At 41.9% G+C, this 144,179-nt stretch overlaps 1 protein-coding gene across 4 annotated transcripts; it reads left to right on the forward strand.

Moving 5' to 3' along the window:
- The first annotated feature begins 29,876 nt into the window (after positions 1 to 29,876).
- LOC127055465 (core histone macro-H2A.1) lies at positions 29,877 to 106,244 on the forward strand. 4 transcript variants are annotated; one of them, XM_050962450.1, is made up of 9 exons: positions 29,877 to 30,019; positions 51,355 to 51,555; positions 73,424 to 73,530; positions 75,484 to 75,681; positions 78,469 to 78,579; positions 90,842 to 90,941; positions 96,377 to 96,466; positions 99,832 to 100,006; positions 105,505 to 106,244. In XM_050962450.1, exons 2-9 carry the CDS (start codon positions 51,384 to 51,386, stop codon positions 105,668 to 105,670), a joined length of 1,119 nt encoding a protein of 372 aa, XP_050818407.1. In that variant the 5' UTR covers positions 29,877 to 30,019; positions 51,355 to 51,383; the 3' UTR covers positions 105,671 to 106,244. The 4 variants fall into 4 exon arrangements, with proteins under 4 accessions (XP_050818407.1, XP_050818408.1, XP_050818409.1 ...); XM_050962451.1 differs by having other exon boundaries at positions 78,472 to 78,579; XM_050962452.1 differs by lacking the exon at positions 90,842 to 90,941 and adding an exon at positions 92,421 to 92,511 and having other exon boundaries at positions 29,880 to 30,019.
- Positions 106,245 to 144,179: the final 37,935 nt, after the last annotated feature.

Genomic DNA, 144,179 nt, shown 5'->3' on the forward strand with positions numbered 1-144,179 from the left:
TATATCTGCACCATTCCTACAAGAGGACAAGGCCCAGTACAAATCCTGAAGGAACTCAATTCACAGTTTTTATTGAACAGGGTTTATTTATGCAAAGTATCTCAGGTACTGATGTTACCAGCTAACTACACTCCCACTGGCCCCAATTTAGCTTTAAATTATTAAACAAGGTCTGGCCCAGAATTCCTAGCCCCTTTGATAGGTGAATGTAAACTACACCAGTCCAAAGCCCCTGATCCACAGCCAAAGCTAACTCATTAGTACCAAAGAAACAGCAGTTGTAACACCAGTGTTTTTCTTGAAACGCTGACTGCAGTGGGGATATTATATGAGGAATGTTTAACTAGAATATAATTTTTACTTGGTAGGTAATAAGCCTATGAGGTCTATATTTGCTTGGGTCTTACAGATGGCAAGTTATTCAAATGCACTTATTAATTTTGCATACCTACCACTGCCTGGTGTCCATGCAATTCTCAGGGAGACAAAGGGAACATTTCTGTGAGTGAGAGACAAATCAAAAGTGCAGCCTAGAGATGCAGAATGGAATGACTATGTCTGTGGTCATGTTATGGACTGAAGCGCTGATAGAACAATTCCTGCTGTGTCTCATCCTTGCTCGGCAAAGAGAAGGATACCTCCCCCCTCCCTCAGCTACCTCCATGCAGCCCTCTCATCCCCAGAACCTGCCTGGTTCACCTCAAGATAGAAGAACAATCTTTTTGTACCATTGTATGCTGCCATCTCACAAATGGGCTCTACCTTTTCTCTCCCAGTTGGAAACATGGGGGGAAGGGAAGAGTCATTTGTTGTAGATCTAAAGTTTGAAAGAATGGATTTTAGAGCAGATGAGGATCATATGCTGACAGCATCTTCCCTGTCATGATTTCAGTTACATTTAAAAAACATCTCTTTCGAGAAGAATTGGGAACGCACATCGTTAACTTGCTCCATATTATCGATACCCAGGCAAGAGACATGGAAGGCCAGGCTAGCATTTGCCCTGGGTCCTGAACACACTTTGTTCAGGAAATAGAAAGTGGCCAGCACTGTGAGTTGAAGTGGAAGAATCCACCTGATCGTAGAAGTGCTACCCTGCTTTACTTGTTGGTATGGCCTTTGGTCCAGATTGCATGCAGCCCACACAATTTCATTGGGTTGGAAGGGTGAACCAAGACACACCCCACCCTGTTCATGGCTTGCAGTTAAATGCCACAGTCTAACCCTTAATGTTACAACCCTCCACCCCCAAAGAAGGGTCCATTAATTTAGTGATCATGAAAGTGAGAAGCTAATAGCACTGGCTAGAGCTAATGCTGCACTCTGAACAGAAGGGATGGTTGGGAGGAATACACAAGTGTAGGAACATGGAGGTCATTACACCTAGCAGAAGTACAGAGCCCGCTCTGCACAAACCTTTCCTACACCAACACATTTCATTCTTGACTTGAAATGCTCACTGCTAATTCAGGTCTTGGCCTTGCCCACATAGGATGCAACATCAGTAAGTGGGAGACGGGTGGAATTAATTGTCATACCCAATGAACATAAAGGAATGAAGTTAACAATGGCACTTCAACCAGGGCAACTGGATAGGCTGATTGCCATGGTACCCAGCATTAGGGTAACCTGCGGCCACGCGCTACATGCAGCCTATCAGGGCAATCTGATTGTGGGCCACAAGACATTTTGCTGATGTTAACTGTCCACAGGCACCGCCCCCTACAGCTCTCAGTGGCCGTGGTTCTCTGTTCCCAGCCAATGGGGGCTGTGGGAAGTGGCAGCCAGCACGTCCCTGTGGCCCGCAGCTTCCCACAGCTCCCATTGGTTCGGAACAGCGAACCGCAGCCACTGAGAGCTGTAGGGGGCGGTGCCTGTGGACAATCAACATCAGCAAAATGTCTTGTGGCCCACAATCAGATTGCCCTGATGGGCCTCATGTGGCCCGCGGGCTGCAGGTTGCCCACCACTGAGCTAGAGGCTTCAGTAGAGTGGCAGGCTATGAATACTGTGTGATATGTCAGGCTTTAACAAGACGTTGTCTTGGCCTAGGGACACCTTTGTACCTCTGGACACCTCCACTAGCTTCTGAATTTACATTTCTTTTCTGACCCTGCTCTTTTTCCCTTAGGATAATCGTTAGAACTGTGAAATGCTTTCTGGAACATTAGAAACAGACCTGATTCCTGATGTGCATGTTTCTTTGAAGGAGGATATCTGGTTCCCATTTGTACCTTATGTGTGCAGGGATATGGTTAGGGATAATATGCTGTCTAGCGATTGCAGTTTGGAGTAAATAATTCTGTAATACACAGAAAATACACAGAATTCCTGCTGCATATAAGGCACGTTTCATTCCTAAAATTTAGAAATGCCCCATTATTTGCTGATTGCTCCCCTATTGGCTGTGAACACCTCTTGGCTGGATAAACAACTGGCATGTGAAAAAAGCAGATTGAAGAATGCCTCATTTGACAAAGAAATGAGACCTGCATTTTGTGCCTTTGTTACCTAATATAGATATACAACTAAACCTGGTGAAAGATTCAGGTCCAAGTTGAGATGATTACCATTTGGTTCCCTTCTTCTCACTACTATCTTAAACACACACACACACAAGTCAGCATGGCAGACATGACTACAGTTAGGGACTTATTCCCATGACTATTGCACAATGCAACCTCCCCCTGATGTATCCATGTCATATTTATTCACAAGGCTTATATTCTGCACTGCATTTTTTGGATGGCCAAGGTCCATGCTACAGATGGCCCAAAATCAGAACCTTGAATCTGAACCCCTTTGGATTTCCAGGGGATTGTATTAGAATCCTCAGATCCAAGCTCACTCCCACCTGCACTTGGCTCTGAGCTGGAGCTAAACCACAAGTGGCCTGTTGCCACTTCCCTCTTCACATGCAGCAAAAATTAGTGAGAACGGCTCAAAAGATGGTTGGTGTCATTGAACAGAACTCAATTCTCCAAAGGCTAGCCTGAACCTCATCCAGAACTGGAATCATATTCCAGTTCTTCAGCCCATGTCTAACCCAGTTCTATCACATAACTTACATAATAACAGGATCAATGCTGGGCAAGAAATATCACAGCTTTTTAATCACACAGAGGAAAAGGTGCATCTAAAAAACCCACTATCTTCTTTTACTCCTGGCCAGAGAAGAATTCTCTTCCTCTCAAGGAGTAACTGAGTTGTTTATCATAACCTGGGTGAGGGGACACTTAAGCCAAGATATTACAGCTTCTTCCAAAATTGTCATCTGCCCCCCAACAGAAATTTCATTCCCCAACAAAGTTCTATCTACGCATGTCTTTTATGAACCAGTTGGCACTGCCACTCATCCACCTCCTCTTCACAAACAGAGACTTTACTGTCCACCACAATGGAGACTAGAGCCCGTGCACAAAGCATAAGGGAATGCATCCTCACCTCTAGGGCACCTCCTCATGCCTGGATGTAGCACTGCAGGGGATTTCTTCTCTCAGACCCGGCCTCCAGTAGCCACTTTCATCATTCCAATGGCCAGGCCCAGCTGGTATCTTCTCCCAGCTCCCTCTCTGGGTTTTCTGTGGCTCAGACCTCCAGCCTTCCAGCGTACAAAAGGTCCAACTTCAAATCTAAATCAGACCCTTAAATTAATAGTCCTTCTGCTCCACTCAGGCTCCACTGAAGTCTTCTGCTTCTTAGCCCCCTGCTGAGATGCGCCTCTCTTGCTTCTTCCCCAACAGGATTCCCCTATTGCTTCCCTTCACCAGGGATCCTAGCAGTTTACCTCTGAGGATCTCACTGCTCCTTTTAGCCCCTACAACAGGTTGCTCACCCCCAGGAATCTACTGTGCTCCCTGTGGGTCTCTTTCTCCTGTTGCAGGCTCAGACTCAAGGCATGACCGTGCTGGAAACCTACCCTGTTTCTTATGGGTTCCTCACCCTGACTTACTCAGGCTCTTCTTCAAGGGGAACTTCCCTTGTTCCTCCTTCTGCTTCATTGCCAGCCCTAATTAAGTAATGCTGTCCTGTCCCTGCTTCACCACCACTGCTGGAGTCAGTCTTTCTAATTAAGTCCTGTTACAGGCAGCTGGGGTCACTAATTAGCCCTTATGTTCCCAGCTCATCAGTGAGGCTGAAAGAGCCCTGCAGATTCTTGGGCAAGGCTAAACCCAGCTTTCCACAGAGGGAAAGCCAGCCCATGACACCAAATTTATTGCAGATCATCTGATATGCCAGTCAGTCCTGCAGTTCTCATGTTATAAACAGAGCATGGTTCTGTTTAATAAAACCAACTAAATATACACACACACAGATGGAATCCGACAGGGAAAAGTGTATTTTATTATGGGGCATTCCTCAGTTTTTAGGCCTAATAATTGAGTGCTCCCAGAAAGAGCTAAAATATGTAAAATAGAATATGTTGTTTTACATTAAAACGCACAGAGATGGAATGCCCTTCCTTGCATGCTGATCCAAACTTGGTCTTCCACACCTCAGTTTTCTGGCAGGCAGAGAGTGACACCGAGCAATATGTTTCTTTCTAGCAGGTCAATAACTAACCTCAAAAAAGTCCAAGGGCAGTTTCAACCTCCACCGGCATCATATGTGTCACACACCCCTCTCCATCCTTTGTAGTTTAAAGAAATCCCATTTTATAGCTATCTGAAGTGTAATTTTGCTCATGTCCTACAATCTCGCCATTCGTTTTGAGTTAAATATCAAACAGATGTGCATCTATTTTTAAAAAATGTTTAATATTCAAGAGCCTGGTGTCATAAACCAGGAAAGCCTTCAAGAAATAGATAAAAAGGCATATTAGTACATTTTAAGGTGATTTTAACTGTACATTGTTCAACATTAAAGGAAACAGATCCAGCAAGCCCTAAAGTGACAAGTGGGGGGTTGGGGAAAGATATATGGTATTAATTTGACATGGAAATTAGACCTGGGACAAGGTGGAAAAAAATCCACCTGAAAAGTTTTTTTAAAAGCTATTCAGATTCACAGGTGCAGGGATAGATCAACTGAAGTAACTGAAGAAACAGGGAAGAATAAAAGGCACATAGGTGTGTGTGCTCTCTCTCTCTCTAAGACAAACCACTGATTACCAAATATCTTCATGGAGAGAGTGGCAGCTTTCAGGCTAGTTTTATATCCCATGACTAATGAGAAAACTGCAGAGCATTCAGGTTTTTCAAAGCCAGTTCTTGGCATTTGAATAGCTCATTGTGGCTCCAATGAAAGTATCAATCAATCCAGTAAAAACTTCACCTCAGCTCTCTTCCTGGCTCTGCATGTAAAGCTGATGGAGAAGAACTGCATTAAACATTCAAATCCCCCTAATATTTCTTGATATTGCTCATGTTTAAAGTTCAAGATTAAGTTACTTGACTCCCATAATCTATAACAGCCATCTCCTCTGTTGGTTAAGGCTGAAATTAAAGTATTTCCATGTGGCTGGTTGAATTTCTTCACATGTAGTAAAGAACATTCTTCATGGACGCATGACTTCAAATTACATTTACATTCCCAAAGGCGGTTTGCATAGCATTATTTTGAGACTGTGTCATTTGAAGTCTGTGGCACTAGGGAAGAGAGCTGACACTGTTCGGGAGTCACAGGGCCACTGGTCCTTTACAAAACTGGGATTGTCTGCTTGAGCAATCCATAGAGATGTAGCTAGCTATCACTCCATTAGACTGCAGCAGCAGCAGCAGCACCTGAAACGGGGAATCATCTGAACTCATTTTACTTCATGAGTGCTTAAAGGAAATTATCATGATCCTATCCAATTCATGTTGATAGTTTAGCCAAGCACCACAGTCTGTATGAATAAGAGATCTGAGAGGATCTTGCTGCGTAACTCTGGGAAAGCCACTTGGCCACAGTCTAGCCCTATACAAAATACAAACAAGGGTTCACTGGCACAGCAGAAGCTCAGGTCAACTTTGCCCTTCCCAGATTATGTGCTACTCCAGAGGGCACGGCATGGCCCCAGCACAAGCTACAGCAGCTGGTACCTATGGGCTATTCTGCTATGTATGCTGCCCACTACTACTGCCATCCCCAACATGCCTCTCTAACTGGAGTAGGGCACAATGTGGGGCAGGGTAGGGCTGCCTGGTTTGGCCCTGCATCACCCATGCATTGAGGGAATTCCTCTAGGAGACATTATGGAGTTCAGAGGCCGGAATCCAGCCTAAGGCCTTTATATGGCATTTGTGTGCCTTTTAGTAGTGGCCACCACAAGAGCTGGCTTCCGCTTCACTTTTGGTCAGAGCCTAGTAAATGAACTTTAATGGTGTTTCTCATTTAAACAGGAGACTCCACCACGCATTGTGAGCTTCATTTTGAGAGAGAGTCTTTGCCAACAGACCAGTGGAATCACATACATCAGCTTCAGGCATGAACACAGCTTCATTATTAGCATTAAAATATTGTCACTCATTCATTTACAATCAATACATCCCACACATCAATAAAACAGTAGAACGAACACTGAAGGCCCGATACCTTTATCCTGTCTGTGTAATAAATTATTAAGCTCTTAAGGATACTTATGTGGATACATCCACAGGACCCACAAAAATCTGGGTGCACCCATTCTATATCAGTGTGCCCCAATGGGTATCTGTCCACACAGTTGGGTGAAACATCCATGCAGTGAATAGTTAGGGATTCAGTTATCTAATTTGTATGCTTAGCTTTGGTTACAGCTTTGGTTACATGCATTTTTGTAGCTGTAACCATTGAGCATTCTTTCAAAAACAATAAAACTTTGCCGTGCGTTTAAGAGGGGTTTAATGAATTTTCAAATATAATTTGAGGGAAGTTTACCTTTGAAAAAAACTCTTCCTAAAGCAATACAGCAAAACGTGTAATGTGTGAACTACTTCAGTACAGAATCAGGTGGTTTTAATTCTTTGTGAGAGTGTTGGTAAGCTTTTGTGGGGCACAGATTATGATGGATTTTGAACTGTTCTGTAACAATTAATGAAAACTATATGTTGGCCTAGGTATTGGGATGTTTACTCTATAAATACACTGCCTACTGAGTCTGTCTGAAAAAACAGGCAGGAAGCAAAACGATGGGCCAAAGTCAGCCACCCCTCAGGAAACAGTTATGGGCAGCAGCTGCTCCAAGCACGTGCCTTGGGCAGCAAGACAGGGTAGGGGGAGTCAGGCAGCCTTCGGCAACGCGCCTGTGGGAGGTCCACCAGTCCCACGGTTTCAGAGGCAATTAGTTGGCGGGTGCCAAAGGCGCAGGACCGGCAGACCTCCCACAGGCGCACCGCCGAAGGTTGGCTGGCTGCCGTGCTTGGGGTGGCAAAAAATCTAGAGCTGCCCCTGGTTACAGGCTATTAAGGGACAAAACCAGAAGCATTGGCTCTCAGGACTATGGCTTGATCTCCTGCTAAACCTACAGAACTGGTTTGGACCTGAAGGGTCACAGCATGGGAGCAGAGAAACCAAAAGAACCATAGTGGGCTTTCAAAAGGGACCCTCTCTCAAGAGACAGATCGTAGTTGTTGAGGAAACCAGATTGAGACACAGTCACTGTCAAGGGCTTTTTGAAGAAGTTAGCCTGCCTTGGTTACCTTGGGGGTATGGTAAACCTTTAGGTATGAATGACATAAATGTGTGTAGATTGTTTGTTGTTTTGAAATCCTTTTTTCCTCTAATGTTTTGTCCTGATTACCAAGTGCACTGATCACAGATTCCAAAAGGAAAAATCACAGGTGCCCAAACATGGTCAGACTTGCAGGAGAAGAACAGTGGACACACAGGGGATGTACCTACCTCAGATCCTAGTCTAAGAGTGGGAGAAATTCCACCCCAGGACAAGGAAAGGGATGAGGCCTAACATCTGAGGAGGTGCACTCAGAAAGACCAGAGAGGGGACAGAGGGCAGCTAGCCCTATAACTGTGACAATACCTGTATTCTGTTCAGTACAGAGCTCATTATTGACACCTAGCAATAAATAATAAGAGTGCATTTATCTCTATTTCCAGCTAAAGAGTGAGAGAATAGATATATCTATATGTCTTCTGCTTTGCTTTCTCTCTGATAGATGTTGAAAGGTATTTCAGAATTATCAAGTTATGTATGTGTTAGCTAAAAGTCTAGCTAGCTAGCTATTTATACCATGCTCAACACCTTGGTTTCAGAGAATCTGCATCCACTAAGCCAAATATTGCACCAGTCTTGATCTCCACACACCACCTCTGTTGAAGTTAATATGAATTTCCAGTGCTAACCAACATGCCCCAGTGTAAAGCCAGCAGGAACCATTATGATCAAGGAGTACTTGTTTCCTTGTTGATCTGTTTTGTACCAATAAACTTATCGAAGTACTGGCAGTATCCACTCTATATTATCCAGTGTGTGATCTTCAGTCATTATATTAGTATTGTTTTTGGATATCTTTGCTTGCATAAGACCAGCTCAGCTCTTTGAAGGTCTTCTCACCTCTTTATTAGAACCCAATCCAATTCCCATTGAATAGGGTGACCAGACAGCAAGTGTGCAAAATCGAGATGGGGCAGGGGAGTAATAGGAGCCTATATAAAAAAAAGACCCAAAAATCGGGACTGTGCCTATAAAATCAGGACATCTGGTCACCCTACCAGTGAATGACCTAGAGTTAGATCGGGCCCTTGGATATTAGGCTTGGATATTAGCCAAAGTCAAGCAGGAAAACAGAAGAAGTGCAGTAGAGTATGCAGCCGAGTAGGGAAGCCAAAAATACAATCCACCAGGATCTAATGGTGGTTTCTAAATTCAGTTCATTATATCAGGAGGATCCCATAAAACTAGCTTTTCACCCTTTCCCCTAACTATTGAAATAAAACAATGAAAGTATCACTGCTCTCTGTACCTGTTACTTAGCTCAGTAGGATTTTCCCATCCTCTGCCAAGAACAAACATAACAGCTGCCAGAATGTCAATGTGTGGTACTGAGTCATGAGCAATCATTGATTCCAAACCATCTCATCATAATCCTTGCCTCCCCACTAGAGGAGTTATTCATCGGATAACCAGAAACACCTGGGTACAAGGAATTTCCTGTTGCAATTCAGCCTTAATTTCCTCAGATAGTAAAATCCTAAGGCTCGCAAAGGTGAAAGAAACCAGCAGTCAATCAAAGTAATCACACCACCATCACCACAGCAGTGACAGTACATTCTAAATTAAATTTTAATTCCCACCTGATGGTTCACTATGAGTTACTTTTATTCAAACCATTCATCTGACCCACCTCTGTATTTCAGATGATTTGTTGGGGTCCCTTTAGTTATTAACACCATTCCAAGTACCAGAACCGCCGTCTCTGTATTTGTGATCAGAATTGAAGTGGGAACCAAAGAAGAAAATTTACGTAGACATTAGCCCTGCAGCTATGATAAGACTACATTGACAATCTAACAATGTGGAGCAAGGAACAACAAACTATTCTTGGGCACTAAGTGGGCAGAAAAAACCATATCGCCAAGGTATAAAGGTCAATCCTCCATTTAAAACATGAAATACATTGAGATAAAAATGAAAACATTTGTTTAAGTCTGGAGAAATCAGCTCCAGTCCTGACTTAGATCATAAATGAAAATTAGTTTGGTCACATTATTCTTGTCGCTGGTAGGGTACACCATGAGAACAATCACCTAGTTTGGCACAATTCCACTTGACTTAGTCTCTGCTTAAATGAATATCAGCATCAGGATTGAAGTGTGTTGGCAGAGCTATCTGGAGGAACTTTGTGTAGTGCTTGTTTCACACCAGTGGGTTTTTCTTCTCATCACTTTAATAAGTAGTATAATGACTCTGACGTCTTAAAGGCCATATTGTCAGGGGGATCTCAGTGTGACTTCTTGTGCATGCTCATAATTGTATGCATAATCATTCACATGCACAGGATTAGAAGCTGTGTTTGGAAATTTTGTCCCTAAGAAAGTTGAAGAGAACAAAAGCAAATCACTTTGAATAGGTCCACAGGAATTATTGAACCAAAAATTGCTATCTCTGTTTTTTTATTTGACGAAAATGTGAATCAGTATAGTTAAGTCTATTAGAAATAGATTATTTAGCCTACAAGATGCTTGCTAGTAGACTATGCTTTCACCATGCAAAATTTTCAGTTTTGAAAATAATTCAATCTTTTTCCTTCGATATAATTATGGAAAATGGTACAGCTGCCGACAAATTATGGTATCTTCATGGAGATACAAGGCAATAACCCTGTCTAGCATATTAATAGATAGCTGCCAATTATTCATCAAGACAGTGAAATACCTACTCATTTTAAAGATATTCCTAGGTCTGATCTACATATCTGAAAGCACAAACATTTTAATAAAATATATTGCAGTACCAGCAAACCCACAGATCAATTTAATGTGGCCTTTCTGGTACAGGGGGCTTTCGTGCTTATTGGGTAGAAGGCAGGTACATAAATCTTTTAACCATATTAAAATCACATTGGACCAAAAGATGCTTGACAAGTTAGTAGCCTGCATGTGGTACTTAAAAAAAAACCTTTTAAGAGATATTACAGTGACAAGCTTTGAAGAAAAGTGTTTTAAAGGAGCCAATATATTTACATTTGAAAATCAACTGTCTGAGCAGGTGGAATAGCAATTTTCAATCACTGGTTTGATAGCTAAATTCACTTTATATCAGTTGAATGTGTCTTAGTGGTGTCATTGCAAGGCAACTGAGATAATATCCACATATCAAGACAAAGCAGTGAGAAAGGGTGCATATGGAGACAAGAAACGCAGCATCATCTGAAAATATGATGTCTATCAAAACCAATGGAGAGAATGTCTGAAATCAAGACAGAGGAATCAGCAACCTAAGGAAATAGCTTAAAATATTTTGACAACAGTAAAGTTTCAGAAATGAAATGAAATTCACAGTGGAACATGGAATCTGAAGCATATAGAGAGAAAGCGATCCAATACGTAGACACAGATCTTTTCCACTTCTGATTTCTATTGATTACTGCAAATTAAAAATATAGGAAAGCGAGATTCTCAGGACCACTGTGATATAAAATATGTATCCACAGGAAATCTACCAACCCACTATACAGGTAGGGAGGGAAAAGGGTGTCATAGGTTGTATGTCCTATGCCCATTTTTGCACTTTGAAGGCCTGTTTTTCCATGTGTGTGCACCTTGTGCAGTCATTTAAACGAACACACAGTGAGTGCTACCAAGATAGAATGGTAGCATTTCAAATCCTCTTAGCACACATCACTATTGGAACAAAACACATAGGAATGTTGGCTGGGTCAAGACCTGCAAAAAAAGATTTGCCTTGAAAACAAGTGCATTTCCCACAGGCCACACATGTGCAACCTACATGTCAGTGATAACATGCTGATTGCAGGGTATATGCTTGATGGGATGTAATACATATATACAGCCGTGCCTCTTGTGCATTTAGCTATTTTTTTCTTATTGGTGCAGTGATATACAGTATCAGTATTGCAGATTATACCAAAGTGGGAAGGATGAAACTGCTTTGGAGGACAGGGTCATAATTCAAAATGATCTGGACAAATTGGAGAAATGGTCTGAGGTAAACAGGATGAAGTTTAATAAAGACAAATACAAAGTGCTCCACTTAGGAAGGAACAATCAGTTTCACACATACAGAATGGGAAGAAACTGTCTAGGAAGGAGTATGGCAGAAAGGGATCTAGGGGTTATAGTGGCCCACAAGCTAAATATGAGTCAACAGTCTGATACTGTTGCAAAAAAAGCAAACATGATTCTGGGATGCATTAACAGGTGTGTTGTGAGCAAGACATGAGAAGTCATTCTTCCTCTCTACTCTGCACTGGCTAGGCCTCAACTAGAATATTGTGTCCAGTTCTTGGCACCACATTTCAAGAAAGATGTGGAGAAACTGGAGAAGGTGCAGAGAAGAGCAACAAGAATGGTTAAAGGTCTAGAGAACATGACCTATGAAGGAAGACTGAAAGAATTGGGTTTGTTTAGTTTGGAAAAGAGAAGACTGAGAAGGGACATGATAGTAGTTTTCAGGTATCTAAAAGGGTGTCATAAGGAGGGAGGAGAAAACTTGTTCATCTTAGCCTCTAAGGATAGAACAAGAAGCAATGGGCTTAAACTGCAGCAAGGGAGGTTTAGGTTGGACATTAGGAAAAAGTTCCTAACTGTCAGGGTGGTTAAACACTGGAATAAACTGCCTAGGGAGGTTGCAGAATCTCCATCTCTGGAGATATTTAAGAGTAGGTTAGATAAATGTCTATCAGGGATGGTCTTGACAGTATTTGGTCCTGCCATGAGGGCAGGGGACTGGACTTGATGACCGCTCGAGGTCCCTTCCAGCTCTACAATCTATGAATCTATGAATCAGTAGGCAGGGCTGGTGCAACCATTTAGGCGGACTAGGCAGTTGCCTAGGGCACTGAGATTTGGGGGCGCCAAAAAGCGCCCCCAAATTTTTTTTTAAATGGTTGAGCAGCCGCTGCTGCTGGGACAGAAAGGGAATCTGAGCTGCCGGCGGCAGCCGGCAGCCCAGGGTGTCCCCGGGTCAGGGCGCCGCCGCGGAAGCTGGCAGCCCAGGGTGTCCCCTGGGTCAGGGCGCCGCCGGAGGGGGCGGCAGGCAGCTCCCGTGGAGCTGCTGCAGTGGTGCCTGTGGAGGGTCCGTTGGTCCGTGGCTCCAGTGGAGCTGCCGCAGACATCACTGCGGAAGCTCCACCGGAGCTGCGGAGCATCGGACCCTCCGCAGGCACCACTGCGGCAGCTCCACCGGAGCCACGGGACCAGTGGGCGGGGCGGCGAAATTGCCGTCCGCCTAGGGTGCTCAAAACCCTAGCGCCGGTCCTGTCAGTAGGTGAGCATCTTCACCAAACAGAATGTAAAAGGGGAAAGCTTAACAGAGGGTACAAGTTGGCAAAGCAAGGAGCAACATGGTAGGAACGCTAAGCACAGCAGTATGGAAATAGTTAGGGGCTTTTTAAAGGTCAGGAGATCTTTCTCCCTTCCTCAAGCTTCTCCTCTACATCTGTTTACTTAATAAGGCTGGGGAGCTTTTTAAAGAAAAAATTAACAATTCTCTGGGTGGATTTTTCCAAGCTTCTGGATGTTTGCAGCTAGGGTGACCTGATGTCCCAATTTTATAGGGACAGTCACGATTTTTGGGTCTTTTTCTTACATAGGCTCCTATTACCCCCCTCCCCCATCCTGATTTTTCACATTTGCTGTCTGGTCACCCTATTTGCAGCACACTAGGTTTGCCTCAAGGATACCTTGCCTATTTGAAAAATGTTTATCACTCACTATTCTAAACAAATTTCAAAGCATGTGTGAGTTGCCAAGCAACAAAAGAAAGTTGTCTGCAGTTTCCTGAGTATGAGCACAGCAAATCGGGGTTGTGATTGCTCAGTGTCACTCTACTTACTGATAATTTGGTTAATTACCTTCAAGGAAATGTCTGACGGTAAGACCACAACAGTAACTTCTGATTCCACAATACAGCATCCAACCATGGTTCCTTCCTTTTCTTCTTTCTTCCTCTCCCTCCCTGCTACCTCCTTTGTCAACTACTGTAGACAACACCAGCCTCCTGCCTGTCACCCAGGCCTGTAACCTGGGCATCACCTTTGGATATGTCTACAATGCAATTAGACACCTACAGTGTTTAGCAGCTGTGTAGACATTCAGGTTGTAGAGTCCAGGCTCCAGCCTGAGCTCAAACGTCTATATTGGGATTAAACAGCCCCTTAGAACAAGTCCTTTGAGCCCAAGTTAGCCGGTACAGGCCAGCCATATGTTTTTAATTGGAGTGTAAACACAATTTGCTCAGACCTCTCTCTAGGTCCTCACATCCAGGTTATGTCTAAGTCTTGCTGATTTTTTCTTTATAACAACTCTAAGATCTGGCCTTTCCTATCCATCCACACAGCTAAAACTCTCATCCAGGCTCTCACCATCTCTTGTCTTGACTACTGCAACATCCTTCTCTCTGGCTTTGACAAATGCAATTTTGCCCTGCTCTATCTATCCAGAATGCTGCTGCAAAGACCATTTCCTAGCTTGTCCCTTTAACAATGCCACCTCTCTCGTTGCATCCCTTCCCACCCTCTCATCTCTCATTCGCTATTGGATTGTCGACTCCTGTCTCTGATTGGCCCATGATGCAGCCTCCATTGCCCACTTGTTACATTTTCAGTCACACACTTCCATGCCTTTTCCCATGCTGCCCCTCGTGCTCGGGAGGTACTTTCCGTAAACATCCTCAAAGCGGATTCTTCTCCTTCATATCTCTCCTTAAAACTCTCCTTCACCATGATGCCTACACAAACCTGACAAGTTAGGTTGCTGGGGTGCTGAGATCATTGCCTGCCATGCTGACCAGCAGTCTCATTGTTTTCTCATAACCCTTGCTATCTGTCTGTATCCATTTTATACTGGCTTATTCTTAGATTGTAAGCTCTTTGGGGCAGTGTCCATCTTTTTGTTGTGTGTCTGTACAGCGCCTAGCACAAAGGGGTTCTGGTCCATAAGTAGGGCTCCTAGGTGCTGTGGAAATAATAATAATAATGATAATGCATACATCTATCCAGGGGTGAAAGTAACTTAAGGGACTTACTAGTACGCAGGGCCGGTGTCCTGAGCAAGGAGGGGGGACTCTCGGGGGAAGGGCGGGGCCTTTAAATCCCTGGGCCCTTTAAATTGCTGTCGTAGCCCTGGGGCTCCTGGCCACCGCCGCTACCCCAGGGCTCTGGCAGTGATTTAAAGGGCCTGGGACTCTGGCTGCTGTAGCGGCAGCCAGGAGCCCCAGGCCCTTTAAATCATCACTGGAGCCCCATGGTAATGGTAGCTCCGGTGGCGCCTGGGAGCCCAAGGCCCTTTTAAATTGCCAGCCTGGGGAAGCTGCCCCTGCCGGTAGGGTCAGCTGCGTAGCAGCTCTTGCCGGTATGCCATACTGGACTGTACCAGCTTACTTTCATCTGTGCATATAGCATCTAGTGCAATGTAGCCTCCAATCACAGTGGGGTTCTCTAGGCACTACTGTAATACAAATAATAAATAGTTTAAGTAACTGGGTGATGCACAGGACTCGGGGCTGGAGTCAGGATGCCCACACTCAGATACCACTAGAATAAAAATGAGAAAACTACACAGAGCGATGCCAATTAGGTCACCTGCCTTACTCACCACACACATCCTCACTATATATTAGTGTTGCCTAATTATTAGTATTGCTGTAACACCCAGAGGCTCTAACTGAGATCAGCTCACACAAGGAGTCTGTGGTAAAGCTGGAAATTGAACCCACATGTCCTGAAGCCCAGCCCAGTGCCTTAGCCACACATCCGTTCTTCCTCTCAGTACTAGGACCTTTTGAAACAATTTTCTTTTGGTCTTATTATTATGCTCTGTCTCTGTATGGGAGCTAAACCACTCAGCCTCACTTTAAGGTCCTGAGTAGCCAGGCTACTCACCAGAGGGCACATCATTAATCGCATTCTAGGCCACCCCACTACACACACACACACACACACAATGGTCTTCTTAGTTTTAATTCAAATGGATGAATTGTGAAGTGTCATGCATGCTATTGGTGTAATAATAACTATTGTTGCCTCACACGGCCTGTCCCTGCTGATAGTCCTGATGCCACCATTTCCTGGGCGCTAAAGGCCTCTGCTTTTTGTCCTCCATTACCCATTGCCCATTGTAGAAAGGTGAAGCCAGGGGCATCCAGGACTGCTTGAAACTTTTATAAAATTCAAAAAAATAATTTTAATCCCCACTAGAGGGTGCAGAGAGTCAATAAAAGTCAACCACTCTCTACCCTATCACTAGTCTCATCTTGAAAGGCATTCTCCAAAAACAGCACACTCCAAACTGCCTAGCTTTCCTCCTGCAAATCCCTTCTTCACAGACATGTCTCTTATAAAGCCCTACATAGAACTCCAAGATTACTCTCTGTATTTGGGTTTGTACTATCGCCCAGTGCATTAACAAGGCCTGAACTGTTTTCTCTGTGCCTCAAGTAAATTTTAAAACTTTCTTAGGCAGAGACCATCTCACTCTTCCTATATGTCTGTTACAGCATGGAGCAGAGGCAACACTAGAATGACATTAATAATGCCCTTATGGAAATGTCCTACATGATTTAACAGAAATTTCCTTTCTATAGGTGTCTGGAAACATGGAATTTAATAGGACATCACATCCTTTCTATATGATAAGATGGTTCAAAAACTGTATAGAAAATAGATAATTCTCACTGCAATTTTGTTGGTTTTTAGAGTAATTTCTGCTTTGCAAAATTATGGCTTCACACCCCCCATTTTAGGTTTCTGAACCTTTGACCATAAACTAGGAGTCTCCCATTACTATGGATCAAAAATCCAGTGTCAGTGAGCAAATTATTTAGAAGAGTGTATGATGCACATGCAGCCTTGATTTCTCTAACATAAACAAATGACAGCATGAAAATTTAAAAACAAACCCTATCAAAACAACACTCTCTATTGCACAATTATCTCTCTGGGGAAAGGATGAGACAGAATGAATCATACATGATTCAAGTTTGGTCACATAGCTTGATGCACTACTGGAAGGCATTCAGATGCTACAGTCACGAGGGTGGTATAAGATCCTAGACAGAACAGAATGTAATTCACCCAGGAAGCTTGCAAGAAAATCAGGAGTGCAATAACCTATTAGTGAAAAGAGTCCTCTCTCCGCAGTCCTAACTTGTCAATCAGAAAACAGTACTCCAGAATATCTAAATCTATACAATCCAAATAGGGATGAAGAACCAAACAACAGCATTCATTATTTTTATGTTGTCATTTATTCTGAGACATGTAATGAATGTAATAATAATAAATAATAATAATAATTATATATATATATATATACACACACACATTTTCAATAAAGATTTCAAAGTACCACAATCAAAGATCATATTATCTTATTTTCACCAGGAAAAGTACCTGAATTCAATTTTTTTAAAAGGATCTAGATTTATTCTAGAAATAAATTTGGTGCAGGCAGCAATACTGAGAGAGGTTAAATGGTAAAGAAAACTATTTTTTTAAGGCAATATGAATCATAGAAAAAGAGGTAGTGTTACAGTGATAAAAATCACAGTTGTAATTTTTTCCTTACAGAACTGATGCCTACAGGCTAATCTACGCCACTGCTGATGCCCCAATATTATACAGTGATGGACATGTTCTAACTATGATTGAGTTGGAGCCTGCAATTTGTCTAGGTCTTGCTTGTGAAATGAAGATGAGAGAGAACGCCATCTGCCCCACACTAAGCAGTTTGGTAGTATGGCCCTTGAGCTACTGCCAGTAGGCTTATAAGCCCTGAAGTGACACCATTCAGGTAAAAATCACAGGCCAAATTGCCTTCTGGTGTAAACTGGAGAGCTCCATTATAGCTAGGGCTCCAGTTTAGGCCAGCAAAAAGACTAATCCCATATATATTCAATAGACACATTTTCCTACCTACGTTTCTAAGATCACCTTAGAGTAATACAGTTGAAATAATTTTAAAAATCTAATTAAACTGTAGCTATTTCTATTTATTGTATGCATTTGTCAGCTTGGAAAATAATAATAGAGCAATCATATCATTTTTATTTGTAGCCAGTTGCCAGTAAACCAAATGTGAGGTGTTAAAAATCTAGATCCAAAATGTGGGGGCTCCATCCCCTCTGTATAGTTCCTGGTCACTTTGACATTCAGATTCTTCTGCTTTAATATAAGACTGCAGTATTTCAGTTGCAAACACTGATAGGAGACCTTTTGCTTCTTTAAAAAGCTGTTTCCACTGGATTTTTTTTAAATGGTGTAAATATTAGTCTCAAGTTTTGTAAGAGCCAGATTTTAGGGTCAAATTTGATCTGAAAAAATATATTAGAAAATTACTAGTCTGCAAAAACTCAAATGCTCATTCTCATGCAAGATGTATATAATGGCAATGACACCATTGTGGCTCATTTAAGTACAAGACATTTTTAATCTGAATGTCTTCAAATCTATTTTAGGTACTTACTTGGCCCTCATTACTACAGCATCTGAGCAATTCTCAATTTTTTATGTACTCACTCTCACCTTCACCCCCTCACTGCCACCAACACAGCACCATGATTTTTGTCTGATAAATGTTGTGCCTTAAAGTCACTTACAATGCTTGTGGCGTTTTTAACACTTTCATTATGTGGTATTGCCAGTGAGTCCTTTTCAGTCTTTTCTTTTCTCTGGTAGGTAACCCTTTTAGGAACAAACAAGAAGACGTACCACCAGTGAGTTAGTTCAGCAGAATCAAGAAGTGCTTTTTTCCCTTTTATCTGTTCGCAGAACTATATTAATTGACTGCTTAATTTCTTTTTCATTTAGGAATACAGACAATTATTTAACCCTTCCACATGTTATCTGAAGTCAATATTAGTCAGATTAATAAACTACGCATGCCACCCTTTGAAACAGCCTATCAGGCTTACAGCTAATGGAATGTAAAGTGATCTTAGGGTTCTTTAGAACTTTCAACATTTCTAAGCCATAGGAGGTACTTTTCATGATAAAATTCTGAGCAAGGGCTGAAGAGTATGCATGGCTCTCTCTCTCCTGTTTTACTCCATTTAGACTCCACCTGCTGGTTGAAACTGTTAACTTCATTTCTTCACATTAAGCAAGGATATTAGCCGAAAGAAAGGAAACTATTTCCCCTCAGTCTCTAAAACATATAGATCAAGATTTTATAAAGTGACTAGTGATTTTAGGTACCCAACTTGTGACACCTTAGAGGGACCCAATTTTCAAAATCAATAGTCACTTTTGAAAATCTTGGCCACACTATCCAGGAATATTCTGAAAATTCCCTGGGACTGAGGAGGAGGAAGAGAGTTATAAAAATAATCATGAATTTGTTAATGAAGTTGCGAGCTAGTAGCTTGAGTAACCAGGTGTTTGTATCCAAAAAACAGAATGCCATCTCGCGCCAAGTACATTTTCCCCAAATGTATTAAATATAATTTCTTAGTGATGTATATATATCAGATACATACATATGGAACACATGATATATACATATGTTAGTGATGGTAGCGTGTTTATTTCAGGGTGTTGACACATAGGTATATATATTTGGTGTTTCACACACATGCATTTTTTACAAGATCACACATTCAAATTAATTTGTTTGCATTCGAGATCAATTTGGATTTTCTAAAATCTTGTTTTTCTTTCAAAAAAGGAAGTTCAGTGGAAAAATAATCTATATCAAATTTTCAAAAATGTTAGGCATCCAAAATGCACAAGTAGGTGAATTTGTTTGTACAAATAAGCAATTTGCATGTGCAATCATGGTATTTTAGCATCCATTTGCATACATCTCATTTCTGAAAACTGGCCCTATGTTAGAAGAACATTATCGTGCTAATGAGATATACAAGATTGACAACTTGAAACACACATCTGTCAGGAAATTTAGAAGTTGATTTAAAAGTATTTACCAGAGCTATAGGAACTACACGCAGAGAATAATTTAATTTAGTTATTTTTTCTTTAAAAAATATAGACTAGATTTTAGTGTTACATATTCAATTATTCAATGAACAGTTTTTATGTGAACATTTTTCAACCTATGCATTGTTTGCAAACTATTTGCCATCATTATTACTTTGAGTATTATTTGTTTTTCATAATTCAAACTGTGGGATTGATCACCACAATCACATGGAATTGTTTCTACTGTCTGCTTGGTTGATTTTCAAACCCTGAAAGAGCTTTCAAGATGGCCATATGAGATGTGAGATGGCCACATGAGATAAATTGAGATAGATGGTTGTTCTCACTGATATTCACATCACTTTCTGAAAATATTCTTACAAACAAAAACTTGATCACATGCATTTGCAGAAAGGAAATAGGAGAGGCCGTATACCTCAAAGTGAATGCAAGGGGTTAATTCAAACAAGCAATCACAAATACTTTGCTGGTGCATTAACCTAGCTCTTGTATTTACACTATGTATGAGATACGCCTACTCATCCCCAATATGCCAAAGACATGTGATAATAAGACGTAAATTGAAAAAATATTTCTCCATCTGTCTTCAATAGCTATTTGCACGGATTTACCATGGTGACATTCCCCTGTCTTTGTAACAGGTGGAACAGCACAGGAGTAAGTCATGTAGGATGGTAGAGTCAAAACATAGGACAAAGGGCAACTTTCCCCGATGATGGACAACAAACATACTGCGTTGCTGAAGTGTAGCACCCTGGCTATCCCACCCAAAGCAGGACATATAAACACTCTACTATCGCTAAACCTATGGGAGAATTAACACAGTCGTTGGATAGCTCCAAGAGAGTAAACTCTTTTAAAACACAAGTTCTGAACAGGTAACAAGGCACCAAGGCTTTTATTCAGAAATATCTGGTTGTGGTTCATACCCTGAGCCATCTGTTCGCTGTCAGCCCACACAGCCTATTTTGAATTAACAGTGCAATTTATTGGGGCCTGCTGACCTGTTAATCAGCATTGCTAGAAGTTTTAGCTGGCAAGAGATGTTGGGCAGTGCAGCACAAGTGAATTACTCAGGTAAGAGATATTTCAACCCCTGCTTCCTTTTTTTTTAATTAATTTTTTCTTGTTTCCATATAATTTGGAGGGGAGAGGGGAATCTGCAATCACCAGACAGACATTTCACGACATCCAGATTTTTGGAGACAGGCCAAGAACAGCACCAGAGCTTTACATATAGATCATGTCATCTCATTTATATTCATTAATGCAGCTCTTTCCAGTCTTTTAATATGAAGTCTTTATATAGATTTTTAGCCTCACCTATAAGACATCTACATAGAGGGTGATACTTTGGATATCACTTGTACAGCTATACGAAGGTAACAGGAGTGTACAGTACTGTGATGACCTCAGGTTTCTTTTGACCCAGTTTCAAATACCTGCTGCCACCACCAAGCTTCTCACTTGGAAATTTTATCTCAGGGCACTTCTCCCTCTTCAACTTTGTTACAAGAACTCCGTTGCCAGGAGCAGAAATCCTCTGATAGGCATGGTAGGTGTTCGAAGGCCACTGAAGAGATCCCCATTCACTCCAGCTCCACTCCAGACTGAATGAACTAACTTGTAATTTATTATTTACGATTTACAATTATTTACAAACCTACAAATGAACTCTGGTACTGACCATCTGGCAGTGCCCACTGGCCTTTTCAAGCCCCAGAAAGTTCCATTTCATACCTCAAGTTCAGGCTTCCCTTTCATATACAACAGAGTCTGATGTTCTCCATATCTGGTCTCACCACCGTTGTCTCCACTATTCCTCCACTCTTCATAAGAACATAAGAATATAAGAATGGCTGTACTGAGTCAGACCAAAGGTCCATCTAGCCCAGTATCTGTCTACCGACAGTGGCCAATGCCAGGTGCCCAGATGGAGTGAACCTAACAGGTAATGATCAAGTGATCTCTCTCTTGCCATCCATCTCCACCCTCTGACAAACAGATGCTAGGGACACTATTCCTCACCCATCCTGGCTAATAGCCATTTATGGACTTCACCACCATGAATTTATCCAGTTCTCTTTTAAACGCTGTTATGGTCCTAGCCTTCACAACCTCCTCAGGTAAGGAGTTCCACAAGTTGACTGTGCACTGTGTGAAGAAGAACTTCCTTTTATTTGTTTTAAACCTGCTGCCTATTAAACCCCCCAATACCATTTCCAGGAAGCAGCTTCCTAAATGGTGGGGCGGCAGCTGTGCCCCCCTGAGGCAGCATGGCTCAGCACCGCTGTCAACCTGAACCTGTGTCTAACAGGCACAATTTGGACCACAATCCGTATCTCCCCATCACAAACAAGTTCACACTCCATTAAATTAATTCTTTCCATGCCCCTTAATCTCTCCAAAGAAACAAATATATCAAAAGAAACAAAAGAATCTTCTAGGATTTGATGAATTTATGGCACTGTGTCTAATCCCAGTACATTAGCCTTCAGTAAACTCTGTGTCCTTTGTTTTTCTGTGCCAGTTAGTGACATTCATGTCTGCAAGAAAGGTCTTGCCTTGTTTCAAGACTGGTTTGCTAAATTCATGGGATGAATGTGAAAACCTTCCAATTTCATTGCTAGCACTTTGTTGTGGCTTCCTGCAATTATCTTGACTCTCTCACGAGTTACGTTCTATCAAATACCTGATGTCCAGCACTGATTTGTTTTTTTTAATTTACTATTGCTGAGAAAGGTGATCTGATTTTGCTCTTGCAGGCAAATAAATGAGTCAGTTTTAAACAATACTTTTTTATTTGAAATGGAGTAACTCAGAGCTCACTGTGCCTTAACTAAGCTTAACGGTTCTCAAAATATTTCATATGAGGAACCACATTTTGATACACATTGTCTCCTTGATGCCTCCCTTTGCATTTGCAATCACTGAGACTCTCTCCTCTCATTTGGAATCAGATAAAATCCCTGTGGCAACTTCAGTTATTGCTTACATGGAAAATTAATGTCAGTAAAGTAATATATTTTAATAGGATTTAGCAGCTGAAATAAGAAGTATCAGCTAGTACCATGTGACCATCCAGCTTTCCACAGACTACCCTCAACTGCTTGGCAGGCCACCGTGGATCCATGGGCCACAATTTGGGAACCTCTGACTTAAATTATTATTAAATGCTGGCTCTTACATCCTATACTTTTTTTAGCACAACATTGGAATAGTACTGAACTTTTCCCTGCCACTTTACATTCAAAAATATTAATATAAGGAACTGATTTTCGATACATGCCAGCACACGAATCTCTCTGCTATATGTGAAACTTGATTCAGGTCATGTATGTGTGACTGAACATAAGAACAATAAATATGGAATGCCCTGCAGATGAGAGACAATTCTTTATTTTTTGTGCTCTGATCTCAGTAAGAATAGGCCTCTTTTGCATTGGCTATGAGGCCAGCAATTAGACTTCCTGGTGACACAGTGTCAAACTCATTGTAATATTGCCACACATTTGTACAAGAACATAAGAATGGCCATACTGGGTCAGACAAATGGTCCATCTAGACCAGTATCCTGTCTTCTGACAGTGGCCAATGCCAAGTGCTTCAGAGGGAATGAACAGAACAGGTATTCATCAAGTGATTCATCCCCTGTTGCCCATTCCCAACTTCTGGCAAACAGAAGAAATAGCTACCATTGAATTTTCCCCTTACTATTAATAATAATAAAACCTAGCTCTTATACAGAGCTTTTCCTCAGTCGACTTCAAAGCACTTTACAGAAGAGATCAGTATCGTTATTTCCATTTTACAGATTTATTGCCATTCATCAGAGATCTTATTGCCATGTACGGCATTCAAAGCACCCATCAGCTGCATGAGATACCTCACTGACTTTTTTTAAAATGTGTGAAATATGTCACAGTTGTTTCTAATTTTCAGGATTCAAAATGGACCCATTTTTCATTTCTGCAAAATATTTTGATTGAAAATGTTTATAAAAGGTGTTATCAAAGTGGTAATCAATACTGTTCATTTTAGGAAGAAACATAGTCTTGATAGACAAAAAATACTGATAATTATTTTGATAGCTTTTTCCAGAACATTTTCAATAAAAATGACATGAAAATTTTCAAAAAAAATTTGTATGCCAAATATTTCATTTGGGTGTGGGGGGGGAGGGAAGAGAGAGGGGGAAGAGTCCCTTTTCCAATAGAAAAACTTACCGTAGTTCAAATTGTTTTGTTTTATTCTGCTCATAACTACATCTATCTACCAAGCTGAGGAGGTAATCCTCAGTGGGGAATAAGAAGGCAACAAAATGAATATCCTCTATAACAAACTGCATCTGAACTAAATACAATATGGTAGCTGCCTCCAGCAACAGCAGGCTACTAGAAATGTAAAGTGGAGAGCACTGTAAACCTAATCGATTCACAGATTTTAAGGCCAGAAGTGACCATTAAGATTACCTAGTCCAGGAGTTCCCAAACTTCAGGGGCAGCTCTAGACATTTCGCCGCTCCAAGCACGGCGGCATGCCGCGGAGGGTGCTCTGCTGCTCGCTGGTCCCGCGGCTCTGGTGGACCTCCAGCAGGCGGGCCTGTGGAGGGTTCGCTGGTCCCGCGGCTTCAGTGGAGCCGTGGGACAAGCGGACCCTCCGCAGGCATGCCGCCGAAGGCTGCCTGCCTGCCACCCTCCAGGCGACTGGCAGAGTGCCCCGTGGCATGCCGCCCCAAGCATGCGCTTGGCGTGCTGGGGCCTGGAGCTGCCCCTGCCAAACTTGGTTCGCGGCTTGTTCAGGGTAAGCCCCTGGCGGGCTGCAAGACACTTTGTTTACCTGAGCATCCGCAGGTACGGCCACTCACAGCTCCCAGTGGCCGCGGTTCACCGTTCCCAGACAATGGGAGCTGCTGGCTCTGAACATTGTATTTTGTAATGGCATTTGCACATTGCATTGGGGGCATTTATACGTGATATTTCAGCAGATTTTTGCAGTGTAATAAAATCATATCAAAACCTCCTACATTAGTATAACAAACATATACAAAAATCCAATGATGACAAAATCTCTAAAGTTCAGAATCTGGATAAATATCCTAAAATGCAGATCCTTTTCTGAGCCTAGGGGATCTTCCACCATACACAGCCCTTCCCCCCATTACAACCATACATCCGCCGCCTTTTCTATCTTAGTATAACATTCCCATTTCTATCTCCGCATACAGTGTTAAAGGGCTAGATGCCAATACCCTCAATTCAAGCTGAATAGCTCCTTATTCCACAAATAGTCCCACTGAGGTCAACAGGAGTATTTATGGAGTACTGATGCTAAAATATTCATGGAGTAAAAGTTGGAGGCAGGAGAGACTGTAGATTATAGATACTTTAAATAGATCTTAGAGCTCTGGATAGATGCTTTTTAGCAATATAAATCTAAACATATACACAGCAAAATAAGCAGAGGGAATAAAACTGGTTAAGCCCTACATTTGGTTGATATCTGAGGCATTGTAGTGTTTCCCAAATTTTTGACAACTGTGTTTAGCCTCCCCCTACTCCCTGCCCTTCAGGCAAATTAAACCCAATGTGCTCCTCATGTGTTGTTAAAAGAAATCCAAAATGAATGGTCACTCAAATAGATTGGGTAGATCTTCAGAATATGATGATTTATGTTTTGATGAGATAGTTAATGCTGACATTTAAATGAATATCAGTGGCCTTTGAGTTGACATTGACATAAATGGGGAAATGCATAACTCAGTGCCACTGTTTCAGGCTCTCTGCAGACTCAGGAAAACATCACTGCATAGGTTACACTCAGGTTATGTTTTAAAGGTTTTCTTCACACTCATAACAGCTAGAGTCTCCCTTTAAGAAAAGTGAAAGATGAAAACCTACAGAACAACTGAGATGCCCATCTGCATCATCCTCCAAGCGTTGTAAAATGCTGTTGGATTGCTATCAACTCCCAACAGAAAGTCATTGCTTGGCTTTTTAAACATTGGCAATATTAGTACTGTATAACATCATGCCAATAGCAAATTTTTACTTATTTTTTTAAACTAAAATTTGTGGGTCACAACAGCAGGTTGGGATGGGCAGAGAGAAGCACTGGGAGCATGAATTCTGTTCTGTCTGAGGGAGGAGATGCTTCCTGGGTAGCATTATCAGTAACAAGAGGGATGAGATTGGGGTGTGGATAAGATGAGAAGATGGGGGATGTGGTGGGTGTGGATTACAGTTACGGCAAAGTATGCTGTATTCTTGGCCATATCTGCAAAGGCACTGCAGACAGCCTAGGGATGTATCTATGTCCTTATTGAAGTTAGGAGACTGAACATCTTTGTGAATCTGAGCCAAGGTGCCTGGCTATGCACGATCAAGGTATTTTCTTTAGCAGGGAGTCTTTGTCAAGAAAGATCGAATGTATTATTAGTGTTTGATTTACAGTAGCAGTCAGAAAGTGCAGTCGTATCAGGGTCTCCTTTGGCTGTGTTGTTCATATATGCTAAAGTAGTTAATCTGTGGAACTCATTGCCACAAGTTATAATTGGAGGACAAGCGCTTAGCAGGATTCAAAGAAGTACTGAATATTTATATGAGACCATTCAGAGTTATAACAGAAAAGATTTTAAAACTCCAACAGTTTGGAAAGGATATAAACCCATACACTTCAGGGCATAAACCAATCTTTAACTGTTGAGGGTTAGGAAGAAATTTTCTCTATGGGCAGCTATTAAGTGCCTTCTGCAGGGTTCTTATACATTTGGTGCTGGCTAGTGTTGGATAAAGGACACTGGATTAGATGGACCATGAGTTGAATGTTCTTGTGTGTCCTGGCCCAAAGAGCTGTCTATTGGATGGCAGGTGGCATGTTTCTAATATGAGCCACGGAACCTTGCAGCTAGCAGTGTCTGCCTCACCTTAGTCCAGCCCCCACACCACAGCACCAAGAAGAGAAGGTGGGAGGGCTGCCTGCATGCTATGAACCCTGTGAGCCTGCTCCTGCTCTCACAGAAGGCAGTAGGCATTTCGATGCGAGAGAGAGGAAATGCTCTGGTAAAACAGTCGCAGCAGCAGGACGGTAAACTGTCTCAGCAGGCTGTCAAGTGTTGGGTATCTCATGAGACGGTCAAGGGGCTCCAACTCTCCACACCTTAATATCCCACTGGCTACACACAGGCAAGGTAAATTCCACTGCAGTTGCTACTTCTCATTCTAAGGGCCATTGAGGTACCTGCTGAGCCAGCAGCTTCTTTGCTCCCTGATCCCCATACAGCAGCAGTCAGGATGTGGGAGGCAGCACAGCCAGGAGGAGGCAGCAAGCATGGGCCCCAGGTGCATTCAGCTGACTGCACACAAATGCCCAGCAGCCCCCGTACTTCCCCCAGGAATGCAGCCTATTGACTCCTGCAGCCATGAAGTTATCGCTCCATCAGGGTAGCATGCGGGCCTGGCAGTGCACGGAGGGGGCAGATCCTTTTGGGAGGCCTGTGCAAGGAAGGGGGAAGTGGGTTCCTTGTATATGGCCCCCTCCCATTGCACAAAGACCTGTCACAAGCTGGAAGTGGGATAGGTAGCAGCAGCTGGGGCTGGGCAGTAGAGGGGCAGGTGGCATTGGGAGGGGTGCATGTCACAGGCACAGACAGGACGGAGGATGAAGGGAGGTTTGCCCCCCTCCTCTCTGTGCTCCTGAGCAGTAGGACACAACTGCAGCCCTTGTGGTACGTCCTGTCCCCCCCAGTGCAGCACTTCTCCCCTCCTAAGCACTTCCTAGGCTTCAGGACATCAAGCAGAGACTGAGACACAGCCACAGTCCTACCTGCCTCTCTGTGCTGACCAGTTGGTGATGCAGTAGGGGAGCAGGCAGCATCCCAGGAAGAAAGGCAGCAACAGGCACGCTCCCCTTGCATGAGGACAAGGTACACGCAGACGTGTTTGCATCTCTAAGGCAGAATTCCTCTTGGAGCTGTGTGAGGAAACAGGAGTGCGGGGCAGTGGGGTGGCCAGAGCCACCCCGGGTGAGGGTGTGTTAACATGTGACTGTGTGGGAGAGAATTAGAGACACTTTCTTCTAACACTGAACAAGGAACTTTATTCAAATAAGGAAACGTTTTCACTCAGCTTCACTGTAGCCTTCTGCTTCCAATCTCCCCAGCCTTTTTAGTAAGGAAGCCAGACAAGATTTAAAGAAACCAAGCACACTGTGCTGCAGCACAAGGCGTGGGTAGCAGCAAGGAAGAGGGAGAGAGGCAGTCTTATGGGGAATGGTGCTCAGGCACTTTGCTGTGTGCGCCACATCATATTAGTGAGGGAATTCCTCTGCTGCGCTGACAGCCTGGCTCTGAGTGGGAGGCGTTGTCATAAGGACTAGTTCGTGCACTACAGACTTTTTCAGATGATGGAGGGGAAGAGGCAGGGACAGAAGGGCACAGAGTGCTGGGCAATGCATGCTGAGTCGGTCACAGCAAGAGGCTGGGGGAGAATCCCTGCAAAGGGACGCACAGAGGTGCTGAATTAGGCCCTGCCCCAGGGGAAGGGGGTATATAGGACAGGTCTGTATTGCAAGGAGCAGCAAGTACTGCTGTGCTCGCCCCCCTGCATGAGAAGCAGCAGGAGATGGCACTGGGGCTCTGTGTTTTCCCCACAGTATAGGTGGCAGGCAGAAAGAGAAGCAGCTGGAGAGGGTGTTGGTCTCTGCAGTGAGCTGCTGCACATTCTGTGGGCAGGGGAGCTGTGGGGGGAGGCAGAGAAAAGAAGGGGGTTGAGGCCTCTAGGGTTTTGTAGTGTGAGTAGGGGAGCTGCAGGGGGAGAGGGAACAGGGCTATTCCAGCAATGTGATGGCTGTGGATAGGGTGTGGGGCGATGCAGGGGCAGGAGGCTCTGTGCACAGGGTGGGTGAAAAAGGAGGGTCCAGGACTCTGTGCACAGGGGGAGTGGGAGGAGGCTGGGTGTTCTGTGCACAGGGTGGGGAAGAGAATCAGGGGGCTGGGGGTTCTGTGCACAGGGTGTGGGGGGGAGAATTGGAGCAGGGGGCTCTGTGCACTGTGGGTAGGAACAAAGGGGCCCTGCACAGGGTTGGGGGGAGAAGCAGGGGGCTCTGTGCACAGGGTGGGAGGGAGAATTGGAGCAGGGAGCTCTGTGCACTGTGGGGAGAAGTAGGGCAGCTCTGTGCACTGGGGGGGGGGGGAAGCAGGAGGGCTCTGGAGGGGCAGGGGGCTCTGTGCACAGGGGGGGAAAGCAGGGGGACTCTGTACTGGGGGAGGGGGCAGGGGGCTCTGTGCACAGGATGGGAGGGAAGAAGCAGGGGGTCTCTGTGCACAGGTGGGGGAGAAGCAGGGGGACTCTGCATTGAGGAGGGGATGGGAGGTCTTTATGCATGGGGGGAAAAGCAGGGGGGGCTCTGTGCACTGGGGGGGAGAAGCAGGGGGGCCGCTCTGTGCACTGGTGGTGGGGAGAAGCTGGGGGGGTGTCTGTGCCCTTGGGGGGAGAAGCGGGGGGGGCTCTGCACAGGGTCGTGGAGAGAAGCGGGGGGGGGCTCTGTGGCCTTGGGAGAAGCGGGGGGGGGCTCTGCACAGGGTCGTGGAGAGAAGCGGTGGGGGCTCTGTGCACTGGGCGGTGGAGAGAAGCGGGGGGGCTCTGTGCCCTTAGGGGGAGAAGCGGTGGGGCTCTGTGCACTGGGTGGTGGAGAGAAGCGGGGGGGCTCTGTGCCCTTAGGGGGAGAAGCGGGAGGCTCTGCACTGGGTGGTGGAGAGAAGCGGGGGGGCTCTGTGCCCTTAGGGGGAGAAGCGGTGGGGCTCCGTGCACTGAGTGGTGGAGAGAAGCGGGGGGCTCTGTGCCCTTAGGGGGAGAAGCGGGAGGCTCTGCACTGGGTGGTGGAGAGAAGCGGGGGGGCTCTGTGCCCTTGGGGGGAGAAGCGGGGGGCTCTGTGCACTGAGTGGTGGAGAGAAGCGGGGGGGACTCTGTGCACTGGGCGGTGGAGAGAAGCGGGGGGGCTCTGTGCCCTTAGGGGGAGAAGCGGGGGGCTCTGCACTGGGCGGTGGAGAGAAGCGGGGGGGCTCTGTGCCCTTGGGGGGAGAAGCGGGGGGCTCTGCACTGGGCGGTGGAGAGAAGCAGGGGGCTCCGTGCACTGGGTAACGGGGCGCCGCGCACAGGCTGGGGAGCAGCAAGGGCAGGCGGAAAAGCCGCGGGAGAGGGGGCCGCTCTCTCCTGTGCCCGCGGCCTGGCAGCGCACGGGTGCTGGCGGCAGGCGGGGCCGGGGACGCCGCACACCGCGGCCGGCGGCAGCAGCAGAGCAGCCCGCGCGGCTTGGCACAGGCGGGGAGGGGATGTGACGAGGCGCGCGCGGTGCATTGTGGGACTCCACCCCGCCGCTCCGGGATCGACTTGTTCCAGTTCACACGGCGTCGGGCTGAGCCCAGGGAGCGGAGCGGACAGACGGACCGGAGACGTATCGCGGCTGCTGCTGGGGGCTGCCCGGTAAGTCCCGGGCGGGTTCGCTCCGGGGCTCCGGCCGCCGCGCGGGTTCGCTGCCCGCGAGCTCCTTACCCGGCATGGGGGCGGGGGGCGGTTGCTCTGTAACGTTCCCGTCTTGCCCCCATTACCGCCGCCGGGCGGGCTAGCCCCGCACCTGGGCAGCGGGGATCTGTCCCGCGCTCGGGTTCGGGTCAGAGCGGGGTAGTCACTGAGCTCGCTGGCAGCTGGGGCTGAGGGAAGAGAAAAGAGCTTCCCGGACCCCTTCCTGGGAGCAAATCCAGGGGGTTCCTAGCTAAATCCACCATCCCCTGGGCTCCCCTTCCTAAAACCAGGAAATCCCCTCCGTTCTCAGCGGGGTGGCGGCAGTGGGATTGTATTTGCATTGACTCCCAAGCAGGGGGATGGGATTAAGGTTGGAAAGAGTCCAGTGAACACCCGGAATTGTGGTATGTTGCACAGTGATTTCAGTGAATGTGTATGTGTTGAAACAAGCTCTTCCCCCAGTTTCCTCCTTCCCCTTCCCACCGGGTCATTGGACAGGAGAAGATAGTGTGTAGCGACTGCCAAAAAGAATGGCTGAAGAACAGTGGGAAGACATTTTTGGTACATTTCACTTCAGCCTGAGGAGACAATGGCACAAAGTTGTTTAGGATTGCAAAATGGGAAGGATGTAGCCTAGAAAGAACTAGCTGACATTTTAAAAACATAGAGGAAACTGGAAGTGAGAGAAGTAAATACTGTACAAGGAATGGGTACTGCACGCATTATTTTACGATTGTCACTTCTTTTAAAGCCTATGCAAATCTTCCCAGCAAACACATCACAATCCATGCAGTGGATTACCCTCTGGTGAAGTGGGTATTCACCCAGGAAAGCTCATGCTCCAAAACATCTGTTAGTCTATAAGGTGCCACAGGATTCTTTGCTGCTTTTACAAATCCATGCATTGTGCACCTGGGTGTGGGTGTTTCTCACATGAGCTGCACCCTAACTGCATGTTGTGTATTGCATGCTGCAGGTGAATACAGGTTTCTCAGTCTCGGGAGTAAGGCATAAGATTTAACTGGAAAACTGAAGGGTATGCATACATGTGTGTGAAGAAGAAAATAGGAGGAACAAATACACACAAATTCTGTGTATTTAATCTCACAGTAGTCTTTTTGTTTGCAATGCAGTCTTTAAAAGTAGCTTTTAGACTGCCCCCATTTATAGTTGTAGCAGACATTTGAGGCCAGATTTTGTTCAGTTAAACTGGTGTAAATCTGAAGTGATGCCATTTATATTGTTTTGTGGGGGTTTTTGAGTTATATTTGAATGGTAGCACCTTATGGTTTCATATTTTGACCATTAGAATGAGTGTAGCAATTTTTCCTAAGATTATAGTACGGCTGTCATGTAGCAACAGGTGTGTAAGGAACTTTACAGCTGAGGCACCTCCCCCGTTCCTAAAGGTTTGATCAAAATAAATGAGCCAAATAGCAAGTTAGTCTGTAATTAGAGAATCAACAACTGAGTTCTTATGCAAAGAATGGAAATAAGAGATTTAGACATAAAACACAACAATTACAATTTCTCTGACAAACCCATTTCTGTTGTTTTAAATGCTGTTGATTACTAGAAGAATTTATACTGAGTAGACATTAGACAGCATATGTAGTCAATTACAAGACAATTTCCCTAGACTGTTGTTGTTTTTATTTTGATTTTTTTTAAGCAGTTGAAGGAATTACCTTTAAATAATTTAGGGCCAAATTTTAATTCCAGGGCACTTTGTTGTTATGTTTTAACATGGCAAAAATGGTGTAAAAAAAGTGAAATCTTTTAGGCCACTTGAATTCCTAAGTGAAAACTTCATTTTAAATAAAATATTCTTTTGTCCGTTGAGTTGAATGCGAACTATACACACCAGACCAAATTGTACTCCAGCTTTACAGTGATGTAACAGAGGAGAATTTGACCAACTGACATTAACACTGGAAGGTACCCTCAGGTGTTCCTGATTTTAGCTTAGTGTTAGCAAAATTATAACTACTACAAACATCAGGGTTTGGAAATCAAACATTCAAACATTTACATAAAAGTGAAAATAAAATTCTCTTGGTGCTGCAGGGCAAATTCCACTGAATAACAGGGAGCTCCTTAAAAAGACCCTTTTGCTGCTGGACAGTTGGAATATTAACACTCCAGAACAGTAGTTTGAATCAAAATTTCCCTCTCTCACACAATAAGGAAAAGGTGATGTATATAGTTCACCCTACCATTTAAGGGCCCCAGTCAGTTCCCCTGCTCTGGGAGGAAAGGAGAAGGCCTCAGAATTTTAAGAGCTCTGTTGAGAAGAGGGGGCACTGGCTCACTCAGAAATCTGGGCAGCGTTATGCTTGGAAACAAGCATAGTGCTTTCCAGAGGTCTAAGTTGGGGAATGGGAGCATGACTACTCCTCTCCTTCTCTACTTGAGCATCCCTACTGGATGTTGCTAGGGTAGAACAGGAGGAAGGAGTGGTCCACGATTCCATCTTCTTCTCCCTTCCCAGCCCACACTGGAGAGACTAATGCCAGCATTCGCCTTATATAGTTCTTAACAGTCAAAGGAATTAAGTGTGAGGATCACATTGTGCCTGGCAGCTACTCAGGCAGGTCCTTGTATCCTCTCCTACATTTGTGCACCTGCACAGGGCCATGCAGTTTTCTTATCTATTTTAAAACTTATTCTACCTCAGGATTTTGGCTGAGAAACATCCACATCAACTGTTTGTTGCATTTTTGCCGGCTTCCAAAATAGTGGTTGTGAGGAAGGAGTTTCTGAAACATTCTTTACCTGAAACACATTGTCTTTCTGGACCTATATCCCCAATTTTAAATGGTTCAATGATTTAAAGTCCTTTCTGTCTTAATTTTTTGCCTGCTCATGTACATACAGCATTTCTCTTCCAAGAGGCTTTTTTTCCCCCCAGTGTGAGCACTTCCAAGAGTGGTCAAGAGAGACAACAGTATATTTGCATTAATCTAATTATTTGCAGCAAGAAATGCCCAGCTAGGAATCGTAGCACACTGCTAATATCATTCACACAGCCGTATTTATTTATTAAAAAGGGAGCAGTTGCCTAAATATCTTGCAGGTTCGTAAAAAGCCCTTTTGTCAGTATGCTAAAATTGTGTAACTATTTTCATTCTTGCACACAAACTTAGTGGAAATAAAATGACCATTAGCGTTTTAAAAAAAAAGTAAGTTACATTTGTTAGAAATGCTTAGACACTTTCATTTGTTATGGAACCTCAATAAAATGGACAGCCATGGAGCGCTGTAGTTGAGGAGAATTTGTCTTGATAGAGTTCTACTACAGATGAATCCATTTTTAACTGTATATTTTGATATAATGTTTTTAGATGAGAAATTAAGTAGTAGTAGCGTATGGGGTTTGTGCCCATTCTTATCACTTGATTCTTCCGTGCTGATTGCTGCCTCTTCATAGGCCAAAGGTAAAAAAGTTACTGCCTCAATAGAGCACTTAGTTTCATGTGAAATCACATTGTTATTTCAAATCATTGCTTGCTTACTTGCTGATATAACCCTATTTATTATTTGTATTACTGTAGCTCCTAGAAGTCTTAGTTAGGGACCAGGAATCCCATTGTACTAGGCTCACATATTAGAGACCATTTTATTCATGCTTTTAGACACTGTATTTTATAAAGTATTCCTAACTAGCTTCTGACTAGCTGAAGCACAGAGCAAATCTGCTGTCAAAGATTGTCAGAATGCAGCTTTTCAAGAGTAGTACAATGAGCAATATATGGTACATCAGATGGAATGAGAGCATTTACATTGTTCCTTATTTGGGATGATGGAAAGAAAATGAATAGTATTGTAACAGAATTAATCTCTGCTGGAGCGAAAAACAAACATCTCTCTTTTGCCTTGATGCTGAGAGAAGGAAGATGGGAGAGGCAAATGCTCCTGCTTCATCTTGATATGTACCCAGTTGCAGGAGAATATTATCCTGTGACAATATTCCCCTTGATATGCTTATATAAGAGCTAATGAAATCTGTCATCTTTGTTTGGTGAATGCAATTAACATGTGGATGCAAGCATCTAATCAGACTAGTTACTGTCTCTGACCTGATTAGTATGAATGATACTTGCTTGACTAAAATAGTCATTTATGAGTCAGCACTTGATGACTATCAGGGCTGGCCATACCATGAGGCAACTGAGGTAGCCACCTCAGGTGCCAGACTGTGGGGGTAGGGGGCCGTGAGGCGCCACTCGGACCTAGAGTGTAGAAAATTGTGTCTGCTGCTGGTGCATATGTATTCTCTCTGCTCTAGATGCACAGAGATGGTGGAGTGCTGTGCTGGAGGAAGGAGGGCACAAGAGACATAACAGGCAGGTAGGAGAAAAGGTAAGGATGTGAGTGGTGAGAAGATGCCTGATCTTAAAGTTAGTCAGAGTGAAGGTGACCTGGCAGCTACTGCAGCGTCCATATCTTCATCTCACATGGATGTAACCATGCACATTCCCAAAGAAAAGTGTAGATCAGAGAAGAGTGTGGTGGAGGCACAAGAAACAGCTGCTGCTGAGTTTAGTTCCTTAAGTCTAGATGATCCAGGACTGTGGATCCACTTGAGCAGTAGCCTGAGGGACTTTCTTGTACTGCATGGCCACAGGAAGTGAAAAACTTCATGTTCCCCAAAGACAATGAAAAGAGAAGTTTCCATTCAACACATTACTGGCGTGAAATCCCCAATGGTGACAAAGTGGAGAGGCAGTTCTCATTCGTTGAACTTGGTGGTCAGTGATGCAGCATCAGCTTCTAATGATGCTGCTGCATTTTTTAATGTAATTCAAAGCATCTATGTATTTTTCTCTGCATCAACTCATCGATGGCAAATTTCGAAGCAACATCTGGGAACATCCTCTCTGACACTGAAACCACTGAGTGCCACACGATGGGAAAGTCGAGTGGAGGCGATAAAGCCTATCAAACACCAAATTGGGAAGATAGATGATGCCATAGTTGCCATTATGGAGGATAATGCTATGACAGGAACTGTTCATAGGAGAACAGTGGCAGAGGGAAATGGAATCACCAGAAATGTACATAACTTCACATTTCTGTGTGGCTTAATGTTGTGGCATGACATACTGTTTGAAATAAATGTTGTAAGCAAGAGACTTTAGGGTGTTGACCTTGATATATCTGGAACAATGAAACAACTGGACAAAGCAAAGTCATACCTACAGTCTTACCAGTTAGATGAGGGATTTCAAAATGTTCTGAAGCGTGCACAGAAGTTGGCAGAGGAACTTCACACTGAAGCTATTTTCCAACCTATTCAAGAATACAAGTGTCATCAAAGAAGAAGACATTTTGATTATGAGGCATGGGATAATCCCATAAGAGACCCCAAACAACAATTCAAAGTTGAATTCTTTAACTAGGTGCTAGATTGTGCAATACAGTCAGCTGAAGAATGTTTCATGCAGCTCAAGGAACACAGCAGGATATTTGGGATGTTGTATGATAGTCCAAAACTCCTCACTATACCTGAAGAAGACCTGCACCAGCAATGCAGGGCACTAGAGACAGTTGACACATGATGACATGCGCAATATTGATGCGAGTGATTTAGGTGATGAACTGAAAGCTCTTTCAAGATACATTTCAGCAGGATCAACTCCAAAAGCTGTTCTGGAATACATTGCACAAATAAGATGATCACCCTCTTTCTAAAAGCTTTTGTTGCTCTGCGCATACTTCTAACACTTCCTGTAACAGTTGTCAGTGGAGAGCGCAGCTTCTCCAAGCTGAAGCTAATAAAAACACATCTGTGCTCCACAATGACACAGGAGAGGCTGGTTGGCCTTGCAACCATCTCAACAGAGCATGAGCTGGCCCAGACTGTGGACCTTCAGCAAGAAGCAGTTCAGATATTTGTAACCAAGAAGGCATGGAAGGCACCACTTTGATTATTCAGACAGATAAAAATGCCAGCGTTTACTATGCAGACAAGAAAAGTTACATTTGCTGTTCAAGCGTTTGAAAGTTAAGTATTACTTAAAATTTTTGAACAAGGCATTTTAAGTTGTTAGTTCTCCTTTATTAGGGTAGGTAGCAGAGCAGCACCATGAGAGGAGTAGAACAGGAAGAAGGCAGAATTGAGACCTTTCAGAGTTTTGGCCCAAGCTAAGGGGCATGGGGGCATCATTTGAGCTCCCCGCCTCAAGTGCCAAAATGTTCTGGGTTGGCCCTAGGGTGATCAGATGTCCCAATTTTATCGGGACTGTCCCGGTATTTGCTTGTTTGTCCCGCATCCCAACCAATGTTAGGTCGGGACACTGGAAAAACAAGCAAAGGCTCCGGAGCCCAGAAGGGCTTGCGCCCTCCCCTGCCCCGACTCCGCCCCCTCTTTCCCCCATTGGATCCCTCCCCAAATCCCCACCCCCTTCCCCGCCCCATCACTGCCCCATTAGCTCCCTCCCCAAATCCCTGCCTCTTGCCAAGCACGCTGTGCCCAGGAGACGCAGGGGAGAACAGGGCCGGGGAGAGTGTGAGTCCGGCCTGGCCCCGAGTAGGCTGGACTCGGGCGTGGTACCTGGAGGGAGAGTAGGGAGGCAGCCCGCGGGGCCAGGCGGTGGCTGTTCTCCCCACCTGGGCAGCGGGACTCAGGAGCAGCCGCTGCTGCAGCTCGAGGAAGCGGCCAAGCTCGTGGCGCTCGACGGCTGCGACTTTGGCGCCCGGGCCTGAACCCCCCGAGCCTGGGCCTGCTGCAGGGACCCAGCAGCGTGCACGCTGCGCCCAGCCCCTGGCCAGTTGTATCTGGTCTGGCTGCCCAGCTGGTGCAATCCCGTGGCAGAGGCATCGGCAGCCCAGCCCTGTTCGTTCCCGAGCAGGATGGGGGGGCTGGGGCCTGCTGCCCCCACTCCAAGGCCGCCCGCAGGATTGCACCAGCTGGGCAGCCAGCCCAGACGCGACTTGCCAGGGGCTGGGCGCATGCAGCGTGCGTGCTGGGTACCTGCAGCAGGCCCAGGTTCGGGGGGCTCGTGGGCGCCAGAGCCTCAGCCACCGAGCTTGGCCAGCGGCCGCTTCCTCCGCCCGCGGCAGTGGGAACTGCAGCAGCGGCTGCTCCCGAGTCCTGCTGCCCAGATGGGGAGAACAGCCACCACCTGGCCCCGCAGGCCACCCCCTACTCTCCCTCCAAGTACCGTGCCCGAGTCCTGCCTGCTCAGGGCCAGGCCGGACTCCCACTCACCCCTGCACCATGCTCCCCTGACTCTCCTGAGCTTCCCTCCAGCACTTGCGAAGGGAGGAGGAATCGGGGTTGGGGGATTTTGTTTTCTCTGCTGCCATTTTTTTCCCCTCTGCTCTTCCCCCCACCCCCCCCCCCCGGTGTCCCGATATTTGACCTGGGTGATCTGGTCACCCTAGTTGGCCCTGATGACTATTAATAGCAAGTTATCAGCTTGACCCTCTTACCAGACATTAAGTTAGCATTGGCTAAACTAATGTCAAATGCAAAGTATGACAGCCACCTGTTAAGTACCTTTTTACCAAGATGTGCAATATGTAATATGATTTGTATGAAGCTTAGACTTTCAAACAAGGAAGACATCAGTGTGTATCTTGAGTGTGTATTAAAAGTGTGCCTCTGACTGCAATGTATACATTCTTCACATGCAGTGTTGAATTCAACCAAGAATATCCAAGACAGTTTCAAGCAGGAATTAAAGAAGCAGAGCTGAATTATCCTGATTTACATAGGTACAACTGAGCATTGAGGCTATTGCCCTCGGTGAACTTAAAGCTAATTCACACTGGTGTAGGTCAGAGAACAGTAAAGCCCATTGCTTGTGGTGTCCTTTTCTCTCTTATTAGTTATTTTGATGGGGGGATGGAATCCTCCTTTAAGAGCTTGATCCACTGAAGTCAATGGGAGTCTCACCATTGCCTTTGATGGTTATTGGTGTAAACATTAAGCTTTAAGAAAATTTATGGCTGAACCACTGTCTGGTACATTAGTAGGGATCTAACTCAGCTAGTCTGTCTTTATCCTTGATCCAGAAGTATCTGTAATATAAATCACATACTTTTGTTCTATGTCAGTGTGTCACAGTTAGAATAGAGAGTTGTATTCCCTATACATTTGGGGAAGTTTGCCAAATATTGCAGTGGAAAGGCAGTGGAGAAAGAAGAGGAATGGGCCTGTTACATGTATTATCTGAATTTTTTTTCAAATCTTGGAACAATTGTTGAGCGCACTATGAAGTTCCTTTTGGTCAGTTTTACCTTGTCTGACCACAGACTAGCAGTGACTCAGCAAACTGCTGTAGGTTTCATGCAAGTTGGCAGCATTTCAGAGTTTGTAGTTTTACAGTCAAACTGTTTGTGATGACCATGTGAAGTAAAATAGAATTTTCTTCAGCATCAGACCTCTATGGTCATTCTCTTTACATCTGTATTTTCAGCAAGTGTGTTTATGTTGGCCATTGCAAGTTAAATTCGTCCTCTGCCTCCTGCCCTCCAGCCTCTTCCAATCATGTACAAAGTATACAATCTGATTAGCACAAATCCATAGTTAGAATGGAAGGGATCTTTTAAAACTTCGTCTTATTTTTATTCCTTTTATGTTAAGCAGATGCCAGAATAAAGGAGGGTATTAGAGCTTTAACTAGGAATTCCCTAAAACTTTTTTGCATTTTCAAATTGAGTAATTCCATGTATACGTAAAACAAATAAACTCTTCCTCTCTGGCTTGCACTATATTTTTCTGATTAGATAATCAATGGTTGTCTGATCACCTCACTGTACACTTATTTTTTGATTCTCCGTGTAGGTCCATGGTTACCATTAACGTTAGCAGGAGCTACTTGTAGTCATGCAGAGGTATTGTTAAAGCAAGCATAGCATGGAAAAAACACTACCCATTGTGTATATATCACTAGTAGCTAAGATCCCATGCTGTCACATGGATGTGGCAGTTGGATTAAGTAATCCACCATCTGTGCATTCTCCCTCATACAGCCAATGAAACTGTTGCATGCAGGCTAGCTGTAGAATAATGGTGGTGGTTGGTTGAGTTATCTCTGATATCACAATGGTTTAGCACTCTTGGCATGGCCCAGATACTTGTCTTGCACAGGTTTACATCAAAGTCAAAATGGATGATAATTTAAAAATTGAATGGTAACAGACCACAGATCCCAGAGCTGATCAAACTTGGTGATATTCTGAACAAAGAGAGCTCTCAACCATGCTTGTAGCTGTTTCCATCACTTCACACTGACTCAGACATTTTAGGCTTCAGAGTGAAGACTCAGTCTTGTTATACACATTGCGTCTTGAAGGTGCTTACTGCTAGCACAGATGCCTTGAATATTAGTACATTATTATTAGTACATTATTCCACTGAGCAAGAACTACAAGATGGGTTGGAAAGCACCAGCGAGGCTCCTTCTTGCTGCCTTTGCTCAAGCCCGATAATGGAAGTTGAATTGATAACTTACTGCCAGTTGTCATCAATTGTTAACGACAACCTTAGCATCACTCAAATAGACTGTTTGTATCTGCGGACAATGACATAGGTACAATCTGTTTCCCCATATGAAAGAATGACTTTTATAATTCACATCTCCATCTCTCATGAGTTGTCATTTTCTTGGTGGTAGAAATAAAAGTGTAATGCCATGTGGTCCCATTGTGCTGTACATTGCAGCACTCTACCACAACAGTCTGTGAAGATCTTCAGTTTGTATTTTTAAAGCTCAGATATGCTATATGTAACGCCAATTCAGTCAAAATGTCAGAAAAATTCTGTTTTGCTACACACTTTACTCTTACAAATTGGGCTCCAAGTGTTAGCCACTAAGGACTAGATCAACCCCCACCCCGCCACTCCCAGTAAAATCCACAGGGACACTAAGGGAAGGAAAATTGAGACTTTCAGATTCCCTTCCAACCATTCCGAAGGAGAGACTGCCCAATGGAGTAAGTTGCCAGATTGCATAAATCCAGAGATCGGAGCCACCTGCAGAGAGGTTTTCTGGGAACTCTGGCATCTATTTCAGTGAAGCCACATTGCCGGAGAATGAGAGGCAAGCTACCAGGGTTTCCATGGGCACAATTGTCCCAGCATCTCCTACATAGGGGGGTTTTTCAGCTCAGACAGGACACAAAATAAACCCTGAAGTAGTGTTGAGTTTTCCTAAGAAACTGCTGGGAAGATGTGCTCCCCTGTCCAATATCTCATTGCTGCTCACTGACCTATCCTGTTCCATGTGGTAGGGGTGAGACATGCACTGAGGTCCTACCCAAATTCTTCTGCCCGTTCAGTGTCAGAGCTATAGGAACAAATATACAGACACAACCATTTGGATTGTACATTTTTCAAAAGTTTCTAGAGGCCTGACAATAGTATTTGAAAATAACTGTTTGGCCAAGTATAAAAACCTCCCATATGCAAGCCTTTAGAGAGGTATAGCACATTTCAAACCGTAAGTAGTGCCACTCTAAATTTCACTAATGACTAGAAGGTCCATTGCAGGTTAGAGTTTTTCTAATTGATTAACAGGAGGCAAACTGTAACCTGCTAAGCCAGACTGGGCACTGAAGAGATAAAGCCCTTGGAGCCACTCCTCGTAAACTGCTGTGGAGAAAAGCAGCAAAGAGTCCTTTGGCACCTTATAGACTAACAGACATATTGGAGCATGAGCTTTCATAGGTGAATACCCACTTCGTCGGATGCATGTAGAGTAGATTGGCAGAATAAACTTCAGCCCAATGGGTGAAGTAGACTCCATGGAACATTCATATACCTCTGCCAGTGGGAGGGTAAGTGGTAAGAATTTATTCAGCCCCAGCATTTTTGCAAAACTGGGAAATTCTGTTTCACAGGGGTCCCCTATATAGCCGTGGAGGAGCCTAGATTTTCCTCTAAATAATCACTATTTAGAAGCAAGGATAATACATAACAGGATGCATTTTTTCCACTTATTGTGACAGTTAATGTTCAGTTTTCATTTATGACCATGCTTCATTATTAAATGTTCACTTCACTAGTAAATGTTCTGTTGTAGAGCTGGAAAAATGAAGTCCTGGTAGTATGGCATCTCACTCTCAGCTAAGAAATCCTTGCTGAGAGACTGTCAGATGTTTGCATATTTTAAATTGTGTGAATCAGCAAAGTTTACCTGTATTTGTAAAATAGCTGGTATTTTGTTTTCAAATAAAGCTATTGGTGGAAAACTATTTTACTGAAGATTCCAGCATAGAATAACACAAGCGTAAATGTTGCTCTAATTGAATTAGAAATACTTCAGAACATGTCATATACTTTGGGGATTTCTTATTCATAGAATCATAGGACTGAAAAGGACCTTGAGAGGTCATCTAGTCCAGTCCCCTGCACTCATGGCAGGAATAAATATTATCTAGACCATCCGTGACAAGTGTTTGTCTAACCTGCTCTTAAAAATCTCCAATGATGGAGATTTCACAACCTCCCTAGGCAATTTATTCCAGTGCTTAACCACCCTGACAGTTAGGAAGTTTTTGCTAATATCCAGCCTAAACCTCCCTTGCTCCAGTTTAAGCCCATTCTTCTTGTCCTATCCTCAGAGGTTAAGAACAACATTTTTTCTCCCTCGTCCTTGTAACAGCCTTTTACATACTTGAAAACTGTTATGTCCCCTCTTAGTCGTCTCTTTTCCAGACTAAACAAACCCAAGTTTTTCAGTCTTCCCTCATAGGTCATGTTTTCTAGACTTTTAATCATTTTTGTTGCGCTTCTTTGGACTTTCTCCAATTTGTCCACATCCTTCCTGAAATGTGGCACCCAGAACTGGACACAGTACTCCAGTTGAGGCCTAATTAGCATGGAGTAGAGAGGAAGAATTACTTCTCGTGTCTTGCTTACAACACTCCTACTAATACATCCCAGAATGACATTGGCTTTTTTTGCAACAGTGTTACACTGTTGACTCATATTTAGCTTGTGGTCCACTATGACCCCAGATCCTCTTCCGCAGTACTCCTTCGTAGGCAGTCATTTCCCATTTTGTATGTGTGCAAATGATTGTTCCTTCCTAAGTGGAGTACTTTGCATTTGTCCTTATTGAATTTCTTCCTGTTTACTTCAGTCCATTACTCCAGTTTGTCCAGATCATTTTGAATTATAATCCTGTCTTCCAAAGCACTTGCATCCCCTCCCAGCTTGGTATCATCCACAAACTTTATACGTGTACTCTGTATTCCATTATCCAAATCATTGATGAAGATACTGAACGGAACCAGACCCAGAACTGATCTCTGCGGGACACTACTCGTGCCCTTCTAGCATGACTGTGAACCACTGATAACTACTCTCTGGGAATGGTTTTCCAACCAGTTATGCACCCACCTTATAGTAGCTCCATCTAGGTTGCATTTCCCTAGTTTATGAGTATGTCTGTTATGTTTATTCCTTGCTTTCAATAAAGGCCATCTTTTTTTACACACCATAATTAGCCAGCTGGCAATGGAGACCACCTACTTCCACACTCACAAGGGCCGCTCGGGGGAAGAAAAATTATATTTCTCTGCTTCTGCTTTTCAGTTAGAAAATGAGAAAAACCAAAACCCACACAGCTTTTTTTCAACTTCCTCCCCTGCTTTTCCAATGCTTTGGTTTAGTAAAAACATGGATAATATTTTGTTAAAAATTTGATGGAGTTAGCATCTGTAGAATTGATGGAAACCCAAATTGAGACTATTGACTGTAAAAAAAAAAAAAATTTGCTAATAGGGCTATAGTAGGTAGAAAAATGTTTATACAATTCCAAGTTGGAGCTGACAAAGAAACCACACCATTTTGCTAAGAGCATGCAATGAGACAACACTTAGTAGATGGTGCTGTTTTAAATCCGATTTTGAAGTTGTTGTTTTAAAAGGGGATGTAAACTAATCTGAGCAGTTTCCCAAAGCAACAAGGCCAGCTTTTGCTGTCATATTCACTGAGGAGCTGTTGTGGCAACTGGCTCCATTGGGTGGGAGCTAGCAGAAGTGATTTGATATTTTTTCCCCTCCAAAGTTGTCTGACTTTGTTTTTGATCAAAGTCAGTTTCATACCGCTAATATAACCTGTGTCCAAGTGAATAGTCTAGAGCTAGGTTTTGTTTGCCTTCACCAAGCAGTAAAATACTCATTGATTTCACTCAGTCTTTCATGCAAGTATTGAATTGTTGAGTAATAGAGCCCTCTGTGAAGGGAGCGGAGAACGGGAATGCTCATTAGGTATTTAAAATAAGGTCTTAGTCATAAGAAGTAATCCTGATTTGAGACTGATGCAATCTGAAGCTCCGTGACTAGTTGAGATGTGAAAGTTGGCAAGGTATGTCAGCACACATCAGAAGTCATATAGCCAGAGTTGCAGAATTTAAAAATATGGTTGGATGAACCTGTTTTGCCTAATTTTGAACTCAGTCATTGTGTATTCACAAGTTTGGTACACATGTTATTAGGTTTGTGTTCCACTGTAAAGAGATTGCACAGAAATAAATAATCCAGTAGATGAACAGAATAAAAAATGGAGCAGAGATATGGCAGAGTGAAAAATAAACTCAAACTGTGAAAAAAGGAGACAAAAAAAATTGCACTGAAAAACTTCTCTAAAGGGTGCTCATTTGTGCCAGACTGGATTTGGGGCAGGAGATGGAAGGACTAGGGGCTCTATTGCTAATACACCATTGGTTTCTTTCTGCCTAATAAAATATTTTTAAAAAACTGAATCTCCTTTCTGAGAAAAATATCTCATTATGATATGTATATTCAGGGGTGCAGGGGAAGAAGAGAATCATGAACTGGTTTTACAAACCATTAGCTCAACCCCCCAAAAATAGTTTGGGAGTCTGGGAGCTCTCAGACTCTATGAGGCTTTGCCTGTTTCTGTTTAAAAGTTATACCCTGGCAAATAACAAAAGGTAAAAAGTAATTTGTCAGAAGTAGCAGCAGCAGGTTTTGTACCACAGTAAGCTAAAATACAGTTATCTGACATCTGTCGTGTGTATAGACTAGTCATATTAGGGGAAGAAAATAATCAGATTGAAGTTTATCAAATTCCTGGAGTTGATGTCTTAGTGGTCTGAGCATCAGTTTGGAGATAGCTAGATTCCTATGAGTTCATCTCATCCCTCTGTCCTTCCAAAACAGCTAAGCTACAGGAGTTATAGTTCACTATGCATGGGTCTTTTGGGGAACTTAAAACTGAGTGCTGCTCTTCTGCAGGGACATAGAATCATACAAGTGAAGGGCTGGAAGGGACTTTGAGATTATCTAGTCCAAGGTTTCTCAAAGTTCATTGCACTGCGACCCCCTTCTGACAACAAAAATTACAACATGACCTCGGGAAGAGCCCCTCTGCCCCGAAAGGTGGGGTAAAAGCCGAAGCCCAGGGCTGGGAAGTTGTAACCTGAGCCCCACCGCCCAGGGCTGAAGCTGACGCCTGACTCCTGCACCCAAGGATGAAGTCCTTGGGCTTCAGCTTCAGCCCTGGGTTGTGGGGCTTGGACTTTGGCTTCAGGCTTGGGCCCCAGCAAGTCTAATGCCAGCCCTGGCGACCCCATTAACATGGGGTCATGACCCACGTTGGGTCCTGACCCACAGTTTGAGAACTGCTGATCTAGTCCATCTCCCTGTGCTGAGGTAGGACCTAGACATCTGTTGCTTGTATATCTGGCCTTTACAATAATTTAATCTGGATAGGCATTAGTGCAGGCAGTTACCCAGTTTTGTGCACACACAATCATGGTGCCGGGGTCCCTCCCCACTCTGAACTCTACCCTTAGCTGTATGTTTATGACACGCCCCCCAAATCATAGACTGTGCTGGACAGCCTGCTCCACACTGGCTGTGATTTCTTCCTGGAACTCTAGGAGAAAACAGAATTAATAAGACACATGCTCCTTTCGTTATACTACTGATTATGTAAAAACTAATAATATTTTTCACATTTCAAGGATGATTTTAACCAGTTGATTGTGGGAAATTTTCACGGGAGAGTGCATCAGCCACTTTGTTAGAAGCTCCTGAAATGTGTGGTATTTTAAAATTAAATGTTGGAGAGAGAAACTCCACTGAAGAAGTTTTTTGTTCTTGTCCTTGAAGGTATGAAGCCACTTCAGCGCAGCATGGTTGGTTTGCAGGTGGAAACGCCGTCCTCAAACATATGGGCGTAGCTTCTTCAGCGCATATACAATGGCATAACTTTTTTGTTGTTGTTGATTGACCAGTGGCTTTCCCTCTCGGACAGTTTCTTGCTGAGAAACACGACAGAATGGAATTCCTGATCCAGTCCTTTCTGCATTAAAACTGCTCCCACACCACGCTTGGACACATCTGTGGTTACTAGGAACAATTTGTCAAAGTCTTGGGCCCTTAGCACAGGGTCAGACATGAGTGTCGCTTTAAGCTGGTTAAAGGCCTGACATTCTTTAGTCCACTGAAGTGCATTTGGCTGTTTCTTTTTGGTTAGGTCTGTCAGTGGGGCGGTGATTTTCTGTAGTGCGGTACAAATTGCCTGTAATATCCGCCCAAGCTTAAGAAGGATTAAACCCGTTTCTTTGACTTAGGGACAGGCCACTTTTGGATAGCATCCACTTTGGTCTGTAGGGGGTTGATAGTTCCTTGACCCACCTGATGTCCAAGGTCAGTCACCCTGTTGAAGCCTATTTGACACTTTTTAGCCTTAACAGTTAGTCCTGCCTCCCTTATGCACTCGAAGACTTTTTGTAGATTCTTCAGGTGTTCTGCCCATGAAACAGAAAAGATGACCACATCGTCAAGGTGGGCAACTGCAGATTCTCCCAATCCCATTAGGAGATCATCTACAAGTTTTTGGAAGGAGGCAGGTGCATTTTACAGCCCAAAAAGGAGCACATTAAATTCATGTATCCCTGCATGGGTGATGAAGACTGACCTTTCTTTGGCAGGTTCATCTAGCTGTACTTGCCAGTACCCCTTGGTTAAGTCTAAGGCAGAGATACTGGGCACGTCCCAGTTTCTCCAAAGCTCATCTGTGCATGGCATCGGATAGTTGTCTGGGTGAGTTACAGCATTTAGTTTATGATAGTCCACGCAAAAGCGTATCTTCCCATCTGGTTTGGGAACTAGAACCACTGGAGATGCCTATGCACTGTTAGAGGAGCAGATTACACCCATCTGTAGCATGTCATGGATCTTTCGTTCTATAGCAGTTTTGGCTTGAGGAGACACCCGGTAGGGTTGGTCTCTAATTGGGTGAGCATTACTTGTGTTAATGGAGTGGTATGCCTGTTTGGTCCATCCTGGGGTGGCTGAGAACATCAGCACGAAGCTAGTGCACAGCTTCTTGATCTGCTGTGGCTGCATACGTCCAAGGGTCATGGAGAGGTTCACTTCATCCACGCTACTGTCACTTTTTCCTTTGTAGTAGACACGTTCAGGCCACACAGCATCAACTCCTCCCCGGCCTGTAAACTGACTAACTTCTAACTCTCTGGAATAGAAGGACTTTAGAGAATAAACATGATACACTTGAGGTTTGAGGCAGGGGGTGCTATGAGATAGTTAACAGCTCCCAGGCGCTCTTGGACTGTGAATGGTCCTTGCCATGACGCTTCCATCTTACGGGCCTGAAGCGCCTTCAAGACCATGACCTGGTCCCCTACTTTGAAGAAACGCTGTCTGGTATGTTTATCATACCAGGCTTTTTGCTCTTCCTGACCATCTTATAGGTTTTCTTTAGCAAGGGCTAAAGAGGTTCGGAAGATGATTTGTAGGTTGTTTACAAAGTCCAAAACGTTAGTTCCTGGAGAAGGCGTAAACCCCTCCCATTGCTGCTTCACCAGCTGTAATGGCTCCTTAACCTTGCGGCCATACACAAGTTCAAATGCTGAAAACCCTAAACTGGGATGTGGTACAGCCCTGTAGGCAAAAAGCAACTGCTGTAACACTAAATCCCAATCATTGGAGTGTTCATTTACGAATTTACATATCATGGCCTCCAAAGTCCCATTAAACTTCTCCACCAATCCATTCATTTGATGGTGGTAAGGGGTGGCAACCAAGTGGTTCACCCCATGAGCTTCCCATGGGCTTTTCATGGTCCCTGCCAGGAAATTAGTTCTCGAATCTGTAAGGATGTCGGCGGGCCATCAACTGGCAAAAATGTCTGTTAATGCCTGGCATACACTTTTAGCTCTGGTATTGCTTAGGGCTACCGCTTCCAGTCATTGGGTGGCAAAATCCATGAAAGTCAGTATGTACTGCTTTCCTCTGGGTGTCTCCTTTGGGAAAGGATCTAGAATATCCACAGCTACTCGCTGAAATGGAACCTCAATTATGGGGAGTGGCTGGAGAGGGGCTTTGACCTGGTCTTGGGGTTTTCCCACTCTTTGGAACACCTCACAAGACCGGTCATAGGTAGAAACATCTTGCGCATTCCCTCCCAGTGAAATGACCTCCCCAAACGGTCTTTGGTCCTGTTCACCCCGGCATGGTCACTAGGATGATCGTGAGCTAAGCTCAAGAGCTTTACTGGGTACTTAGTTGGAACTACCAACTGTTTCTGAGGATGCCAGTCTTCCTGGTGCCCACCAGAAAGTTTCCTTGTATAAAAGTCCTTTTTTTACAACAAACCGGGATCAATTAGAAGAGCTGAGAGGCGGTGGGTTTCTCCGTGCCACCGTCCAAGCTCCCTGGAGGCTTTCATCTGCTTCCTGTTTGACCTGGAACTGTTCCCTTGATGCTGGAGACATCAGTTCCTCACTGGATTGTGGACCGGGGCTTGGTCCCTCTGGAAGCAGTGCAGGTTATGGAGCTGTTTCCATTGACTGTGAACCGCTCTCTGCTGGTGCACTATGTGGTATTTTAGGCTCTGGCTGAGCCTCTTGTGTAGAGTTATCTGCTGCTGCTGCCAGTGCCGGCTCAGTGGTGCCCTGTGGTGTTGGAGCTGTAGACGGGGTTGCAAGTGCTGGACTCAGTGCTGGCAATGGTTCTGATGCTGGCTGCTTTGCTGGTTCTGGGACTGGCTTTGGCTGGGTCTCTGGAACTGGATCCACTACGACTGTTGCAGTTGTTGGCAGGGGATTCAGTTCCACCACCTCCATCTGGGTGTCTAGTAACACAGATGGGGCCCTGGTGGAAAGCTCAGGAACAGGGATAGGTGTGAAAGCTTGCCTAGCCTGGCTGCGGCTGACTATTCCCACCCTCTTGGCTAGCTTTACATGGTTGGCCAAGTCTTCCCCCAGCAGCGTGGGAATGGGATAATTATCATAGACTGGAAAAGTCCACATTCCTGACCAGCCCTTGTACTGGACAGGCAACGTGTCTGTAGGCAAGTTTAAAGATTTTGACATGAAGGGTTGAATCGTTACTTGGGCCTTTGGGTTGATGAATTTGGGGTCTACTAAGGATTGGTGGATAGCTGACACCTGTGCTCCAGTGTCTCTCCATGCTGTAACCTTCTTCCAGCCTACACTCACAGTTTCCCTTCGCTCTGAGGCTACCTGGAAGGCATCTGATCCTGAGGACCTTTGGTATGACTCCAGTGTAATGAACTGAAGTCTGTCGAGGTTCTTAGGGGAGTTGACCTTCACACACCCTAGCTCATTACATTTAAAACATCACCCAGCTGACTGGTCACTGGGGCGAGGTGGGTTGCTGGAGACGGTGTGGTGGGACGATAAGGTGTTTGAGTTTTTCCCTGGAATATAGGTGGGGCCTTTGGCTGCCCCAGGTGATAGGGTGTTGTCTTGAGTTGCCCCTTCTGATATCTGCTCCAACTGCTACTAATTTTTTTTCTTTTCCGCGACCTGCACCCATTTGGTTCCAATCTCCCCCACCTCAATTACAGTTTTGGGCTTCCTATCTAGGATATACTTTTCTGTTTTCTCAGGAATATTCTCTAGGAACTGCTCCATTTTCATTAGGAAAGACAGATCTTCCTCAGATTTAACACTTGCTCCTGATACCTAGGCATCCCAATTTTTTTCAGTCTGGTATGTGCGTCAGGAAAATGCCACGTCCGGTTTCCACTTTAGGGCTCTGAACCGCCGACGGGCATGCTTGTGCGTTAGCCCCATTCTGATTCTGGCCTTTTTTAAAAAAACTTTGTAACTGTTCATGTGTTCCTTAGGCATTTCAGCCGCGACCTTTGCTAAAGGTCCACTGAGCTGTGGTGTCAGTTCTACCATGTACTGGTCGGTAGAGATGCTGTACCCAAGGCAGGCCCTTTTGAAATTTTCTAAGAAGGCCTCGATATCATCGACTGCCTTGTAAGCGGGGAACTTTCTGGGATGGGAAGCGGTACCTGGAGAAGGATTGCTAGGGTTGTGTGGTATATTCTGCTTAGCCCTTGCCTTTTCTAACTCCAGTTCATGCTGCCTCTCTTTTTCTTGTAACTCCAGGGCTCTGTTGTGGGCAGCCTCTTCTGCCTCCATAGCTCTCTTGTGGGCAGCTTCCTGTGCCTTAATTTTCTAGTTGTTTTAATTTGATCAGTCTCTTATGTTTGTTCTCTTTTTCCTTTGCTTCCAGTCTAGCCAGCTCTAGTTTATTAGCTGTTTCACTGGTAGTCATGTTCCTGCTTTTTGTACTTAACTAGCCTAACCGAGAGCTATAAAGGAAAAAAATATTAGCTTGTGAATTCCCTTGTAGAAAGTAACCTACCATGCCCTCGGGCAGAGACAGAAATCTCCAGCTTCTCACAGCTTAAAAACATCCCTTTGTTACAAGGACTTGATACCTTTGCCTCCAGGCCAAGAGAGATAAGAGCTCAATCTGCTTTCTAAACAGCCAAAAAGGGGGGAAAAAATGATCCTTTTAAAAAATCCTACTGGGCTTTTGGTTTAAAATGATCTCTGACTCAAAATGATCCCACCGTTCTCTGTCACCATGTCAGGGTTCCCTCCCCACTCTGAACTCTAGCGGGACCCGTATGAAAGACCCCCTAAGCTTATTTCTACCAGCTAAGGTTAAAAAGTCCCCAAGGCACAAATCCTTCCTTGTACCTTGGATTGGGTAATGCTGCCACCACCAAGTGATTTAAACAAACATGTAGGGAGGGCCACTTGGAGCCCTGCCTTTCTCAAATATCCCCCCAAATCCCTACACCCCTTTTCCTGGGCAGGCTTGAGAACAATCCCCCTTTCCTGGGGAAGCTTGAGAATATAGCCTCACCAATTGGTACAAGTGAACATGGACCCAAACCCTTGGATGTTAAAACAATGAAAAATTAATCAGGTTCTTAAAAGAAGAATTTTAATTAAAGAAAAAAGATGAAAGGAATACCTCTTTAAGATTAGAATGGAAGATATTCACACAGGCAATCAGATTCAAAACACAGAGGGTTTCCCTCTGGGCAAAACTTTTAAGTTACAAAAAGAAAACCAGGAATACCCTCCCTTTCAGCACAGAGAAAATTCTCAAGCCAAAATAAAAGTAAATCTAACGCCTTTACTTACTAAATACTTACTAACTTTATAGGAGTTGGATTGCTTGCTTCTTTGATCTTGCTCCAGCCAAAGCCAGAACAGACAGAACAAAAGCCTCTCCTCTTCCCCCTCAGATCTGAAAGTATCTTGTCCCCTTATTGGTCCTTTGAGTCAGGTGCCAGCCAGGTACTTTAGCTTCTTAACCATTTACAGGTAAAAGAGGAATTAACCCTTTACAGAGTAAAGAGGGATTTTATGCTACCCTTGGCTGTATGTTTATGACACATGGTAACTGCACCTGCACATTAGCAGCATAATTATATACTGTAGTTTGAAAATCTAGCCAATGGCTTTTTCCATTAGAGTAGAGATTTGCTCAGTACCTTTGGTCAAAATTTTCCCTCCCTTCACTCTCAAGCCCTGTTTTACTATGACTGCCATGATTCACCCCAGAGATGGCTGCATTCAGTGATATTTATCTATGGTAAAATCCTTTAGGATCTTCAAGGATGAGAGGAAGCTCTAGATGAATGTAAATATTGAAAGGTCTGATTTCTCACCAGCCAATCTCTGGATCACGCATTTTGTATTATAAACAAAGTCGTGACAAGTAAATGTCACAATTTTAAGGAATATCCATTACAGAACAACTTGTAAAACCTTATATGCATATGTTTTAGGCACCTTTGATACAACTTTCAGATGCCAACTTCAAAGTAACAGTCGAGCATAGCTAAAATTCAGCATATGACATTTTAGCAGTCAAAGAATCTGTTGATTTTGTCACTGATGAAAAAATGATTTATTCTGGCATCTATGCAAAGAGTACAATAGTCCTCTGAAAGAATTAAGTATAGTATTCCTTACTGGTAACCTTATCTTTTCCTTTGTTTATAGTGTGCTGCTCTAGACCCAATATAGACAAAATGTCCAGCAGGGGTGGAAAGAAGAAGTCAACCAAGACTTCCCGCTCAGCGAAGGCTGGAGTTATATTCCCTGTAGGAAGAATGCTACGTTACATTAAGAAAGGTCATCCAAAGTACAGAATTGGTGTTGGTGCCCCTGTGTACATGGCTGCTGTACTTGAATACCTGACTGGTAAGTTTAATAGAACAATTCAAAATAGCAGCAGTGAGAATGAATAATGCATAAATAGAATTACTACAATATACAAGCAATCAGAAAAAAATGGCTCTGCTGATTTATGAATGGCTGAAATAAGATCTAGTTTGGTAGTACTGTACCTATAGACCCAAACTACCAGGTCTAGACCTAGATCAAAGTTTCCTTATTTTGATGATGTTACAATCCAGGGTTTTGGTTTAGTCTGTTCTAAAATCCTCATTTTGCGAATAGCTTTTCTAAAGGATTCTCATGGACCTCAGTGAGTGTTAATTCAACCCTCAGTGCTGTACTCCTGTTTGCTCCCATTCTTGCACCTAATCTTTTTGTTCATGTTGCATTTGTCTGTTAGACTGTAAGCTCTTTTGGGCGGAGAACTTGTCTTCTTCCATGTTTATACAATGCTGTGTACACTTACAGCATTGTACGAACATGAGATGTATCTTAACTTCCAAATTCAATCCTTTTTGGAGGTGAACTGATCATTTTTGCTGATTATGAAGTTGACACGTGCTTTACTTTTAGACTTAATCAACAAACTCGTACTTGTGCATTCTGTCCAGTTGTACCAAACCAGCACAGCTTATTTTCATTTATAGTCTTTCTATTACTCCCATCACTGGAGTACACAAGGACCTTAGAAGCAATTAAATTATGCTCACAGTGCCTTGGTGGGGTAGGGAAGTGTTATTTTCCCCATTTTACAGATTAGGACTTTGAGTTGCACAGAGATTGCATAACTTTATTATTGTCTCATAGGATGAGGCCGAACTGGAAATAGAATCTGGATCTCCAAGTCCAAGTGCAGTTCCTTACCTACAAGACAATCCTCCCTGTCCTACAAGTCTTAGAAGTTTCACATTTGCTTCTAAAATCATTTTCTCTCTGCCATTAACTTGAAATGAATCTTAAATATAATGGTTTCAGGCTTTTAGGGCTAATAAACTTGATGTTGTACATTGAATTTAAATAATCAGGAATAAACCACGTGCTCAGATTGGCTTATGGATCCTGTGCATATGGGTTAGAAGCTTCAAAGAGAATCAAGATTCAGCAGAGCCAAATTAGTGCAAGAGCTCTGAATTACTAGCAGTGAGGGCAAATGAAAAACTTGCACTGGGTCTCATCTCTCTCTGTCAACACTTCCACATAGTAATTGCTTCATTTGGTCCTCTGCAAGTGGTCAACAGCTGATGCTTTAGAGGAAGGTATGCCACTTCGATAATTCACTTGATCAGTTGGGCAAGGGTAGGAGGAATTAATTTAACTGCCTTTTCATGAACCTTACAGCATGCAGTAAAGCATGTGACTTAAGCTTGGCTTGGGGGGGGGGGGGGGGTTTGCCTGGCTTTTTTTTTTTTTTTTTTTTTGGTAAGTTAAATTGATGTCGCTCTCACCACCAAGACCATTCTTGCTTGCAGTGATCTCAGAGCAGCTGCAGACACTGCCACAGCAAATGCTGGAGATAGGAGACAGTGAGTGCAGTCTAAAAGCATTCTCCTTCAGTGTGTTTTTTTTTTTTTTTTTTTTTAACCTCAAAAGGAACTTACAACATATCAAATTCAAAACGTTCACTCTACACTGTTCCTCCTTTAGTAGCAGACAACCATTCTGAGGCATATCTATTGACCAAAATATCAATGGTAGGTCTGACTTTTAGGCCTGCCTCTTGGAGAATTCAGTCTCTTTAAAGCATAATTAAAAAAAAAAAAAAAAAAAGCTTAGCAGATTGTTGGGTGATTTTGTCAGCCAGTGGTTCATTTAATTAAATAGCTAATAGCACAGGTTTGTTAGTTTGTTGTCATTGTTGCTGCACTTTTAAGAATACATTTAATGGTATATTTAAAAAACTGAATAGATACCACATGGGCAGTGTAAATGAGTGTTAATTCATATTCAGAAAACAACATATGCTTCCAAAATCCTTCAGTTACCTCCCATTGAATGGGTGTCTATAGAATAGTTTTATAGCATTTTTTTTTCTTAATTTGCCACACACGACACAAACTTTGCTACGGGTTACATTCCAGTTGGAACAACAGGGCTATCAGGTGTCAAAACTAAACGGGTGTGTAACACTGTATTTAAAATGTTCATACTATCAGCTTGTTTTTATATTTTAGTGGGTTTATTTTTAACATGTTACGTGGGTTTATATTTTAGGCTTTTTATAATATTTTGGACTACATTAAGTAGTTCCATCAATTTTCTTTTCATTCCTACCAGAATTTTATCTCTGTTACTGGAGTCCTTCTTCAGAGAGTATAGCTGTAATATTACTAGGCAGCTGTAAGTTCCTGACTCCTGAGAGCATTCTGGGTACTTTTTGCATCTCAGTCATTTCTTTGCAAGACTGGAGCATGATAGTACTGATGTATCTTTTTTCTACCAGCCTTTTAAGTGGTGTTAGAACAATTTTCTCTGGCTTCTGTTTATTAGTACTTCTGTTTGCACAGCCCATAGTTGTTTGCCTGTTTTTTGTTTTTTTTTACTGGTGAGTTATTTGGCATATTGCCTGCTAGCCTGTGAGAATTGAAGACATATAAGGACTAGTAATTTAAGGGAGTTATTTGTAGTCAGCCTGATTCATGTGTGTAGAAACTATTTCAATTACCTTGTTTTTCTGCCAGCCACCAAACTTCCCTGCCTTTCTATATTTTCTTGCAGATTGATTGTCGTCTTTTTTGCTGGATTTCTTCTTTAAAAGAACTCTTAAACCCTGTAGATTTCCTTTGAAATGAAAATCCCCCTGCCCCCCTGGAGGCTTCACTTGAGCACCCTCAGCTGAAATGTCCCTTAAGAAGAGAATGCTTTGAATGTTGTCCTTTTAAGAAGAGCAGTACAGGTGTGCCTGAGGTAGTGCTAATGAGCGGCACATGTTACCATTTAAATGCTTGACTTAAAGGCTTTCCAGGGCACGGATAGCTTAGTCTAGTGGTTCCCAAACTTGTTCCGCTGCTTGTGCAGGGAAAGCCCCTGGCGAGCCGGGCCAGTTTGTTTACCTGCCACGTCCGCAGGTTTGGCCAATTGCAGCTCCCACTGGCTGCAGTTCACTGCTCCAGGCCAATGGGAGTTGCTGGAAGCGGCAGCTAGTATGTCCCTACTACTCTAAACAGTTGATTCACAAAATCCTTGTGCTTGTCAGCACATCCAACCTATGTAGGTTTCTACAAACATCCTTAATGCACATCTTTATTGTGCATTTCTTTCAAGGAAATAATACATAACATCTGCTATGCACCAGAGGCTAACGCTAAAGCATGTGTGGGATGTTGGGATTTGGTGGTTCCCAGTGAGTCTGATGCTGGGCAGAAATCATGGGACTTCGATCCAATGCGATTCAATTCAATTCAGTAAAGCTTTATTCAACATGTGCACAAAGAGAGCCCCTGGTACAAAGAATCAGGCAGAGTCCCTCCAGCAAGGAGCCCCTCCCCTTGCTACTTTATAGCACATGGTGCTTATATAACAAGTTATATAACAACTTACATAACATGAACCTCTAACCAATCACATGCTCATAGTGCTCCAGTCCGTATGCTGAGCTCACACCCCTCCCCGTGGCCTTCTCCAGAATGTTCCTAGGCCGGTGAGCCACAGCGTGCTTCCCTATGCATAAGCACTCTGTAAACCACATTTTATCTAAAATAACCATACCCTTCAGGGAGAAGAAGGACGCAAAGGCATATATTTATTTTGCCAAAGGTTCTGAGGTACGTGGCTGTGAACACAGCAGCCACACACTAAAGCTACAGAATGAATCGAGTACATCAGTTCTACATGGATACTTCAGCATCTCATATCATCATTTTGTAATTCATGGTTTGTGACCTCCCCTCCTTCGATCCAGGCTAGTTCAGACAGTGCTGCTAAATATGCAGGGGAGCTAGGTCAGGACATCCAAAATGCTTGCTCATGCTCCAGAGCCAGTTATGTGGATTACAGACTGGTTCATGCGATGGTAATAATCTTAAAATCCTTGAGGAGTCTCCTCACCTTATCGTGGCACTGTTGGTGGCATGTTGCTGGCTTCTCTCCCTTATCCTCTTTAGCAGGAAACTATAGCCCACCATTCCCCCAATTTCCTCTGTAAACTAGCACACAGGTTCTGGAGTATCCATGCCTCCAGTTGTCTCGGCATAAGAGATTATGGCAGTCCAAGAAGTCACATATTGAATCTTGGGTCTCTCAGGTAGGACCCCCATTGAAATGATGTTGTGCTTGAAATGGCCTAGCCTACACCAAACCACATGTCTTTCCTTCGGTCCCATAATTTGCAGGAGTTGTTACGGCTGTATATTATGAGTATTTTGACAGAAACAAAGACACTCCTTGACCCTCAAAAAGGAAAACAGAAATCTCCCGTGCATGCTTTAAAGGCAGCAAGAAACAGCCCTAGGTGATTTTTTTTTTTTTTTTTTTTTTGTTAATTGGCTCCTCTACACAGAAAACAAATTTCAGTTGCCAAAATGTCACAGCATATGAAGAGAGGGAGAAGTGTATAAAACAGCAGGAGAACAGGAATACAGAAAAAAAAATCAGACTTTTTGATTTATGTTTGTTCTGCACTTACTGAAGTCAGGTAGGAGAGAACTTGAAATGTCTGTTTTTTCCATTAATTTTTTTTTCTTGACTGGATTTTATTGTCTGTCCATGTATTTTGTTAAAATATAAAACAAGTGCTTTCTGAATTCCAGAGTAAAATTCCATCTCTGGGGTTCTGGTGACTTGAGCTTTGTTCTCATGCATTATGACATCAGTAGAATTTCTCAGTGGAGTTTCAGGTACTCCAAGTCAGTTGCCTGCTGTTTCTTCTTGATTCATTTTAGATGTAGAAAACTATTCCAGGCCATTGACTGGCTGAAAAATAAGTCATGTTCAAGTCCAATACATTTAACTGCTCGCCCCAAATGAACACTTTGTATGATGTCCAAATTCATTAACTTAAACTGCTGTTCACCTCCTGTGTTCTGCTTACTGCTCAAAAACTACACAGGCTCATAAAATAGGAATACAACTTAAATATATTTTATTTTTCAAAGCAAATGCCCCAGTGAACTTTTTTTGAGGGTGCAAAGAGAAAGTGGGTAGCCTAGCATTCCACAATAAATTTAAAAAATCGATTGGTTAGAAGCAGATTGGAGTTCCAAGTTTTCTATGGGTTATTGTTAATTGTAGCACATGCAGGGTAAAATTATTCATTGACAGTGATCTTTTGAAAAAGTTAAAACATTTTCATCTCTAACATGATACATTTTCTTCCATTCAAACAGGCAACTTTTAAGCAATGATCCCATTTTTGGCTCTGCTGTGATCGGATTGATTCTGGCATAAGCCATGCACTCCAAGGCTAGACTTAAGCATGATCAACTTAAGAGACTTCTAGAGCAGGGGTAGGCAACCTATGGCACATGTGCCGAAGGTGGCACGCGACCTGATTTTCAGTGGCACTCACCCTGCCCGGGTCCTGGCCACTAGTCCGAGGGGGCTCTGCATTTTAATTCAATTTTAAATGAAGCTTCTTAAACATTTTAAAAACCTTATTTACTTTACATACAGCAATAGTTTAGTTATATATTATAGACATAGAAAGAGGCCTTCTAAAAACATTAAAATGTATTACTGGCACACAAAACCTTAAATTAGAGTGAATAAATGAAGATTCAGCGCACCACTTCTGAAAGGTTGCCGACCCCAGTTCTAGAGTCTGTGTGCTTCCTTCAGCATGGGAAAAGCTGAGAATTCAGGGGAAACAGTGTCGCTGACCATACACAGAGTGATGTCTAATGCACAGTGTGAACAAACTGAAAAAGAAAAATGCATTCCTCTAGCTTCTTTGAGTTCTTTTTTGTATGGCAACTAGAAAAGCACCATTAAAGGTTGGTGTCCTTTTTTGATTGTTTGCCCTGAAAAGGGCCATTTTGTTTGAGAAGGTCGCTTTTTAGACTACGAGACCACTGATCGGCATTCAGACACCATGTTGGTGACATTGCTCATGCTGAAGCACTTAACAGAGGATTGAATGAAGGTTGCCATCTTCCTCCCTTAAGCTCTAGTAACTTTAGCTGTCCCTTGTAAACATTCACAGACAGATGTGGTTTTTTTTTAAGTTGATGTGTCTCTTACACTGAGTTATACCAGTGCCAGCCATGGGCTTGCTGAAGAACTATAGTGGCAAAGCTTCTTTGTAACATTCCACTTTCTGTGTTGGTTTTGTGCCATCTTCCATAGCAGAGGTGAGACTGTCGCAGTTACTTTAGAAAGCTTTATACTTGTAAAATGTGCCTGTTTAACTTTAAAACTTTGTAATGTTATCAATTAAATGTTTAACAGTCTTCCTTTCTAGCCCTATAAATGCATGAATCAGAATGCTTCCGACCTATATAAATGAAGCATTTCCTTTCTCCTATAAGCCTTGCTCACTTTGGCTCCAAACCTGCAAATACTTATGCACATGCTTAACTTAACACATAGGAATAGTTAATTTCAGCTTCCCAGAACAGTGTGTAGTTTGGATTGTTAAGTAAAATAATGAAAACAAAATGGTTTCATGTACTAAACCTTCATAGTACACAATGGAAAATGCTAGTAAACAAAGCTATAGTTCAAAGTATAAACTTAAATCAAAATCTGGTTTGTGATGGGTATCTTTTTGGAACAGTGTATGGGACAATACATATGGTTTGCTGCCTTCTGATTTCAATCACTGTGATTTATTTCCTCCCTTCATAAATATTAGCCTTGGTTAATATTTACCTCCTTGAGTCTATAAATCTTGATATTGACAGCAGCAAAAGTTGATATTTATTTATTTTAGTGGTAATATCACATATATTACTTATCTTTCCCCCCCCCCCATAAAACTGCAGCACAAAATTAAAACTGGTATATTTTGCTATACATTCTTTTTTTCTGTTCTAAAAACCCTGCCTGATTTTGGGAAAAGGGTATCTCTTGCTATTGAGAGAAATCAAAAAACATCTCTTCATGCAGTTTGTGGTGCCTCTTTTCATCTCTCCCCATTTGGGACTGACATCATTCCAGGACACAGGAGTGGGAAGGAGGAGGACATCCATTGTTGTGAACTATGTAAACGTTTCCTTATTCTTCACCTCCTGCCTTTAGAGGGCAGTGCTCAGGGCTAAGCCATGTGCAGGCTTTGACTTCTGACTGAGAGGACAAACTCTTTTTCTGAATCTCATTTAGTCTACACGTATGGGGATATGCAGAGGTGTGTACACACTTCAGCTGATGGCTAGACAGCTCCTCTTCACAAGTTAAATTTGACATCAGAATGACGTTTATGCAAATACAACTTCTTTTAAGTCAGCATGTCACTTTCCCAAATGAATTTGCTCTGAATGAGTCAATATTTAAACTCTCTGTCCAGGCAACATATTTTAATTTTTGATCTTGAACCCCACATTAGGCTGCTAGAGAGAAGTGTGATCTGAACACAAGACTAGAACGTCCAAGTTTTAATCCCTCTTATGGCACACATTGAATGAAGATGTTACAATAACCCCAGCTTCTCCACCTTTTAAAATAGGAGTAATACTCACAAAAGTCTTGTTAGTATTAATTGTTAATGTTGATAAAGTATTTTGAAGAACTCAAGTGCAATAAAAGTATTTTTGAATCAATACAGTCCAAAACCTGTTAGAGAAGCAAGCGTATTTAATCCTTGTGTGTGGAAGAGTTGCCTGTACTTTTGTGCAGATGAAGTTCTTCGCTGGTCCACATTGTGAAGGTTCCCAAATCTGTTGCTGCATCTCCTCCACTTGCTTGAAGGTCTGTGATAACGAAAACTTTTTGGATGGATTTGATCTGCAAAGTTGGAATCTGGTTGTGAATTTACCCAAAATTTGAGAGTGCCTTGTTCAATGGTTGGGGATCCAGATCATCATAACGATGAGAGGTCCCAACTTTGAGGTTCAGGTCAGAATGTAGGTTCAATTCCTGAATCCTCCATCAAAGTTTGAGATGTTCAAACTTGGACTTTTGGTGACATCATAGAGAAAGAGGACAGTTGCACAGTTTGTATCTGGATTTCTAGCCAAACTTTCTCAAAGTTTTCAGACCCAGGATTCTGGTCTTGGAAAAAGTTCTTCTAATCATTTTCATTCTCCATCAATGTTGTCCAAGCCCCTTTGAGCTTCAGTGACCCTGGACTTTACTCCCTCCACACTAAGAGCTGTCTAGTCCTCTGAGTTCAGTCAGAAGACTCCAGTCTCTGGGCCTGTCAGTCCAGTGCTTGCTTACCATGAGCACCAACTTTATTTAGAAGAAAAGAAATCAAGGTGATGTACCACCAGAAGAACACCCAAAATAGTAAAATGTGGAAGTTTGCAACTTAACTCAAATGGAGAGAGAGACCAGTTGTGGCAGTGATGGCTTAAATATGCTACGTCGTCACCACTGCACTGATTGTAAGAGATGAGCAGGACAAAACAATGCTGTTAAACATATTAACATTCACTTTCAGAATAACATACAAAGATATTATTTGCAAAAATTTGTGTTTATTATGGCCTCCAGGAAGAGTATCTTTTGATACAGAAAAGATTTGGGGCGTGGAAAGGATGATGGTATGCAATCACTTTTTTATTATTAAAAATCAAAACATTCTCAATCATTAGATCTAGTTTCTTTTTAATCTTAGAGACAGTGGCTAATTGAAGTGAAGCAGATACTATGATGTGGACAATGGTATGAAACTCAGAGAGCAAAGCAGTAAAAATATTATTTGACTTGGCTAGATAAATCTTGACTTTATAGCTGTAAGAACTCTGTTAGGACAGTGAAGTCTTGAGGGTTGACTTGTGACCTTACTATGCACCAATGCCTTGCTATGCCTAGCATGCTTTCACGTTATCTCAGCACACAGATACGCACACCCTCCATACACACGCACATTCCATGCATCCTCTCTTTCTGCTCAGACACGGAATACAGAAACTCTCCCTTTGACGTAAGTTGAGCCAAAAACCAGACATTCGGTATGAGGTCATCTGCTTTTCTTTCATTACTAATGCCACTGGCATTTGCTGTTTCCCTAAACTTAGGGCTTCAATGGGTGATTGGCATCTACCACTGTGTGTGTGTGTATGTATGTATGTAAATGCAGGTTTATTACATATGCCTGCAAAGGTCAAAGGCTAAACTAAGACCAAGTCTTAAGACATTAGTAGTCTTCTGAACTCTGAACCAGCTAGGCCAAAACATACTGCTGTACGATCAAGTAACGTCTGGCAGCAGTTAGGTTAATCATGTTTGAATACTTTTTTTTAAACATATGTAAACTGTTAAGAGTAAGTGTAAACTACTAGGGAGAGGAAACACCACTGCAAAAAAAAAATTTTTTTTTAGTTTGAGTTAAATAGGAGTATGCCAAGTTGAGGGAAAGGAACTGTTCTGTAGGCAGGATCTGAACATTGCACATTAATTTGCATTTAAGCTTGAATTCGCTGTCAGAGTGCCCTAAAAACTGAACTACTTGTACCTTTTTAAGTGATTAACCTGGAACTTTAAAAAGCCCGACAGTTGAATGATATTGATGCTTAAAAAGAATAATGGATAGCTTAAGAATGGAGAAAGGAGAAAAGAGCTGAACAGAAGTTTGAGTCAGATCAGAACAGTTTAAGTGGAAGTGGCTTTTGTGGCCTCAGCTTGTATTTTATGTAAACATCAGTCTGTTATCTGCCTCACAAAACTTACAATAACTTGACAGAGTTAACAGTTTTTGCTCAACAGGGCCCAGTTTTGATGTAGCCCAGATGCCAGCGCATGAAGGTTTTTTATCACATTCCTAAGACTATGATTGCCTGGTTGAGGTTAGTGGGTGAACACCAAGGCTTGCACAGAGTAAAAAAAAAAAAAAATCCCTTTAATAGATTTTCACTACATCAGATTTCTCTGACTTTGAGACAAGGCTGAGAATTGTTTTATAGGAATGTGGAATGGGAGTGGGAGGGAGAGTTATTAAATGATTCTACCATTGCTGTTAAGACTAGAGGTTCCATGGGGGATTGAATGGAATATGTAGGGGAAAGAATTCAGGAAACTCTTAACAATCATACTTGATTGGGGTTGATTGGGGTAAAACCTTCTGGAACCATGTAAAACAAATCTGAACTCAGTAAAATGCTGATGGAAGGATTAATTTACAGAAATACAATAAACAGATTCCTTGTCATGTACTTGGCTTTATAGCAAAGACATGTTTTCTCAATGGGATTACACCAACATTCACTTTTCTTTGATTTCTCAGTGTTGTTTTTAATTTTCTTTTGGTTAGAAGAGAGGCTTCAAACAATTTTCAAAAGGCTCTGACTTCTTTTCGTTGGAAGTCCTTTATTCAAAAATTGGCTTTGTCTCAGCATGTCACCTGTTAGCTGTTACAAGCTGAATTTGCAAAGCTGTGATTTCATCTCCCTGAAGAGAAGGTGGACAAAAGGCTTCCATGCAGCAGAAATCATTTAAAACCAAACAAAGGGGAAAATCGTTCATCCATCCAAAGAACTTGGAGAGCAGGCCTGTCAGCCATGTTTGCATTCGGAAAGCAAGGCTAGAACTCTGAAAGCCCGCCAAATGGAAAGGCTTTGTCATTTAGACGACAAAAGACTTTAAAAAACTCACATTCAATAAGGAGAAATAATATTTTTTGTTGAAGATGAAAATATATAAACCACCCACTATCCAGAGGGAGGGGAATGGAATCAAATGTGTTTTCATCCAGGTCAGATATTGCTGTTGTGCATGCTTCATTTAGGACTTCAGTGACGTGTTTTATTTGTACCTCAGAAGTTCAGTGCTTGTTCCTAAATTCTTTAGACCACGCCAGAACAGTTAAACACCATAATGAAGAAAAGTGTATAAGGCACACAGCTGGTTTGTGGAACACACAAATGAAACTATTTCAAGAGAGAATTTTGTGAAATGCCCAAGAGGTGAGCAATGTTGAGTTTAGACAAGTCTTCAGACGTGCATCCCAGCCCTCCAGGATGAAAATTCACTGTGAAAAATCACCCTGAAACACGCTTTCTGTGAAGATTTCTAATACAACTTGGTTGTGGTTCAATAGGAAATGCTGAGAGAGCAGCTTTTCCTGTGGTCTTATCTCTGACTTATGTGCAGAGGTGCACAACCCCTTTTGTTTTCTCTTAAAACTTTTTTTTTAACTGAACTTTTAAAAACCTCAGTAGCCCAAAAAATTAGTTCAGGTTTTAGGAACAGGCTCAGACCAGTTTTTGTTACCCAAATCCGTTTGCTCAGTTCTGAATTTTGCAAGAGAATTTTTTTCAGTTGATACAGATAGTCATGGACACAGCATTTTAGCTGGATTGTATTTAAGAGAAATCTTTGTAACATGCAAGCTTCACTTACTTCCATTTAGTTTAAAAATCTTAATGGACAAAATATAAACGTAAATCAAACAAACCAACATGTTCACATTACCACTTATCTCCAAAGGCACTCCACTCTTTTGCTTCGTAACCAACCATTAAAAACAGAGTCACATGACATGCAAACTGGTATCTTGCATTACACTTTTCTTCCCTAACAATACACCTGTCTCAGCCTTTCTTTTTCTGGAACAATGTTGTTTTTAAATCTGGGACTACAATAACACATTTTTTTTAAAAACGGGCGGGGCGGGGCTGCTAGACCAGGTGTTCTCAACCTTTTTCTTTCTGAGACTCTCCCTCTCTCTCCCCCCCCCCCCACAACATGCTATAAAAATTCCACAACCCACAAATTTTGGTGCATATCCAGTAGATTAAAAGCCAGGGCTGGCATTAGGGGCTAGCAAGCAGGGCAGTTGCCCAGGGCCTCCTGCCACATAGGACCCCACAAAGCTAATTTACCCAGGCTTCAGCTTCGGTCCCGGGTGGTCAGGCTCAGGCTTCAGCTTTCTGTCCTGAGCTCCAGAGAGTCTAATGCTGGCCCCTCTCTGGTTTATTTTGGCAGATCACCGAAACCTGCTTGCAGCCCTCCAAGGTTCCCCAGACCTCGGGTTGAAAACTGCTGTTCTAGAGATCTATTTTTTAACCCTTATGTTGATTAGCTCTCAATTTTCAGAGGGACTCGAAGAGAACGCTCTCCTATGCATGCGTAAGGGTTACAGAATCAGTCCCTTAAATGTTAAACACCTTCTGATACTTGTGTGTTCCTTACTGAAACTTTTTTTTCCAAAATAAATATTTTAATGTGCGATTCTTTTAGAAGGTCTATCTCAGATGTACAGCATCATATGGCCCTTTACGTAAGGGTTGCTATAGTAACTGTCCATCTGGAAACAAAATGCTTGAGTAAATAAATGATTAGAATAAAGGTGTTGCACATCTAGCGAAAGCCTCAATCCTGTTTATTTACCCTCACTTTTGAAAATTGCTCTAAAATTCTGTTGTTCTTCCAGCTGGATGAATGTCCGTTTCCATGCCTTGCCTGTTCAGAGATTGGGGCCCTCTTTGATTTCTCTATGTTGATATGCTGCCTTTTAAGGGAGTCCCACCTCTCTGACGTTATTCATGTACCAGCCATTAGCAGGTCTGGAAACTGTGCAGTATGATCACTACCTGTTAATCAACACACAGTAAATGACTGCCTTGATTGCACTGAAATCTGGGGATGCAGAACATATTTGGTCCTTTGTCCCATTGAAATCTATGGGGAAAAGAAGGAATTTGTTGAAAATGTTAGACTCCTTTCTAGCCTTCCCCATAAATTCTGCCTGTGGCACTGTTCAGAATGTGTGTGTGTGTGTGTGTGTGTGTGTGTGTGTGTGCAATAGATATATACTAGTGGGGAGCTTACTGGGCTGAACATCAGGTTGGAAAGATCTAGACTCCTTGTAATACGAGGTGTGAAACTGAGCCAGCAGGATCGACTCAGCTTTTAAGTCTTGTGAGGTATATAACTTGAGTTTCCTGCAGTTTGTGTGTGGCTCTTTCAGAAAAGCCTTAAAAACTGAGGTCATGCCTCCTTTGCATGGACACTAAGTGCTAGATGTTCAAAAAGAGAGGCCCATGTCTGCCTGTGCAATTCCATGCTTAGATTTGCACATGCATTTACCATGCACCATGGACATGTGCAACACATCTTGAAGAACAACAGTTACAGAAGGTTAGTAACCATTTTTTGTATGTGCAAATGGCTAGATAGGCATCTAAAAATACTCATTTGTATGCACAAATACCCAATTTGTGTGTGTAATCATAACTGTGCAATATTTTTACATCATAATTTTAAAAGTGTGTTGCTAAACATCTGGTGGCACTTTCTGAAAGAGCGGGGCTTTGCCCCAGCATGTCTGTTGGGAAATGTCCCACTTTGGTTGTTAATCTCCTAGTCCCAAGGTAGCAGCAATTCAAGCAGGACTCTATGTAGTCTGAAGTGCTGTGGGTACACTTTAGGGAATTACGCATGTATGCGCCTGTGTAATTTCACACATAAAAAGTCTGACTATGCATTGTCACATAATATTACATAATATTCCTTAGCAGACAAAGACTATGAAAAATGTTGGATCACACTGAGAGTTAAGGGAGCATTGACCGATTTTTGCCAGAAAATGCCATGACAAAGATCCCATATTGCAAATACACCTGCAAAAGAGAGAGTAAAAGATTTTCCTGGACAGGTATTGGAAGATGGAAGAAAAGTCTTTTGCAAAACATGCAGTGTTGTTCTGGATCATCAGAGGAAATTGACAATTCAAACCAACTCATCCAATCACAGAAGCATTTAAACAGAAAAGCTGCATTGCATTTAGAATCTCAAAAAATGCAGCGTACGCTTTCAACTTGTTTCAACATAACCACAGTAGCGCAACATGAGCGCTTAGGTGTTGTCCGTGACTGTATCTTAACATGAGCTGCAGCAAACATACTGTTATCTAAAGCAGACTATCATTTCATATTCCAATTTCTAAACACTTGAGTGAAGAATAGTGGTGCAATTCCAGGATGTTACCAGCTTCAAGAGGGAAATCTTACAGGTGTCTACAACACTGAGAGAAATAAACTTAAGGACAAAGTGAAGGATAACTATGTGTCAGTTATATTCAATTAAATGACTGATGATGGGGGCTGCTATGTACTTAACATTTTATTCGCACCAATGGTGTAAGCCAGTACTGGGAAGGGGTCTTCCTATCTTGCTGGCATGCACTTCTTACAGAAAACAAATCACAGCACTGTGTCTCAAACAGTCATTCAAAACTGTGCAAAGTTGCAAAATTGTGTTTGACATGGATATGCCGCATACATGAAGAAAGCTTACAAAATGGTACTGTCCGGACTGTTTCCCGGTAGCATCCATGTAACATGCTTTGCTCACATAATCAGTCTGGTTGGGGAAAGTTTTTGTAAGCCATTTGAGGACGTCAGTGCACTGGTAAAAGCTTTCTCACAAATGTTCTATGTGGCAGGGGACAGGAAAATGAGGTACTTAAATTACCTCAGGCAGAAAGTTCCCAGTATAACAATGGCACCAGACCCAGTAACAACTAGACGGAACAGCTGGTTTACTACTATTCAGTACCATGAAAAGCACTTTCAATATTAGCACAGCTTTGTTAACGAAGCAACGGAGATGTATGACAAGTTGGCACCATATTCGCTGCGGGAACTTGAAAGAGTGCTGTCAGATGAAACCCAGTGTTTAAGGCTGAAGATTGTTTTATCAATGAAATGTGTGAGCAAATCATAGATTCATAGACTCTAGGACTGGAAGGGACCTCGAGAGGTCATCGAGTCCAGTCCCCTGCCCTCATGGCAGGACCAAATACTGTCTAGACCATCCCTGATAGACATTTATCTAACCTACTCTTAAATATCTCCAGAGATGGAGATTCCACAACCTCCCTAGGCAATTTATTCCAGTGTTTAACTACCCTGACAGTTAGGAACTTTTTCCTAATGTCCAACCTAAATCTCCCTTGCTGCAGTTTAAGCCCATTGCTTCTTGTTCTATCCTTAGAGGCTAAAGTGAACAAGTTTTCTCCCTCCTCCTGATTACACCCTTTTAGATACCTGAAAACTGCTATCATGTCCCCTCTCAGTCTTCTCTTTTCCAAACTAAATAAACCCAATTCTTTCAGCCTTCCTTCATAGGTCATGTTCTCAAGACCTTTAATCATTCTTGTTGCTCTTCTCTGGACCCTCTCCAATTTCTCTGCATTCTTCTTGAAATGCGGTGCCCAGAACTGGACACAATACTCCAGTTGGGGCCTGACCAGCACAGAGTAAAGCGGAAGATTGTCTTCTTTACAACACACCTGTTAATGCATCCCAGAATCATGTTTGCTTTTTTTGCAACAGTATCACACTGTTGACTCATATTTAGCTTGTGGTCCACTATGACCCCTAGATCTCTTTCTGCCATACTTCTTCCTAGACAGTCTCTTCCCATTCTGTATGTGTGAAACTGATTGTTCCTTCCTAAGTGGAGCACTTTGCATTTGTCTTTATTGAACTTCATCCGGTTTACCTCAGACCATTTCTCCAATTTGTCCAGATCATTTTGAATTTTGACCTTGTCCTCCAAAGCAGTTGCAATCCCTCCCAGTTTGGTATCGTCCGCAGACTTAATAAGCGTACTTTCTATGCCAACATCTAAGTCGTTGATGAAGATATTGAATACAGCCGGTCCCAAAACAGACCCCTGCGGAACCCCACTTGTTATACCTTTCCAGCAGGATTGGGAGCCATTAATAACTACTCTCTGAGTACGGTTATCCAGCCAGTTACGCACCCACCTTATAGTAGCCCCATCTGAATTGTATTTGCCTAGTTTATCGATAAGGATATCATGCGAGACCGTATCAAATGCCTTACTAAAGTCTAGGTATACCACATTCACCGCTTCTCCCTTATCCACAAGGCTCATTATCCTATCAAAGAAAACTATCAGATTCGTTTGACACAATTTGTTCTTTACAAATCCATGCTGGCTATTCCCTATCACCTTCCAAGTGTTTGCAGATGATTTCTTTAATTACTTGCTCCATTATCTTCCCTGGCACAGAAGTTAAACTAACTGGTCTGTAGTTTCCTGGGTTGTTTTTATTTCCCTTTTTATAGATGGGCACTATATTTGCCCTTTTCCAGTCTTCTGGAATCTCTCCCATCCCCCATGACTTTCCAAAGATAATAGCTAGAGGCTCAGATACCTCCTCTATTAACTCCTTGAGTATTCTAGGATGCATTTCATCGGGCCCTGGTGACTTGCAGGCATCTAACTTTTCTAAGTGATTTGTAACTTGTTCTTTTTTATTTTATCTTCTAAACCTACCCCCTTCCCATAAGCATTCACTATGTTAGACATTCCTTCAGACCTCTCAGTGAAGATCGAACATAAGATGAGATGTTGTGAAAAAAGAATTAGCCATTGTGAATTTATCTATTAGCCAAAATGCCAGAGATGTAACCCCATGCTCCGGGTGTCCCTAAACCTCATACTGCCAAAAGGTTGGACTGACCTTCAGGGTCTGGACCACTTGAAATTACTCTGTTCTGTTCACCTCCTTAGAAATCTCTGGTACTGGCCACTGTCAGAGATAGGATACTGGTCCAGACAGAATGTGGGTTTGACCCAGTATGGCCACTCTTACGTTCCAATTCAAGCTGATACTTGACCTAATGGCTGTATTTGAAAGCCAGAGACTGTGCACTCTTTGCTTTTCAGAAAATGGACAAACTGCTGTTTTTCCTTGAGAGAGACACTCAGTTTTTGGAGGAAACCATTCAAAAGTTTCTCAGGGCTGAAGATATTAACAAAAACAACTAATCAAAGTAGCTAGTTTGTGCACCTGTTTTATTCGTTTGTTGACAATTCAGCTGAAAAGCTAAAGACTTACATCACTGATACTGAGAGTGGGCAACCCTCAATTAAGTTCCTAAAATGCATAAGGATTTTCAAGCCCAGAAGAGTTCCTGTAATATCTCATGTGAAGAAGGATTACACCTCAATTCCTGGCTTCAGTGACATTTCAGCAGAGGAGTTTGTTTTATGTACTGAGAAGGTGGCATTCAACATGATCCAGAGAACTCTGAAGTCACAGGAAACTGACATTGCCATGTTTTCGTCATCAACAGCTGACCGTCTTCCGAATTTGAAAACGTTGGCTTTCAGATACATAAATGCTATAACAAACACAGCTGATGCTGAGTACAGCAACTCACTGTATAATCTTGTCCTTTCCTGTTGGAGACGGTCTTTCAGAAGACAAACTGAAAGAGCTGGTGTTCCTTCATTTCAGTCTTGGAGTTAAAAAGATTTTATGTTAACAAAAAAAATCCATTTAGTCTTATTAATGCTTTATTTTATTTTATTTTTACTTACTGTGCTAATATTTTGGTAAGCAGTATGACAGAAGAACCCAATATAACTGCACAATAATTTTGTTACAGTGCACAGTACTTGAGGTACCACAAAGACTCAAAGCATTCTCTTTAATTGTTTTTTTGTATTGCACTTGGACTTTGAAAAGATGTGAGCATTTAAAGTACTGCAGAAAAAGGATCGTTTTGCTGAAAATTATTTAAAAAAAAAAACTAACCTCAATTTAATAAGTCCTCATTTAACAACTTTTTTTAGTTTTAAAAATCACACCTTTTTCTGGGTCACGTTTTTTTTGTTCAAGGAATGATAAAGCACTACAGTAGATTCCATCATAGTGGAATAAATCTCTTTAATTACTCAAATTTTGTAACTGACAAAAGTGCACTATCCCCAGGTTACTATGTGAGGTGGGCCTGACCTAAAAGTTCAGATGCAAAGTGGATAGTTAACTCCCACCCCAGAGTTCAGACATTTGTGTAATTTTCCTATGGAGAGAAGACTAGATTTTCATTTCACTTAAAACAGTGGAACATGTTGAAATCTTGCAACTTACAATTGGTGTAAAACTGATGTTGGAGGAGAATGAGTCTGGCCAAATTATTAGGGTCCAAGAAAGATTTTGGACTTCTTGACCCCTAAGGTTTGGAGGAGGTGTTGATCTGGAGGGTTGATTTGGATCTGGCTTCAGTTACTGTCTTTACTAAATGGGTTCTGTTGCCTGTGCTGGTTACATTTGTAATATTGATAATGCTCAGATTCGATGCAGGAGGGGAGGGGAGGGCAGAGAGGGCATCAGTGCTTGAGAAGGAACGTACTTGCAGCTTACTTTTGCTGTCCTGTGAGTCATTTCAGTGCACTTGCAGCTTGTTGGATTCTTGTTGGAGTGATGGCAGAGGAGTAGGGAGAAGCAAAAAGAAAAGACCCCCACCCCCCTCGGCCCTCTGCTCCAAAGCAAAGCTTTCTCCTTGCCTTCTGTGCTTGAAAAGGAAGTGGGTTACCTCAACTTCCCTAAAGGACCATTAGAAAACTGTAATTTCAAAATGAGTTTCCTGTCCAAGGAAGAGAGCTTAGCACTTACAAGAACAGTTCTCCACTGTAGGAGGCAGACATTTTAGTTTTATGGGGAACAAATAAAACATTCCTCCATGCTTTACAGGCATAACACTTTCTTAGGCTCTTTCGTTACAAAATGACCTGTCTACATAGTTATGCTGATAAGATGCAGAGAATAACATGACACAAGTGTTAGCAGTGGCTGATGTCGTAAAGAGATTGGGTGTGGGGGGGCAAACAAAAAGTAACACACTGTGTTACAGCCAATTGCCTCCTTACCTTTCAGTCAGCACTAAACCCTCACACATAAGGATCACGGTGCCTGGATTGAGGTGTTTCAGTTCTTTATTACAGTGGTGCAGTCCTACCAAAATCAGTGGGGATGTACTAGGTGTTACTTAGAGCAGAATCTGTCCCTTGGAATTTAACGCATTTCCAATATCACAATAAATGTTTGAATTCTGTATTGATGCAGCTGAGCATTGTATGTCTGAACTTTGGCTCATGCTGAGTGAATGACAAGAGGATTATGCAGGCTTTAGTCTGCTCTATGAAGGTTTGGGAGGTGCCTTATCCTACTAGTTCTGATTTTTTTAACTGATTATTTGTTTGTATGAAATACATTAATTCATATTGAAAGACCAAAACCAAAGACATGAATGTTCTTTCTCTGTGCCACAGTCAAGTCATCTACCCTTGAAGAACATGAGGCTATTGAAAGCTTGCTGAAGTCCTTGGTAAAACTGAACTGTAATACAGGCAGAAGCAGCTATGAGTTTTCCAATAGGTGTCATAACTGGCTTTTTATGGGAGTCGTGATTAAAAGTAGCTGGGGAGTCATATTAAAATCAGTATAATATAAAGTCATGGGCTGTGGCTATCTAGCACTGCTTTCTCAAGTTTTATAGTGTTGGAGGAAAGTGATCTGATGTGAGGTTTGATTATATTTTTTAAATTATCTTTTATTCATTTCCAGGATACTTTCTTTATTCCCTTCCACTTGTCCATTAAAGCAAGTTTATGCTTCAGCTTTCATTGTGTATTCAGTTCATTTGTTAGCAGGATGGGATGATTTAAGTCACTTGTTTTAATTTTGTTTTGCATTTATACGTTTTAGTAATTTTTGTAAAGAAAGGTTGATTCTTATTAGTTGGAGACCATAAAAACTTGTTGTTTGCAACTAAACATAGCCTTTATACTAAAATTGGTGCTTCTTTTTGCTAACCAAGAGGATACACTATATTTATATACATTTGTTTAAGCAAATGTATATCTTAACTTACCTTTATTCAGAATCTTAATTTTTACATTTCTTATTACATTAGAAAATAACAAATGATGCATTATTTATTTTCCAGGTGATGACTGATTTTTTTTACTTGTGAATTGTGTCCAGTTCTGTGGATGGAAATTCAAATTAAATTAAAATACACAAAAACACCATTTTAATTTTTTATTAAATAAATCTCCCTTAAAATGCTGTGTACATGAGAAAAATTATCAACATTTATGAAAAAATGTGTTTTTAAACTAACTGAATTATTAAACAAAGGAAATATCTGTACTTCGTGAATTGAACTAGTTATTTCAGGTCACCATGTTCTTCAAGATTTTAGAGCTAGTAGGTGTCATTCTCTTACATGTATTTTTTATTTATAGCTTGGAAGGGGAAAACAACTTTCCTGCTTTTTCAACTCCCAATTGATTTCTTAACTTTGAATGAACTAGTCATTTAATCGAGCTAGGTGAATAAACTAAAATGAAGAAAATATTCTTTCTATATTGCAGAAGAGGCTACTGCTGTCAAAAACAGGTTTAGCACTTCAACAAACACTGGTTCCAGGTGCTTAGCTAATGACATCGACCAGTTCAGTGGTTTGACTTGACTTTACTTAAATAATTGATTTTTATCCACCTTGGTTGTTCAGCGAAAGAGTCAGATTTCAGTAACCCTGACGTTCAGTATTCTTTGATATAATTGTGTGTGGTTGACTGAAAAAAGACATTTTCCTTTAATTTCTCCTCTTCAAATATTACCACTCGCAGGTTTGCAAAACCAGTGATCCGAAAGCAGTAGACAAACAGTGTCTTTCATCTCCCTCTGTACAGACAATCTAAAAGTGAGAGATAGCAATGATATTTGAATGCGGAACCAGATAAACATGAGCATGTTGTTGTAACTTCTGTATTTGTGCCCCATACTCTCAATTTTAATTACTGCTGGTTCCCTCAGATTTTTTGCCTGAGGCTTTTTGAGCTGAAGATAGATAAGTTAGTGGATAAAGCACTCGCCTTTCATGTTGTAGACAGTTACACGGAAACAAGTTAATCCCCCCTAATTCCGATCAAGAAACCATCATCATACATGCAGTAGCTAAGTACAATTTGACATGATTGGAAATCTCTTCTAAAGAGATAATCTACTAGGAGTGAACAAACTTGACATGTCAATTACCTCCCCTCTTGGAGGGAAACCTTTCCTTGAAGAGCCAAAAATCATTAAGTCACTGCCATAGCAAAGAGATTTTGCATTTTTGCCTGCCTGCCTATAACCTAACTTAAATGTCTGCCTGCCTGCCTAATGGCACTACAAATGAGAAACAGAATAAACATCTCATTCAAGTATGAAAAAAATGTACGAGGAACAAAAGCCATCACCCAGGCTAGTGCTGAGTGCAGCAAAAAGTTCTAGTTTTACGTGCACACAGTACTTTGAAGTCTGGCAATAACAAAATCCTAGAAAATGTACAAAAAGTTAGTTCCAGGAACTCAACGAACAGTCAAGAATCAAGGTTTCTGATTTAGGAGGACATGAAACATAACTATAGTTTAAATAGTAGGACTTCAAACAGGCATTTAATCTTCACTGGCATAAATATAAAAGGAGACAGTGAGAACTATTGTGCTCAATCTTTCATGAGACTGTATTTTAGCACAGTTTAAAACAAGTTGGGCCTGTTCTCTCTTACATTGGTGCAAATTAGGAAAAATTCCATTGGATTCAGTGGAGTTACACTAATGTAAAATTAAGAAAAGATCTGAATCCAGCTCTTTGAGTTGCACTAATCTCAAATGTACAGTGTGCATTGCTACATCTTCACAGATCTATAAGTGCACAAATGGATTTTGTGAAACTTCCAGTGCTATGCCTCTGCTCCAAGATTAGAGTCCATCCTCTACCATTTATATTGTATTCCCTGACACTGTGAGGCAAATAGTTCAAATAAAGTACTACATAGTGCTTTAATGTTTGTTTATATGCAGTGTTGTTGTAGCCGTGTTTGTCCGAGGATATTAGCGAGACAAGATGGGTCAGATAATATCTTTTATTGGGCCAACTTATTTCTTTGACTGTTGAGAATTGACATCTTATAGCCTTGTTCACCAAACACCAACTGAGTTTTAGCTATCATATTTTAATTAAGAACGGTTTATTCCCCCCCAGCGGAAATTCTTGAATTGGCTGGAAATGCAGCGAGGGACAACAAGAAGGGTCGAGTCACTCCTAGACACATTCTGTTGGCTGTAGCAAATGATGAAGAATTAAATCAGGTAAGAAAAGTCTCCATCATGTGAGGGCCAGCATTTCCTTTAGGGTTTCTTCCATTATCCTTCCGTTATTACTGAATTGTAATTCAAAACCTCTGCTTCTTGAGCAGGCCACTGGAAAGCAGTTCATTCTTTCACTATGTAACTAGTTAAAGTACGCCGCTTAATTACATTTCAGGGAATAAAATGTGCAATGCAAAGGAGATACAACACAACAGTTGCCTCCTCTGAGACACCAAGGGAAAGCCTCCTAGGAAACTGTGTCAGTCAGTTCCTTTGAATTAGTAGTCCTGTATGTATTCTGGTTATGTAGATCTTTCTTTTTTGTCCTAAAACTTTCTTAGCCCATTGGGGCCAGACTTCAGGAGTAAGAAGACTGGATTTTTTGAGATAGTCAAATAAATGCAGACATAGCTAGTATTTATTATTTATCATTTATTTGCATTGGAATACATCACCCAGAGGCACTAACGGGGATCACAGTCCATTGAGTTAAGTCCTATACAAACACATAATAAGAAAAACTCCCTACTGCAGTCCAGTGTTCCACTAGCTGAAAAAACAATCTACTCCAGCCATCCTCCCTAGAAATCCCATAATACTACCCTGTTCATTATTCCTTTTGTGGGTCAGGGGCCTTACCTTATAGATCCTGAGCTTCAGTCAAGGAACACTCAGCGCAGATCAAGATGGGGAATGCCACAGGGGCTTTAAGTCACTTTTTGCACCCTCTCTAATTCAGTAGAAATCTTGATGCTGGTCTGGTCCAGGACGCTAATTGGAGAGTGGAGTTAAGGTTGTCTTTAGAAATATGCAACTGGATATATTTCCCATGTACTTTTAATTAATAGCATGCATGGACTCAGAGTGTATTTGATTATTTATCTACCTCAGTGGTTCTCAAACTGTGGGTCAGGACCCCAAAGTGGGTTATGACCTATTTTAATGGGCCCCCTAGGGCCAGCAGTAGACTTGCTGGAATTTGGGGCTGAAATCCAACCCCCACCCCCACCCAGGGAGGCAGGGCTTGGGTGGCAGCCCCCGCCACCCCCACCCTCCCCCAGGTCATGTAGTAACTTTGTCAGAAGCGGGTCACGGTGCAATGAAGTTTGAGAACCCCTGATCTACCTTTTCTTAACTGTATTGTTTCCATGTTTTTTAAGACTTAGATTCTTTATAACTGTAATATTTCTGGATGTACATCTCTACCCCAATATAATGTGACCCGATATAACACAAATTCGGCTATAATGTGGTAAAGCCGTGCTCCGGGGGGGGGGCGGCTGCTCACTCTGGCAGATCAAAGCAAGTTCGATATAATGCGGTTTCACCTGTAACGCTGTATATTTTTTTGGCTCCCAAGGACAACGTTGTATCGGGGTAGAGGTGTATATACGTTATATACATACATGTGTTATAAATGCATATATACACATTACCTATCACGTGAAGTTTCTTGTCTGTTAATTTCTTTAGTTTTTAAAGATTCAGGGAAATGCAAGTTTAAGAGCTTCATATGCACGCCTCTCCCTCTCCCCCTCCCCTCGTACTCCGCATGAAGCTTAGAGTGCTCCCTTTTGAACACACACTGCCCTGCAAAGCTCCTGAGTCCACAGATATGACTATCCTATTTTCTCTCTAATCTGTAGCTGAATAATTTAGTCTTTGTTGCACACATTTGACAGCCTAGATGAAAAATTAATCGTGTGTGAGCACAAAAGACATCTGGGATGCATAGCAACATGCAAGAATCTGTGCATTTTCTGACTAAATTGTTCAGTTTAAATTCATGTTGTTTGGAAAGTGTTTCTTTGCTTCAGAGATATTTATTGAGATATATAAAGACAAAACTAGGAATAGACCACACAGAATACAGTGCATAGTAATAAACACTGCTTGCTCTTTATCACTGTGGAGATGCTGGATTTAATTATTTTCTACTTTATTTGCATTTAGCTATTGAAAGGTGTCACCATAGCCAGTGGTGGTGTATTACCAAATATTCACCCAGAGCTACTTGCAAAGAAGCGAGGATCTAAAGGGAAACTGGAAGCCATCATCACTCCACCCCCAGCTAAGAAGGCAAAGTCCCCATCACAGAAAAAAACTGTATCAAAGAAAGCAGGAGGCAAGAAAGGATCAAGGAAGTCCAAGGTAAAGTATTCTGTGTATATCAAACCCAAAACATGTAATGGAGGAGCTGCTAAAAACTGGAGAATCAGAGAGACTATATACAGTTATAGACCAGTGGTCCCCAACGCGGTGCCCATGGGGGCATCTTAATGCGCCCGCGTCCTCGCCCCTGGGAGGGCACCCGCCAAAATGCCGCCGAATCGAGAGGCGTCACCCTCGAATTTCAGCAGGGACGCCTCTCGATGACGTCACTTGTCGACGGCAAGCGGCGTCATCAAGAGGCGTCGCTGCCAAAATGCCACCGAAATTCAGCGGCATTTCGGCGGGTGCTCCACCGCTGAAGTGATCCAGACGAAAAAGTTAGGGACCACTGATATAGACCTATATAGTAAATATCCTTTAGGGTATTTTCCAGTTCAGAGTGCAATCAGGGGTAGCAGTTTCAGTAGTAACATAAACAATTACCAAAAGTCAAATAACAGCCCTCACCCCAGAGTGACTCAAAGCATGAATGTCAGTCAAACTGGCACATCTGCTGTGAATATAGGCCTGAGGAGGTGGAGATTGTAGCTGTGGCATGGCAGGATTGTGGCTAGCACATTAACGAACTCAATGAATCCAAAAATCTCATATGGCAACTATAGTGGCAGCTGTGCAGTGAATGCACAGGTGTCTGTGCTCTGCCACTGGATGAGAGAGGCAATTTAAATTTACTTGGATTTAGCGTGGGGTATCAGTATTTGGCACTCAGAGTATTTGGATAATTCTATCAAAACTAAAATCACATTAGAATAATATTTTTCCTTCAGTTGCAAATATAAAGAAAAAGTATAACATTTCAGTTTGCTGATTTCATTAGGTATCTTATCAATAACATTGCAAAGGCAAGCATTTTTTTGAAAAAGTAGATTTAATAAGGTTCTCATTTAATAAATTTGCTGAAATTCAGAGATGGGTTTTGTTATCTCTTTGAAGTGGAGATAGGATTCTGCCAGAGCAGGTAGTTAGATCTCTTTCTGCATGGAGAAGTCGTGATATTTAGCTTGCCTAAATACAGATTCTTCAGCAGAAGCAGTGCCATAAAAATTTTTTATTCTGCATTTTTAGGTTGTAATGAGACTCTTCTGAATTTTGAGCTGGAGACTTCTTTAATTCCTAAAGACTAAATGTAGATCATTCAAAATTTGAAGAAGAAAAAAGAAAGTGTGTGGGTGGGGGCCATCCAGATCATGATAAATTTCTTGTACTAAAATAAGGAAATTCATTTTTGAACTTTTTTACTAGCGTTTCCATTTATAGAGGTTAGGAATTTCTTTCTATTTCATATGCATACATGCAAGGTTTAGTGTGTGGGGGAAAATTGTGGAAAATTACACATGAAAAATTCTGGATGCACAAATGTTCACAGGCATTTAATGTGCTGCATTTGAAAATGCTGCCTTCTGTGTTTAACAAAGACAATATCTTTGTCTTGAACACTCTATTCTGAGGTCCTAATTATTTTCCTGATTTTACAGTTGTTTTTTGAACTCTTGAATTTTCTCTCTCCTTGTAGAACACCTAGTAGGTGGCATTTGGAGTGCAGAGCTTCTAATAACCATGCACTAATAATTTTCTTAAATCTGGATTTTGTTTTCTTACTTGATTACAAAAGCAGGAAGTCTGTTGTGGGGTTCTGTTTTTCTTCCACAGAATAAACTTCATTGTCTGCTTACTATACTAATATTTGGCTAATAATAAACTCCAGGAGAATTGAAATAGGAGCCATGGAAATCTAATTTTCAAAACATTTGTATAATGTTTGGTTATGGTTACACTTCCTAGAAACACAAATATACTGCTGCATCTTCACCACCTTACTTGTTTACTTGCATACTGTGTTACCTATACTTTTGGAGGGAGTATAAAACATTACAGTAGCTTTGCTTTAATGTCCCAAGTAGAGGTCTGGTTCACAGACATGTTGTTGAGGCAATACATATTTATGCTAAATGTATGTATTTATTTATTTATTTATTTATTTTTAATTAAAATATTCCTACCTCTCAGTTTGCAGCAGTTGAGCTAGTTGCTACAGCAGTTGTTTCACTGCCATGATTGACATCCCTTCAAAATGATACAGTTCTAATTTATATCCAGCAATTTGATGCAGGCCAAGCCTGTGTTGTTCCAGTTAAATAATCCAGTTAAATGAATGGAATAAACCCTGTAATTTTACTGGGTAATGGAAGATGACTTGGGCCAGGTTTGAAAAACAGAATTTTTCAGCCAGTGCCCACAACACCTCTAGTCAGGCGTACAGCATAATAGAGTACATGATTGATGTTATTTACGATAACAGCCAAATTTTCAAATAGGTACCTAAAAACATAGCTGTGAAATTTGCAAGTGACCACTTTCATGCATAGATACAGGATTTCATCTGTGAAAAAGGCTCTTAGAAATGCCAAGAATGTCTATTGCAAATGGGTACATTGCCCTTTTGCATTTTGAGAAAATTGTTAAAAATATTTTGGGAAATTTTAGAAAGCTAGTGAAGTCTCTAATTTGTGTGGTTTCATAGGCAAAAGGGGACCTCGGTGGACATGCAAACACTGAGGTCATTTCTCCTTTGGATGCATATGTATAGCTACCTTTATTAACATTTATCAGTCACATATGTGACTAAAGGACAGACTCCAATACCATTGTTTATATTAGTTGTTTATAGCATAATAAATATAGATGTGTGTATTGCATGTCATATTATCAGTATTATTGAACCATATTTCTCACCTCTGGTTAACTAATTAACTATATTTTTGCAAGAAGAAGCAGGGAGAAGTCAGCAAATCAGCAAGTGCTGACAGTACAACAGAAGGAACTCCTGCAGATGGATTCACAGTCTTGTCCACCAAAAGTCTTTTCCTTGGCCAGAAGGTATGTCTATGCATTTTATAAGCCAATACCTATCTTGAAGTTTTGCTTAAGAGATACAGCCAAAAAAGGCCTGTGCTTGATTAACATTCACCCAGTCTTGTAGTTCATCTGCACATGCAGTATGGAGCGGATTTGGATAAGCATTTTTAACAAAGAAATCCCCTGAAACCATTTTTTTTTTTAATAAATGGATCTTCATGTGCATAATTAACCAAACATTCTGATGCAGTGAAATTTTGCTTGCTATGAAACTTTCCACATTTTTTTGTTAGACAGCATAATTATTACAGCTAAGCTTCTCCCAATGATGACATTTTGCTAAGGACAAAAGGCAGCCTGCTTTATTGCCAATATAAATGATTTACAGGCTTCGATCAAAACCATTTAAAATATTTTTTTCTAATAGTTTTTGTAAAAAAAAAATAATAAAATGAAAATCTAATACCCTACAATAATGAATGAGGCTTTTGCAAAAAGCTGTTTATCAACAATTGTGTTTACCCTGTGAGCGTACTTTGAGAGTTGGGTATGTCAGGGTTTTAATCTAAAATAACACTTTAAAGAGACATTGTTAATTCAAGAAATGAACCTGATCTCTTTTCTTGAAACCAGTCTTGAACTTATGTGATATACTATTTTGCAGTAAGACTGCGTCTGTCTTTTATCATTCAGTGGCTAAATCATTGTATTGTAAATTGTAAGTGATGAACCATTTTTGTCCCATCATGGAATGTCTCCTTTAACTCATTTTAATTTCATATCGAGACTGTATTCCATTTATTGTTGCACAGCTTGTCTGCTAAGTTCATTATGCATGCAAGTAACTTTATTTTATTTTCTGCAAATGGTTTCTGTATTTTACATGCAGTTTACACTTGCGGTCAGATTGTCATTTGAAAGAGAGAGATTGGCTGCTTCCTCTGGAATCTTCTTGAAAATATTCAGATTTTAAGACATTTTGATTAGTTAAAATCCAAAGTTTATAAACTAAATATTCTCTTTACAGAGCAACCAAGTTAAGGCTTTTGGAATTGATTTGGAATTCTTTTGTTCAAAATAGGAATTAATGTCATGGTATCACAGACCTTACCCTGATGACGACATAGCCAGTAGAATTTTGCTATCCATTTCAATGAGAGAAAGCTCTTCGGGACAGGCACTGGTTTTGTTTGCAGCAATCACAATGGGGTCTGGATCAATTACTGGATCTCTTAAGTGATAACAATAATACAAATAATTAATAATAAGCAACTCTGGGCCCCAGTGCTCCTTTGATATGAATCACAGATATAATGGGTTTACCTTGCAGAGTTTACCTTCCTTTGTCCCCTTAACGGTGAGGGATTTCTAACCTTATGCTGGTGAAAGAGTGCAACCTAGCAATGCAACAGAACTCTAGACAACTGGTTCCTTATTCACATGGAACACAGCTCCCTGAGCGTTGTACTGCCATTCGGTCTCCATGCAGCCATGCTCCTTTCTCCCTCTGAGCAGCTTTAACTCAACAGAACTGCTCACTGCTATGTCTTAGATTCCCCTGCTCAGTGCTACTGGGTTTAGCTCCTCTCTGCCCGTACAATTGAAAGGGAGCATCTGTATCACTTTGTGTGCAAATCTAAGTGACATAAAAAAAAATCATGCCTGTCTATGGTAAGCACAAATCATGTATGAAGGAGCTGTTTCCCAGTGGCTGTATTTGATGGGGCAAATCGTGGCTCACATTGACATTAGTGGGAGTTTGCTTGTCTCATATTTGTAACGGAAAAAAATGCAAATATGATGCAAATTACACCTCCTATGAAGAAAAACCCAGATAAAATGTGCACTTCTGTTCATGTAGAGAGGATACATGTTGATATACATCACCTAGCTATTAAAGGCCATATTCTGCTTTTGCACCATATTAGGAACTGTTATTAAAGGCAGTGAGTGCTCAGTGCAGAAATCAAGGTTATAAAATACCATATTGTTAATGAATCTAAGAATTCCCTAAATCCTACTCTCTATCTTTATTAGGTTAAAAATAGAGGGCATTCTTACCTTACGTGAAGTGACAAATAATAAATCTGTTACTGTGGTAATTTTTTTTCCTAGAAAAAACATTTTGGGGACTAATTTGATTTTTCACAGATTCCTTTTAAGCCTGAAAACATGGAAAGCTTAAAAGGCAAAGATCTCACTGCACTATAGTATATAAAGAAGTGATATCTTTGAATGCATGCATTTAACAAAAACACAGGATAAAATAGTTTGTTTTGTCAGCTTATTGGTTAGGAATATTTTCAGAAGCATTCCCCAGAAATTATTTTTCAGCAGCTCAATGTGCCTCAATGTATTTTACTAATGATCCAACATAGTGTATTTTTTTCTATATTGAGAAAAAACAAGGGCAGAACATTGGGCCTGATCTGTGGTTGCTGAGTACCTCAGGTGAAGTCCTGAGCACCCTCAACACTCATAGATGCAGTGGGAGTGAACAGCCCTTTTCACCTACTAGGTTATAGGCCCATTCCGCACAGGCTTGGTTGAATAAGAAAGGTTCATGGATGTTATACAGTATATCTGTTGCTAAGATACTTTCTCTATGAAAGAAGGCAAGCAGGTTAACAGACTGGTTGCTAATTGTTATTCTTAATTATGTTTGTCTTGACCCATTGAAATTTCAAACAAGTCCTTTCATTATTCTGAAAATTTTACAGATTACTTATAAATAGTGAGTGCATTATCTTGGAATCAATGAAATGCTTCATTTCTACATGCAACTGCTGTTTTAAAAAGACAACCTTGATTAAAATATTTATCTAAAGCATTAAGTCAGAGACTGTGTTTCCAGAAAGAATCTAAAGTTTTGTTGTTGTGGGGAGGGAGGAGTGTTTGTTTTTTTAAATCAGAGTCTAATGATATTAAATTTTCTAGGTCTTCCTGGTACAGCAGATATTTATTTTAAGTGACTAATGCAGCCCAACAATGTGATGAGCGCTGTAATTCTTAGAAATTCCCACTGTACTGTATTTTCAAAGTGTGGGGGAGGGAGAAAGAGTCTTGGAAAGTTACTGGAAAGGCAAAAGAGAACCTGGTTTTGCTTTCTTCATCACTACCTTCCTATTTCAGAATTGTGGGATCTTGTGCAAAAGGTAAATTATTCATAGCTCTCAGAATGCAGTTACCCTCATACTTAGAGGAGACAATGGGATCGGGGACTAGTAAAGGGGACTGAGAGTTATGATTCCTGGGTTCTAATTCTGACTGTGCGATTGCCATACTGTAAATCATTTAATCTTTTGGTATGTGTTTCCCCATCTGTAAAATGGAGATACATACATACATTCCTCACAGGGATGATAGCAGGCTTAATGCACTAATGCTTATAAGCATTTTGTGATGGAGACCATTCTTCCTTAAATATTGATTGATTTTAGTTTATTTCAAGCAACTTTCCATTGCTCTGGGTGCTCTTACAAAAATTTGAATATAAACATTCAGAGCACCAAACAGATTACTGTTACGGCCTCTTAGATATTACTTTTATTCCCTGTAATAACAACAAGCACTACAAATAATAAATAAGAATAACAGGTCCAAAAGATAACTACTCTTCCCTTAAACCTATAATCAATAACCTTCAAATGACCATTCTCCTGCCTGAATTCCTCTATAAGCATGTTCACTAGATCTGCAAATCTGGGCTGTGGCAGACTTAAGGGGAAGCAAGGAAGTAATCATATACTTACTGCCATGTCATCCATGATGCCTTAATGGGAAAAATCCTTTTTTCTGGCTCCACATTTGGAGGAAGGAAAAGGTTTACTAGCAAGAACTGGTTCTGTCACTGCAATATCCCCCAAAGATTTAATTACTGAGAACATTGTAGCACACACTGCAGGCTTGAGTACAGTCTTTTCAAAGAGGCTTCAACTAGGCCTGAAATAGGCATTCCAGTTTTGTGTGTGCAAATTAAATTAATAGATAATTACTCAGTCCTTACTCAGGCAAAATAGCAAAGAATTCAGGGGAGTTTTGCCTGAAGTAAGGACTACAAGTGTCGGCCAAATAATAATAATTAGCACTTCTGTGGCACTTAACATTTTCTAAGTACGCTTTAACTAATTCATCTAATTAAATGTTAACTAATTAGAGGCCTACCCAGTGTTGTACATGCAAGTGCAATTTGTGTCTCTTTTTAACAATGTGACCCTTTAGGGATCAGTTCTCTTCTCTTGCCTGATATACAAACTTATATTATATGATGCATGCTCACATATTGGACAGTAAAATTGAACCATTAGTCATCAGGATTTAATTCTCATTGAAACCTTTTGATTTATATTGTAAATATGTGACAGATACCTAACACTTCATAATAAATGTCTAATTGCTGCACAGTAAAAAGGCAGCCTAAGACTGGATGATGGGGCTTTTGTAGGTGGACTTTTTTATAGTTAAATTGGGACATACATTAATAACTAACATAAATCCATGAATATCAAGGGGACCCCAAAACTGAAAAAAAAGGTCTGGAGTTAATAAAAGTGAGGGGAAAACCCACAGAAATCTGGGAACTAGGGAATGAAAAGAGTTAACTTTAAAATGAAACAAACAAATATGTTCAGGCCTCTATTACAATTTAAATCTCGTATGGTCAGCTTTTTATTTCAGTGCGCACACAGTTTTTTTCAGTATTGATTTGATTTTAAAAGAAAAAACAGCAGTTGCTTGTAGTCATACTCAAGACTCAAACTGGATTATTTGAAAAATCAGTAACCAGATGTGTGAAATATTACTGGATTCAAATTCTGTTTGAAAGTCAAACTTTCCCACATTTCATTACAAAGTCAAAAATGGGCCCATATTTGCACAGATGTTCAAGTATGCTAATTTTTGGAACTAAAATGGGCCCATTTTTTGAGTGAAAATTGCTTACAGGTTAAAATCATGCAAACAATTTTGCACTGACAAGTTTTTTAAAGACAGTATTTCTCTGTCTGTGTGCATAATCACATGAAACGAAATGGTGACAATTTTTGTTGGAAACTCCACAGCAAAAATTATAAATTTTGCACATCTCTAGGAATGACATGTTGACTTTACTGGCATCCAGGTCATACATTACATAAAACCAGTTGTCCAGTATATCGACACGTTTATATTCCCGCTCAGTAAATTAACTCACACACAGGAAGGAGATGTGCACTTAACATTAAGTAACATGGATTAAAATACAACAGACCAAATTCAGCAATCGGTGGAAGTAATCTCTGGGTCTCAATATACTTGATTACACTGAAATGTTGTACTTCATAGGTCAGATCCAGAGCCCATTAAATTCAAAAGGAATCTTTCCATTGGCTTCAGTGGGCTTTAGATCAGGATTTATGTAAGTGAATGAGAACTTTGTCTTTAGTTTTCTTTATCTATAAATATTTGATAAAAATTTAGCATTAGCTCAAATACATACTTGGGTGGCCTTCTGTACTGCGTAGTCAGACACTGAAAAAGTCACTTTAGGTGCATGGATAGCAACATGCTGATCAAATTTGTAGGCATAATTATAATGTGTATATATCTGCTTATTCTCACTGTTGTGCTCTACAAAAGGGATTAGGGAGATTACAAATATAAACATTATTGAATCATCATATTTTTAAAACATTTGAGTTAGTTTGATGTTTATGATATCAAAGACTTTAGAACACTGGCTGCAACTAGGGCACAGTGTAGCTAAGCACAGATTCTCTACACAGTTTTGTCAAACTGCTGTCTTCACTAGACTCTTGCTGTCCCAGTGGTTGGTATGTCATGAGCAGAGTCTGACATTCTGTGTTCAATTGTCCCAGACTACAGAGTAATTTGTGATATGTATTAGAGACTCACAAACTTGTGCTCAGTAATGAACAAACTGCACTAATAGTGTGTCACTGAGCACTTTTTTACAAATATGTTCTTGCTGGTATGGTATTGTAACTTTAATTCTTCTTTGAGTAATATACCTAGGGTGCTCTACTTCAGGTGCACATGTACCTCTCACGCCCTTGATTGGAGATTTTCCATTAGCGGTGTCCATTTGTCCTGTGCATGCACTCTATACATGTGGTGCTGCACACCGAGGGTTTGTAGAGTTGTGCTGGCAAACCACCCTCAATCTCTCCTCTACCGCCTCAGCCTGAGACAAACCTGTAGCATGTCTGCCTTTGGTAAGCTTAGCGTATTCTACAGTTGTTGTTTTAGTTAGTTCAGTGTTTCTAGTTAGTGTTAGTATAGAATTAGTTAGATAGTAGTGAGGGGCTTGGGTTTTTTCACCCTTTTTTCCAGAGAACCTATTTGGCCTGGCTGGGTATGCCTGGCTCACCAGGTTTCAAATGCTGCCTCTCCTGGTCAGCGACAGCCACTTGACATGTATCCATTTGCTTCAGAGAGTCCCATATCGCCCAAAAGGGTAACTTTCACCAACCTCTCATGTTTAGCATGGAAGAATCAGGAGACCAAATGGAGGATGGAACACTCCCTTCAACCTGCTTCTGAGTCATGTCAAAAGACACCTCCCTCCACCCCCGATACATCTGTGTCCGGACAGATCCAGCACCCCTTCAGCCTCAGCCCAGTCTCCCGTAAAAGGGGGAAGACAGCAGAGGACTCAAGGAACGCTCCAAAAAAGAGGAGCTCTGTCTCCCACCAGAAGGAATCAGCTGCTAAAAGGCCCACCCCCACTCCCGGGGGAACACTGAGGAGAATGAAGGGGACATTCAGTCAGTCTCCTCATTATCAGGGCAGGGTTCTCCTCTATCTCCATCCAGGAACCCGTACTTTGACAAGGTACCACAACAGGAATGGTAAGTTCAGCCCTGAGTGTAATCCCCTCTTCTAGATGCCCCCCACCCCCAATGGCCTTACTGGGTTCTTTGGGCAGCATATTGGCAATAACTTGCCAAACCTCCCATTGCACTAAGAGGCTGGGGTCTCCTATACCATTCCCACGACACAAGGAGACCTTTGAAGAATAGGAGTCTAGGGTAGATATGGAGGCCACCCCTCAACTCCTGTTTCATCCTTGTCTCTGGAAAAGTCAATCATGCCTTCACTATCATTGATGGTCGATGATTTTCATCAGTTCGGGACCTTTTGAAAAGGGTGTCTGACACCCTTCAGATACCTCTTGAGGAGGTTAAAGACTCACAACACAGGCTCCTGGACATTCTGCAGTCAGCAACACTCAGCTAGGTTGCATTACCTGCTAATGGAGTGCTCCTCCATCCAATGAAGACTATGTGGCAAACTGTCACTATCCCTCCAACTTGCAAATAGGTGGATAAGAAATATTATGTCCCTCCTGGGGACTCAGAATTTTTGTTTTCCAACCCATCGCCTATTTCCCGGGTAGTGGATGTTGTAAATTAGAGGGGCAAACTGCATTACTGTACATTACGTACAATAAGGACCAGAAGAGATTAGATCTCTTTTGGCTGAAAGGCTTACTCATCCGCCACCCTCCAGTTTGAGATCTCAAACTATCAGGTGATCATGGCCAAGTATGACTTCATGAATTACAAGAAGTTTGCTGCCTTTATTGATCATCTTACATATGAGCATAGGGAACACTTTCAGGCCATCATCACGGAGGGTCAGTTATCAGCCAGAACCTCTCTCCAAGGGTCCTTAGATGCCGCAGACACTGCAACCAGATCCATCTCCACAGGGTTCAGGGTGTCATGGCTCCAGCTGTTGAGGTTCCTGAGAGAGAAGATAAGAATACTGTTGAGGACCTCCCATTTGATGGTCAGAAGTGCTTCTTGGGGTTTACAGATGAGTCCTGACACACACTGAAGGACCCCAGGGCCATGTTGACATCTTTGGATATATAAACAGCTAAGAACAAGAGGAGATTTTGCAGGTCTCTAACTGCTCAGAGATCGCGCCTGGCCCAGTTGTCTGAATTTCACTGGACCGCCAAACCCACTAGAAAGAGATAAAGATTCCAGAGGAAGAGAGCTCCTCACCCTCCTTAACTGAGTATCCAGTCATCACAACAATTTTGACAGGTCGGTCAAGGGTTTGATTTTTCACCTCTAGCTGGCAAGCTTCAAATTTCACTGACCTTCCCACTTTTGGAGACTGCCTTTCCCACTTGTAACAGACTTATCATCATATTACAACAGCCAAATGGGCCCTGAAGGTTATAAAATTGGGCTACACCATCCACTTTATGTCCCTCCCTCCCTGCCACGCCCCTTCCTGTCCCTCTTCAATGACCCCTCTAATGAGACTATACTGAGTCAAGAAGTGCATTCTCTCCTTCATTTAGGAGCGATAGTGCCTGTCCCATCCCCTTGCAGGGGGAAAAGGTTTTACTTGAAGTATTTGCTCATGCCCAAGGATGAAGGGTGGAGACCGATCTTACATCTAAGATGACTGAACAAATTAGTGAAGTCTCAGAAGTTCAGGATGACGACTCCGGCAGCTGTAATTCCTTCTCTAGAGGAGGAGATTGGTTTTCAGCCCTCAACATACAGGACACCTATTTCCATATAGTGATTCACCCAGCTCACAAGAAATACACACATTTTATCCTGGGCCAGGAGCGTTTTCAATGCTAGGTACTTCCCTTTCCCCTCAGCTTGCCCCTTCGGCTACAAAGTGTTCTCAAAGGTTCTAGTGGTAGTAGCTGCTTTCCTTTGGCAAGAGTCGATTTTAGTTGTTCTGTATCTCAACAGCTGGCTACTTAAGGGCCAATATTACAAAGCAGTGCTGACCTCCACCCAGGCAGCTCTTACTCTCTTCTAGGACTTGGGTCTCCAGCTGAATGTAAAAAAAAGCAAACCAAAAACTCCTCTTCGCTCTGGTACAGATAATGCAATTTATAGGGGTATACTTTGGTTCATTGGCACCCAGTGGGCAGATTCATAACCTTGACAAATCTGGTCATGACAATTCAAGGAAATCCCTGATCCACAGTAAGGAACTGTTTGCAGTTGACAGCTTTCACCTTTGTAACAAGATTTCACCTTTTTGCTGCTTTCAGGGCTGGTTCAAAAGGATCTATTCGTCAACTAGAGACAGTTTGGACAAACAGGTCACAGTTCCCCTCCAGTTGAAGAACTCCCTAGTCTGGTTGAAAAATCAGCTCCATGTCTGCACAGCCATCGCTTTCATCCACCCAGCGCTAGCAGTAACTGTGACAGACGCATCACTTTAGGGTGGGGAGCACACCTCCAAACCCTGACAACTCTGGACAGATGATCACCTAAAGAAACTGGTCCCCATATCAACCTGTTGGAACTCAAAGCAGTCAGGAACGTATGTCTTCGGTTGCTGCCACTCATCAGGGGCAAATCAATCAGGATCGTGACAGGCAATGTGGCTTGTATATTCTGCATCAACAAACAAGGAGTAAGAACTCCTTCCATGTTCACTGAAGCTATAAAGTTATGGAACTGGTATAGAAGCCATCAGATTCAGATCTCAGCTGTTTACCTTCCTGAAGCCCAGAATAGCACAGTTGATATGCTCAGCAAGTGCTTCTCCCAGGACGATGAATGGGCATTGGACTAAAATTCTTCATGGGGTATTCCAAAGGTGAAGACTTCCAGAGGTGGACCCATTCAAAAACAAGAATTATCCCATTCTGCTCCAGAGGCGGTCTAGGTCACCATGCTTTGAGGACTCCTTTTCTCCTTCCTTGGATGAAGAGCCTGTTCTCCAACACCACTAATACGAAGAGTGGTTAACAAGATTAGACAGGGCAAAGACAGGACTGTCCTTATAGTACCAACCTAGTTAAGACAGGCTTGGTATCTTTCCCTGCTTCACCTATGTGTCCAACTGTCATTCAAGCTTCTTACCATCTGTCATCTGGTCTCCCAGGATGCAGGTTGCATGCTTCACAGAAACCTAGGGGTCCTCCACCTCTGCATATGGCTTCTAGGTGGTTCACAGAATTAAAATCTACCTGCCCTATAGGAGAACAGGTATGACTAAACATTAGAAGGGAGTCAACTTGAATTAGTTGCCTTCAGAAATGGAAAAGATTCAACCACTAATGTTACCGTCACCATCTTGTGCCTGAATTCTCTTCACTGTCAGACATCTTGGATTACCTGCTGGACTTGAAGAAATCAGTATTATCAACTGGCTCTATTAGGGTTCATATTGCTGCGATATCAGCATTTCATCACCCACTAGAAGGGTTTTCCATATTTGCTCACCCTATGTCCTCAAGATTTATTAAAGGTTTAGGGAACCTGCAGCTTGCTCCTTGCTTCATTTATGAAGACAGCCTTTCTAGTAGCTATCACATCAACTAGCAGGATTGGGGAGATTGGGACCTGGCTGGCAGACCCTCCATTAATGGTATTTTTCAAGGACAAGGTCTCTTTATGGCTGCACCCAAAATTCTCACCTACAGTGTGGTCAATTCACATCTTCACTGATCTATTCATATACCAGTATTTTTCCCAATCCACATAAAACTCAGCAGGAGACCTCCTTTCATATTTTAAATGTGAGGCGGGCATTGGCCTTTTATCTAGATTGGACCAAATAATTTCAAGAATCACCTAGACTGTTTGTCTCCATCACAGAGAGATCCAAGGGGTCTGTGATATCTACACGGAGGCTGAATCTCTGTGTGTGTTGTTGTTTTCTGCAATGAAGCTGGTGCTTTACCTCCCCAGTGGATAATAGCACACTCTGTCAGTTCTGGCAACTTCTGCAGCTTTAGTTAACCACATTCCAGTGTCTGAAATATGCAGAGCTACTACATGGGCCAAGGTGCCTACTTTTACTAAACACTGTGTTTTGGTCCACCTCATCAGATCTGATGTGGTGCTTGGTACTGCTGTACTGTCTTCAATCTTCGAATCAATTCCTAAGCCCCCTCCTCTCTGTGGTGATGCTGCTTGGGAGTCACCTGAGGTGGAGCAACCATAGAGATGCTACTCGAAGAAAAAGAAGAAGAGGTTACCTTTTGCAGTAGCTGTGGTTCTTTGAGATGTGTCCACCTCTGGGTGTTCCACTACTGACCCACCTTCCCTTCGGCTTCGGATTGTCCTTTGTTGGACATTCAGATAGAGAAGGAACTGAGGGCAGTTCACCCACACAGCTCAGTGTACCTTAGGCACGAGCTTGTATCAAGTGCATGTGGGGGCCAAATGGCCATTGCTAATGGAAAATCTCCAATCAAGGCTCAAGAGGTAAATTGTGCATTGACAGTGGGGCATCTATAGGGACTCACATCTCAACCACAGTTGTGGCACAAGGCATATATTTCTTATTTGAGCATGACTTGTGATTTAATGAACACTTAATATGCCTTGCTCAAAACATGTTGCTAGATGTTAAAACTATATTGCCTGAGATTCCACTTGATAGTTTCATTTTTAAAGAACTTAAGATATAAATGTGAGGTTAATCTCCTGATGCCTGTGCTAATTGATTTCCATCACCCTGATACATACCAATGATAAATCCTCCTAATACTGATGGCTGTGGGGATGTCTAAAAGACAGCCCTATGCGGAGTATAGTTCACAGGCTGCAGGCAGAAAAATATTTAACTAAAAGAAAAAGTAGAGCCACTAAAAATATTGCACTGGATTGCAGCACAAGCATGCACCATAAACATCGCAGATATACAGACAGAGCCTTCCATTTACTCAGTGGTGCTACTTCACCAGCCCTTCTACCAATATAACGCAGTCCAGGACAAATGAAGATTTAAGGTACTAAGGTGCAGATCATGATGTCTGCTTCTGTGACTAAAAAGGAAAGACTGGCAGTGTCATTGGAAATAAATATCTGATTTCTCCAGAACATCTTCACACTTAATGGATTAAGTAAAGAAGGGGAGACCCATTAAAACCACCATGTACTCTATTAAAAGTCCTGGCCTATCTAAAGAATTCCTGTCTCAACTTGATGCATAAGAAGTCGTGAGAGTATCTTTGAGCCAGGAGTTCAAGGGGGAATGGCTTATCCTTTATCATGTCAGTGCAGGAATTTCAAACAATTCTGAACATAAAACATACACTGTATAAGAGCAAAGCTCATTAACAAGAACATTGACTTCCTTTCCATATACAGAACAATGTTTGAGTCTTGTGTTCGAAATTGATTCTTTGTTGGACCAATAACCCCTTTTATGACCTGCACTTTATTTTGCGTATTTATTTGCAGTGATGCTATCTCCATCTGTGTTGCAAAGCTTACTTTTCTGCAGCTTCTCTGATTTCCCAGCTGTCCTGTTATTTCCCACCTCATGCTTTTCTTTTCAGCTGAACCTTATTCACAGTGAAATCAGTAATTTAGCCGGCTTTGAGGTGGAGGCCATTATCAATCCTACCAATGCTGACATTGACCTTAAAGATGACCTAGGTAAATGGGGAATGGGTTGACACAACTAATGGTCACATGAAAATTATGGAACCCAGAATTTATTCTCCAGGACTTCATGCATTAAAATATAACTTCAAATTCTTAAGTGCTCAAGAAAGTAGAACCCGGAGAATTCAGTTAAGAAGCATGATTTGCACCAAATCTAAATATTTGTATATTAATTATTAGTGATTGTCTTCAAGTTGATTGCAATTAAAATAAGAAGTCATCTAAATTCCTTTCCATAATGCTCATAATTGACTGTTAGCTACTTTGAGGGGGGGTTCTTATGTGGATTCATTAAGGATAAAAATATTCTTTGTCAGATTACTTTCAAAATAAGCAGTTTCTCCATTCTACCTGCAATCCCACCTTTTCAAAGTAGACACAGAAATTCGTAAAGAGGGCTGATCAAATAATCCCCCAAATTGGCTTTCTACCTTGATTTCATGTTTAATTCAATCAACTGGGTTGTATGTTTTCATTAGTCTTCAATTACCCCTCTCCATCACCTTCATATTCAGTTGAAAACCAATACTGATTTTATAGCAGCATAAAACTTGAAAATATATTACAGTGTACGGTGTATTGCTTTTATGGCTTCCACTCTGTTTCAAATAAAATATTACCCTTCAGCAGAAGTCTGTCTACTTAAAAAAAAAAAAAAAAAAAAAAAAAGTACTGATCTAGATACACGTCATGAAATACTATTTTTAATATCTGTTTTATACCTGTTTTAATATCTTTTTTATTACTTTACAGATTTCCTTAATGGAACAGTAAATTTGGTTCCATTTTCACTGCATTTTATACATGAATGTATATGTGTAAATTACCAAGACAAAGATACAGGAAGGTTACATCATGCACATATTTTTGAAAATATAAAAAACCTTTAAAATCTAACTTAATTAGATGGATAAAATGTGGATTTTTAAAAAAAATTATTCAGCTCTGTTTTTAAAAGGACAACTCTGCCTGAAAATATTTTCCCCCAACATGAAGGTTACTTTCTTTTTAGAAGCTGACAACATGATGAAAATTGCAAATTTAGAAGTGACAGCAATGGTGGCAAAAAATGGAGAAACTAATTATTTTGTTTGACTTGATGATCCAGAATTTCTTTTTAAACAGATACCATATTTTAGTGTCATGGTCTGTGGGGTGCTGGTATTAGAGGTTTCTGCAAAGTGAAATGGGGTTTTTAGATGGTTTTGAAACTTTCGAAATGATCTCATGTGATTGCTCTGACTTGTCATCCAAACATTTATTTAACCATGTCATACTCAACATTCCTCCTCCTCTTCTCCACACACCCTTCTTTATACAGACTTGCACACACCACTCAGAATACTCTCTTGGCCCGAGGTTTGGAGATGTAAAGGTAGGAAAACATGGACGTTGGTACATGTGTAAATGTAGAGCCTGTCCTCGGTCTCTGTCCAACGTGGTTGATATACATTTGTTTACCTGTTGTAGTTGCAAGTTGTACAGGCTGACATTGCCACGATCGACAGTGATGCTGTCGTTCACCCGACAAACTCTGACTTCTACACCGGTGGTGAAGTAGGTAATGGAAAGTTCAGTGCTGCAGAGTTTGTATGTGTGTGCATGGTCAATCAGCAGCAACAAGCTTGTCCAAGCTATGCAGATCTGCATTCCTTTCTCGCTTCCAGCAGTCCTGACTGATCGCAAAAACAAGCAAGTAAATGCAAAGTCATTGGACAGCTCTGACTTGCATAGTCAGATCAGACTTTTAAAAGCAAAGTTATAGAATGCACAACCAAAACCAAAATGCAAGAAACAGAGGTGCAGTGCTCATGTGTGCCCAATTAAAGGATACTACAGGATTGTTTGTTTTGGCTGTGTAAATGCCTAGACTTGAATAAAGTTGGGCCAGATCCCTCAGATTTCTGACTTACATCCCGTTTCCCCACTCCTCACCAAATATGAGGTGTTCACATCTGACATCTTGGGGGTGGCCTCTCTGGAATTTCTAAATTCATATGCTCAGTCATCTGGTCACATTTTACCTACAGCTCAATTGTATTTGTGGCTCTCATGAGCTGTTTCTGTATTCTCATGTACACTTGCATAGACATGCTAGACCAAAGAGAGAATGCACGGGAGGCAGAATGACTCAAGGAGTTCCATTTAATTTTTTATTCTTAAGATTCATTAAGATGTGTAACTCATTATTTTTAATCACCTAATTCCCTGAGAAGCACCTTGTATCTCAATGATTTTAAAGCACTTCTCAAATTTTAGAATAGAAATGTAGACAGAGGACGGAGCAAAAGAGTATTAGATCGTACTGAACCTGCCTGGAAAACTTAAGGCAGAATGGAATTATGCAGACTGGAATTTGGACTGAATATTAAAGTTGCTGCTAAGAGTAGCAACCTACCCTTATAGTAGGATGTGACAACAGGGATCACAACCTCATTTTACCACTGAACTTAACCACATCACCACTGTCCGCACAGGGCGCCTTAATGCTTGGGATGTTATTTCACTATTGTCTTCAAGGGGAGAGTGTCTCCTACAGGATCAGCACTTCCTTCAGCACCTTGGGTTTTCCTGAAAGACCTCTCTTCCAAGCAACATCCAGACAAACCCAATTCTGCACAGCTTATTAGAGCAGCAGAGACAACAGCTTGAGCTGGTGCAGATGTAGACTAGCTGGCTAAAGGAAATTACACAGAAGCCTCAAAAATAAAATACAGGAATATTCTGTATTTGAATAATACGCTTCTAAAGTCTATAAGGTTCAGCTAGCCAATGTACTCGTCTCTTACCTTTTGAAGAGATGCTTTTGAAACTAGTGGACAAAGAAACTTCCATGAAAAATGCACTGATTATGCTTTCATGTATGTTCTAATTACATCTGACTGCTGGAAGAAAGAATAAAAATGCACAAATGCTTAGCTTCCGAATATTAACTTTTACCATCCTTCTAACAATTAAATGTACTGTGGGTTTATCCTGAAAATGTTACAAGCCTAAATTTCTGCTTAGGCTGTTTTTCAACACTGATACCCGTGCCTGCTTGGAAAGCATGAGATAATGACCTTACTCTCATGGAAGTAACACATATTTATGCTTGTGAGTAAATAAGCCACTAACCTTGAAGCTGTGAAGCAAGACTTTCACCAAGAACCTTACTAATGTAGTGGGAAATGATTGAATACAATGTGCCCTTTTCTAGATACGGCTCATAATTGCACAAGAAGGTTGTAAAGTATAATGCAAAATTAAAACTTCACTATCAGTCAAAAAGGCTGAATTTAATTTAGGAATAGGTGCAGAAATTATTATTGATCTGTATGAAATACTTTTTCTTTTCACCACATCTGCAAGGAGATAAATATTTGGATTGTTATACGAAAAGAGAAACCACAATTTTAAAGAAATTGATTTTATAGATTTTGTTTTCACAGTAAATGAATCTTCATCAGAAGGGGTAGAAGCTCCATTTCTTGACACAATTAAAAGTAATCCAGACAAAATGCCATTATGTGTACAACAATGCTATAATGGCAGAGTGCTGTCACTCAGTGACCTAATATCCCTTTTTTCTCTGTAGATTCTCTGTGGTTGTGCTAGAGGGTACATGGTCCCTGCACAGTGTGTGCCCCAGTTCTAGTCAGATTCACTAACAGCCCCAAATAGGGTATTTCTGGGTGGAGTGAAAGCTCATTTTCCTTCATCCCTTTACACTCTGGAGTGGCTGCACAGTGGGCGGCACTGGCTAGGCCTGTTAAATACTCCCTCCATCCTTCCAGCCCTATCAAGATATGTTTTTCAAAGGCATAATACTTCTAAGGCATAATACTCTATTCAGATGGTGCAACTCCGCTTTATCCCCAGTCGGCTCAGACGTAAGAGTTCCCCTGATTCTACAACTATAGGTATAAAAATGTGCCATTTGGAACATATCTAGTGGATGTGCAGGTAACTTCTGAGATATCATGGAGGTAATCAGGAAAGTTGCACTCATTTGTGAAAATGACCCTAGACCAAAATATTTAGGTGTAAAGTTGAGATGTTTACTGTGAATAATTTAAACGCTGAACTGATTTTGGGTTCATACTAGGACAAAATGCCAAGGATCTGATTTTGCAGTCCATACTTGGACAAAATGCCCAGTGTCCATCAGTTATGGCGAAAGAGCATAGGATGCGTACTTTCTAAAATTATTAGCATCCAAATGCAGTAGAATAAACTGCATTTAAGAAAAGCAGAGTCAAAGTCAAAAAGTCAGTAGACAGCAGTTATTTAACAAACTTTTAATATTAATTGTGGAAGACGGCTAATGATGTCAAAGAGAAGCAGGCTGCTGCAGTGCTGTTAGCTCTTAGAATTGTAGCCCTGCTTAGCAAAATGAATCTCGTAGGAGGGTCTCTGCTTCACTGAGCATACAATATGTGCATTTCCATCAGAAAATGCAGTTTCCCTTCCCAATCAGTAAAATGAATGGGCTTCACCAAATAAATGTGTGACTCTACTACAGTTTCTATTTCTGATTTATTTATTTATTTATTTATTTTAAATCCGTTTTCAAAGTAATATCACAAATCAGAAACTTTGATACCACTTCTTATTTTGCCTATCTTATAATAAATGTGCACAGTGCTAAATGGTTTGGGATGCTTAAGTAGTTAGGGAAATGTTTTCTTGGGCTATTTTTATATTAATATATGAAACTAGAGCTGCAAAATAAGATCTAAACCATTTCATGTTGGACTGCCTTTGTAGACTGCACCTTTTGTTGCCCTGAAACACTGCACAGCTCTCTTCCTCCCAGAGTGACAGTGTCCCCCGCTCATTAGCAGTAGTTAGCGGAGTTCATTGGAGGAGTATGTTCCTTAGAGATTCTCCTTATTTCTGAGGCTCTTCCTCTTGGTTAAAGGTGGCTCAACAAGCTGGGCAGTTGCCAAGTAAAGCAGCCCGCTGCACTCACGAGACTGTTTCATTCCTGGTGCCACCTGTTGGGGTCAGGGATCAAGATCAGGTGAGTTTCAAGTTCTTATTGTGGCAAATTGCTCTTTAAAACAATTTATAAGAGAAAGGGGAACTGAATCCTAGGGGAAGAATTATGAACCATCAGTCACCATTGAACTAGCCAATGAAACACAGCATGGTACCAGGAACTATGTGGTATGGAGGCTACTAGGAATGTCACCACACATGTTGACATTTAAATCAGAATATGAGTGTTAGAGAAGGGATACAAATGCGAGGTCCTGGTGGGATTTATTTTTAAATGACTAGTTAACTCCAAAGTCCCAAAAGGTTTAGATCTTACTTTGCAGTCCCCAAAAAGATGTTTGGACAGAAAAATCTAGGTTATATGACCATCTAAAACAATGAATCACATGTCTGTTTTAGCAACTCAGGAACAGACGGATAAACTAAAATATGTCTTTGTTCAGGGAGCACTTTGGAGAAGAAAGGTGGCAAAGAATTTGTGGAAGCCGTCATTGAGCTTCGCAAAAAGAATGGGCCATTGGACATAGCAGGAGGTGAGGCTTAAATCTCTGAAAATGGATGAATAGAACGTCTGCATGCGTTGTGATTTCTAGTTGACTTTCACTTTGGTTTTATTGTATATTATGTATAAATCAGTCACAAACAGACCTATTTGAACATAACACTTGCATGGGTTTCTCTCTTCTTGCATGACCCCCATCAACATAGTTTAAGTATATGAGTGTTCAAAGGTAAAAAACAACACTGTATTCACCCTAAAGTGATGGTCAAGGGGTGTAGTGGTGATATCAAAAACTAAAAATTCATTATTTACAAACATATTGGTGTGTGATTGATAACATATGCCTGTATACATGTGTATCTATATACTTAAAGATAGTATTCTTGCTCTTTAAGGCCTCAATACAGCAAGCACTTAAGCATGTGATAAGCACATGCTTAACTTTAAACACATTTTCAGTTCCATCCTTTTTCAGCAATGCACATACTTACATCCCAAACTTGAGCACACGCTTAAAATTAAGCATCCGCATAAGGGCATTGTTGAGTCGGGACCTAAGTCATCTGTATAAATGCGATTCTTTCAAACAGCTTATGAATTTTTGATGACCAGTTATCAATATCTCAGTAAAAGGAGAAAATCTTGCATATGGGCAATAAAGTTTGATGAATTTCAAAATGTAATATTAGGCCATCTGTAAAATTGTTGATATATGTTGTGAATAAAGAATTCTGATTCTGCCATCTGTGTTTACACTGTAAAAATAAATACAGTGCATGCAGTTTACTAAATGAATACTGACTACAGCTAGGACAGAATTTATGACTTGGAATATGACAGGAAAAATGATCACTGTTTGTCTGCGGTTTATCGTCACTTTTTTTCTTTCAAGTTGCTCAGTTCTTATCATATCACACTCACTGCACTGTCCTCATTTGTCCAAACTTGAAAATGGAGACATACATTTAAACATAATGCTTACTTTGTTACTAATGGTTCTTTTTTCATGAAAATTATAGAATGAACTGTTCCCATATTCTTGACTCTACGGTATTCCTAATTACTGTATAAACCAGACCCACAAACCCAGCCACACTGGGCTCAGCGTAGTATCTGAGACTGCAGGAAAAGTGGCGCTCAGTCACAAATCCACTTCCCCAATCCTGGGACCAGTTGGGCAGCTTGGGCTCTTTGAGGCCAGCAAAAACTGCTACCTCCAGTATGTGGCCACTGGAAAATAGTGGGCTCCAGTCATGCCCCCAGCATCCACTGGACATTTCCCATGTCTCTGGGGATTCCTGTTCCATAGTGGAGACTAAACCATCGTTCTCTTCCTGGAGCATAGCTGTAACAGTAGCAGAATTCTGCACACAGACCTCGTATGTTTTATAGAAAACTGTAAAATACTTCCTCTTTCAAAGCACTTTAATTTGAAATAAGTGAAAATTGCTTTGGATAATTAACAATTGTTCTCCAGAGTCCCCATAGTTCCATCAGAAGGCTCTCTCCATTTCAGAGACAGTAAAACTAGTGAGGCATGTCGGCACAGTATTTTCCTCCTGCAGTTTGAAGGTATTACAAGATACTGAACTGGTCACATCAGAGTCGCACGATACATAAAATTCCGCTGACTGGAGATGTCTGCTGGCTTTATTAGATTTTTCTTGGATTTATGATATATTCTGAATCTGCCAACTTTTTAGAGCTAACTATGACAAAATTGCCTCGCACTGAGGTTATTCAATATGTTAAGCATCTGCAGGCCCCAAAGTGCACAAATGCTTGTGCTTCCATTGCCCCTTAGAAATTTACCCCTCTGCAGTCAGAATTCCACATGCCAAGGTCTATTTTCTCTTTTTTGCAGCACCTACAGGATAATATCCATATGTGATAATATGGCTCCAGGAGTTATTGTATGGAGTTGTTATTACAATATGGTGGCCATATTGTAATAACAAAGTGCTCCATAAACATTCCAGCATGGAAGAGAGAATTTCTTGCCAAGAGGAGCATTTGCAGGTCTGACTGTTAGAAGCAAGCTCCATTTCGTACCCACAATTTTGTAGGCATAGATAGCTTCAGCCACAGATGCAATTAGATGTCTGTCTGACTGTGAACTGCTATTCAAGTTTGTATTTTGCGACTAACTTTGTACTTAAGCCTATGAATAGGCATTTTTTTAATGAACCAAAGTAAGTAAAATAAAATTCCTGTATTTTCCACCACTGAACTGCAGATACAGAATAGACACACAATCTGGCCCTGAGCTCCCTGGTATGCACATAGTCTGCTCCCTTCTCTGCACCCAACCAGCTGTGCAGAGGAAGGTGAGGCGGTGAGACCATAGCCCTGCTTCCTGCCCTGTCCTCTTGGGAGATTTGTATTCCCAAGTCACAGGATCTGTCTCTGCACTCACTGAGCCTGAGTCTCACTAGTCCATTTGTGGGGTGTCCTTGTGTCTCTTGCACATCTGTGCCAGGGTTGAGGTGCCATGATATAATTAGCACATAAAATGCCCTCTTCCATTCCCTGGCATACGCAAGGTCTTGTCTTCTGATGCATAAAAACAATAAATCAAATGCTGTAAATCCATAAATCCATACTGGACAGTTGTTTCATTAAATAATGAAAGAGGTAAACTAGAAAACAGCATTGTATCAGTCATCAAGGGTGAGGTGATGCATGTGATAGAGAAATTTTAAAGTAACATGAATCCAAAACTCTGTTGAAATTAGACAAAATAGACTCGCTCATATTAAATCAGAAAGTGTGTCGCATTGGCAGGGAATAAAAGAAAACATCTGGATAATTACTGTAGCTTTTCCTGTCGATTTATAGATACATCATAATCTTTGCATTTGATGCCATTTGGGCTGCAGTCCAATCAAAAGCTGGCTCAACAGATTGTATATTAACACCAAACCTCTAAATATCACAGAGGTAGTTAATTTGAGTCTGGAACAACATCCTGGCACATACTGTAACTTGACAGTAACATTACAATAAAACAACAGCGGCCCTGTAACAGTTTTATACTCCAACAGACAACCCAACTTTGTAACATTATCTGATAAAATGAGAAGAAAGTTGCAATAAAGTGCCCACTTCAAATTTATGTGTCCTCTAAATTGCCAGTGATAGATCTTGTTCTCTATTCATTGAGGTCTGTTATAATTGTAACTTACAAATTACTCCAACAAAACGTGGTAGCAAATGTAAAACGGTCTATGTAATCATGTTATCTCTTCAGGCTATTTGATTTGTATGATAAAGGATCCACTGGGATTATAGCAGTGTCTGTCAGCTGTTTACAGTTTTAATCACACTGCCACATATGTACTTTTTTAATCCTGATGAGATGAAAGCAATTAAATTTCACTTTCTGTTTCCTACTAGCTGTTGTCAGTGCAGGCCATGGACTGCCTGCTAAATTTGTGATCCACTGTAATAGCCCGGGCTGGGGTTCGGACAAATGTGAGGAACTGCTGGAAAAGACAGTGAAGAACTGCTTGGCTCTGGCAGATGAAAAGAAGCTGAAGTCAATTGCATTTCCTTCAATTGGCAGTGGCAGGTAAGGTTGTCATGCAAACTTATTACCTAACTTGGTGTGGGTCAGATTTTCTAATGCAGCCCTGTGTCCTCCAGCCCTTACTTGGGCATAACTCCCATTGCTGCAGTATTGATTTATTCTTGTTCACTCACTCAGTTCCGATCTCTTCAGTGAAATTGCCCCTTGCTTGTAGTCTAGTTCAACCAGTAAATCCCAAGTGAAATACTCTAGTGACTCATAGTTCAGACTTGAGCAGGTTTAACAGTAATCCCTGCAGAATCATGAAGTACGCAAATACGTTCAAGTGAATACAATGCATTTTTATGAGTGCATTCAAATATTTAAAATTAACACATTTTAATAATCTAACAAAAACATGAAAAATAAACATGAAGAAAAGGAATCTATCTTACCAAGGTTTAGTGTGTAGTCAGCACCACTGCGAATATGTCGTATGATAGAAACAAGACATGGCTTAGTGTTAGTCTAAGTATCGGCAGTCAAACACCTAGGGTATGTCTACATGGCAGTAAAACACTCGGAGGCCAGCCCATGCCAGCTGATTCGGGTTCCTGGGCTCAGGGTGTGAGGCTATAAAATTTCATTGTAGATTTTTGGGGCAAGCTGGAGCCCAGGCTCTGGGACTCTCCCCCTTAACCCTCCACCCCACCAAAGGGGCTCTATTTCAGTGGGGAATTGATTCCTGTATATCCTTCATACAGTGTAAAGCACTGTTGGAGCCTTTGGAATAATTTGCACTATAAAATGTAAACTATCCCTATCATTTTTATTGAAACAGAAGGGATATACATCGTACCAGATTTAAATATACAAGTTAATAGCTCATACAGAAAGAACATTGGCATATGTCACTTTAAGAGGATGTAACTATGCAGCTTCAAGGAGACTTTTTGTGGAGAACAATGTTTATGCAAAGTGTACTGCTTGACATGGCAGTCCTTACAAAACAGAACATGGTATTTTTTTTTCTCAAGTGGATGACTTACAGAAGCTGTTGTTACAAGGAGTGTATTGCTGTTGAATAGAATGAAATCCCAAATAATCATTCCATTCACATTCAATTCTGAGCCTGACTGACTGACGGACAAGATTTTGGGGTATATTCTCTTGGCATAGGCATGTAATTCTCACTGAAGCCAATGAAAAGGTTGGGGATTGCAGCCTTCAGAACATGGGAGATATAAACACTTGGGTGTTTTCTTTAATTCAAGTGGGTAAGTGGAATGTAATTAATTTCTATGAAGGAGAATATATTCATTCTGTCTCTACTGTTTTATAAAGTAAAAAGTTTTTTTTAAAAATAAATAAAGATTTAAGGACAACAGACGCCAAAGGCCGCACATGCACACAGCTGTTCTGGTACAGACATCTGCCAAACAGACATCACCCAATAAACTCACGTAAACAGCTTCATTTTCTTTTATGGCTGAGGAATGGGATTATGTGAGGGCAGTTACAATAAATCATTTTGTACTTCAGGGGGGAAATAAAATCGCTTGCTTGTAGCAGTCAGATGCTCAGCTAGGGCCAACCTGCAGAGAGCACAAGTCGGGGTGCTGTGCAAAGGTGGCTTAAAGCCCTAGGGAGAACCATGAGGGAGAGAAGTTTACTAGAGGTACAGTGTGAATATAAAATCACCCCCTCTGAATGGGGTTTTATTCCAGAGGCTCTGACTTTAATCTGTATTGACACCAGTTTGGCAAAAATCTCAAACTGCAGTTTTACAAGAATTAAGCTCAAAATACAAATAATGCAACGCTATACAAGTAATTCCTGTTTTCCCTGAAAGCCCTTAAACTGGTCTCTGGTCAGCACCTCACCCCCCCAGGTCTCTCTTTGCTCTTTCTAACACGTTGACCCTAAATAAACTCCTTTGGATCTAGTAAGTTTGCAGACGTGAATGCCTCTCTGGTTATTATTATTTATTTGTATTATCATAGCACGTGAAAGCTCCAGTCATGGAGCAGGACCCATAGTGCTAGGCACCATACAAACACCAAACAAAACAACAGTCCCTGCCCCAAGAAATTAAGTCTAAATAGAGGTTACAATCTAATCCTGGAGCTCTCCTAATCCTAGGAATTAAGTCCCCAGAGCCCTGCTTGTATTCTCTCTTGGCATCTAATTGAGACACCATTGGGGTGGGGTGCAGCAGGATTCCTGGGTCGTGCCAAAAATTGTACACTTTATCACACTCCTTTGCTCCTGGGACTAGTCTGCATAAGTCCCCCTACTGTAACCCTGTAATAGAAACAGCATGAAGGCCCCTCTAATTTATATCCGGCTGAAACATCCACAAGGGACCAGAGAGGGAGCTGGGGAGTGGTGGAGTACAGAAGCATACTGGCCACATGTCCTGTTCTTTGCTAAGCCAACAGCAGGGAGGGTAAGTGGTATAAAAGCTCCTATGACATCTGTGCACCACGATTGGGTTGTTCCTACGTAGGGTGCGCCTCAGTAGGACAGCTAAACTAGCTTTAGGAAACCTGTTCTAATAAGAGGGGAACAGCATGTGCAATTTCATGTCATCAGTTTTGAAATATCCCAGGTTTACTACAGGCAGCTTGAAGAATAAAACAGTATTTATTGTCCAGATTCAGTGCAGGTATAATCCAATGAATGCTAAGTGATGTAGCATCTGTTAATGCCACGGGTGAATTTGGCCCTATGTCTTCAAAGTGCTGGACAAACACTAATTCCCAACACTGTTGTGCAGTTTGTAAGTAAGGAGTAGTATTCCCTTGTATTACTAGTAGGTGAGTATCTTAGTAACGCCAATACTACAATTAGGCTTGGAAGGATTAGATTTTTATAGGTAAATATCGATAACCGATTTCACCCTAGACACACAAACCGACAAAAACAATTTGTATTGATGGTAATTGAAATCTATAGATACGTGGAATAAGAAAAATGCTGCTTGAGAACTTGTTAGAGTTTGATTTAAGGCTAGTTACTTTGTATATTTTGACAAAAAAATCAAAATCTAATTCTGCCAAGCCTAACTATGATGTAAGCATTCTCTCTGCTTAAATGTAAGAGTGGCTTTAAAAAAAATAAAACCTTTTCTTTACTATGTAAAACTTTCTTAGAGGGAAAAAACCAACCTTGTTTCCTTAGTGCCTGTCCTATTCTCATTAAAGTCAGTGGCAAAATTTTTAGTGGTGCAGATTTTTGACCCTTTCCTAATACTTTCTGAAAGGCAAAAGTAATTTAAGAGCCTAAATCATTGAAAGTCAGTGGGCGATTTTGAAAATTTTAGTCATTGTCTTTTTCCATGTACCAAGTACTGTTGTTCCCTATAATGCATGTCTTATACAACAGAAAGCACTATGCAGACACAGAGCAGGCGCCAAAGCCCTTGTCTAAATAGACAAGGTGGCCAAAGGTGGGGAAGAGAAGCGGGTACAGAGAGGTGAAGTGACTTGCCCAGTGGGCACCCAGCGGGTCATTGGCAGAGCCACCCTTGACTCTCAGTCCAGTGGCCTGTCCGCTAGATACGCTGCCTCCCCACAAGCCATCTACCCTCTCTTAGCAACCACAGTAAATGAGGGCCTTGTAACTACCCAAGTGCCTCAATCTTTAATCAGCCTGTCAGGAAACAAAGTAATGCAGCTGTAGATGCTTTTCCCAGAAGTGGCAATAACTTCATGGTGGCAGCTGTGGGGCTGACGGTTAGGAATGAGGAGGCCCAGATGTTTCTCTGAAACCAAACCGTCAGAGTGAAGGAAACCCTAACTTTTGTGCTCAAAGGCCCCTACTCCCTCCAGCAATGTTGTGGGCCCACCCACACCTCTCCAGTAATTGGGATAGGACAGATACCCCCATAATCACAGAGGCCCATGGCCTGCCATAATTTGTTCTGCCTCCCACTTTTGTGGCCATGAATGGGGTTTCTTTGGCTTTACAGTCTCTCTGGTTCCAGTGGGGAAGGGCAAAAAATCGCTGAGATAGGAGGTGGAGAGCTCTTTTTGCAAACTCTCATTCCTCCAGCACTGTACCCCAGCTCAATGGTATGCAAGGATGAGAAGTGGGTAGTTGGCTCTTTGCAACAGATTAGTGTTTTTACAAAGTGAGTTGAGCTGTTGTGTAGGCATCCTATGTGGCCTTCCAAGTCTGCAGAGTCCAGACGTTCACAGAGACATTCTTCTGGGTTGGGCCAATTGTTTCCAGTGGAGCTTAAAATGTGAGTTGCTTTTTGTGTATATTTCCCAATACAAGATGTGCAAAAGACTTGTCACATATTGTCAGCACAGCCAACATTCAGATCTGTTATCGGACTGCTGCAGTGTAACTAGGTGGTTGCATTTTTATTTTATTTTATTTTTTGAGACAGGAGATTTTACAAGTTTTTTATAGAGCCAAATGGCTTTCATAAAATAGATTGGGTTGAACTGGAATCCCAGATATATGGAAGAGGATGTGACCTGGAGTGGGGCAAAACATTTGTTTGAAATCTGTAGGATAATTCTTGTGTAAAAGTATTGAACACCTGTGGCTGGTCAGTATAATTTTTACAGTTTCCTGTGTCGTGTAAATCTTTAAAAATACTTCCTCCATGCCATTCAGCTCCTTTCTTTACTTCTTCATTTCTTCTGTTCCCTGTCTCATCTGATTAATCCAGCTGCTGCATAGTTACTATGCACAACTGTGTTTACATTAGGAGACCGTGGACCAAATTCAACATACTTGATGCAGAAGGTTCAAATTACCTTGGCTTCAGCCAGCCAACCCCCTTTTGCCTATCAGAGAGTCACCCAAGTAGAAAATGGTTTTGCTGCTGCTTTCCATGAGTTTTCTGAAAACTGGGCATTTTCAGCCCTGCTACTTCTGTAATTATAGAATTAAGGAGACAAGATAAGAGGTGATGTTTAATTTAGATGAACTAGTCTCTCACACTTATGACCTTCTCGCATTGTGTAACTTACGTGGCTTTAACTCTGAAGTTCAGAGGGGCCTCATTAGGCCTCCTATCTGGCAAGCAAAAAGTATAGTAAGTATCCTTTATACCACTTAAACATCACTGTGAAATTCTCACAAGGGACTGGGAGTCACAACTATAGTTTCTGTTCCTGGGCCTGCAAATATCTTTATACACAAACAGCTTTGCTCAAGTCCTTTGGATCTCTGTGACTCGGTATGCCCATCTGTTAAATGAAGATAATAAATAACTTCTTCACTGGGGTCTTGTGAGGCTTAATTCATTAACGTGTAGAGAGATTCAAGATCTTTGGATGAAAGTGCAAAGGATTATTGTTTTATGAGTATTTTCCTCCACAAACGTGTTTTTAATTACCAGTGCATTTGAGCTCTATGTCTCAATAGCTAAAAAACAGTTAAAACCCGAATTCCATTTGGAACTCACACACTGTTATTTTGGAGGTTTAATTACCATACGACATACAAGAGATTTCCCAGATATTGTTTGCAAGCTGCAAGGCTAGTCTATCGAAAGCTTTCTGTGCAAGTCTTTCTTTTCTTTTCTTTCTCTCCCCTAGAAATGGCTTCCCGAAGCAAACTGCTGCCCAGCTGATCCTGAAAGCCATTTCCAGCTATTTTGTGTCGACAATGTCCTCTTCAATCAAGACAGTGTACTTTGTGCTCTTTGACAGCGAGAGTATAGGGATTTATGTGCAGGAAATGGCCAAGCTAGATGCCAACTAAGCCTAGAAAGCTACAATACCAGCCCTCCTCCTACCCATTCTCTCCACCCCCTGTCCCCAGTCCTTAACTCATTGTGAGGCAGAGCACCCCTTATTTTAAATTTTGCTCCTATAGGGGAATAAAGTTTTTTTGTTGTTGTTGGTTTTCTTTGGTTGGTTTTTTACTTTCTAAAATGTTTTTATGTTGGCACTGATGATAGTTGGCATTACTGCTGTTAATGCACTGTATTCCAGGCATCGTCTGATTTTTAGTGTAATCTTGGAGATTTTATAATTTTATTTTAATGAAGTATGGATTGATGCAGAGCGTTGTTAGCAGTCTGTAGTCTTTTACTTGTGGAAGAAGCCGGCAAGCCCTATTTTGTAACTGTGTTGTGGTGCTTTATCAATACATCGCGTGGCGTTTCTTTCATTTTTTTTTAAAAAAAGAACACATGCTACAAAACTAATTTGTTTGTTTATTGTCTTAATGATGAATCTGGGGGGAAAAACACAACAAAAAAATCTGTCGTCTTTAATTATATTTGCAATTTGGGATTTGTGTGAATTGATTTAGTAAAATGTTTGAACTGTTACCGTTGGTGTGTTTGAATTATTTTTTAACCCTTTGTTTGATACACCTCGACGGTTTGGGGGGATGGAATGGGTGACAAAATGCACTGGACTTCCATCCAAAATCCAAACCAGAATACTTCAAACCTGGTGCCCAAAGGTGCTGAACTCCTGCAGTTCCCATTGACTTAACTGCACCTTGGAAAATGAGGCCTTTATCAATTGAAATAAGTGGTATCATTTTCTGGTAGGTGCTTCAAAAGTTTCCCATGCAGTACCTGACTTCATTGCTTTTTAGTTTGAAAGTCAATAGACGTTTAGTTATCAATAATATTTCATCCAAAGCATGCTGTTATAACTTTTTGACGCCTCCACACTGTTCCCATGTGTTTTGAAGGTAGGTGAGTAATTTGTTAATCATTGGTACTGGATTATAAAAATTGATATATAGGATCCAGATTAGCTTCCAAGAGCTAATACTAGCCTGTTTTTATGTAAAGGGTTTTGTGTTTCCCAAATACAAATGAATCCTTGTATTATTAGCCCACTTTGTATTTGGTTGCCATATTGTTCACAAAGCCCAAATCAGATCTGTGTAAAAAAAAATTATAATAATAATTGGAGATATACCAATCTCCTAAAATTGGAAGGGACCTTGAAAGGTCATTGAGTCCAGCCCCCCACCTTAACTAGCAGGACCAATTTTTGCCCCAGATTCCTAAATGGCTCCCTCATGATTGAACTCACAACCCTGGGTTTAGCAGGCCAATGCTCAAACCACAGAGCTATCCCTCCCCCAGTCTTACTTTACAGCAGTCATTTGTACTTTGGGGGTGGGGGGAAGTTTCAAAAGTTATAAGAAACCTATATTTCATAGGACTGCTAGCCTTGTTCAGAAGTTTTTCCTTTGAAACCTTGTGCTCATCCCGTCTATCTCCTAGACAGAAAATTCATGTTTACTCTTGTTCAGAGAATTATATTTGCTGATGAAACAGATTCCTTCAAATTCATTCTGACTTGATCCAAAAGCCCATTGATAGAATGACTTACTGTCTTCAGCGAACTCAGAATCCAATCCTGTTCAGAATCTGACTTTGAGTAATTATCAGATACATCCGATTTATGGTCACGTGACCTCTGTTGAGATTGTTTGTCACTGTGTGCTTGTAATTCCGATTGTACAGAAGTGTTACAAGGTGCAGAAAGAATAGATAAGTTTTCAAATAAGAAATGATTAAGCAGACAGTGGGGCTGTTTGTGATTTTTTCGGGGGAAGGGGTGTGGAGGGAGGGAATAAAGTAGATAATAATTTGAGCCAGAGAGAGAGAGAGTTAAAAGTTTAGTTGTCTTTTATCTTTCCTTAAGAGTGTCATGCCACACATTCCTGAAGGAAAAAGATTGAAAGTAGAAGTGAAAAAAATCACTTAGACCGGTATAGGATTTAAATAAAATGTTTTTTTTACTGCAGTCACATTAGAATCTAATCACTGAATTCTAGAACTGCATTTTGCACAAACTCCACTAGATGTCACTAAAAGGATTGAAAAATAAGTAAAAGCATAAAATATATTTGATGTAAATGTTTTGCTGCAGAGGAATAAGCTGATTTTGTCAGTGCGGTTCACATGGACTTTAGGTATATCTGTGACTTCCCATAATGCAGATGAGATGTATATGCTATGTGTACAACTCAGATGTTTACATACAGATGTAAAGAAAATGGATCTAGACTGTTCTCAGTGGTATCAGATGACAGAACAAGGAGTAATGGTCTCAAGTTGCAGTGGGGGAGGTTTAGGTTGGATATTAGGAAACACTATTTCACTAGGAGAGTGGTGAAGCACTGGAATGGGTTACCTAGGGAAGTGCTGGAATCTCCTTCCTTATAGGTTTTTAAGGCCCAGCTTGACAAAGCCCTGGCTGGAATGATTTAGTTGGGGATTGGTCCTGCTTTGAGCAGGGGGTTGGACTAGATGACCTCCTGAGGTCCCTTCCAACTCTGATATTCTGTGATTCTGTACATCAAAACTTGTGTGCACCGTGCTATTTACAACATCCACAGTCTTTTCTTTGCAGTTTATATATAGTGTAATGTTTAACACCAGAATTGTTGACTGATTTTAGAACAAATGTCATTTCCAAAGGGTCACTGAAAAACACAAATGTTCCATTCAGCACATCCAACTTCAATTAGAATTCAGATAGTTTCAAAACTGCTTAAAATACCTCTCCCCTTATTGCTCCCCATCGCCAAGTGTTGAACCAATATATACTATTACTTCTACAACATCAAGGCAAGTACATGTTTTTCTGTTTGTTGAATAAACTGGAATACAATTCAAATTAAAAAGGCTAGTTTGTCTTTGGCTTTGAGTCTAATACACTTACATTGAGTACTCCACAAGCAGTCCTGTTATTTCAGTGCAACTGTTTGTGAAGTCAGGTAGTCATCATCGTGAGAATGGGAATCATAATCTGGCCCATTGTGAATTATGTTAGTGATGATAGCGAATCACAGTGGAAAAAGTCCTAATAGGCAAATGCCCCATCTCCATGTGAACAGAAAGTTTCTCCCTTGAAAAACATTTTTCATTGTTTTGTCTGCTTTAAAAGAAGTCCCAGATAAAATGTCTTCCACTACTTTCCTTGGCAGACAATTCCACAGGTGAATAGATTTCCCCTCACAGGAAGTTTCTTTAGCCTAAATTCTCCCTTTTCTTTAATTCCCTCCAACTAATCCTAATTATGGAACCTGATGTTGCGCTCATTGAAGTCATTAGGAATTTAGACATTGATTTCAGAGGGGCAGTACTAAGCTGTGTGCTCCTTTGTATCAACCTAGATCTTTCCTCTTCCATGAATTTATTCTCAGTCATGTCAATAGAAATGATCAGCCCATTTGAAATAGGCCCAACAAACGCTAAATAGTTAAAACTGATTTGGTAATTTTATTACTTCATATTTTAAAGGGACAGTTCTTAACCCAGCATGCATCCAAGTAGCTGCCTTCCAGCCTCCACACAGTTGGTGTCCAGTGCACTCCCATTCTGTGGATGGAAGTGGATTAAAATTGGATTAAAAACTGGCCAACTGGTTGGTCTAAATGTCATTGTAAATGGGAAATCATCATTGCATGGATGTGTTTCCAGTGGGATCCCACAGGGACGGGTACTCTCTTTACTATTGTTATCAATGACCTGGAAGAAAACATAAAATTATTGCTGATAAAGTTTGCAGATGACGCAAAAATTGAAGGAGTGGTAAATAACGAAGAGGACAGGTCGCTGAGTCAGAGCAATCTGGAACACTTGGTAAACTGGGCACAAGCAAGTAAGTACGCATTGTAATATGGCTAAGTGTAAATGAATACATTTAGGAACAAAAAATGTAGGCCATACTTACAGAATGGGTGCTCTAGCCTGAGAAGCCGTGACTCAACAGATTCAGGCAGTCATGGTGGATAATCAGCAGAAAACATGATGTCCTGGTGCAATGCTGTTGTCAAAAGAGCTAATGTAATCCTTGAATGCATAAACAGTGGAATCTCAAGTAGGAGTAGAGAGGTTATCTTACCTCTATATTAGCTTGGTGCAATGGCTGTTGGAATACTGTGCTCCGCTCTGGCGCCCACAATTCAAGAAGGATGTTGATAAATTGAAGAGGGTTCAAAGAAGAGCCATGATAATTATTAAAGGATTAGAAAACATGCCTTATAGTGATTGACTGAAAGAGCTCAATCTGTTTAGTTTAACAAAGAGACGGTTGAGTGACGGGGTAACAATCTATAGATATCTACATGGGGAACAAATATTTCACAATGGGCTCTTCAATCTAGCAGAGAATGGTATAATACAGTCCAATGGCTGGGAGTTGAAACTAAACAAATTCAGACTGGAAATAAGGTATACATTTTTAATGGTGAGAATAATTAACCATTGGAACAATTTACCAGAAGTTGTGGTGGATTCTCCATCAGTGACTAGTTTTAAGTTGAGATTGGATGTTTTTCTAAAGAACTGCTCGAACAATGATTTGGAGGAAGTTCTATACAGTGTTATACAGGGGCTCAGACTAAATGATCACTGTGGTCCTGTGATGGGGCAGAGTGGACCCGCACTGGTACCTCAGGGGTTAATCCTTCCTAGCAGAGGAAGCCACGCCCGTGAGGCTCTGCTGGGCATGCTCCAACTGGAGAACTGGTATAAAAGCCTGCAGAGCTGCTCAGTCTGGGCTGACCGCTGGAGGGGAAGGAGGCACACCGCCAGCTCCTGAGAACAGACAGCCTGCGCTCCAGGATCCACAGGCCAGCCAAGTCTGGATGCACCCTGATGCCCAGACAGAGTACATCACAGGAGGGGAGCAGACAAGAGGAACCCCCCGAAGCGGAGAGCCCATTGTTTATGGTAGGAAGTGACCCAGAAGAACTTTAGAGAAAAATGGTGTTAGAACCACACAGACGCTCAGCATGTTTTGGGCAGATTCCCACTGAGCTGGTGGCAAGGGAAACTTGCCATTATCAGGGCCCTGGGTCGGGTCCCGAGGGAGAGGGTGGGTCTGGGTCCCCCTACCACTCACCTGCCACAGGAATCATACAGATTCTGGATGCTAGGCCATGCTACCCTGTCTGAGAAGGGTGATTATATGGACGCCAGCCATTGGGCCGTACTGCTCCACGGCAGGGAGCGATTTATATAGACCCTTGCCATTGGGTCACACTGCCCTGACACTTGGGTGAGTTACATGGACTCCGGTCGCTACACCGCACTACCCTGCCTGCGAGGGAAGAGTTATATGGACTCTGGCCATTGGGCTGCACGGCTCCAACACTGGGAGTGATTTATATGGACTCTAGCTGTTAGGACACGCCAGCCCGCCCAAGGGGTGATTGCGTGGGGAGAGGCCATTCAGCCACATCGGGCCTCCCACAGAGAGGCGAGCATGCGAGCTTGGGATTGGTGAGGTTCCGACATCCCATCCCACCCCTGCCACAAAGAGGCGGTGTGGGGCCAGGTTCACCACAGGCCCTTTCAGGCCTTGAAACCTATGAACCTGTAGGTGAACATGCGTAGTCCTAGATACACCTGCTCTTTACTTGACCTGGTGTTGCCTCATGCCAGAAAACACCAAAGCTCCAAACTGCAGAACAGCTCTGCAGGGTTCTCAAATCTGGCCTCTTCTATCAGCAAGAAATTCAGAAGTTAAGCATTGTTAATTCAGCCACGCTACACAATCTGCAATATGACATTCAGTATTGTGGTGGTATGAAAATGTATCAGGGAACACATTTACAGTAGAAGAACAGGAAAAGAAAGTGCTACTACTATGTATGTTGTGGCCAGGTTATTCTTCCTTCCAGAACCTTAACTTTTGCATTTTGTTTTTCAAATTTAACTGGGCAAGCTCCATTTGCCCCTTTCCCTCCCCCACCCCCTCACTCCCAAAAAAAATTCAGGCAGGACCAAGTATGGAAAGCGTCATACCCAAAAGTGAGTGTTTTCATAAGATTTGTTTTTAATGTGCCTCTCACATGAATGTTTCAAAGCAAGTTAAAAGGAAACTGTTTTGCAACCTTAACTATGCACTTGCTATTAATTCTGTCTGAAACCCTTTTATGATGAGTCTGATTCTTCACTCTGTTTTTACTCTGGTGTAACTCCATGAACTTTCTACACTGTGCAAGAGAGAGCTAAGCTTACTACTGTCCTTAGCATGCATCAAACTAAGTGACTTTAGATATTTCCTGTGCATATTACAGCCTACTATCCTCCCAAAGGCTCACTCATTCTACATTGTAAACCCATATGATTTGTTTATAAGATCAGATGACTCTATTGCATTCATGGTCAAGTTGCCGTGCTAGGTCACAGCAGCAATTAGCTGTTGACAGCAGTGTTATTTTGCCTCCCAAGAGGAAGTAAGTGAAAATGCAGTTTTGTCAAGAGGAAGAGTTCACAAGCATTGTACAGATCTTCTGCCACTGGAATTTTTGTTTCCTGAGATCCTATGTTATTCACCTGAGGGATGAAAGCAATGAATAATAAATAACATTTATATAACCCTTTTTTGCTAAAACAATTTGGGAATGGAAGATTCTTTGGAAACAGAACTGGGAAGGTGTCATACATGACTGACCTTGACAAACAAGTATTCTCCTGCATTCTCTCTGCCTATGAAATACAGCCCTCCATATCTCATGATTAATTTAGAATTCAGTAACAAATCACACTATTCTTACTTATGATTACAGATGGGCTTGATGTGTTTTGCCAAATTACAGAGATGTGGGCCAGCCCCTAATGTTCACATCTGGATCTAGACTGAAATTTTCTCAGTGTTTGGGCATGCTTTGTGCTAGAGGTTTGGCATGAGCCCATATCTACTTCCTGCTCAGATGGGACATTGGGCATCCTACCCTGAGAGAGACCGGGGCATGGAAGAAGGGAAGGGGGCTGAGGACCAGTGCAGATAAAACAGGTGATGCTAGAGTTGAAAAAGCAAATGGAAAATATGGTGGAGACTGTACCTGTTCTGACGTAGCACGTTTGTTTGCCACCTAGAAATCTGGTTGAATTTCCAACTGCTTTCAGAAGACCTGCTATCAGCAGTGGACAGGATGGCTTTTAGTCACTTTGTCCCAGAAGTTGCTGTCTTCTCTTTTGGATGCAGATCTCACCACCGTGATTCGTGCCTCTGTCCAGGTTAAACCATGGTAACAAGTTCCATTTGGGGGGCTACATCCTAAACCCATTTGGAAGCTGACACTAGTGCGCTGTATAGTAGCCCACTTGTTAAAGCATGTATCTCACAATCAGCCTACTACACTGATGCTTTGTGATCTGCATTGGCCACCTCTGGGTTTCCTGGAGGGAGAAGAAGGAGGGTGGGGGTTAAGGTGTAGTTTTAAAACCTAAGAAGCCCTAAATAACCTGCGGCCTTCCTGCCTGAAAGGTCACTTCTGTCCTTGTGCCGCACTGCTGCAACTGTGATCAGATTTGTTCCAAAAGCTAGAGCCCTTCTCAATGTGATAAAGAAACATCTGCTGGTACAGTGATCTAGGAGAAACCCTCTCCTTCACCCCAGGCTTTCTGGCTTGACCTAGCTGGAATTTGTTGACCATGCTACCATGATGAGCCTTTTTAATGGGCTTGCAGGGAGAGCGTTGATATCTGGGAAGAATGATGGGTTTTCTTTTATTTTTTTGCTTGGCTGGTTATTTCTGGTCTGTGTTGGATTTCTATTGGTGGTTGTGTGTGGTTTTAAAGAAACATGAAAGGCCAAAGAGCCTGCAATCGGCATCTTTTTAACAGTGATATTATGAATTGAAACTCATGATACATCATAATGACATTTCAAAATACTGAGCTATTTCAACTGTTTCCCTTCTCTCTACTCGCTGTCACCAAGCATTGATCTCTGTTAATCTCACAAACTAGAGTAATTAGGATTGTTGATTATACATGAGATAATTAATTGACAAATATTTGAGACAAATTGAGACAACTGACAAATTGAGAACATACTGCAGAGGCTCCTTAGTTATTTATTATGTTTTGTTTATATGGTCCAGCACACCCGTAACCAACATGACAATTAAGTACCATGTGATAAGGAAACATCTCTCTGGGGAAGGTTTCACAGAATACTTGAATATATTGTTTGAAATTTCATAATTGTAATAAAATAACCTTCAAGTAGCTGACATTAGGGCTCAGTTACCATGCTATATTAAAACTATAAATAGATAGTCTCTCTCTATATATATATATATAAATACCTAGGTATTTAGGAGAAAGCAAGTTTCAGTCTACAGGCAAACTAGATAGAAATCAATAGAATTACTCTGTATTCACAGAAGTGTGACTGAGATTGGACTCTGACCCATTGTTTTGGAGCAAAGCATGTTCAGATATGATTAGCTGGTCCTAAGCACCAAAAGAAGAACATAATTTCTTTGTTTGTAAACTTCCCATAACCACTGTATGTGTCCAGTGAGCCTGGGAATTATTTTAGAAACTGAGAAGAATTCCTCCTGAAGAGTAACAGATGAGACAAAATAAAGGAACCTGAGATTCATGAAACACTGTGGGGCTTCCTTTGTAAAGGTTTCAGAAAGAAGAGTTTCCATTTTCTTGCATTTGTTAATAATAGCTGATGTTGTGAAGCCCCAGATTCTAGAAGCAATAGGAGCAAGAGAACTCTGGTAGCCTGAAATATGACGTTCAGGGGAGTTGTGGGTACTGAGTACTTCTGAGGATCAGGCCCATAGTCTGCAGCAACTAGTCAGATACTCTGCCCTACAATTTCTTTACAGACAGCAATAATAGCTAAAGTTGTAACAGCAAGTCAGAGGAAACAGCATAATTGATAGGCCTAGAGAGTGCAGGTAAGTAGAAGGATTGCATTTATATCCTGGTATGAAACCCAATGGGAACCAGGCTAGTACACACTGACTAAAAGACTTGAAAATTGCCACCAATTCCTTTTTTGTGTTCTGCTCTTCAGAGATTTAGTTCATTCCTCCATACAATCCAACTTAATGCCTCCACAACTCATGTTTAACCATTATCACTAGCAACCAGCTCATCAATGCCTTTGCTCTCTACTGGATTTCACAAATAGGAATCAAGGGGAGATAATATTGCTGTTTTCTAAAACAAATAGTGACAACATTTCACACTATAGCCTAAGAAATCCCAACTCTTCCACACTTTTTTGCACCAGCCTGGCTAAGAGAGGAAATTTGATATTTTTGTACCTTGAAATGACTAGCCTTCTTAGGCTTAGGAGAATAAATTAAAGTTGAGCCAAAGTATGCCTCAGCTGCCGTGGATGGGCAGATTGATTTGCTTTCCATCTGGGAGATTAAATTCCACTTCCAAAAAAAAATGGCACCAGCATAATTAGCTGTCAGTCAAGTTGCAAAGAGACAGACTAGATGGGATAATTGAAAGCCCTGCAGCTTCTCATTACATTCTACAGTAGCACTATTTGCAAGTTTCCACCTTGAGGTGCTTCTCGGAACATTGTCAGAAATTGTACGTATCCCTGCTGGCACATTCTTTTGAAGTGAAACATGAATATTGCGCAGATTGGATTTATTTTAAATAACTTTCACTTAACCTAACTTTGTTGTAATATATTTGTCAACAGTCATTGACAGCTTGACCAGGCTCTAATTACCAGCGATCCAAACAACTAGAAGGACATGGTAGTTCTTCATCTATGGTTGTGTCTAGAAGGCATTCTATAGGCATAAAAATCTCTCTCTCTCTATCTTTTCTCCTGAAAAGCAGCCTAGAAGTACCACTCCTTAATAGATTATCTTCTTTAGCAAAATGCTATTCATAATGAACCTGTCAGCATGTATGTTTCATATAAAATAATCAGTCCTCACATTTTGTGGTTCATTTCATGAAACTAGAGCACACTTTAGATACCAGTGGTAGTAAAGAAAAGTTTAGGTGACCAATACTATTCTGATGACCAAGAACCTGATGCAAATCCGACTGAAGTCTATATGAGGTCTCTCCATTGATTTAGTTGGAGTTGAATCAGGTCCTGAAAGAATAAAGCAAATTAAAATCATATTCCTCCTTAAACCATGGGGAATAAGGGCCAGGCCTATTTTATATGGAAGATATCTCAAATATGTGATTATATCTGAATTGATGTGTATATATACTAACAAATAATGGAAATGAGCTGGAAGAGATTTTGAAGCATGTTTGCCCACTCCTGGAAGGGCCAAAGTTCTCCAAACTAGAAAAGTTACTGCTTCTCACAGAAGCAGGAGCTAGCATCACAGCTCCCGTGCCGGAAACCTCCCCCTAAATTAGCTTGACACTCTCAGTTAATAAAGCCTAGTGGAATACATGAATAACTCTTTTAAAATTGAAGCTTCCATTATAAAGTACTAATTTATAACTTATATTCATCCTCAAGAGCACCAGAGGTCTGGATCCTCTTACAGGCATGGATTTTCCTCTCTTCCACTGGTGTACACACACACACGCACACTCACTCACTCCTCCCAAATCTAGGGGGATAACTGGGAGCAGAATCAAGAGGGTAACAGGTGGTTTATAAAATTATTAAAGTGGGGCAACTACCATGGTGGGATGAAATGGTACAGAAGTAACATGAGGAGGAACACCATGTAACAAGGCAGAAAACGCAGAATAAGCTGTTAGAGGCCTGTTTGATTACTGATGACACCCAGGCTGTGTCAATGCTTCACACTATGAGCGCTCAAAGCTACTTTTGAATCCAGCCAGAGTTTTGGGTAGTCCATCACTTCAGGTTTGGGCCTTGTGTGTTACCTGGCTTCATGTATGTTAGGAAAAGGAAAATTGCCCTCTTTGTCCACATACAATGTCCCTTTATGATTTATTATACAGTCCTCATTTTTTGCCTCAATTACTTCAAACCTGGGTAGAAATGGCACATTCCTCAACTTAATGCTAAATGCATGTAGTCAGTAAAAAGCTGAAAAATGTTTAAAAGGGAGGGTGCTCAAGTTATTGCAGCCCACGGGAGTATTAACATACGTGCTAACAAGTTACTGTATGCGGCTTCAACATGCTTATTTATTCTGCTGTGCAATAAAAGTTTGCCTTAAATAGAGCCCACATCGCGTATGTGCTCCAGGACTACTTCTGAGCACCTTCTTGAAGAGAATTATTCAGGATCAAATTCCCTGTGACTTTTGTGGCTTTTTAAGCACTGAAAAATATTACCATGGACTGAAATATTTCCCATGGATTTTTGAGAATAATTTTAAATAGTGGGCCAAAGCTGTTTGCTGTTTTCTTGCTCGTTTCCCCTTAAGTGGCTTTCCAAAGAATCGAGAAAAAGACAGAAGGATTATACCTGGCAGGTCTTAGAGTTGTTGCCATTCTGTTTTGGAACATAGCAAGAATTGGCTGGTTGTCTTTAGTTTCAAGTGCACTGATGTTTCTCGTGTCGTCAGTCCTCCTTTGTATTGGCACAAGAAAATCTGTGTTTTCTTCCTCCCTCCCCTCTGTGCTTACCATTTTTTCAGACCAGCCACTTTCCTTAAATTCGGAGGACGCACATGTCCACCATAAATCCACATAATGTAAATCATAATAGTAATGTTAAACTTAAGAAAATTACAAGTATCGAGTACTGTGCAGTGTTGATTCTGATTCCTCATTCCAATGCTTGTTTGCCTTTTTACTTAATGAAACCTTAGACATGACCTCATTTCTCACAATGAGGAAGTGGAGGTGTTACATTATACCTCAAGAATATATACAGTTGTTCTCAGATCAGAACAAGGTAAGAAGCAGATCAGTTGACAGTCTCTGGGTAAAGAGGAAAGGGGGGAAAATTAGGGTGATATCATGGTAGCGGTCTACTAGAGACCACCAACTCAGGAAGAGGAGGTAGATGAGGCATTTCTATAACAAACACAAATGTCCAAAACAAAAAATTGAAATGGGAGACTTTGCCCAGATATCTATTGGACAGTAATATGCCCCAACACAAATTTCCATTAAGTTCTTGGAATGTACTCGGGACAACTATTTTTTTTTCCAAAAAGTGGAGGAAGTAACCAAGGAGACAGCCTTTTAGACTTGATTCTGACCGACAGGGAGGAATTGGTTGTGAATCCGAAGGTGAAAGGCAGTTTGGGTGAAAGTAGTCATGAAAGGACTAATTTCATGATTCTAAGCAAAGGAATGAGAGCAGTGGAATAAGGACAATGGACTTCAAATGAACAGACTTTTACAAACCCAGACAACTAGGTAAGGTCTCCTGGGAAGAAAATCTAGGGGATAAAGTTGTTCAGAAGACCTGGCAAATTCTCAAGAACACAATGTTACAGGCACAACTGTGAACTATCCCAATGTGAAAGAAAGACAAGAAGAATAGTAAGAGGCCAATATGGCTCCACCAGGAACTCTTTAATGACCTGAAAATTGAAAAGGAATCTAAAAGTGGAAACAAGGATGAATTGGTAAGGAGTACAAAAGAATAGCACAAGCATGTAAGGAAAAATCAGAAAGGCTAAGGGAAAAAATAAGTTGCATCTTGCAAGGGATATAAAAGGCTATAAGTAGAGGTTCTATAAATATATCAGGAGCAAGAGAAAGATGAAGGAACGCGTAGGCCCTCTACTTAGTGGGGAAGGACAGCTAATAGATTGCATCAAGTAAGCTGAGGTGTTTAAGGCTTATTTTGCTTCAGTCTTCGCTAAAAAAGGTTAATGGTGAGCAGATACTCCACACAATTAATATTAACATCAAGGAGGAAGGAATGCAAGCCAAAATAGGGAGAGAACAAGTTGAATAATATTTAGATAAGTTAGATGTGTTCACAGCAGCGGGGCCTGATGAAAATCATCCTAAGGTATTTGAGGAACTAGCTGAAGCAATCTTGGAACCATTAGCAATTACCATGGGAGACAGGTGAGGTCCCAGAGGGCTAGAGGAGGGCAAACATTGCACCGATCTTTAAAAAGGGAACAAAGAGGACCCGGGGAATTGCAGACCAGTCAGCCTAGCTTTGATACCTAGAAAGATACTGGAACAAATTATTGAACAATCCATTTGGAAGCACCTAGAGCAGGGATTGACAACCTTGGACTTATTCTGCAACAAGGAAGATTTAGGTTTGATACTGGAGAAAATTTTTCTAATTATAAGGATAGTTAAGCCCTGGAACAAGCTTCCAAGAGAGGCAGTGGGATCCCCCTCACTGGAGAGTTTTAAGAACAGGTTGGACAAACTCCTGTCAGAGATGGTCTAAGTATATTTGGACCCACCTCAGCTCAGGGTCTGGACTAGATGACCTCTCAAAGTACCTGCCAGTCCTACATGTCTATGATTCTATGATTCTACAGTGCAACAGAGGAAAGTCACCCTGGAGCTCAGCAAAAATTATATTAAACAGACACAATACAAGTTTGACAAACACTTAATAATAAAACCCCCTCAAACTGTGATTTTCCATTATGAGAGAATCCTTGCTGCTCTTGGATCATGTTTGTTCTTAATTGGATGTCCCTGCTTTTTTCTTCATATTTTGTAACCACAAACAAGATGGCCCTTATTTTACCAACAAAGGCCCAACGCTGCAGTGCTTTCAGACAGAAAACTCGCATTGGCTTCAATAAGCTAGGCTAGTACGAGGGCTGCAGGATGATAGCTGGGTTGCTGACCCTCATTTACCCTCTTATTTTTTAACACTATCTTTCCCAGTGTTTGTTCTAACAATGAATCTGTTACCGATGTTTGTAAACTCACTGGGATACCATGGGTCAGAGCCTCAGCTGGTGTAAATCAGACTAGCTTCACTGGTGCTACATAGATTTACACCAGCTGAGAATCTGGTCCTATACCATTTTCCTTTCTCCTCTTCACCCATCCACCCCCTTTTAAAATTATTTTTAGATTTCTACATTGCGTCCGTCAACCTTTTGAGTGCATGTCAACAATTCTGGGCCTAATCTCCCCACTCTAGAGCCATATGCAGAGACAGGGGTGATACCAGGCACCGGCGAAGGAAGCAGGTGCCTGGGGCAGCCAATAGAAAGAGGCGGCACGTCCGGGTCATCGTTGTCAATTCGGCGACCAGTCCTTCGCTCCCCGTCTTCCTCTTCGGCAGCACTTTGGCGGCAGCTCAATCGAACCTTTTTTTTTTCCGCCACTTGGGGTGGCAAAAAAGCTAGAGCCGGCCCTGTGCAGAAAGCACCACTCTGCATCTGAATCCCTCCTAGCAGGAAGAAGAAAAGAGTCTGGTACCTCTGTCATACTATCTCCTTTTCCCAGGGTGCCCATCTGTGTGTGGGGAGAGGGGACTGGAACATGGTAGGAGCGATGCCAGGGGGTACTCACATAACCCCCTTAGCCATCAAGCAGTATGGCCTCAGAAAGCTAAAAAAGATGGAGATTTCATTACTTTTGACACAGAGCCCCCTCTGTTCTGGAGAACTCCTCATTGGAGCCACGCTGCCAGGCAGCCGGCGGAGGCAAGAGGTCCTGGAGTCTGAACAGGAGAGCATGACACTGCATGGATCTCAGGGGACCCCACTCCTTTGATTGCATTATTTGAGAGGAAAACAGTGAGGGGAATGATGGGAGTTTTGAATTCCCCCGTGGCTCCTGTCATGAATTTCTCCACAGGAAGAATCAATCTGGCCTTTAGAAATGACACATCTCACTGAACAGTGTCAGCCTCTAACAGACTGTGCACGCACACACACATGTAACACATTCACCAGCCTTCCCACCATCCAGCAAAAGCCTGAGAATATAAGCTTTATGCTGTGCTGCGCTGAACCAATGGGGCAGGTTGGGGAAGGGAGTTCCCGAAGCAAGGGCCCTTCACTGAGAGAGTCCTGTCTTCAGTCACATTTAAGGATTGTTAGCAAGGGTGCCCCAGGTGACCTTCAATCTCAAGGTCATGCATAGAAGGAGAGGTGACCCTTGGGGTAACCAGGAGCCAGACCACAGAAAGCACAAAATATTTGTTTGTGAGAGAGAGAAAAGGAGAGAGTTAAGCAAGACAATAAAACAGCCTGTTCATAATATCCGGTATAAATAGTACTGAATATTCTGATTACTGGTTTCCTGGGGCACAGAACAGGTCTGTTCTTTAAGCCTATCAGAGTGTAATTCAATAATAGTTCAGGGAGCAATTATGCTGTTATTACAGTGTCTCTGTAACTAAGACACCCAAAGCTGCATCTTAGTAACTGACAATGTTTGTGATTTCAGTGGCATGGTGCACACAGGTACACCCCTGCAATTGCATAATCTACAAAAATCAGATGTTACATCTCTGTTCCTTGAAATGATTCCTTCTTTTATTTTGCAGCCTGATTCTGTACCATCGAGGTTATTGGGTATTTTACTTCAGTGGCAGCAGGATCAGGCCCTTGTACAGTAACCCTGTCAAATACGTAATATCCTTGCACCAAAAATGATTTTTGAGTAACTGTGTGTGGGTTAGAATTAATGCTGAAATGTCTGATTGTGAATATTTTTGCCCATGTCCTACTATAACTGGGCACAGAATCTTTGCTGCCTGGAGACTTTTCAAAATGTAGCCCTAACTGGTATCAATGGATGATACCTATTATTGCGTCCTGGCAGTCTAGTCTATCATGAGGCATCACATTACTTCATGGCATTATTATTGCTTGAAAATGGCATGAAAATCAAGTGAACTCTCCAGACTGAATTAGCATCTTACAATTGCTCACACCTAAGTGACTAATCCATAGGAAAGGACTGTTCCATCCAGGGTGATCAGTCATTTGTCTCACTGAAACCCTATGACTCCAGTTTAAGAGCTTTTTTATAGACTCGTATAAAGGAGAAAGTGAACTTTTTAACATGTTTGCACTCTACTAAAGCAATACACATAAAAAGGAAGTACAACTGGGGTTCCTACCTACATATATGGCCCAGCAAGTGCTAAGGCAGTAAAGAGTAGAGTTACTACGGTTAAGAAAGAGATGAGCTTTGAATTGCCTTTTCTTCACTTCGGGGGTGTCCTGTGCTGAGTTACAGGGTTCCAGCAGCCATTGTAGTAGTAACAGGCCAGATCTCGTAGTCCTTACTCAGGAAAAATGTCCCGCTAACTTCAAAGGGAGTTCCACCCTGTACTAAATCTTTGCTCAAGCAAGGGAGGAGGGTCTAAATGACACAAGTCTCAGAAACCTACCTCGCATTGCAGCCAATAGAAGGATTGTATCTGTAATGACGGCACAACTAGGCCCTATTTCCATGCCATCTGAAATGATGTTTATAAAACAATCCCAAAGCACAGGTAATGTGCGGAGATCATATTTCCCAGCATATTGTAAGGTCCTTTAGTCCAGCTTTAAATAAACCACAGGGAGGCTAATAAAATCCAGGATAGACTGTGTACTGAGAAGAAAGACAAAAACAACCAGAGAAACATGGCTTTTGTTTAAAAAGAACCTCGTATTTCTCTAGCATTATCATAATTTACTGAAAGAAAGGCATACTTACAGTTAGCCGAGAGGATAATATTGACAGGCTTTAGATTTATATATAGATGCCTCCACAAGATTAACTCCTGAGCAAACATACCGGCCCGTGTTTTGCATTGTGTAGCATTGATTTGATGACTGAGGAGGAATAATCAAATGAATAACTCCCTGAATATTATCGAACTTTCGAAAGAGCTGGTTGGTGACAGAAAATAATAATGTATATGAGGGAAAATTCCCAAATTCACTGGATGATTTATTCACACAAAATAATCTGACCAGTTGTAGTTACTAACATTTGAAGGCTGTGTTGATGGTACTTTTTGCATAGGTGTCTGTAGGCTAAATCCTGTGGTAAGACAAGCAGGATCTAGGCCGTTGTGCAAGGGTACATGGCAGATGTTACTTTGTGTTGTAACATGTTTGGATGAGTACATATATTCTGTGTGTGAATCCATATATCCCTACATTTATTATTATTTGTTTGTATAGTTATTATAATAATTGTTTGTACAAGCCTAGAGGCCACAACGAAGATTTAAATTCCCATGGTGCTAGGGGATTTATTTTGTTCAAACTCAAAATAAAAGTCAGTTCCTGATCCAAAGAGCTTATGTTGTACATAAATAATGGTAAAGGGTGGAAACAGACTTCCTCAATGTCAAACAGCAGGTGAAGATTACAACCCAAGTCTCCTGAATTTGTGCCCTATTCTCTTGATCTGGATCATTTAAAAAATGATATATGTACTTGTGGAAATGGAAAAAGGGATAAAGGGAATTTGGACACAGACATCTTAGTTTTCAACAGAATAGAGCAAGAGTCAAGATAACTCTAATAATGCGAGACTTTAAGGCAGGGCCTGGGCTAATGGGAAGAGAGTGGGAAAACTGTAAGAGATGCGTTAGATAAGAATGGATTTCAGACTGTAGCAGAAACCATTGAGAAAAGTAAGATATCAGCAGGGATGAAAGTTATTTACAGGACTTACCGGTACCACCAGAGTCCTGAGGGTCAACCTGAGTCAACCTGAAGAGGCGTGGCCTCAACCGGAAGAGGCGTGGCCTCTCACGATTTAAAGGCCCTGGTGCAGCGGCTGTGGCTGGGCGCCCCAGTGTCTTTAAATCAACCCAGGGCCCCCAGCTGCAGAGGTGACTGGGAGCCCCAGGGGCTCAGGGGCAAATTAAAGGGCCCGGGGCACGGGCCGCCGTGGAGCCCCAAGCCCTTTAAATCCCCACCAAAGCTCCAGCTGCCAGAGCCGATGACTGGATTTAAAGGGCTCTGGGCTCCCTGAAGCTGCGGGAGCTTTGAGCCATTTAAATTCGGCCCCAGCCCAGCCGCCAGAGCCACTGATGGGATTTAAAGGGTTCTGGGCTGCCCGCACCCGCGGGAGCTCTGAACCCTTTAAATCTGGCCCCAGCCGAGCCGCCAGAGCCGTGGGTGGGATTTAAAGGGCTCTGGGCTGCTCACTGTGACGGGGAGCCCAGAGCCCTTTGAATCTGGCCCCAGCCCAGCTGCCAGAGCCGTGGGCGGGATTTAAAGGGCACTGGGCTGCTTGCTGTGACAGGAAGCCCAGAGTCCTTTAAATCCCCGCCGCCAAAGACGGTGCAGTTTGGCACAGCGAACTGGCTCTTGCCAGTAAACCATACTGAACCGGACCGGCTTACTTTCACCTCTGGATATCAGGAAGGAATATGTCTAAACAAGATGCAGCCGTTGATCATTATTGTATGCAACAATAATTGTATTGCTTGAGAATAAACTCTCTGACATGTTGCAAACAACATAAAAGTGAGGACTGTGTTTTCTTCCACATACGTCAGACAGGAGTCTGTGACCATTTTCAACTACCCTGCAGATTAGGGGACATTCTCATCTGAGAAGTAAGAATTATGCTCTTGACTGCTATCACCACCACCATCATGCGAGTCTGGGGGTACAGAAGCTCAGAGCAGTCGCAGAAAAGGCAAAGTGCTGGGTTAAGTGATATCTCTCCTTACAGAAAGAAAAATAACCTCTTTATTTTATTGTTTTAAAATGCAAATATGTACGTTGCAAAGCCCTCTCCCAGATTGGTGCTACATGGCAAGTCCAAGTGAGAGGAAGCATGTCAGAAAATTGCAGCAGCAGCAAGATAGAGTGAAAAGAAAGAGGCATGTTTTTAACTAGAAGCCATCAATGCAATTGCAGCTGTCAGTTGTGCTTTACCCAAAAAGTGATTTTTTTTAATGAATCTCTGTAACAGCCTCTAGACCTAGAACATTCAAAACATTTTTTGTTTAAAGTGAAGGTTCAAAATGGTGGATCCTTATTGAGGGCCAATGTTAGAGCAGGAGCTTGGGCTGAGGAACAGCTGAGTTGTGATTAATTATTGTAAATATTTCCATCCTTGACAGACATTTACCGGCTTCAGTTTTGAACTGTCTGGATAAAGAAGAGCAATAAGGGTCCTATAGCTAAGGAAATAATAGTAGCCACCCTTTCTGCAGCTCATTCATTTTTCTCCATATGGAGATATATATGAAACCAACACATACATTTTGCTATTGATTGAGTCTGTTACCAAGTTTAACAAAGGCAATTTAATCCCAGACAATGCTATTGTTATAAATACCATGGGAGCCATGACAGTTTTTGACCAATCAGATTGCAGAGAATTTGAATGGCACTTTAAGAATCAATGAAAGCAATAGGAAGATGTCTTCTTACAGCTGTTATTTATGGGCCAAACCCTCAAGCTATGTAAATCAGCTTAGTTCAATAGACTTCAGTGGAGCTGGCTCCTGGAGAGCAAGCCATCTGATGGGACTGTGCTGAAACCTGCCATGCCTAGCCAGTAATTGGAGGTGACAATCGGAGTGATGGGTTATCATGATAATGTAGTAAAATGGTGGATTCAGGTGGAAGCTGAGGACGCAGCAGAGGCATTCTACAAATATTAGAGCCTTTAACATCAGCCTTCACAGCTCCATCCCGCTGCTGTCATAAGGTCGCTTGGGCACTTCCTTGTCGTTGATGTGACCTGCACCCAGAGATCATTTTTGGAGGGGGAAGTTGAGATGAGATCACTGATTGTGAACTGCAGGAGTGTATATATTCAGCAATCGTCAAAACAACAACACACTCTACAAGCCAGATTTGGATGCTGAAGGGGACTAGCTGGAAACTGCCCTTATCAGAAAGATGCAGATCGTACCCATTCCAGATTAACTAACCGGACACTTTTCTATAAGGACCTCTTAATAATTATTGACTTTGCAGATGTTCATTTCCCAGCTCACCCCCAGAAGCTCTGTTATAAATTGAACTAATAAAATCCAGGCCATGAGCTGTTAATCTCAAGAGGTCAAAAGTAACTCTTGGCTTCACCTCATGCTGCCTGAACACCTGAGACATGCCAGTATCTGTAGCAATACTGTATGTGCCCTGGCATTGTTCAGCTAATATATTCTATGCATCCGTTCTTCCAGCTCATACTGAAACAAAACCCTCCTCCTATTTAGTGGCCATATGGAGATAGGCCTGAATTGGAAGATGGAATCCTAAACGCCACCCTGATATTTGGCACCTGACTTCACAACTCTGGCTTTTCTGTGGAATGGGCCAAGTCAGAGCCTGACTTTCAAACACGCCCCAAACTCCTGGATGTGGATGTGAGTAGGGATCCTTTCTAAATGGAATCCCTTCCGTCAGAGCTAGTTGGTACAGATTGCTCTAGCTAAGGTAATTCAGAGCTCTGGGAGCAAGGGAAGGTAGAGGACAGGAAGGAATTGAAAATCAATGAGAGAAACAAGTGGATGGATGAAACATGGAGAGGAAGGGTAAAAGGGGATATGACAGGAGTGGGGCAAGGAAGAAGAGAGGTGAAAATGTCAGGAGTAAAAACAGAGAGGAAAGAATAAAAAAGCAAATGAGATGAGAAAAATAGAAGTAAATAGAGACTAAGAAAATCCAACCATCCAGAAAAAAGCCCTTCATGTCATCTCACCGAGTCAGAGGAAGTGTCTGCTGTGACTCTTGCAAAGTATGGCTTGGCTGGGGTTTCAGTGAAAATCTTCCTTTGCGTTGCCTCAATTTTCGTTTGCTTGAAATGTGCAGGTATTTGTCAAAGCTCTCCGAAGAGCGGTGAAAGGCTCTGAACCCCCAGCCATAACTTCAAATGCCAAGCTAGCTGCTTTACTTCAAAGCATCGTCTTTTCTGTAAAACAGTGTCCCAAGCTGTTATTTTATTTGACCAAAAAATCAAGATGACATTTAAACCAGTGAAAAATACAAACTAGAGAAAACTTTTATTACGTGTTTTGTTCACGGTGATGTTTATTTAGCTACACGACAATAATTCATGTCTTCATAGAGATTCAGGTTCTACAGCCTGGCAGCACATACGGAACATAAGAAATATTTTCATACCATGAAGTTTTCTTTTCTCTCTCTCTCTTCTTCCGCCCTACCGCAATTGGGCTCTATGAGCATGGATTTAATTTTGTGTGTGCTAAAATAGTCTTATTCCATTCAGAAAGGGGTGAGAATTCTAACATCCTATCTAGGTACCTGCAAGAAATTGATCAAGAAATGCATCACACGATCCATTGTCTATAGCCAAGCACTGAGGTACAACCGCATCTGCTCTAACCCCTCAGACAGAGACCAACACCTACAAAATCTCCACCAAGCATTCTCAAAACTACAATACCCACACGAGGAAATAAGGAAACAGATCAACAGAGCCAGACGTGTACCAAGAAGCCTCCTACTGCAAGACAAACCCAAGAAAGAAACCAACAGGACTCCACTGGCCATCACATACAGTCCCCAGCTAAAACCCCTCCAATGCATCATCAGGGACCTACAACCCATCCTGGACAATGATCCCACACTTTCACAGGCCTTGGATGGCAGGCCAGTCCTCGCCCACAGGCAACCTGAAACATATTCTCACCAGTAACTGCACACTGCACCATAATAACTCTAGCTCAGGAACCAATCCATGCAACAAACCTCGATGCCAACTCTGCCCACATATCTACACCAGTGACACCATCACAGGACCTAACCAGATCAGCCATACCATCACCGGTTCATTCACCTGCACATCCACCAATGTAATATACGCCATCATATGCCAGCAATGCCCCTCTGCTATGTACATCGGCCAAACTGGACAGTCGCTATGGAAAAGGATAAACGGAGACAAATCAGATATTAGGAATGGCAATATACAAAAACCTGTAGGAGAACACTTCAACCTCCCTGGCCACACTATAGCAGACCTTAAGGTGGCCATCCTGCAGCAAAAAAACTTCAGGACCAGACTTCAAAGAGAAACTGCTGAGCTTCAGTTCATCTGCAAATTTGACACCATCAGCTCAGGATTAAACAAAGACTGTGAATGGCTTGCCAACTATAAAACCAGTTTCTCTTCCCTTGGTTTTCACACCTCAACTGCTAGAACAGGGCCTCATCCTGCCTGATTGAACCTACCTCATTATCTCTAGCTTGCCTGCATATATATACCTGCCCCTGGAAATTTCCACTACATGCATCTGAAGAAGTGGGTATTCACCCACGAAAGCTCATGCTCCAAAACGTCTATTAGTCTATAAGGTGCCACAGGATTCTTTGCTGCTTTTACAGATCCAGACTAACACGGCTACCCCTCTGATGCAAGAAATTGAGTATCCTCATTAGCCTGCTTCCCCAAAAATGGTTGTCCTTTATTCTTCAGGCAATAGTTAGTGCCTGTCTGCAGGAGGACAAGATGGCAGCAGTTCCTAGAGAAGTATTTGTGAAGCTTATGCTCACAAAATGTGGGGGCAGGAGGCAGTGGTACCATTTTGTGATTCCACTGGAAACAGAATTGCACGCTGTGGGGGTCCCACTCTGAACACTGCAGAGATGTGCTCTCTGGAAGCTCCTTCCAGGTCACGATGGAGCAAAGGTTTCCAGATAGGATAAGGGGTACTGGCTGGGACCAGTGGGTCTGAATGACATGGATTCACATATACAGCAGCAGACGGATGGTCCTGTGGTTAACCTGAGAGTAGAGAGGCCCAGGTTCAATTTCTGGCTCCTCCGCAGACTTCCTGTGTGACCTTAGCCTAATCATTAGTATCCAGATCCACAAAGGTATGAATATCTTTGTGGATCTGGGCCTTAATCTCTCCGTGCCTCAGATTCCATTGGTAAAATGGGGGAAATAGCCCTTCCCTACATCACAGGAGTGTTGTGAGGATAAATACATTGAAACCTGTGAGATGCTCGGATATTACGGTAATGGGGGATAAGTGCCTGAAATAAATAGATCCACTTGCTGTCCCTCTCTCTGGGGGAATTACAGGCCACAGGGGCTATTGCAGCCCTGAGATTGCAACCCAAGCTGCTCCCCAGAGTAGTTACTCAAGTTATATGCTGAGCAGCGAATTTGTTGTGGAAGATGTTAGGTGGATAACCCGGGAAATGACAGACCTGTCCATAGGGCACATGTCACATGAACAGGGGCAATGCAATCTTGTCACTCTGACATAATTAATAGTATCAAAAGCAGCTGCTCAGTGTAAAGGGATCTTCATCCAGGCTCAGGACTAGTTCATCGGCCAACATAAGTAGCACAAGTTTCAGAGTAGCAGCTGTGTTAGTCTGTATTCACAAAAAGAACAGGAGTACTTGTGGCATCTTAGAGACTGACAAATTTATTTGATCATAAGCTTCTGTGGGCTACAGCCCACTTCTTCAGATGCACAGTTTCTTGTATTAAACCAGGCTGGCAGATGTCAAGGGAATCTCTGGAAACCACACCTTGCCAAAGTTGCACCATCACCAACTTTCTCGCCCATCTTTACCAAAAAGAAAGAAGTTTAAAACTAGTCAATGATTTGGCAAGTTTGTCATGGCCAGGGATGGTTTTGTGTGCAAATGCCTCCTTAAGGACAGCTGTCAGCATGCCCTCCTGCAGGGGCACTAGCAATTGCTACCAGCAGCTGGCTCGGTACCTCACTAGCTTTCAGTTCACAGCTTCTTGAGAAAGGATTTGCAGGAGGTGACGACAGAGGCCGTGGGGATCAGTCAGGACGGGCAAGCCACACGTAAGCAAATTGCTTAACTTGTTCTGCTGTTATACCGCCTTTGTCCAATTCCCAGTGTGTTTTATAAAATGGGTTTGATTTGTGTTGGGCAGTTTTGCACCAGTTTGAACTACGCAATATCAAAAATAAAATCCAGGGCAGCCAGGGAGCAGTCTGTACAACAGATATTTGGCTCAGATGTTATCAGATGAGAATGTTGTGAAGCAGCAAAAAATATAAGTTTGAAATGCTTGAAAATTCTGCTTTGTTACCTCACGTCAGCCCCTTGTTAATTAGGCCTAATTTTAATCATCATTCACCTCGCCTCATTTAGCTGCAGGAGATATTATCTTCTCACACAAGACTGCTCATGTCAGGGAGAACTGCACTAATCAAGCAGCAGCATTCCTGGAGTGTTCACCATTCTTAGTTTCAGTAACAACAGTGAGTATAATTTTATCTAGCCCTGCTGGTTGCCTTGTGATCAGGGCTGCCCAGAGGATTCAGGGGGCCTGGGGCAAAGCAATTTCAGGGGCCCCTTCCATAAAAAAAAGTTGCAATACTATAGAATACTATATTCTCGTGGGGGCCCTTGTGGGGCCTGGGGCAAATTGTCCCACTTGCCCCCCCTCCACCCCTCACTCTGGCCGGCCCTGCTTGTGATCATCTTTACCACCACGGCAGGTTTCTAGCATTATAGCGTTCTCCATGCAGCAGAAAGGGAATTACAACACCATGGGTTTTCAAGCTGTGTGCTGTGGTAGAAATACTATTATTCAAACCCTAAAGAGAGGCCAGAAAAGATGGTAAGTCATCGTGAGGATAATACTTCAAGTAGGCCGGCCAATGGAGATCCCTTATGTTATGACAGTGCATCAAACTGGAGTGGAAAGAAACTATAACCATCCTAAAATTCTAACTCGCCAAGTTTTCAAGCACCTCATCTTATTTACTTTCCTTTGTGAAGATGACCTGTTAAAGAAAAGAGTCAATGCCCTGCTGAGAGAGAAACAAAAGAGAGGGGGAACCAAGGCAAAGTGTCTAGGATCCACTCTCTGATATGCTGTTCGTGCATGGTTAATGGATGCTGGGCATTAATATTTCTTACCCTTTTGTCTGTGTTCACTGTAATAGAAACCCCTGTCTAGACTGAGTGGCTACTGCAAGTAATCCCAGTAATATCCAGTAAAATCACTCTGAAATGTGATAGCCATAGTTATCAAGGAGCACAAGGATTAACTTGATTGATTGAACAATGGACTTCTGGTTTTTAACATGATCTATATGTGTCTCAAAATCAAAAAAATATAGATGGTTTGTAAACCCTTCATTGCAGGGTAACTTATCATAGTCAATAAATGTACTGACACACCCTAAAAGGAGACAGCTTAGCAATGTTGCCTAAGTGAAAGGATCAACGGCAATAGCCATAAAGAAATACTTACATTTAATCAGCCACTGCTTCTGCAAGGACAACATCCAGCAACATACTTCTTGTTGGCCAGATAGCACAAAATACGCAGTTGGTCAAGCTTCCTGTAACAGCTCTTGTTTTGAAACATCTCATTGATGAAGATATTTGCAATAGGCCTCCATCAGGGCTGCCATATTCCTTCCACAAAGCAGTCTGAGCAGAGACTCAACAAATTGCTGGTGCACCTTATATTTAGCAAGAGTATACTAAGCAATGCAGATATACACGGAATGCACTTGCCCAATTTTTCAATGGATTATTAAATCAGCTAGGCATAGGTTTATCCGAATCCGAAGCATCGCAATTACATGCCCCATTCCTGTTTATTCTGACTGGAAGTGTGCACCTGACACATGTGCATTGAGATGACCGACATTCTCTGTTGCTCCATTTTTACCATCTGGAAAACAGGCATAATGTTTCTTTTCATGACAGAGTGTTGTTGGGTTTGGTTAATTAGTGTTACCGAAGAGTTTCAAGCTCTTCAGGCAAAAAGAACAAGTGCAAAGTGTTATGACTTGATAGTGTAATTTTGTAGAGGACGAGTTTTTTCACTCTAGGGTTAAGATGAAAAAATGTATCCTGTAAAAGGACTTTCTTCCCAGAGAAAAACATTTAAGCCCAAACCCAGCTGCCCTTAACTTCAGTGGAAACCATCCTGACACAAGAGCAGCTTTTGGCTCTCAAGTTGGTGACAACTGGATAAATTCTTGATTATCATGAAAATACCCTGGATGAGATTCTTCCCTTAGACAGTGTCCATTGCAGTCACATTACAGTGGAATTTATCATATCCCAAGACAGGAGTTTCTTTTCACCCAGCACGTTTGGCAAAATATGAGGAAAGTAATGTAGATGCAGGGTGGACACCACATTGGGATTAAGTGGGACGTCACTTGACTTGGACAAAACATTGATCACGATGGATTCTTCCAATATTCACATTATTCATATGACACCGCATGGCACCATATAATATCCAATGTAACTTAACATTAGCTAATGGTCAATTTATTTTAAAGCTTTGTCACATTTCGCAGCCAAGACAACAAGTTCTATATTTGCATTTAAATAATTCTGTCTTTTTTTTTATGATACACCTGTGAATTGTGTTCCCTTTTGCCCTAGCGATCCAAAGACTGAACAGATGGTTAAGGCTTTATTTAAAGTGTTGGGACTATTAAAATAACCCTCAGTGTGTTGTCTATTAGGTTGCTCATCATAACAATGGATTTGTCCACTATGACAGGGAACACTTCAATAGGGTTTCTCATTACCTTTGTCTTTTTAATACGAACACCGCAGGGTCTACATTTTATGAAGGAGGCAGAACCAAAATGGAAAATCCCTTTTACCTTTCTTATGATAGAAACAGGAGTTAATTCTTCAGGGTGGGACTGTAGTCACGAGCAAGACCTTTGAATTGTTGATAAAATTCATGAGCCCAATCACCTGTTATTTTAGAACTAGAGAAACTACCTTCTCAGAGGGACAGATTCTCGTCAGAGATCCACCAACCTAGCTCCATTGGCATCCATAGAGCTGCATCAATTTACACCAGCTGAGGATGTGGCTCTTGGCATGGTTGTATATACTGTAGCTTGGCAGAAGAATTCTCTTGCGTTGACCTGTTATTGACCTTTTGCCCAGCCTTCTGCAGCACAGGAAAATATTTCTTCTGTTACAGCCCTGCAGAACTCATCCAAAGCACAGACTTCCAGATTAACAGCAAACATGTTGAGCTCCTGTTAGGCTAAATTACGTGAGACCTAGGCTCGGGATTTTATCTAACTTCTTGAGCTGCTAGTGTTGCTGAAATGGCACAAGAGTCTGGGGTGGGAAATGGTTGTAACGTAAATAGTTTGTGGCATTTTGCAACTTTAGTGGGGGATTCTGCATAAAGGGGAGTAACCCTATCATGTGTAAAATGCATATTTGCAGAGAAATATGGAACATAAGCTCTCAGCATCCTGAGAATACTTTTTTACAAGAAAATTCATAGGAGCTTCCTGGCAGAGAAAGCAACTTTGAGTCCCTCAACTTCTGGATATGTACTCTGTGGTCACAATGCAGGGCCTGTGGGAATGAATGGCAAAACTAGAGAGGTGCTGAAAGGGGTAGAAAAGGAAAAAGGGATGTAGGCAATCAAGTTGCGGAGAGGAGTTCACACTAGATTTGTGTTTCTAGGAACAATACTGCCCCTAGGAGTTTAGATCTGAATCTGGGAGTCCTGAAATTTGATACACGGATCTTTCTGACCTATATTGTGTCCGGACCATGTGGTGACCAATAGACAAATTAAACCAGCTCATACATTTCTGTTTTTCATTGCATTAACATCTATTACATTGCATTTAGGGACAAAAGAATTGTAATCCCCTAGGATTCAATATTGTTGCAAGTTTTTCTCATCCAAATTTCCAAGTTATCTAACTGCAACGATAGTTGCAAATATCCTGTTTCCTTTCAGTGCTGGGCTGATATATCAGAACTTGGATGTGAGGTATGTGATATTTCCTTTATAATCCTTATGTCTCCTTGGGAGATACACAGTGTCATTGAATGTTGTACTCTGTAATCAATCACTGCAAACAAGAAGTTATATACTAAAAATACTGCATCAAACAGTTCCCGAATCACCAAATATGAGACAAAGATAATGAAAAATAATGTATAACGAAAATCTAGCCTCAGCATTTTTTCCATTGTCGTGGGAAAAGGAAAACACAAAAGATTATAAAATCCCATTATCTTGATGTGGCCCTAAGAGAAACAAATAGCAAAATGAAGTCTATGAAGTGTGATTAGTGTATCTTTCCTTGTTCGCATGAGAACATGGGAGACAATCTTATGTATGGAGGTACTGTCTGAAGACACCCTGAAAGTTCACATGTTGTAGTTAAAGCATAACAGAATATCATGGATGTAGCAACTGGGATCCACCGCATTATTGTCAGGTGGATTCAATCCTGTTTCGAAATTGCTTGAAATACAAGGAAGCGTAGAATAAAGCAGACATTGTAAACTACCAAAAGTTAACCTGCTATCTTGGCACCACTACAATTGTTCTAGTTCAAAAGGCAGATGGAGTGTGGGATGGATATTTAGCTGTCCCGCATAAGTGTCCATCTTCTGAGTGCACTAGGAGTTGGCTACTCAATCCAGAGTTGTTAAATCCCAGTCCTGAGAATTTGAGTATCCCCAGAGAATTCCACAGGCAAGAATAATCCAGGACATACCCACCTCAGGGGTACAAACTATGACTGAAATACAGCAGGTCCAGCATAATACACCCTGGAAAGAAGTGATAGGGAAAACACTGGAAAAAACATTGGGGAAAATCAGATCATGTGAGTTGCCACTAAAGAAATACAGAAGAATTGACAAAAATCAAGGCAAAGTTAAAACAAAAATCTGCAAAAAGTAAACAGCCTGGAAAGGGAATTTGATACGTATAATACTGCTTTAATAGCCTAGGGTTAACCTGTGATTTCTGCTGTGTGCCCTTGCTAGGAGCCAGAGCCTCCCCCTTTATGTCAAATATGGGTCTGGATGCATGGGATGCAAGTAGGGTTTTGTAACCACCTACTGCCTTTCTGACCTATGTGATTCCCTAGCCAGAGTAGCTCAGCAGTGTGTGTGTGAGGGTGGGGTGAGTTGTAATTTGCTGCTGGTCTGGACCAGCAGGTATAGGGAGTGCTAGGCAGATGAAGAGACACGCACCTCCTCCTCCAACAGCTGGCAGTCTTTCCAGTCTTTCCCACTTTGACTCAGCTCTTGCAGCCTCTCCCTGTCTTAGCAGGCCCAGATAGAGCCAGGTATCATGGACAAGCATGGGAGAGTGTCTGATAATGCACACAGATATGCCTGATTGCTGTTTTGGGGGGTCTTCCTCTGAGGACCTTGCAAGTTTCAAGGAGAAATGTGACTGTCCTCGCTCCTAGAAATGTATCCAAAGGCGGAGGGCACAGGTACTGGGTGCTTATGGCACCTTCAACAAAAGCAGTGCAAATGGACTTGTTTGTGACAGCTTTGAGTAATGTCCTTGCTGGAGGATTACAGGTATCTTAACCCATTGTCCCAAACTACAAGGTAGTGCCTGGGAAACAAGGAAGTTAAAGGTACATTAAAGTTTGCACACTAAGGCCAGCAATAACTTCAATGGGCCAGGACTTCACCCAAGAGTTTACTGCACAGGCAAGAAGACACCCTTACAGATAAGCCACAGGCTCCACATGGGAGGAGAGCTACCTGGGGTTTGTGGGTAGCAGGGCTGTTCGGATTATGATGACAGGAAACTGGCCGGACTGAGGGCCACCTAATAATGATGTGTGTTAATTTTATTAAGGCTTTTAAATGTGATTAAGTGGTTCAAGAAAGGTGAAGTCAGAGGCCTTTAAACCAAACCATGGTGCCAAGTGGGTTGTAGGTGCTGCCTATAAGCAGCCCCGACAATGAAAATTGTTGTTTACTGACACCTAAATAATGAAAAGAAATTGCATCAAAGCTGACATACCATGTAATGTGTTGATGCACTCTGAAATAACACTGCGGGGAGGCGGATTTTACTCCTCTATCCTTGCCCAAAGATTCTACCCCTCTTGCCCGCAGCTTTGTGCGGTGAGGTGTGCACCAGTTGGCTTCCACCCCAGAAGCTGCTGCATTTCAACAATGCTTGATTGTGATCTCACCAATTGTAGTCTGAGATAAATTAAAACTAGCTTCACTGGTTTCACTGGGTTTTTACTGGTGTAAAACCATTTTAAGCAGGAACTGAATCAGGTAGTGCTGAAATGCAGCCACCTCTGGGGTGCTGTGAGGCAGCCAACAGGAGCAAAGTTCTCTACACAACAGCTGTGGAAGAGAGCAGTGAAATGGCCGAGGACATATTTTGTGAAACGGGGTAAGGTCCTCAGTCAATGGGATTTGGGATATGCAAGGAATGCAAGATCATGCCATTTATAAATTTAAAATAATATGAATATTTTATTATTAAAGTTAGAGGACTGAACATCATGGGAAACACTCCAAGCCCTTAATTATATCAGGGGAAGCATCACTTCAATGCAGCATGTGACTTCTACTCCTGGTTTACAGATTTATTTTCACTTTTCTGATGATTTGTCGAGCCAAACAGCCAGACAGGAAAAAAAAATTACTGTAGTTCTCTTTCTCAAGCACCATATCTGTTTTAAATCAAGGAGAAGGGAGACTTCTAATGAGGCTAATTCAAAATAATGTGTTTTACAAGCGATTCCCAGCAGATTCGCTGTAACATTTCACTCTTTATGCATCGTGAGAGACACGTGAACAAACAGGAGTTTCGAGGGGAAAGGGGGACTGAGATGGGGGAAAATCTGCATTTCTAACCAGTTCTGCAACTAGTATGTTGGAAGAGAGAGAAAACTGAAAGATCATCTAGAATTATGCTTTCAAAACATCAGGGCCCAGAGGTTAGCTGCAAACTCTACTCTAGTAAATATGAACATTATAAGACTTAAGTGTCTTAAAACTTATTTCCAAGGAAATGTCTCATTTTATTACAATGTGAATAAGGGGCTCTAAGGTAATATTGACTTTGGTTTACATTTCATAAAAACAGAAGACTGTAATTTCATGGAGGCTATAGCAGGAATTCCTCTTTCCATCCAAGTGGAAGAAATCATGTTCAGGACCTTTCCCTGAGGGCTCCAAGGGAAAGCACATTAACATGGAAACTCCCACTCTGCTTTATTTGTGGAGCTAGACTTTCAGGCAGATAAGGCTGGAATTGAGAGAAGCTATAACTGGACTAACTGGCCAAAGCCTGTGACATTAAGTGGTAGGCAAGGGGAAAGGATGCAATGCTGAAAGGATAATCCCAAAGAGCTAGCACTCCAGCTGATGAAAATCAGAAGAGCCATATAATCAATGAGAGAGATTCCTACCTAGAAAGAAGATAATTGCAGAGACTTGAAGAGGTCGGTGCAGTAGTTTAGTCCAATTCAACCTGTCACGTCTTTCACAACTGAATAGCCCAACAATGTCTTTAAGATGCTAGAGAAGTCACTGAGGCCCTTAATGAAGGTGAAGGGCTGAGTGGGAGGCTTGTGAAGAACAGGAGTGGAAAGAGAGGAAGAGGAAAGACATCTGCAAAGAGCCCAGTGCACAGAGGAAATAGTGCAGGAACACCCATTTCCTATGCAGGAGCATCTGAAGCACAGATGTCTTTAGGCTGCAACCCATGGAATTTTGGCCAGATGAATGCGTCACTTCTGCATGTAGCTGACAGGTGAGGCAGTGTGGTCCCTGAGGCAGCACCAGGACAGAGGTCTGAAGAAAGCAAACCAGCCTGGAATTATAAGAACAGCATCCTCACCCTCTGATTTCTTGATGAAGGCTGGCTTAGACATATCTCCTATCTCAGCTGTGACTGGTGAGTCTAGCCTTTCCTTGGCTGTTGAAACTGTCTTTGATTATGGCATGGTTGCTAATCTTTCAGAAGCATGATTCCTTGCAAGTTATAGTCCTTTTGTATTGATAGGGGCCTCAGTGTATCTCCTTTCTCACCCCCACTGTAACAACCTGCCTTCGGGCAAGGACAACTGGCTGCAGTTCCCTCATGTCTGGCAACATAACTCCTTCTGTTGGCCAGAGGGGATCAGTGGAGACTGGCACATGCTACCTCCAACTCTGTCTGCCTGGAAATGAGAGACTAAGCTTGGAACTCAAACCCAGATCCTAGCATTTTGCTGCCATTAGTCCACAGGCTGGCCCTTTTGGTTTCCTTAAAGGCCGTCTGACTTCTTTGTGGCCTCATCAGTGATCCAGTCATAACACCACCATCAGCCACCAGCTGCTGTCTATTCCCACGGTATAACCTATCCACTTCAGGGTCTTTCCCTGAACGTAATACTTGGTGCATTTGTGTCTGGTCCTGTCTTTCATTTCTGCAGTGGAAATTCTATCTCTGCACGGAGAGTGCCCCAAATTCTGCAGAAGCACTTGTTCTTGAGTACACATTTCATTGCTGAAAGCCAATACTGCTTTAACAGATGCAATAAAATTGTGTGCATCTAAAGTTCATTCTGCTGCCATAACTACTACAACTGGGAAAAGTCTCCTCCGGTTAGCACAATTCTTCTCTTACTTGCAAACACTTTAGAAGTAAAGGCACTGATTGACACCGCTATGTATATTTTTGTGTGTATATATAGTTACGTGTTGAACTTAATCATCAGGCTTCCTCAAATCAATCCCACATTACTTGGGCTCTATGGTGACAATTTCAAAAGCAATGTCGTATGGTGCCATTCGTGATGCTTCCACACCCCATGAAGCATGTCCCCATGCTGTGTAGGTCCCCGTCCAGACTAATATCAGTGGCAAACGCCCAACCTGCACTTAGAGCCACTCTGATAAAGTTTCATTCATCCTTAGATGTGCTTAACTTCTTGTATAATGATTGTGTTGCCTGGTACTTTTAAATGGGATGTCACAATGGAACAGATTATACTGACAAGTTTCCTTGAAATAATTTAAAAAATACAGAATCTGTTATTTCGGCATCTCTGCAAAAACCTGGGCAACATGTCCTTCGTCTAAACAAAATCCATTCAGATTCTCCTTTAATGTCACTTACACATCTGATTTAGACTAACTTGGATTAATACTTTTCCTGCCTCATTGAAGATAAGCACTATATTCCTAGGATGTGTTCAATACAGAAGAATCATGGTCCTGTGCTATAAGATGGGACACTAGGGTGGACCAATGCCCTGGGGTGGCACTGAGCATTCTCTCTCTCAGGTGTCTGGCTGGTTCTTGCTCACATGCTCAGAGTCTAACCGATCGCCGTATGTGGGGTCGGGAAAGAATTTGTCCCCAAGTCAGACTGGCAGCAACGCTGGTGCAGAGGGATTCACCTTCCTTTGCAGTATGTGGGTGCAGATTATCTTGCTATATCTCATTTAATATTTCCCTGCCATTGCAGAAGCCAGGGGCGGCTCTAGGTATTTTGCCGCCCCAAGCATGGCAGGCAGGCTGCATTCAGTGGCTTGCCTGCTGGAGGTCCCCAGTCCCAAGGATTCGGCAGCTCACCTGCGGGAGGTCTGCCAAAGCCGCAGGACCAGCAGACCTCCCACAGGCATGCCACCGAAGGCAACCTGCCTGCCGCCCTCGCAGCAACCGGCAGAGCGTCCCCTGTGGCTTGCCGCCCCAGGTATGCGCTTGGTGTGCTGGTGCCTGGAGCCGCCCTTGGCAGGAGTCTTGAGCACTGGTGCAATTTAGTCCCTTCTATTCTCTGCCAGTGGCACATAATAGTGTAATCTCCTGTGGGTGGCATTTCCTTTGGTCTCATTTCCTTTGTTGGGTTTGGTGTGCAGGTGCTGGGTGGTGTTGGTAGCCTCTGATATACTGCTTGCAGTTACTTTGGGATTTATGGTTACAGCTCCACAAAGTAATAGTTTATCTTGAAAGTTGAAACTATTTGCAAATGGCTCAAATGTAGCTTTCAGTTTAATGCTGTTTCCCTTTTTAGAATTGTTTCCTAGTGTCCTGTTAGAGCACATGGGTCTAGCTTGTCCATGTTACTGCAAAGAGATAATTGCAGGGATAGTTAAGGAGTCTGAGCCAGATTCTTCTTTACACCAAGGCTACTTTACATGGTGTATAGAGGCCTTAAAGAGTACGTTAAATTTAGTTCCACTTTAAGGCCCCTCTACAGTGCTACAGCAGTGTCACATGGAGGACTATACAGTGGACACAGGTAATGCGTTGTCTGCACTAGCACCAGGATGATGGAAGTAGGTCAGCTTTAGTTCTAAATTATTCAAGAAGGTGATGTTATTGTGTCCATGTAACAGGGTGTCTGTGTCGGCAGGAGATGAATTTAGGTGTGGATGCATGAAAACTAAGGCAAAATAAGTCAACTTAGTTCAGTATAACTTTGCGGTGTAGATCAGGCCTTAGTGTAAATGAAAATCAGATCCTTTAACTTGTGATTACTTGTGAATCTAAAATCTAGCTAAAGGTAATTTCGCTATTAATAAATGAGATTTAAGGCAGCATTTTAAAATATGCCCATGTAAGTGACTGAGGAGGAGGAAGTAATGAGATGTAAGGGGAACAGCCCAGAACTAATTCCCACCGAAGTCTTTAGCACCAAGAGAATATTTTTACAGTGTGATGAGCCTAAACACAAAGTCAGGATCTGAACTCCCCAAAATATGATGTGGTGAAGATGAGCTAGGGAATTCAAAACAGCATGTAGAACCAAACTTCCCCGCCAGCTTCTAATCTCTATAATGGCCAAAGCAAAACTCTAGACCTGAACACACAGGAATTGTGTGTGTGTGGTGGGAAAGAGTTAAAAAATTTGGATTCGGATCCACACTTTGCTCTTCAAGACCATCCCTCCTTTTTTAAGGTGTTTAGTTGTTTTGGGTTTTTTAGTTTAATACAGTGTCCAAAAGATACAGGAAGGGAAACTCAATTAAACGATGGCTTGGTTTCAAAAGCAACTGTGTGAAGGAAAAAAAAAGGAGCATGAGACAAAACCTAAAGCAATTTCCTGCCAGAGTTTCTTCCTTGAGTCAGCCTTGAGTCAGGCCATCTTCTAAAAACTGCTTCCCACACACACCAGCCATTACAGGCCTCCCAAGTAGAGGTACAAAGAACTTCCTCTCCTTATTAGGTTAAGGATTTGAGCTCCACATGCCCACACGCATCTCTTTCAAGCCCAAGGTGAGAGATTTATTTCAATATTCTGAAGAGTCAGGAGCCTGAGGGTATAACAAACATTCTGAAAAGTAGATTTCTACCTTCTTATTGTACCTGAGACCTGAATGACCAGAACTTCAGGTTTGAAAGGAAAGGATCCATGCATTCTGTTATCATCAGAAATTTTTCAACCTGGCAATGATGTTATTATTGTTAGCATGAAGTTTCAGCATAATTTATGTTTGTATTATGCTAATACTGCTCACACGTGGTAAGGAGAACAACAGCTATCTGACCAAGTAAAGAAAGGAATAGGAAGTCCTCAGTATAGGAAGTCCAGAACAACGTCTTCTGTGGAAACAAAACTGCGTGCTTACAGAAAAAGTTCAGATACAAAGAATGAGTAACAATTACCCAGATTTGGTCTAAAAAGGGATTCTCAAACTTTTCACAGTGTAGATCCATTTTGAGAGAGAGATTGCCTCACGGACCCCATGGAACTATCCATTTGCAATTGAATGGACCCTCTCTTCAGCCATTCACAATAGGATAACATCAATATGAAAGCTAGAGCACTTGCTTCCATGGAAAAGGAAAATGAGGGAAGTATTTAATGTATGTTTCACTGTAACAGCTAGAAAGGAAGAGGAGGAGAGCCAGTGCCATTTGGCCAACAAGCTTCCTGCAGACTACCAGCAGCCCATGGACCACAGATTGGGAAAATGCTGGTTTAAGAAAAATGAGTGGAAGGAGAAGTCCCACTTACAGAAATTTGGACATGGGCCTTCTGAAAAACCAGGGCAAAGTATAAGTACATGATTCTGCCTTTGTGCAGCACTGTCTTCCTTTAAGTTTTCAGATTTGTGCAAGCAGACACTTAAAACGGCAGAGCTGATCTCCAGTGTGTCACAAAACCACAATCACACAAATTCCAGCTGTGATTTCTTCTGACCATTTTTCATTTCCCAACACAACACTATGTTGGGGATCCATCCTGCAATCTCCCCTCAGGGCCTGCACTGTCAACAACGCTTGTCAGGATTGTGCCTCTAAATACATACCTAGCACTCTGCATCCACATTTGGTCTCCATGGTTCCATGCAACCCCAGCCAAACACCTACCCTGTTAAAGATTCACCAAAAACTGTATACCAGATTCCGCTGATTTTTATTTAAAAGAAGAGCTATATAACCAGTAAAGAAACCATGATGATTTGTACCTGATTTCCTCATCACCAGGTGAAGAGATGGGGGAAAATATTCTAACACCTTGATCCCCAACACAACAAAGAGCAACATAAGGGTAAGAAAAAATAAATATGCTTAATGAGTGACAGGATATGCTCCATAATAATACAGTTAGGAAATGTACATGCAATTTATCGATAGCCATGTCTTGCACCTGACATTTTTACCAGTCAGATTTCTTTACAGACCTTCAATGTCTCGCAGTTTGAAGAACTCGTACTAAAACACAGGTTCAGATCTTACTTCCTTTCATCCGCAACACACTGCCTCTGCTCGGCCTGCATTTCTGACATCTTCGTCCACTTGCAGACAAGAGCCTCACTCAGCACAAGTTTTAGGCAATATTCAGATTGCTTTCAACACTAGGAGTGCTTAACTCTTCAGCCTGTCGGAAATACATTGGCATCAGTGTTCAATTATCCGCCCAAATCATCACATAGACCCTTTTAGAGAGAAATTTAAATGGCCTAAATATGATTATTTTTCCAAGAAGTCCTTTAAAATCAGTTCATGGGCTCATGTGCCAGCATACACTCTGAAAATACAATTAAAAAAAATAAAATGTGACACATATTTGAGCCCAGATTAAAACCACCTACCAGCCAAATCCTCCCACCTTGCCCAAAGCAAATAAAAGGTCTTTTCACAGAGGATGTACACAGCAGCTTGCTGAGTTTCTTATGGAGAAATCATACAGCAGCTTTTCAGCCCACAGACTATACGAGCATCCACTCCTCCCCACAGATGCCTGCACACACACAGGTGGGTTAGACCAGTAAATTTTCAGACCCACTGGTCACACCCCAGCCCTCATCCTGCACACATCTCACAATGACCCTACGTGGAGACTCAAACCTCTTGCACAACCTTTCTGTTCCCAGTCTACCCCCAAGCACGCACAGCAGAACCACAACAGTTCCTCTGCCTTTGGGTTCATCAGAAGCTACTTGCAGGCTGTTCTGAGTAACACTGAGAGCCAGGACTGGCTCAGAATGGCTTCAGTTCACTTTTGCACCCTACCTCCTCAGCTACACTGTACATTCCTTGGTTTTAGCCAAGCATCGGAGCCAGAAGATTATGCAAAGTTTTCTGGGAGGCATCAGCTGTAGGAGATTTACTGTAAAATCTCCATGAATTATAGCCTTGTGTAACTGAAAGCCACCAGTGTTTTAAAACCAGTTTTCCTTCAAAAGCACCCTAACAGCCACACTTTTGCCAATACACATGTGAAACTACCACTATCTGCAAATAAGTGGGCCTAATTCACCTGTCGCTGACCCTACTTTTACAGCTGTGTAACTCCATGGATTTCGACTGAGTACCTCCTGCATACGGCGGTGTAAGAGAGATGAGAATCAGGTCCACAACATCTATTACATTGTGCTGCAAAGCAGGCTCCTTGAGAACTGCACTGGTTTGGTCAGTGAGTTTTAAATCTCTAAGCCTTTAAAGAAACAGATTGCAAGTGTGTGCTGAATTCATCGTTATACCCAGGGTGTCTCTTCAGGATGATCCCCAGGAGGAGTCTTGAAGCTTCTGCTTGACAGGTGGATGCACTGTTCCAAGATCCAGAGAACAATCCTACCTTGACAAATGAAACTGAAAATGAGTCAATGAGGAGACAGGATAGAAAGTGGATTTTGTGTGTGTGTTAATTTATAACACCTCTAAGCGTTGGTGATTTCAATTCCTGCAAATCCTGTGACACTCTTTGACGCTATATGAATTATAACCTCTGCACTATGTGCCCAATCTTGCTGCTGATGAAGGCAATAAGATCAGGCCTTATACTTATAGATGTTTCAAGAGCTAGTAGGTAGCTTCTTTCTCCCCCCCCCCCACCCCCCGCTTTTATTTAATCCAAAAGGCATTACAGTACATTTCTGAGCTAGACCAACTCCAGGCCTGGTTCTCCTCTCATCTTTTTCATGCAGGCTCTTAATTTACCATTCAATAAAGTTGCCTTTGTATATACATTCTTACCACTGTATTGAAAGCAAGACATTTTGTTCTGATTTTTACTCAGGCAAATTTCTCCCTGGAATAAAAACTGAGTCTCAGGCTGTGACTCCATGCCAGGGCAGGTCAAAGACAAATGAGGGAAATCTCTTTGCTCCAATCTGGAGCAAAATTTAACTTGAGAATATTTTGCCATAGTTTGTCATATGACAAAAGATGATTTGTCTTGTACAACATACAAATTCCAGCCTGTCAGTACACCTCACACAACCCCCACTGAACTCAAAGGGTTTGCATAAGGTGTTAATCAAAGCAGGATTTGGGCAGGAGAGTATGTTTATACAGGGTGTAGAAATGTACTGAAATATCCAGAGATAATTAAAGTATCTAGCTAACATACTGGCCCCTCGGTTTAGAATAACAGTCCTGCTGCAGAGCAGTGTAACCTAGTCCCAGATTTTCCATCAATATCTTCTAACAGGAAGAGGTGCAGAATGCCAACAATTTCACTACAGGCTTCTCCCGAATG

Source organism: Gopherus flavomarginatus, chromosome 7 (assembly GCF_025201925.1).
Source record: "Gopherus flavomarginatus isolate rGopFla2 chromosome 7, rGopFla2.mat.asm, whole genome shotgun sequence".
Taxonomy (NCBI): Eukaryota; Metazoa; Chordata; order Testudines; family Testudinidae; genus Gopherus; species Gopherus flavomarginatus.

Excerpts from the sequence above, each read along its gene's own strand:
- LOC127055465 (XM_050962450.1), top strand. The coding sequence starts at position 51,384 with ATGTCCAGCAGGGGTGGAAAGAAGAAGTCAACCAAGACTTCCCGCTCA. Across the intron at positions 90,942-96,376 it reads TGACCTTAAAGATGACCTAG|GGAGCACTTTGGAGAAGAAA; the intron begins GTAAATGGGGAA and ends GTCTTTGTTCAG. Across the intron at positions 100,007-105,504 it reads CCTTCAATTGGCAGTGGCAG|AAATGGCTTCCCGAAGCAAA; the intron begins GTAAGGTTGTCA and ends TCTCTCCCCTAG.